The 142980-nt window shown below is 50.4% G+C and overlaps 5 protein-coding genes across 5 annotated transcripts; 4 read left to right on the top strand and 1 right to left on the bottom strand.

Moving 5' to 3' along the window:
- Positions 1-5737: 5737 nt before the first annotated feature.
- LOC133356578 (gem-associated protein 2-like) lies at positions 5738-30971 on the top strand. Its single transcript, XM_061574167.1, has 10 exons — positions 5738-6009; positions 9265-9352; positions 13039-13128; positions 14423-14482; positions 17774-17929; positions 23993-24037; positions 25735-25803; positions 27034-27144; positions 28090-28148; positions 30144-30971. The coding sequence occupies exons 1-10, from the start codon at positions 5882-5884 to the stop codon at positions 30175-30177; spliced, it is 840 nt and encodes a 279-aa protein (XP_061430151.1). The 5' UTR covers positions 5738-5881; the 3' UTR covers positions 30178-30971.
- A 4893-nt stretch (positions 30972-35864) lies between these two features.
- LOC133356570 (N-acetylglucosamine-6-sulfatase-like) lies at positions 35865-67355 on the top strand. The gene is made up of 14 exons (XM_061574156.1): positions 35865-36676; positions 41400-41459; positions 42163-42366; positions 44945-45010; positions 47643-47741; positions 48310-48483; positions 50541-50623; positions 52156-52274; positions 52799-52902; positions 55377-55478; positions 57561-57683; positions 60767-60877; positions 63208-63372; positions 63734-67355. The coding sequence occupies exons 1-14, from the start codon at positions 36509-36511 to the stop codon at positions 63737-63739; spliced, it is 1584 nt and encodes a 527-aa protein (XP_061430140.1). The 5' UTR covers positions 35865-36508; the 3' UTR covers positions 63740-67355.
- Positions 67356-69448: 2093 nt separating this feature from the next.
- Positions 69449-72818, top strand: LOC133356575 (uncharacterized protein SPEM3-like). Its single transcript, XM_061574163.1, has 2 exons — positions 69449-72207; positions 72246-72818. The coding sequence occupies exons 1-2, from the start codon at positions 71416-71418 to the stop codon at positions 72417-72419; spliced, it is 966 nt and encodes a 321-aa protein (XP_061430147.1). The 5' UTR covers positions 69449-71415; the 3' UTR covers positions 72420-72818.
- Positions 72819-79632: 6814 nt separating this feature from the next.
- LOC133356467 (WD repeat-containing protein 31-like) lies at positions 79633-102711 on the bottom strand. The gene is made up of 12 exons (XM_061573999.1): positions 102686-102711; positions 97706-97765; positions 91819-91931; positions 89090-89189; positions 87992-88118; positions 87567-87641; positions 87313-87460; positions 86968-87068; positions 85595-85662; positions 84799-84940; positions 83202-83349; positions 79633-82327 (listed from the first exon to the last, which is right to left on the bottom strand). Exons 1-12 carry the CDS (start codon positions 102709-102711, stop codon positions 82170-82172), a joined length of 1266 nt encoding a protein of 421 aa, XP_061429983.1. The 3' UTR covers positions 79633-82169.
- Positions 102712-104762: 2051 nt separating this feature from the next.
- Positions 104763-127649, top strand: LOC133356581 (transforming protein RhoA-like). The gene is made up of 5 exons (XM_061574171.1): positions 104763-104804; positions 111956-112113; positions 115457-115577; positions 118412-118542; positions 121172-127649. Exons 2-5 carry the CDS (start codon positions 111958-111960, stop codon positions 121343-121345), a joined length of 582 nt encoding a protein of 193 aa, XP_061430155.1. The 5' UTR covers positions 104763-104804; positions 111956-111957; the 3' UTR covers positions 121346-127649.
- The last annotated feature ends 15331 nt before the right edge of the window (positions 127650-142980 follow it).

The raw sequence follows: 142980 nt of genomic DNA on the forward strand, positions 1-142980 counted from the left end.
AAAACCGAATAGTCCACGGACACGGCCCCAGACAACACCACGACAGCCCTGCCGACCTCGACACGAAGGTCGCCAACTCACCGGAAATCTTCTTGATTCTTTCGGTAAAGTAACGTAGAAGGGAAATAATAAAATAATAAAAAATTAAACATTATAAAATTATTCTCACGACCGTTTCGGCCACAACGCAAGCAGCCGTCCTCAGGTGAAGAACAGGTCTGTCGTAAAGACAGCGTCTGAATGAACACCACCAGGCTTGGCAGTGTATATTAAGCTGGGTTGGAGGGGGGAAGGGGCGCCTTGACAAAGGAATTTGCATATCAAGAGGAATTTAGCACATTTATGGGAAATGCAGATATGGGATTAGTCACTACTTGTGGAATGCGTAAGAGGTGGGGGGGGTGTTCAAAGTCATATTATGCCCGTGCAGTATGCAGGATTAGCAGCATCAAAGGGGGGTAGTAGGGTTAGCAGTACCTGAGATCGCTGCCGGGTGGGTTCAGAGGTCAGAGCATGGAGCTGGCGTCGCCAGAGACGTCTGGGTTCGAATCTCGGGGTTGAAGCCAGCGGTGATTACGCTGAATTCACAGCAGAGGTCGCAACCGGGTACCCGATACCCGTACCCTACCCGATACCCGGCTACCCGTACCCAGCCGGGTACGGGTACGGGTAGCCGTTTGCGACCCTGGTGCGGCCGGGTACGGGTACGGGTAAGGAATCAAAACCCGTTTGCGACCTCTGGTTCACAGGCCTGGGGCTTTGATGGTCTCGACCCGCTCATCATTGACTCACGCAGAGACGTGTACTGTGTGCATGTGTGTGTGTTGAACTTCTTTCGCACCGTACGTAGCCAACCTTTCTAATCGGAGGTGCGGGGGAAAGACAACAAACTGAACACAAAAAATGAGTTCAAATAAATGAAGTGACGTACATAACCATGATAATACTAATTTAATTTTATGTCGCGTCATTCATGCTAATTACATCCCACTACGCTGTGCACTAATTATATAGCAGCAAGTTAAACCCCTCACGAAAAAAATAATAATCAATAGATCATTGGCAGGAAAAACAAACGGCACAAACACAAAAAAAACACAATTATCACAACCGTATGTTATTTCAGGATCCACAGCCTTACACAGAAACTCATTAATTCATATAGGGACCCACAGACTCCAAGACTGAGTTGTGAATCAACTGGGTTCTCAAGTGCAGTGAGATGATGGTTTCTGTCCAGTCATCATTGACTGATAAAAAAATACCGTCAGAGTCACATAAAGACCCATAGCCTCAGCCCGTTCACCAACGACTAACACACACAATAGACACCTTAAATATGGGTCTGCGCTTTGAGCTCTGAGAATTACAAGCTCATAGAATAATAAATATCGAATTGACTTTCATGGGAAGGACAGCGCTCTGCCCCCTACTCGTGTGGACTCAAAGGCAGTTCTGTGATGTTCACTTCCACGCGCAAGTGACTTTCATAGCGAGTTCACCTGTTTTGTGAAAGTCTATGTTTTTTATTTTACTATTTTTAATCTACCAGGTAAGGCCCGCTGCGCTATTTAGCTATTTTAAATCCTTTATATTAAGTTCGCCTGCTTGCTTGCGTGCTTGCTTGCTTACGACCGTGCAAATCTTTCGGTCGTTTTTAACCCACTTCCCGTGATCCGATCGAGCTGACATTTTGCAGACAGACTCGTTGTGCGAGACAATTGATGTTCGTGAAAATAAATTTCCAAAAATTTACACTGTTTAGGGAAAACATTAAATATTTAATTACCAATTGCTTAATACTGGCAGACAATCATCTGACCCATAGGTGGCAGCCATCTCAAGCCAGAGGACGAGAGGACTCTAGCCGCCACGCATATACATACCAGGCGAGGTAGTTGACATCTCATAGCCACCGTGGTGCCCAGTTTCATGACAAACCGCCGATAGCACAAACCGGATAAGACCGGGGCAAAATTATAAAGTCCCCAAATAAACACCACACACACCCTTCACTGACCACACGACACCTTCACTTTGGTGTCATTTTTAAAACAATTCTAACGCTCCACAACTTCGCCGGATCAACTCTACATCCTAGCGCGGTAGTTGAATGACCAATGGTACAAGTTGCTTAAATCACCCTCCTCCCCTCCCACTGCTTCTGCAGCGTCAATGTGTTCACCACAGGCAGGCAGTCGAGCGGAAAGTTCGTTTGTGGTGGGATAAAGTGTGTGCATTCTCACCTCTTTCGACACGTCTGGCCCAGAAAGGAAGAGTAGGCCAAATACACACTCTGAAGGTTCTCACCCGTGCAGCTCCATCTTAGCAGAGATGCCTTTCTACCAGAAGTGGTATAAGCAAGCAATTGCAGGGCTGCACCTTTAACCTGTATATATACAGAATACAGTTTTTTTTATTAAAAGGGTCCACATGCTGTGGTGATTAGGGGAAATAGAATATGGGCTGTAACCTAAAAAATACTTTTGGTGCCAATTTCAACATGGGCTGTTTGGCCCCTGTGATTCGGGATCCAGCCGTGGTTTCGCTTAACTGGCGTCTGACCCTTCCTTGACTTTGTTAAAATAATCCAGGGGAGTGGAGCTGATGCACACAGAGAGTTGTGACCCAGTGAATACAATCGTAATAATACCCGCTGCTGCTGCTGTTGTGTTTTGCTGGAGGGGGAAGGAAAGAGTGGATATATGTCTCCTCGGCTGCCTGCATACATCGAGATAGAAATGCCGAAATATTTCCTTCCGTTTGAACAAGAAAAACAATTTAGTGATTAATTCAATTCAACTTCACATTACTGTGTCTGTGTGTGTGTGTATGTAAGGGTGCTACCGCTGATGTGGTACAGGAGGATGTGGAGCTGAGTGGACTTGCCGATGACCGGTACCAGCGGTGTCAAGATCGGCGTCTGTGGAGGAGGCTCGTGAAGGACGCTACTGGGCAGTTGGAGGCAGTCGCACTCCAACAACAACGGAGGGCGGAGGAGCGACGCTCACAACAACGAGCGGAGCGCCGGGTGGATAAAGCACAGCAAGTTGGCAAAGTAGGGGGCACAGGTGGTGCAATCAGCCAGTCATCTCGGTCATCTCAGTCAGTCGTCCCGTGGCACCTGGGTCTGCCCCGTGACCTCCTGCCAGCGGGCGTTCGACATTTCACGTGGCCTCAAGGTGCACATGGCCTGGCACAAGCGTCGTGGTGACGTCACCGCCACTTAGTGGCGAATGGATGTTGTTGTTGCTGCTACCGCTGTGCAATGGTTGTCACTCTGGACCTGCAGAGCTCGTTGGTTCGACCTCCCGGCGCAGCAGTGAAAACAATGGCCAGGATTCTTCAACCCCTCCCCCAGAATCGTGTACAAATAAGTAACATTTTAAAATACTTTTTAAAAAACACGCTTTAATTAAATGTACCGTACGAGTAATGGCAGAACTCCACGACTCTAGGAAGTGGCCCCGAAGCTTGCCACAACATAAGAGACCGTGGTGATCTACAGCCAACGTGAGTTGAGCGTGGACAATTAGACCCAAGCCGAAACATAACATGTAAAAAATAATGTTTAAAAATACTTTTTTTTATATAAAATACAGTATTGGCATCAGTATGACATCAGTATACCAAGTTTGCAGTCGATGTCACATTGGGAAGTGGGTTAAAATTGAGTTACAAGATTTGAGGATACGACAACAACAACAGACAGAGTGAGTTAATAGCGTGTAAAAATGGCATCGTACTCATCAGCCTTTGTGGATGATTGAAAACAAAAATAACTCATCAACAGTTCCTAAAGAACCGCAGTTGTGTTCCTCTTGTCTTCGTAGGTTACCATCAAATAAATATGAGCGAACGTGACCGCTTCCACCCACCCAGCGGCATAAATGGATACACATCGGTGGGTCGCGCGTGGTGGTGGTGGTGATGGGGTAAAGTATGGGTACCTCTTTCAAAATAGTTTGACCAGCGTATAGATTTTTACGCTAAATACCCTACAGAGAGGATCTCTTACACCAGTGGTTATCAACCGGGGGCACGTAGGAATGTCCCAGGGGGTACGTGACGACAGGGGAGCCGTGGCGCAGGAGCTCAGAGTCATACTCATTGAGAGTGGAGGAATCCGATGCGCTATGAAGCTCTTTTAAACAGATGTGTGGGCGGCCACGTGTAGCGTCGGTGGCAGGCGATGTCTTGGCCGACCCCTGCCTCAACCCTTCTCCCCATTCCACTCACACCGACCAACGGGGTGAAGTATGGCCAAAATCCCCACGTGCTGAAAGTTACTTGGAGACATTTTTAATATATTTTATCGCGTGTGCTATCCCATGCGCGGAATACATTTAAACTACCATTTGCACAATATTTACGAGCAATAAAAATAAATAACCACATCTATGAACTATAGTTCATCTATGAATTATAGTTCATAGATGCACTTAGAAATATTTTAACTTGCTGCAGCATATCCAGGGTGTCTTCTCGATTTAAAAAAAAACATTCTAGGAGGCTGTTGGGCTGGCTTGGAGTATGGATTATCGGCGTAAGGCACTACCACTAGAGTGCGCTGTGATACATACTCCTATACAGTGGTTATTGTGTCCTATACTCCTATAAACGGGTTCAAGTCAGGTTAAAATAAGGCGAGATGGATGGATGTGGGGTGCCGGCATGATTCCCAGAATAGCAAACATGAAACACTGAGTCATCAATTAGCTGAATGATGGTGGCTACGCACATGGCCTAACACATTCCTGCGGAGGGAGCTGGTAGGAACGTTGGGTTGCTCGGTCAATGACCAGGGTCAACGGCGGCGTGGTGTATTCCGCAAATATGCTCGACTGTGAGGGCGGGCACAAGCCGGCGTGAGTAGGTTAAACGTTGAGTTTTATAAGGGCACCACGGGGTGACCAGCCCCTCCCCACCCAGCCCCACCCCTCCCACCCCCCACCCAGCCTCACCTTCCCCACCCAGCCCCTCCCCACCCTCCCCTCCCACCCAGCCCCACCCTCACCACCCAGCCCCTCCCCACCCCGCCCCACCCAGCCCCCACCCTCCCCACCCAGCCCCTCCCCACCCAGCCCCTCCCTCCCCACCCAGCCCCCCCCCCTGCACGACGGACACAATAATCCCCTGTGGGCTGGTGTAACCAGGAGGCTCCTACCAGTATAACACAGCGCTGTTGACGCCTCCAGGGTTGCTGGATCACGCACGTGTTGTCAAACTCCTTTCCCGTGGGCGTCCAGAAGGCTGTCATACCCTGGCTCGCCACGAGAAGGCGTTACAGCAAAAATGGGGGCTTCCATCTGTTCAGAATCAGAATCTTTATTGAAAAAAGTGGCGGTTTTTTCAAATGTTCTTGCTGTGGTTTTCACACCTGATGATGTATTGTTCTTATTTTTATTATTTCCCTTCCACGTGACTTTACCGAAAGAACCAAGAATATGCATCACCGCAGTCACGAAAGCTTTAAATCGAAATGTCACAGTTCACTCAACCCACGACAACACTGACGCACTCACCCAACCACGTGCTTACAATTCCCGGCCTCTCGCGCACGTGGCCATGCCCCAGCTGAACCCTCCAATCACAATCGCCGTTTCAAACCGACAGCGCGCCTCCCATTGGCTGATTCTCCCCGTGGTGGGCGTATATCTTGGGGTTGGTGGCCTATCGAGCATGCATCGTGGAAATGAAACGTGAATCGCCATAGAGTGAAGCGTACGTTGCGGTGCATTTCTGGATGGCTACGCACCAATTGGGCCTGCGCGTTTTATCCACATGTGGACGTGGTAGTAGTGGTTGTTACCCGTCTTCGTGTTTATTGCGTTAATGTTTATTGTTTTTAAAGGTGGAAGCTTGTTGAACACAGGGGGAGATGATGGAGGACGACTTTGTGTTAATGCCGCAGCTGTTGCCTGTGGAGGAGAGCGGAGGAGGGGAGGAGGAGGAGGCGGCGGCGAGCGGACCGCCAGTAACGCCGGCAGAGTATCTGAATCGGGTCCGGTAGGGACATCAACATCATCATCACCGTTCATATCAACATCATCAACATCATCATTCATATCAACATCATCACCATTATCATCATCACCATCAACATCATCATCAACATCATTATCATCAACATCATCACCATCATCACCATTAACATCATCACCGTCACCAACATCATCACCATTAACATCATCATAGACACCATAAACATCAAAAAAATTAACAACATCAGCATGAACATCAACATCCTCATTGACACAATCAACATGAACATCGTTTACATAACGTCTGGAACGCTCTTCCTTACAATACAGTATTAGGATGCCCCTGAAGCTATTTTACATCATCATCTAGACCAGGGTTCGGGAACCTTTTTGACTGGGAGAGCCATAAAAGCCAAATATTTCTAAATATCTTTCATTGAGAGCCATATAGTAATTTTAACGTATAATAAATTAAATATGTCTTACTTTTAATGCGATTTCTGGTCACGGGACCCGTGACCCGAGAAATTGTATCTTCAAAACTAATTTCTGTTTACTTTAAAATGGCACAGTATTATTAAGCAATATCACAAGTATTTTAAAATCAGTTCCAAACTGATTTTATTTTTTTCTTATTATTTTTTTCAACTCAAAATTGTCTGGGAGCCCATATGCCGTCACCGGAAGAGCCATATATGGCTCGCGAGCCATAGGTTCCCGACCGCTGAGCTAGATCGACAAACTCATTGCTTTAAAACTGATTTTTGTGTGTCATCTGTTGTCCTTCCCCCGCACCTCCGATTAACACTATTGGCTCCGTACGGTGCGAAAGAAGTTCAAATGCAGAAATGCATAGAAGGTGGTGGCGGTACTCAAAGATCCGCACAGATAGATTAAGGAATCAATCGCTGTAACTGCCATCTCCTGGTCACACGTCACAGCCCAAGCACTACAATCCCATGGTATTCCCAGGAAGTCTTCCATCCCAAACACTACAATCCCATGGTATTCCCAGAAAGTCTACCAACCCAAACACTACAATCCCATGGTATTCCCAGGAAGTATTCCATCCCAAGCACTACAATCCCATGGTATTCCCAGAAAGTCTACCAACCCAAACACTACAATCCCATGGTATTCCCAGGAAGTATTCCATCCCAAGCACTACAATCCCATGGTATTCCCAGAAAGTCTACCAACCCAAACACTACAATCCCATGGTATTCCCAGGAAGTATTCCATCCCAAACACTACAATCCCATGGTATTCGCAGGAATGCCTGCCATCCCAAACACTACAATCCCATGGTATTCCCAGGAAGTCTGCCATCCCAAACACTACAATCCCATGGTATTCGCAGGAAGTCTTCCATCCCAAACACTTCAATTCCATGGTATTCCCAGGAAGTCTACCATCCCAAGCACTACAATCCCATGGTATTCTCAGGAAGTCTACCATCCCAAACACTACAATCCCATGGTATTCCCAGGAAGTCTTCCATCCCAAACACTACAATCCCATGGTATTCCCAGGAAGTCTTCCATCCCAAACACTACAATCCCATGGTATTCCCAGGAAGTCTGCCATCCCAAACACTACAATCCCATGGTATTCTCAGGTAGTCTGCCATCCCAAACACTTCAATCCCATGGTATTCCCAGGAAGTCTTCCATCCCAAACACTACAATCCCATGGTATTCCCAGGATGTCTTCCATCCCAAACACTACAATCCCATGGTATTCCCAGGAAGTCTACCATCCCAAACACTACAATCCCATGGTAATCCCAGGAAGTCTTCCATCCCAAACACTACAATCCCATGGTATTCCCAGGAAGTCTGCCATCCCAAACACTACAGTCCCATGGTATTCCCAGGAAGTCTGCCATCCCAAGCACTACAATCCCATGGTATTCCCAGGAAGTCTACCATCCCAAACACTACAATCCCATGGTTTTCCCAGGAAGTATTCCATCCCAAACACTACAATCCCATGGTATTCCCAGGAAGTCTGCCATCCCAAGCACTACAATCCCATGGTATTCCCAGGAAGTCTGCCATCCCAAACACTACAATCCCATGGTATTCCCAGGAAGTCTGCCATCCCAAGCACTACAGTCCCATGGTATTCCCAGAAAGTCTGCCATCCCAAACACTACAATGCCATGGTATTCCCAGGAAGTATTCCATCCCAAACACTACAATCCCATGGTATTCCCAGGAAGTCTGCCATCCCAAACACTACAATGCCATGGTATTCCCAGGAAGTATTCCATCCCAAACACTACAATCCCATGGTATTTCCAGGAAGTCTTCCATCCCAAACACTACAATCCCATGGTATTCCCAGGAAGTATACCATCCCAAACACTACAATCCCATGGTATTCCCAGGAAGTATTCCATCCCAAACACTACAATCCCATGGTATTTCCAGGAAGTCTTCCATCCCAAACACTACAATCCCATGGTATTCCCAGGAAGTCTACCATCCCAAACACTACAACCACGCTCACCCTTGCTGTTAATTGCAAAGCAGCGTTAATACGCAGGTGTGTTTAAAAAAACTAAAACTAAACTATATTTATTTTTAAATCCTTTATATTAAGTTCACTTGCTTGCTTGCGCGCTTACGACCGTGCAAATCTTTCGGTCGTTTTTTAACCCACTTCCCGTGATCCAATCGAGCTGACATTTTGCACACAGACTCGTTGTGCGTGACAATTTATTTTCGTGAAAAAATTTCCAAAATTGTACACTTTTTAGGTAAAACATTTTTTATATTTAATTACCAATTGCTTAATGGTGGCAGGCAATTATCTGACCCATAGGTGGCAGCCATCTCAAGCCAGAGGACAAGAGGACTCTAGCTGCCACGCATATAAAGGATTTATAGTGAAAAACTTTGTTTTTATGGGTTAAATTTTACCAAGTAAGGCCCACTGAGTTTACGCTGCTCTTTTGCAGAAGCAACCTGGCCACAAATGATAGCTCAACGAAGTGGCTTATCGTGATGGAATTTACACCAGTCAAATTCTCTAAACGCGTGATGTTGATTCTAATGTGGAGGGGGGGAAACCGGAGGTCCCGGAGAGAAATTCACGCGACCACGGGTAAAGAGAGACACGCAAACTCCAAATACACAGCAGGCAATCAGGGTCGGGTTCGAACCCACGCCTTTCTGTATACCAGGCTAGGGAGTTAACATCTCTCCACCGCGGCATCCCTAGTCAGCCATCTCACCGTCACCGTTATTGCTTAATGTGCCTTGTTTCTGCTCAGGCTCGAAGCTGCCAGATGCCCCGAAGTTGCCGTGGCCAACATTGACCCAGAAAAACTCAAGCAGAAGCAACCGGTGAAAGTATCGAATGTGAGTCGTGCATTTATCTTTGTATCCATCCAGCAGAGGAACCACGCTGAGTTGTCAGCACCTCTTTTTACACGCTTTCATTTAACTCTGTTGTTGTTGTTGTATCCTCAAATCTTGTAACTCAATTTTAACCCACTTCCCAATGTGATATCGACTGCAAACTTGGTATACTTATGTCATACTGATGACAATACTATATTCTATGATAAAAAATAAAATATTTTTAAACAATCTTTTTTTATACGTTATGTTTCGGCTTGGGTCTAATTGTCCACACTCAACTGACGTTGGCTGTAATTGGCCACGGTCCCTTACGTTACAGCAAACTTCGGGGCCACTTCCTGGAGTCCTGGAGTTCTTCCATTATGAGTACATTTCATAAACGCGTGTTTTTTTAAAAAGTTTTTTTTAATATTACTTATTTCAAGGGGTCTTGTGTTTTTATTTTAAGAATTTTTTTTGGTAAAAATTATCTTGTACGTATCCAGTTTTTTTTAACCAGGCACTGTACCCATCATCATCAATATCAACAGCAGCCATGATCTATCCGCTGCTGGATTAAGGCCAAACGTGTGGAGCTCCTGCATGCGAGCTGGCCTCACCCAAGGGTGGCACGGTCGGGGTTTTAACAATCGGGTTTAATTGTCTTTTCATATTAAACCCGATCATCTGAGATTGGGAGAAATCCGGTTTAATTGGTTTTAATTGCAGAACCGCACTTCTCAACGATGGGCTTCATCCATTCCAAGCGAAGGAACTCACTGGCACCCACGATTGTGAAGCTCGTGTTATAAAAGTCAAAGTTTATCAAAGTTTATTTATTAGGTATAGCCCTGTGAGCCATTCGGCTCTTGAATCGGGTGCAACCGCAACAAACAAAAAAACTAAAACATGAACAAGAAAACATCTTATAGTGACTATGTGACTGAGTGCAAACAGAAAATCCAAGAAAAGACAGCAAAATATTGCATAAAAAATCACCGTACACCAACCCTGTGCAAATATCCCAGTGGGATGCAAGTCAAACAACAACAACCACAAGACAACTTAGATTAAGGCCATCAGCCTAACTCTGTACTACAACAAACAAACATGGCCAAACCAAAAAACGTGTTCATCACGACCAACCTGCCCGCCGCATTCTACGACTACCCCGTGCCCGACGCCCCCCCCCCCCCCCCCCCCGAGTACGATAGCAGCACCGACAAGGAAGCAGCCTAAGCCTTGGATCAGAATTTCGTATTCATTAAACCAGGTTTTAATTCCCCGAAATCGGGTTTAATTGTATTAAAGAAAAAACCCGATGCCTGCCGCTGGAAAAATCGGGTTTTTTCCACCCATGCTCTCACCGTCCGCGTGTTCCCTCTCTTCACCCTCACCCCATCGTTAGTCTTGACCCCTGGCTAGCAGCCCCTATTGTAGACGTGCCCCTCTGTGCAAGCCTCTCACTCACTTGGTACCAGCAGTCAATGTGTCGGCAATCAAATCGCGCACTTTCAGTTGGCGGTCGACGTCCAAAGTGGACTGCGACCCTCAAGGGAATGGCACCACCCTCCCCGTGGTCACCCCCCCGCTGCGATCCGTGGATCAAACAAAGTCACTCGAGACGCCGCTGTATGGCAGCGAGAGCAGTTTTAGCGAATGCTGTCGCAAGAGGTCCACACGTTTGGCGCAACAGTGACGAATGAATGATTGTGGGTTCTCTTAACCTGCATTTGTGAAACATTTCTTTTGAGCGGGCTATAAATGTGAACCGGTGTTCAAATTTCTGATCGTCAACAGCAGTGCAGCTGGCTAACTAAAAACCTGACGTTATTGGAGGGAGAAGTCCACAAACACCATGGGGGCCGCATTGAGCGGAGAGCAACGCGGCACTGCGTTCGATTGGCCACACTCTGCTGATGATATTCGTGCATTTAGATTTATTTTTGCTGCTGTACATTTTCAAATTATCAGCCACTTTGTTGAGCCATCGGTTGTGGCCAGGTCGCGTCTGACAAATACGTGAATAGCTCCGTGGACTTTACCTGGTAAGTTAAAAGATAATTTGGTTTTATTTGTATATTTTTTTGCGATTTTATTTTACCTTTTCTGTACTTTGCACTCCTCTTGTGTTTTTGTAGTGTTTGTTTTTGTGACCTTCTGACCCCATGCCCCTATAGGGCATCTGTGAAAAGAGCTTCATAGCTCATCGGATTCCTCCAGTATAAATAAATATTCTGATTCTGATTTATTCAGAAAATAAAAACCGGTTGAATAAATGGTCCTGGAAAACATTGGCGTTACGTTCGATCTCTTTTCCACTGCCACAACTGAGCCGTGCCAAGCCGGCCCGGCACGGCTCAAGATGTTCCGTGTTTTTCCACTGACATCACACGCACACGCGTTTCGAGACGAAACGCATTTGGGGAGCGGTAGTGCCGTGGTTAGCGCTGCGCTACGAACCTGGCAACCCGAGTTCAATTCCCGCTCACGGCCAACACCAGTGATGATTATCTGTACTGGTCCTGGGCCTCCCCTAGGTCGACTCAGCCTCAAATCAATACCTAGTGCGGTGTGTAAACATTGCCACTCGGCGGCCCGGCACGGTGTTGGCCACCCACCCCCTCGTGTGTCGTGTCGGCCTTCATAAGTGCTCTCTAAACAGCACTTGCCCCTACAGTCTGTTCAGGCTATACTGGAGGATCGTTGTTCTTGACGCGGTGTCCTCACCCCGTGTACCCACCGACGTGACACACAATGAATGTCTCGTCAGCCCCGCCCCTGGCCCTGCTTGGCTCCAGAGACAAATTCAGATGTGTTTTGCGGCCAGCGTATATAAGATCTTGTCTCTTGGATTTCTCTTCCCTTGATACAGTAAATTTGGCTGTGACGGTCCCACCTGAAGACGGAGACTTGTGTTGCCTCCAAAACGTCGTGATTTAATTTAGTTGTTTAATTTTATCCGCATTATTTATTTATTTCCCCTACATGGCTTTGCCGAAAAAACGTAAGAGTATAGCGTATAAACGCTTTTGTTCTGGCTCTGCTCGAAAAACAGCCAGTGGAATTCCATAATAACGGGTGTTTTTGGGTTGGATCCCGTAGTAAGGTTTGTCATGTGCCAATTAGCTACTACTTCAGCACACCGGTGTGTTGGCAGGTGAACCCAGAACATTTTCAATTCGAGTACTGTGACGTGTTGCTTGTGATGACAACAACAACAACCAGCTTCGTCAGGTGATAGCCAGAAGAGTGACGAAGTCGTCCTCCCGTTTCCGGTCTCAAATAGAGGAGTACAGGTGACCTCATCACTGTGAGCCTATCAGCTGCGAAGGCCAAAGGGAGGGTTAATGTAGTCCTATAAGTTACAATGGATCACGTTCACCTGAGAATATGCAGTAGCTGATTATTGGTTGGGTTATTCGCAGTTAACATACCTAACGTATGTACATGATGTCGATCTGAGAATATGCAGCCAATGGAAGAAAAAAAGCCGCCCAGACCGTGAGAGCCCTACGCTGGCTCGACTGTGCGGGTGGAAGAGGCCGGTATTGGTGAAGGTGGCATCGCGATGGTCGTGTCTGGTAGGATGGGGCTGGTTCAGTTTTTTTCGTATGTTTTTGATTGCTTTGTTTGCCTCTCCACTCTGAACGTGTTCTTACCCTCCAGTCTAAATCAATATTATTCTGATTCTGTCGTTCCAGCCGTGCGGTTGTCTGCCAGCTCCACGCGGCTTCGCCCCCAGCGTCGAGTGGCAGATGCAGCAGCAGGCTGCCTTCTCCGCCATGCGCCAGGTGAAACCGAGGGTCAGTCGGTGAAGCCAAGGGTCGATCTGTGAAGCCGAGGGTCTGTCGGTGAAACCGAGGGTCTGTCGGTGAAACCGAGGGTCTGTCGGTGAAACCGAGGGTCTGTCGGTGAAACCAAGGGTCTGTCGGTGAAACCAAGGGTCTGTCGGTGAAACCGAGGGTCTGTCGGTGAAGCCGAGGGTCGGCCGGTAAAGCCGAGGGTCGATCCGGCGCGGTTCGCGAACTGGGTTAGCGTCAAGGGCTAACTGGGCCGACACCGGCACCAAAGCAATCTTGGTTGCCGATAAGCCTGACGGCGAAGAGATGTTGACCACCTCGCCTGGTATGTAGGAGGTCATGGGTTCGATCCCGACACCTGTGTATATGGAGTTTGCATGTATCTCTCCCCATGGTTGCGTGGAACTTTCTCCACGCGATAAATCACTTTGTTGAGCTATCATTTGTGGCCACGCCACTTCTGAATAAGAGCTATACAGCCAAAATAGGCTTTACCTGGCAAATAAATAAATAAATAAACGTACAAAAAATGTTAAGCCGGGCAGTGGTGACTCCGCTGCATGCGGCCTGTGGTCCGGCACCGTGGAAGCAGCAAGGTTTGGTGGATCGCACGAGCATCGTAAAATTCCCCGCGGGCGTCGAAGAGGTGCCGTACCCTGATAATAGTTAAATGGGCTCAAGAGTGATCTCCTGTTCGAATGAGCACCAATGCTTCAATGCTCGTCTCCTCATCTCCTACAGTTGCAAGAGCCAGTGGAGGGGGGAGGGGGGAGGGAGGGATATTTGGCTGAGTCAACCATCAACCGGGATTTAAACTCCACGGCCTTCCGACTGTGAGCCGCTCGCTCCGCAGCTGAGCAGCCCTATCGGCGGCATCAATGAGCTTCCGGTGAAACGTGCAACGTTGGCCCCAACGTGAGCTCAACGTTGGCCCCAACGTGAGCTCAACGTTCGCCCCAACGTGAGCTCAACGTTCGCCCCAACGTGAGCTCAACGTTCGCCCCAACGTGAGCTCAACGTTCGCCCCAACGTGAGCTCAACGTTCGCCCCAACGTGAGCTCAACGTTGGCCCAACGTGGGCTCAACGTTCTCCCAACGTGAGCTCAACGTTCGCCCCAACGTGAGCTCAACGTTCGCCCCAACGTGAGCTCAACGTTGGCCACAACGTGAGCTCAACGTTGGCCCCAACGTGAGCTCAACGTTCGCCCAACGTGAGCTCAACGTTCGTCCAACGTTCCCTATTCACCGGACTACTGCATATAATACCCCGTGTTTTACGTTTCAGAAAATATCAAGAAACAAAGCAAGACGGACATTCCTGAAGTTGCACAGCGACATAAAGATGGTACGCCCACTGCTCCCGTGGGATGGAGCACACGCGCACCGTTGAAATGTTTAAAAGTTATTATTTTTAAAATGCTTTGTTTAAACTCCCCCGACAGTGGGAGACCGTCCGGGTGAGGTCGTCCAGGCGAGGGAGTTAACATCTCGCCACCATGGAGCGTTAGAATTGTTTTTAAAATGACACCAAAGTGAATATGTCACGTGGTCAGTGAAGGGTGTGTGCGGTGTTTCTTGGGGGCTTTGTAATTTTGCCCCGGTCTTATCCGGATTGTGTGAGACTGGGCACCACGGTGGCTAGGAGATGTTAACTACCTCGCTTGGTATGCAGGAGGTCGTGGGCTCAATCCCGACCCTGACGCCTGCTGCTGTATATTTGTAGTTTGCGTGTCTCTCTCTCTCATCATCGTCATCATGGTGGCTAGGAGATGTTAGCTACCTCGCCTGGTATGCAGGAGGTCGTGGGCTCAATCCCGACCCTGACGCCTGCTGCTGTATACTTGGAGTTTGCGTGTCTCTCTCTCTCATCATCGTCATCACGGTGGCTAGGAGATCTTAACTACCTCGCCTGGTATTCAGGAGGTCGTGGGCTCGATCCTGACCCTGACGTCTGCTGCTTTATACTTGGAGTTTGCGTGTCTCTCTCTCTCTCATCATCGTCATCACGGTGGCTAGGAGATGTTAACTACCTCGCCTGGTATGCAGGAGGTCATGGGTTCGATCCCGACCCTGACGCCTGCTGCTGTATATTTGGAATATGTGTGTCTCTCTCATTATCATCACGGTGGCGAGGAGATGTTAACTACCTCGCCTGGTATGCAGGAGGTCGTGGACTTGATCCCGACCCTGACGCCTGCTGCTGTATATTTGGAGTTTGCGTGTCTCTCTCTCTCATCATCATCATCACGGTGGCTAGGAGATGTTAACTACCTCGCCTGGTATGCAGGAGGTCGTGGGCTCGATCCTGACCCTGACGCCTGCTGCTGTATATTTGGAGTCTGCGTGTCTCTCTCTCATCATCATTGTCATCACGGTGGCTAGGAGATGTTAACTACCTCGCCTGGTATGCAGTAGGTCAGGAGTTTGATGCCGACCCTGACGCCTGCTGCTGTATATTTGCCGTTTGCGTGTCTTTCTCTCTCATCATCACGGTGGCGAGGAGATGTTAACTACCTCGCCTGGTATACAGGAGGTTGTGGTTTAGATCCCGACCCTGCCGCCTGCTGTATATTTGGAGTTTGCGTGTCTCTCTCTCTCATCATCACGGTGGCGAGGAGATGTTAACTACCTCGCCTAGTATGCAGGAGGTCGTGGGCTCAATCCCGACCATGACGCCTGCTGCTGTATATTTGGAATATGTGTGTCTCTCTCATCATCATCACGGTGGCGAGGAGATGTTAACTACCTCGCCTGGTATACAGGAGGTCGTGGGTTCAATCCCGACCCTGACGCCTGCTGCTGTATATTTGGAATATGTGTGTCTCTCTCATCATCATCACGGTGGCGAGGAGATGTTAACTACCTCACCTGGTATACAGGAGGTCGTGGGCTCAATCCCGACCCTGACGCCTGCTGCTGTATATTTGGAATATGTGTGTCTCTCTCTCATCATCATCGTCATCACGGTGGCTAGGAGATGTTAACTACCTCGCCTGGTATGCACGAGGTCGTGGGTTCGATCCCGACCCTGACGCCTGCTGCTGTATATTTGGAATATGTGTGTCACTTATCATCATCACGGTGGCGAGGAGATGTTAACTACCTCGCCTGGTATGCAGGAGGTCGTGGGCTCAATCCCGACCCTGACGCCTGCTGCTGTATATTTGGAATATGTGTGTCTCTCTCATCATCATCACGGTGGCGAGGAGATGTTAACTACCTCGCCTGGTATACAGGAGATCGTGGGCTCAATCCCGACCCTGACGCCTGCTGCTGTATATTTGGAATATGTGTGTCTCTCTCATCATCATCACGGTGGCGAGGAGATGTTAACTACCTCGCCTGGTATACAGGAGGTCGTGGGCTCAATCCCGACCCTGACGCCTGCTGCTGTATATTTGGCGTTTGCGTGTCTCTCTCACCACCTGGTTGCGTGAAATTGGACCGGTTTCTACGCACTTGGCCCCCATCAGCAGTGTGTGGCCCATTCAGCACAGTAACATTGAACAGATCTAGTCTTGTCTACAGTCTCAACATAGGTGGTCTATAGTAGACACAATCCAAGTCATTATTTAGACTGTAGGAATCCGATGAACAACGAAGATATTTCTCTTCTTGGTTCTTTCGGTAAAGTCACGTAGAAGGGAAGTAATAAAATAATAAAAATGAAACATAATAAAATATTTCTCACGACGTTTCTGGTCTTCACCTGAGGACGGCTGCTTGCGTTGTGGCCGAAACGTCGTGAGAATTATTTTATCATGTTTTATTTGTATTATTTTATTACTTCCCTTCTACGTGACTTTACCGAAAGAACCAAGAAGATGAATCCCTGCAGTCACGAACGCTTTAAATCGAAACGAAGATATTTTTCACAGATGCCCACTAGGGGTCGGCTCGACACGCTACGGGCGAGCAAGTTTGTACTAACACGTTCCTTCGCAGTGGGCAGGTAGGAACTTGGTCGGACGGCGCATTCGTGCGATCCGTGTCACACGGCGCAAGCCACATGGGGTGGCGCGTCACGTGGTGCTAAGCCCGCCCGAAGCGCTCTATGGAATACAACTCGAGGGCGTGGCTATGCACGACAGACAGACAAATAATCCCTGGTGGGCAGTGTGGAACTGTTGTTCCTACCTGTATTACACTGGTTAAGAACAACAACAACAATTCTGGCCTGGACTTTTGCAGCTGTTTTAGACTAATTTCAGGGTGCTGACTCCAAATCTTATCTCAGATTTGCTCTATCACATTTAATTTTTATGCTATCGGCATACCGCATTTTTATTGATTTTACCCGAAATTAACTATGTCACTTATGATTGCAAGTTGTTGCGAGTCAGTGACTGCTTTAGTGTTAAAATATGGTGCTGTATTTTTAGGATAGTGTGCTTATAATATCATTTTATGTAGATATCCACATTTATTTAATATTTTTCTTCAGCAGTTTTTATTGAAAATGCAATATTTGATATCTCAAAAACCTGATGTGATAGACAAAAACTGATGCCAGATGTGGAATCGTTGGAATACCTGATGCCAGAGAAAGTGTGTTGGCCAGTGTTATAGGACTTCCTGCAGCACCGATACTTGAGCGCGAGTCTCTTGCGCGCGTCCCTGCGATGTAACGACGCAGCCAGAAGTGGAGGATGAGGAGGGGTGGAAGCGCTTCTGCTTGGGGGAACGGCGGTACGGCAGCAGAGCGCAATCCGAACCCCCCCCTGCTGCCACCGCTGCCGGCGTCGACGGCGACCCCGCAGACAGCGAGGAGCTGGACCTCGACTTCTTGAAGGTGAGCGTCGCGCTGGCGGCGAGGTGTTACCTCCCTCGCCTGGTGCGCAGGAGGTCGTGGGATCGATCCCTGACCCTGACGACGCCTGTTGTGTATTTGGAGTCCGCGTGTTCTCGCTCTCTCCCCCGTGCTGGTCACCTGGATGGTTCGGCGGGTTCCCCCGGTTTTGCTCTCCACCGCATTTAGAATCGACGCGCGTTTAGATTATTTGGCTGCTGAAAAAGAGCTAATAGCTCATTTGGTTTTAGATGGCTAAAAAAAGCTTTAGCTTAGAGCTGTTGTACGCTCCATTTCCCCATATTTTGATGCTTTACCGCGACTCTGGTTTAAAGCGTTGACAACACTTTAGCTTCTTGGTTCTTTCGGTAAAGTCACGTAGAATGGAAATAATAAAATAATAAAAATAAAACATAATAAAACAGGTCTGTCGAGAAGACTCTGTCTTCAGACCTGTTCTTCACCTGAGGACGGCTGCTTGCGTTGTGGCCAAAACGTCGTGAGAATTATTTTATTATGTTTTATTATTTTATTATTTCCATTCTACGTGACTTTACCGAAAGAACCAAGAAGATTAATCCCTGCAATCACGAAAGCTTTAAATCGAAATTTAACACTTTAGTTGTGTCTGTCTGTCTGTAACCGGGGCAGGAGCGGAGGTGGGTGGGGGTCACAGTAACACTCGGAACGACCATCCCAATATCAACTAAACTTAGTAGGACGTGAGGTTGCTATTAATCCCCTTTCCCACGTCATTCGTTTTTCTTCCAATTCTGTTCCGATGACATGTGAACCGAACTACTAAAACACGTTCCTTCGGAGTGGGCAGGTAGGAACTTGGTTGGACAGCGCATTCGTGGCACGACAGAAAGCTCGCGGTCACGTGACGCACTTCAACCAATCCGGGAGCGTACTACATGTTTGGGAGGCGCTATGCACGACAGACAAATAATCCCTGGTGGGCAGTGTGGAACTGTTGCTCCTACCTGTATAAAATAGCTTTATCGGTACCGAGGCTCCCACAAGGCCATGCGGGAGGGCGTGTGGCACAGATTTGCGCCAGCTATCGTAGAGTGCGGTCGAGCCAGTAGGGTTTTCCACGTTGAGTAAAATGTCTTTATGAACAGCGGCGCTGCGTCTCTCTCTAAATAAAATGAACGGTGAACCGCTCGCGCGTTCCGAGATTCGTCGCTGAACGGGGATACCCACACTCTGCAACTTGCAAACGTCTCGGAACGGAAATAGGATTAAGGGACTCCTCGCCCGAGGGAAAACGAGCCGCATCGATCGAAGGGTCGTTGCCCAAAACTTGGTGACGCAAAACAGTGCTCAAAAGTATCCACCGTGTCGGGCAAGGCGATGCCGTCGCGTGCCAGGCACCCTGCTTGCCCTGCCGACGACGCCGTTGCGTGCGACGTCGCCTCGTTAGGTTTCGATCGCACGCTGGGAAGGCTGTTGCGGGATCACCGCGCAAGCGTTGATTTTCGTCCCCGTTGCGTCTCTGTTGAACGCACCGTTCACGACGGCATGCCGCATCGCGTGGACCCAGCGGTGGCGTATCCCGAGTCGCATGCGGCTCTTTCAGGGCGTCGCGGTCGCTAGGAGATGTTAACTACCTCGCCTGGTCTACAGGGGGTCGTGGGTTCGATCCTTGACCGTGACGCCTGCTGCTGTATATTTGGAGTTTGCGTGTCTCTCTCTCTCTCCCCGTGGTCGTGCGGATTTTTCTCCGGGTCCTCCGGTTTTTCACTCCACATTTAGAATCAACGTCATGCGTTTAGAGTATTTGGCTGCTATAAATTTCCACGTGATAAGCCACTTCTTTGACCTGCGATTTGTGGCCAGCTCGCTTCTGAAACAGAGCTACGTAGCTCAGTGGGCCTTACCTGGAAAAATAAAAAACAGTAATGGTTTAAATTTTGAATTAAAGCTTATTTTTTTTATTCTTTTTTTTATTTCCCTTCTCCGTGACTTTACCGAAAGAACCAAGAATATAATAGTAATGGTTTAGTTTAATCCATAACATGCGGCTCTATCGAAGGTGCATAACTTAGAGTGTACTATCCTGGTAGCAAAGAATAATGAATGTCTCCCGTGCTGTGCTGGAAACTGCCTCTATATATATACTTATGTATATACTTGACTCTGTGAAGAACTCACGGTGGACTTTTTGGCTCTCAGTCTGCTACAGGTTGGCCAGCCCTGCAGAGCAGAGGTCACAAACGGGTTTTGATTCCTTACCCGTACCCGTACCCGGCCGTACCAGAGTCGCAAACGGGTACCCGTACCCGGCCGGGTACGGGTACGGGTAGCCGTTCCCTACCCGTACCCGTACCCTACCCGAAATGAGTGACAAACGGCTACTCACCAGTAACTCACGGCCTACCCGTACCCGGCCGTACCAGAGTCGCAAACGGGTACCCGTACCCGGCCGGGTACGGGTAGCCGTTCCCTACCCGTACCCGTACCCTACCCGAAATGAGTGACAAACGGCTACTCACCAGTAACTCACGGCCTACCCGTACCCGGCCGTACCAGAGTCGCAAACGGGTACCCGTACCCGTACCCGGCTGGATACGGGTAGCCGGGTATCGGGTAGGGTACGGGTATCGGGTACCCGATTGCGACCTCTGCCCTGCAGTGGCCGTTGCGGCCTCCTCTTGCCGCCATGGACAGACGTTAATAACGTCCCACAGTGCGACCGCGACCACCGGTCCCAAAGGGCGGAGCGCTGAGTACCGCCATCGCCCGCTCCGAGCATTCGCCAGGCAGCGGTTGAGATATTGACCAAGTGGCTGCTCCTCAGAAGCCATCCACGTGCTCGCTCGCCAGCCTCCACACGAGCACCTAGACCAGAGCTGCTCACTCACCAGCCTCCACACGAGCACCTAGACCAGAGCTACTCACTCACCAGCCTCCACACGAGCGTCTAGACCAGAGCTACTCACTCACCAGCCTCCACACGAGCACCTAGACCAGAGCTGCTCACTCACCAGCCTCCACACGAGCACCTAGACCAGAGCTACTCACTCACCAGCCTCCACACGAGCACCTAGACCAGAGCTACTCACTCACCAGCCTCCACACGAGCACCTAGACCAGAGCTACTCACTCACCAGCCTCCACACGAGCACCTAGACCAGAGCTACTCACTCACCAGCCTCCACACGAGCACCTAGACCAGAGCTACTCACTCACCAGCCTCCACACGAGCTCCTAGACCAGAGCTACTCACTCACCAGCCTCCACACGAGCACCTAGACCAGAGCTGCTCACTCACCAGCCTCCACACGAGCTCCTAGACCAGAGCTACTCACTCACCAGCCTCCACACGAGCACCTAGACCAGAGCTACTCACTCACCAGCCTCCACACGAGCTCCTAGACCAGAGCTGCTCACTCACCAGCCTCCACACGAGCGCCTAGACCAGAGCTGCTCACTCACCAGCCTCCACACGAGCACCTAGACCAGAGCTACTCACTCACCAGCCTCCACACGAGCACCTAGACCAGAGCTACTCACTCACCAGCCTCCACACGAGCGTCTAGACCAGAGCTACTCACTCACCAGCCTTCACGCGAGCACCTAGACCAGAGCTACTCACTCACCAGCCTCCACACGAGCACCTAGACCAGAGCTGCTCACTCACCAGCCTCCACACGAGCGCCTAGACCAGCGCTACTCACTCACCAGCCTCCACACGAGCACCTAGACCAGAGCTGCTCACTCACCAGCCTCCACACGAGCACCTAGACCAGAGCTGCTCACTCACCAGCCTCCACACGAGCGCCTAGACCAGAGCTGCTCACTCACCAGCCTCCACACGAGCACCTAGACCAGAGCTACTCACTCGCCAGCCTCCACACGAGCACCTAGACCAGAGCTACTCACTCGCCAGGCTCCACACGAGCACCTAGACCAGAGCTACTCACTCGCCAGCCTCCACACGAGCACCTAGACCAGAGCTACTCACTCACCAGCCTCCACACGAGCACCTAGACCAGAGCTTCTCACTCACCAGCCTCCACACGAGCACCTAGACCAGAGCTGCTCACTCACCAGCCTCCACACGAGCACCTAGACCAGAGCTACTCACTCGCCAGCCTCCACACGAGCACCTAGACCAGAGCTTCTCACTCACCAGCCTCCACACGAGCACCTAGACCAGAGCTGCTCACTCACCAGCCTCCACACGAGCACCTAGACCAGAGCTGCTCACTCACCAGCCTCCACACGAGCACCTAGACCAGAGCTACTCACTCACCAGCCTCCACACGAGCGCCTAGACCAGAGCTGCTCACTCACCAGCCTCCACACGAGCACCTAGACCAGAGCTACTCACTCACCAGCCTCCACACGAGCACCTAGACCAGAGCTGCTCACTCACCAGCCTCCACACGAGCACCTAGACCAGAGCTACTCACTCACCAGCCTCCACACGAACACCTAGACCAGAGCTACTCACTCACCAGCCTCCACACGAGCTCCTAGACCAGAGCTACTCACTCACCAGCCTTCACGCGAGCACCTAGGCCAGAGCTGTTCACTCACCAGCCTCCACACGAGCGCCTAGACCAGCGCTACTCACTCACCAGCCTCTACACGAGCACCTAGACCAGAGCTGCTCACTCACCAGCCTCCACACGAGCACCTAGACCAGAGCTACTCACTCACCAGCCTCCACACGAGCACCTAGACCAGAGCTGCTCACTCACCAGCCTCCACACGAGCACCTAGACCAGAGCTACTCACTCACCAGCCTCCACACGAGCGTCTAGACCAGAGCTGCTCACTCGCCAGCCTCCACACGAGCACCTAGACCAGAGATACTCACTCGCCAGCCTCCACACGAGCACCTGAAGCAGAGCTGAGCTGCTCTACGATTACTTGGGTAGCAATCTGTGACTTGGGTAGAAATCTGTGACTTGGGTATTAATCGTTTACTTTGGTAGCAATCCATTCCTTGGTTGGTAATCGGTCACTTTGGTAATCAATTACTCTCCTGATTACTGATTAGAAAATTCGAGTTGTCGACTTTACCGAAAGAACCAAAGAGTACAACTCTAACATAGTTGGGGGAAAAAAGTTTGACCTCTGTTCTCACGTGTGCCGCTGGACGCGCGGTAACGGGTCAGGCTCGGTGATGTCATCCAAAATCCTCCTCCGCCGCCGTCACGCCGGGCGGCTCTTGTCGGGGGTTTCCTGCCTTCGGTAGGCAGGATGGTGGTGGGGGGGGGGGCTCCTAATTGTAAAGGGGGGCCCAAGTAATCGAGCAGAAGCCGATTTACAGTTTTAGGTTGAATAACCCAACTGAACCATACTCTGTTTAACACGTAGCAGGCTTTCGCGACCAATATTATTCATAATCAACGTTTTTGGGTTTAGATCGCGTTATTTATAAATGTGTCGTAACCCTCCACCACCCGACACGGCCAATCAGTAAAAAAAGTGTCACGTTGACAAAAGACAAATAGTTCACTGCTTTAGCCCACCGGTGTCTTGAAGCGTGAAACCACAACATTTACAATTTGAGTACGACGTTTCGCTGGTAATTGCATCCAGCATCATCGGGCAATTCGCTGTTGTGGTTTCACGCGTCAACATACCGGTGGGCTAAAGCAGTGAACTATTTGTCTTTTGTCAACGTGACACTTTTTTACTGATTGGCCGTGTCGGGTGGTGGAGGGTTACGACACATTTATAAATAACGTTATCTAAACCCAAAAACGTTGATTATGAATTAACCATACTCTTTGGTTCTTTCGGTAAAGTCACGTAGATATAAAACAAAATAAATTAAATCACGACGTTTCGGGCGCAACACAAGCGTCCGTCATCAGGTGGGACAACCACAGCACGAAACAAATTGCTGAACCAAAGAGTATGGATCCCTGCAGTCACGGAAACTTCTAATCTAGATCCAACTTCACTAATCGATCCCGGCTCTGATGGAGACGTCGGCGGTGAACATCCCGCCGTGCAAGAGAGCTGCTGCGTAACGTGATACCGCGATGATAACCCGTTGCCCTCCCTGTCTCTCTCCTCTCTCGTTGATGTTCTGAACAGATCGGCACCCCTCCGCTGCTCAGCGTGGTTGGCAACTTGGGTCAAGTAAGTCTTCGTGACACCACCCCGACGTTTTTTTTTTGTTGTCGGAGGCTTAAGAAGAACTATTTTCCGTAATACAGATTTTTTTTTTTTTGGGGGGTTAGATCGCGTAAATATAAACGTGTCGTTAAACCCGCCGCCACCACCCGACACAGCCAATTAGTAAGGTTTGTCACGTTAACAGAAGGTGCCAGTGTGTTGGAGAGAAATCCACAACATTTACGATCTGAGTACGACGTTTCGCCAGTAATTAGAACCGGCATCATCAGGCGGTGATCGCGAAAGCCCACGTGTTAAAAATAACTACTTTCTTTCCGTCTTGATAAAGTGCGCAGAAGAACGCAAAACTATTTGTTTTCTGCATCTTTTATTATCATCATCGTCATCATTGTCATCAGCAGCCATGATCTACCCACTGCTGGATGGAGGCCCTCCCCTGTGTCGTCGCCATCTCTCGCGGCCTTTCTGATCTCATCGCTCCGCTGTGGACGCGTTTGCTCCTTTGGCCACCGTTCCATCGTTAGTCTCAACCACAGGCCGTCACGACCTCCATGCACGCGTCCCACCAAAGCCCCCTTTAAACACATTCCTGCGGAGGGAGCTGGTAGGAACGTTGGATTGCTCGGTCAATGGCCAGGGTCAACGGCGGCGTGGTGTATTCCGCAAATATGCCCGACTGTGAGGGCGGGCACAAGCCGGCGTGAGTAGGTTAAACGTTGAGTTTTATAAGGGCACCATGGGGTGACCAGCCCCTCCCCACCCAGCCCCACCCCTCCCACCCCCCACCCTCCCCACCCAGCCCCTCCCCACCCTCCCCACCCAGCCCCTCCCCACTCTCCCCTCCCCACCCAGCCCCTCCCCACCCAGCCCCTCCCTGCACGACGGACGGACGGACACAATAATCCCCTGTGGGCTGGTGGAACCAGTGGGTTCCTACCAGTAATATAACCCGTGTGTTGATATATTTCACATTATTAATGTGCATCAGTTATGCACTAGAGATGAGTTTCAGATTTAAATGTTTGGCATTTTTATTTTGAAGGTCACTTTCTCGTCGTTTTTCGAATAATTTTTGTCACATCATAATTGAAGTTGCCCTCTTGCCGAGAGTAGTAACATCGCCCTCCCCGTACCATGTGACACCACAGTCGTCACGTCACAGGAAGCGCATTTTAAAATGTGCCCATTACAGGAAGCGGCATTACTTCCTGCGGCGTCATATTTTTTCTGATCAATATAAAACGCACGCAAAGATCGTATCGTCTTAAATGGCCCAAATTTCAAATTTTTATTTGGGATCAATCGGCAAAATAAGGAACACATTCCCAATACATATGTGTGTGCGTGCGTGTGTATGGTAACGTATGGGGAGCGGTAGTGCAGCGGTTAGCGCGCAGTGCTACGAACCCGGCGACTCAAATTCGATTCCCGCTCACGGTCAACACCAGTGACCATTATCTGAAACACGACCCCTGGTTCTCCCCTAGGTCGACTCGGCCTCAAATGAGCACTTGGTGCAGTGCGTAGTAAACATCGCCACTCGGGAGACAAAGGCGGCCGGATGTGCGTGGTGCCGTGCCGTCGTTCATAGGTGCAACTCGCTAACGGCACTTGCCCCGAAAGTCTGTCGAGGCTATACAGGCGGTGGGGGGGATCTTTGTCTTTGTGGCGTTTGTGTTTCTGCGGCGTGTGTGCGGCAGGCGACCCTCATCGTGGTGCTGGAGTACCTGACCGTGTGGTTCGAGGAGAGAGGCTTCTCCGAGGAGTTGGTGAGCTCCTCCCCCGATTTGCAAAGTGAACGACGAATAAGAACACTGAAAAAAAACTCGATTATTTTTTGTTTCTTCTCTTTCGAAATTTTATTTTCAAATCGGGGATGTACGTATGTACGTGCATATGTCCCTCGGGGCTTTCCTGGAGTGCGACAAGATAACAACAACAATAATATTTGCGGAATACACTCTCTCAAATTTAGCGTTCTCAGGAAGAACGTAATCAACCAGGTAGGGTGTTGACTGTTATGTTATCCGACTCTCTGTTGTATTACATTACATTTCTAAGTATACTAGATTTGTGATCCTATTTTATTTATACCTGATGATGATTGCTTGTGTTGCAATCGAAACGTCGTATGCTAGTATTTAATTTATTATTTTATCTTTATACATGACTTTACCGAAAGAACCAAAGAATAATTCCTGCAGTCACGAAAGCTCCAAATTAAGTTTGAACAATAATAATGTTCGTAGGTTGTATCTGTTGTGTACGTTGAACTTCTTTCACACTGTACGTAGCCAGCCGTGCTAATCGGAGGTGCGGGGGGAAGGACAACAAACTAAACTCAAAAATCAGTTCTCAAGAAATTAGTTTTCAATCTGCATTTAAAAGTGGGTCACGCCAATGGTTTCCTAATATCGTGACCTGCAGTGTGGTGAGTGAGTTGGTGAGTGACTAATTTTGTGACCTACAGTGTGGTGAGCGAGTTGGTGAGTGACTAATGTTGTGACCTGCAGTGTGGTGAGCGAGTTGGTGAGTGTCTAATGTTGTAACCTGCAGTGTGGTGAGTAAGTGGGCGAGTAAGTGAGTTGTTGAGCGTGTTTTAATTTGTAGTGTGGTGAGTGAACACACAAAATGTATAAGTAACTGGGTGATAGATAGTGATTGGGTGGGTGGATAGGTGGATGAGTGTGCGGGTAAGTGCCTGGGTGAGTGGGTTAGTAAATGAGTGGGTGGGTGGATAGGTGGATGAGTGAGTGGGTGGGTAAGTGTGTGAGTGAGCGACTTGGTGAGTGAGTTTGTTGTAACCTGCCTCGCAAAACAGTCAGTCTGGTAGATCAGTGCTAACCGACATTTGATTTTAACCTCATTGCCGGATGCGAATCTTCATTGGCCACTGACTTGCTGCTGCATCAGAGTGATTTGCTGCTGCGTCAGAGTGACTTGCTGCTGCGTCAGAGTGATTTGCAGTGGCGGCGGCGGCGCCGCGGTGTTCCTTGCAGGGACGCTGGATCTACGCGCTGCTTGCCTGCATCGAGAAGCCGCTGCTGCCAGAGGCACACTCCCTGCTGCGACAGATAGCCCGCAACTGTGCCAGCCTCCGGGCCAGTCTGGTAAGTGAGAAGCCTTCTACCGCGCCCCGGGGTAGGCGCGATGTCCGTCGCGTGACGGTCAAACCGATGTGTTTAGTACTCACGAGCCGGACCCATGAGCCAAGTTAAATGCAGAACCAAATACTGGTAGGAAACTCTTGGTTACACCAGCCCACAGGGGATTATTGTGTCCGTCCGTCGTGCAGGGAGGGGCTGGGTGGGGAGGGGCTGGGTGGGGAGGGTGGGGCTGGGTGGGGAGGGGAGGGTGGGGAGGGGCTGGGTGGGGAGGGTGGGGAGGGGCTGGTCACCTCTTGGTGCCCTTATAAAACTCAACGAGGCTCAAAAGAAAGCCGTCTCTGGTGTGGACCAATCAGTTTCAAGGACAAGCAAATATCAGTGTTTTTTGTTTGCATTCTGACCACAAGTATTGTGGTTAATGCAGACATGAATCCTCGTAAAAATGTTTCAGTTTTGTTGCCAGAAAAAAGGGGAAAAACCTTATATTTTGGTACTGGCAAAGGAGGTCTCATGATATATTCTTTGAAAACTCATTTTATTTTTAACTGCTTTTTGTGTAAATCTTGACTTAAATCTTTCGTGACTGCAGGAATTCATATTCTTTGGGTCTTTTGGTAAAGTCACGTCAATAGGTTCAAAGAAAATAACAAAAAACTACGACGATTCGATCGCAACACAGGCAGTTGTCATCCTCGTCATCAGACGACCGCTTGTGTTGCGATCGAAACGTCGTAGCTTTTTGTTATTTTCTTTGAACCTATCTACGTGACGTTCCCGAAAGACCCAAATAATTTGCTTTTTGTGTGTTCAGTTTGTCGTTTTTCCCCCGCACCTTCGATTCACACGGTTGACTACATACGGTGCAAAATAAGCTGAACATACATAATAGATGCAACTTACAAACATTGTCGTTGTTGTTGTTGTTATTGTTGTCTTGTCGCCCTCCAGGAGAGCCCCGAGGACAGCAGGCTGTCTGCGCTCAACCTGCTCATCTGCCTCGTGGCGAGGTGAGTGCACGCTGTGCGGGCGTCTCGCCTTGGTGGCGCGCGGAAACGTGTACGGGAGGTGACGCTGATGACGACGACGATGATGACGACGATGATGATGACGATGATGATGACGACGATGACGACGGTGATGACGATGACGACGATGACGACGACGACGATGACGACGACGACGATGACGACGATGACGACGACGATGAAGACGATGGTGACGATGACGACGATGGTGACGATGATGATAATGACGATGAATGATGATGAGGACGGTGGTGGTGGAGCAATAGTGTAGCGGTTAGCACGCTGAGCTATGAACCTGGCGACCCGAGTTCGATTCCAGCTCATGGCCAACACCAAAGACGATTATCTCAATCGGTCCTGGGCCTCCCCTAGGTCGACTCCGCCTTAAATGAGTACCTGGTGCGGTGTGTAAACGTTGCCACTGGGGAGACAAAGACGGCCGAGCGTGGTGCTGGCCGTGCCGGCCTTCATGGATACGACTTGATAACGCCACTTGCCCCAACAGTCTGTTAAGGCCACACGGGGGATGTTTCTGCTGTTGGTGGTGTCGGTGGCAACGCGTGCCGTGACGGGCGCTCGCTGCTCATCCACGCAGCGTCAGCCTGTGAACACACGACCCTTAACGCGCCCAGCGTCGCCGGATCTACGGAGGCTAAGCACGGGTGGTAGAATCTAGATGATGAGAATTAACGATGATCGTAATACTCTTTGGGCCTTTCGGTAAAGTCGCGTAGAAAGACATTAAATAATAATAGAATACGACGTTTCGATTGCAACACAAGCAACCATCATCAGGTACAAATAAATGAGAAAACAAACATAGTAAACTTGGAAATATAATAATGCATTACAACACAGAGAGTCGTCCAACAAAACCGTCAACACCCTACCTGGTTGATTACGTTCTTCCAAAGATTGCCAAATCGTCATAATTTCAACTTGTAGCGCGCAAACGCACCGCATTCGTTCGCTCTCGCAGAGAGCCCGGCACGGTGGCGCCAGGGGGGGGCGGGGACCACGCAGTGAAGAGCCGGCGCCGACAATTTTCCCAAGCTCTGTGGTCCTCTGTATATCGAGGTGTTATTGGAAATCGATGAGTTGTTTACACGTGGGAGGAAACCCGGGGGGCGGTGGAGAAGGGGGTAGCGGGGTAATAATTCACAAACAAGCAAGGCAAGCGTTTATTAAATGGAAAACACTCCTTGCAGACCGCAACTTGAGTACATCACTGAAACTGCGCACACTGAAATGCTACATCTGGTCAATTTTGCCGTACGGAGTAGAGACGTGGACACTGACAACAACAGCAACAAAAAGGCTCGAAGCTTTCGAGATGTGGCTGTATCGAAGAATGCTGAAAATCCCATGGACAGCCAAAACCACCAACACACAAGTTGTGCAAGATATGGGCACTGACAGGCAACTGCTGAAGACCATCATTAGCAGGAAGTGTTACTACCTAGGCCACATTGCCCGAAACGACCACAAATACCAGCTATTAAAGCAAATCCTGCAAGGAAAAATCGAAGGGAAAAAACGACCAGGACGGCCAAAAACGACATGGCTCAGTAACATCAAAACATGGCTACAATTAACAACAGCACAAACTCTACACGCCGTGCTAGACCGGGACCAATATCATCGTGAAGTCGCACACGCCGTTAGGCAGCACTAAAGAACAAGATGTAGGCCTCGGCAAGGTAAGGTAATTTACCCTTTTTACCGGGTAAAAGGGTAAAGGTAAAGGTGTCGACATGCCAAGGGGTAAGGGTAAAGGGTAGGGTAAAGGTAGGCTCGTTGTTTTTACACTTTTACCTTACCTGCTAAAGGATAAAAGGTAGAGTAGAGTGATTGTATCGTGGTAAGGTAAAAGGTAGGGTAAAAGTAGGCTCGTTGTTTTTACACTTTTACCTTACCTTGCCGATGCCTACACCTAGGCCTGCATTGACCGTGCCCTCCGCATTTCTCTCCCAACAGATACTTTGAGCAGAAGGACCTCGCGGACAACTGACGGTGGTGGACCGAGCCGTCGGTCCGCAACGCTCACCTTCACAACAAAGATTCAATCTGCCAAACTCTGCCCCCCGCCCACCATTTTATTATAATAAAACATCTTCATCATAACCACGATTTACAGTCTGTGAACAAAGACAAAGATCCCCCGTGTAGTCTTAACAGACTGTTGAGGGGAGCGGGCGGCCAGCACCTCACGATTTCGATTTAAAGCTTTCATGACTGCAGGGATTCATCTTCTTGGTTCTTTCGGTAAAGTCACGTAGAAGGGAAATAATAAAAATCTCACGACGTTTCGGCCACAACGGCTGGCTTGCGTTGTGGCCGAAACGTGATAATTATTTTATTATGTTTTATTTTTATTATTTCCCCTCTACGTGACTTGACCGAAAGAACCAAGAAGAAGCACCTCGCGATGTTTACGCACCGCACCAGGTACTCGTTTGAGGCCGAGTCGACCTAGCGGAGGCCCAGGAATCCGTGAACACACACGCGCACACGCACAAGCGTGGGACAGGGCAAGCACGGGGAGCAGTTCAGAGCATGGTGTTGTTCGTCACACCGCGTCGGCAGGAACAGTCGAGTCGGCTCGCGATTTTGCCCGCGACCTGAAACCGCGATCGCTGTGCAGATTTTTTTTGTTTTATATTCAGAATAAAACTTGCCGCGGCGATAGAGATACTGGAGCGGAACTAAGCGAATGTGTGTATAAATAAACGGCGTGGTGTTTTTTTTGACGCTACCCATTTTTACCGGAGGCCGTTCGTTTTCGTTTCTCAAGGCGAGCGCTGTTTTTGCGATTTCATCATCTTGGCGTTGAGATCTTGTCGCGCGTGGTTTTGTACGCCACCGCAAAGGCCCCACTGTGGTGCACCGAGATGGATGCAGACTCGTGGCTGCCCGTACTGCGTTGTTCGGAAGCGCCTCGCGCTCTCACACTCTGGGTGAAAGCGCTAATCCAGAGATTATCGCGGCCCCCCGGCTTGTCACTTCGTCTGTCTGGTGGCCGGTTAGAAATGGCACGGCACAATAGGCACAGTACAAACAAACACGACCTCTCGCCGACGCGATGATCCCATGGGAACTCGTCGCTCTGGAGCATCAGCAGCAGCAGCGACTCTCAGAGTGTGGGACCCCGGGACTACCGGTGGTGGGCCGAGAGGCTCCCCCAGGTGGGCCATGAAGCTCCCCCAGGTGACCGAGAGGCTCCCCCAGGTGGAATGAGAGGCTCCCCCAGGTGGTCGTGAGGCCCCCCCCCAGGTGGGCCATGACGCCCCCCCCCCCAGGTGGAATGAGAGGCTCCCCCCCCCCCCCCCCCCCAGGTGTTCTGCGGTGGCTGTGATACAAATAGAGCTTGATCCGGACATTAATGACGTTTATAATGCCACGTAGGTAAAAAACTAAAATTAATAACCGTACTGTGATGGTTCCACCTGAAGACGGAAGCTTGTGTTGCCTCCGAAACGTCGTGAATTTTATTTTACTTTTATTTAAAAATTTTACCTACGTGACTTTACCGAAAAAACCTAAGAATATGAATCCTTGCAGTCACGAAAGCTTCAAATCTAGAAGTTTATAATGCCTTTTGTTGCAGACATTTGTCTCATTTTACTTCCGATAGTTAATTTAAAAGTTAAGTTGGGTAAACTACCACGATTAAACTACCCTAACATCTAAATGTGCCCCCCCCCCCCAAGAAAACACATAGCTACGAGTTAATACATATTGCTATGCTCCAGTAATATGAATCATTTCGTATTGCTGTTAATTAAGAGAGAAGCGAATGCGTTTGGTCAGAATCTGAATATTGAGACTGCAGCAGGAGGAATCCGATGATCTATGAAGCTCTTTTGTCACAGATAATAATAGTACAATTTGTAACGCGCGCAAATTTGCAGACGTAGTGCCCGCAACTCAGAGGCGCGGAGCCAAGCTCAGAGTCGCTCAAAAGCACGTGATTGTAGAGGTGAGTTTTTAAATCTCTCTTGAAGGAGGCGATTGAGGTGATGCTGCGAATGTGCAGAGGGATATCGTTCCAGACTGTTGGGGCTGCCACCGAGAAGCGGCGCATAGACACGATGACCATCCTGGATCTTGGTATCGAGATGTCCAGCATGGTCGGGTCACCACGTGGTGGTGGTGGGGAGGCAGCTAGAGAAGCGCCGCACGAGCGCGTCACGTGTCGCTGCTGCCTGTTGGGACTCGCCGGACAGACGAGACGGGCCCCGCGCCCATTAAGTGGTGGACCCGCAACCCCCATCCAGAGCCACGTGATCTCAACGTGGCCGTGCCACGGCGCGCGGCGCGCGATTTGCTCGTGAATGATTCCAGACTTGGGCGCTTTTCCGCCTTGTGGGAAAGATAACAACAACGCCGCCCGGTTCGTCATAATGTCGCCCTCGATCAAGGGGTGGGAAACGTCCGGCCCGCGGGCCGTATGAGGCCCACGAAATCATTTGGTCTCTGGCCCTGCCAAGGCAACCGCAAGCGGGACTCGGAATTCAACAAATCTAGGAGCAAACCTGGAAAAGCAGTTGCGAGTAGCAACATCGTCAATACCAGCTAACATCACACGCCTCGCCAAAGAGAAGCAGTTCCAGCCCATCGCATTAGGGGGGGGGGAGTTAATTAAATGTTTGACTAAATATAACGAGCTAATTTTTTAATTGATCATTTTGTATGGCCCGCGAATGGTGCTATAGATATCCAAATGGCCCTTGGCAGATAAAAGTTGTCCAACCCCTGCCCTAGACCGTCACGGAATAAGAAAGGTCATGTGCTCGTCGGCAAACGGGAATGTACAGCGTGGTCCAGATGTCTTGTGACCCAAATTTCATTCTCTATAAACGTAATTTTTCTCAAAAGTAAGGTGTATTTAAAACGGCAATGAATATGCAAAGGAACACACAAGACATCTGGACTACCGCCTTGCTTAGAAGGGGGGCATTGCGGAAGGGATCTGTCAGATGCGGTTGTTCCAGCTACGGATATATCTTGTGGGTTACTGAACCCGGTCAGATGGTTCTAGATTTGAAGCTTTCGTGACTGCAGGGATTCATACTCTTAGTTTTATCGGTAAAGTCACGTAGGTAAAAAATGAAATTAAAATTAATGAAAATAAAATACTAAAAATCAATTACTCAGCTGAGTAATTAACCTCGGTGATTTTTATTATTTAATTTTCATTAATTTTAATGTCAGCTGAGTAATTGACCTCGGTGATTTTTATTGTTTTATTTTCATTAATTTTAATGTCATGTTTTACCTACGTGACTTTACCGAAAAAAACTTAAGAGTACCGGCCAAATGTGGCTGAAGTTAAACCCTGGTCATCAATGCAGTGGTGGGCTTAACGATAAACCCACCCCACCCCCAACCCCTGTTTAAGAATGTGGAATTTCCTCCCGTGCAATCACACGGGCCATAGTCGCCAGCTCAGACACGGGCCGGTTCGAGCCGTCCCTCTGTGAAAAACAAAGCAACGATTAAACTCGACTGCCAATTTCATGCCCTTGCATTCTCTGCCACGTGACCTCTCCCTGAAGAAGAGTTCAGGTTAATGAGACACCGGAGGTGGTGAATTGTGTTAGGCAACAGCCAAAGGCCGCGTTGTTGCCCCTCTATCCAGTGGCAGATTATCGTAGTAGCACAAGTAGCTACATATGTGTAGTAGCTACTACTACACATGTGTAGCTACTACACATGTGTAGTAGCTACAACACGTTTAGCAACTACTACACGTGTAGCAACTACTACAAGTGTAACAGCTACTACACGTGTAACAGCTACACATGAAGCAGCTACACATGTAGCTGCTCCACATGTAGTAGCTACTACATGTGGAATAGCTACACATCTCGTAGCTACACGTGATATGTAGCTACTACACATGTAGCTACGAGATATGTAGTTATTACATGTCCAGTAGTAACACGTGTAGTAGCTACTACTATTGTCACACGTATAGTAGCTACTATTGACATTGTAGTGCGTATTTAATGTGGCTCTGCACTCTTGATATTGTAGGAGTGTTGTTATAAACAATTAGTGTTGTTCTAACAATTCCACATTTATTAAAAGTTGCGCATTTCGATGTGACGTCACATTTCTCAAACACCCCCCCACCACCCCCCACACATCGTCACAAATGTCTGACCCCCTAGGTGCGTGACGTCATTTATGGACGGCCCCTTTGTGCGCGTGCGACTCCGTGCGAGGCCGCGCGCGTTCCCTGAACGGTCGGCAGAGGGCACGTGGAGCCTGGCAGGAGAGAGGGAGGGAGCCCACGTGTGTTGGGATCATATGATCGCAGCATCATCATCATCGTCAGCTTCACCCAACTCACGACAACTTCCTTGTTGTTAACCAGCGACGGCCAAACCCCACCCCACCCGCTCTCCTCTCGCCATACAATCAGCAGCAGCATCAGCTGTGCTGGCGTGAGTGCTGTCAAGTACTGCTGCTGGCATCTGTAGTACATTCAGCAAGGCAGCGGGTCTTGGTGGCTGTGTTGGTTACACAAGCAGCAGTAGCAGCAGGTAGTGCTGGCGTGAGTGCTGTCAAGTACTGCTGCTGGCATCTGTAGTACATTCAGCAAGGCAGCTGGTCTTGGTGGCTGTGTTGGTTACACAAGCAGCAGTAGCAGCAGGTAGTGCTGGTGTGAGTGCTGTCAAGTACTGCTGCTGGGATCTGTAGTACATTCAGCAAGGCAGCTGGTCTTGGTGGCTGTGTTGGTTACACAAGCAGCAGTAGCAGCAGGTAGTGCTGGCGTGAGTGCTGTCAAGTACTGCTGCTGGCATCTGTAGTACATTCAGCAAGGCAGCGGGTCTTGGTGGCTGTGTTGGTTACACAAGCAGCAGTAGCAGCAGGTAGTGCTGGCGTGAGTGCTGTCAAGTACTGCTGCTGGCATCTGTAGTACATTCAGCAAGGCAGCGAGGTCTTGGTGGCTGTGTTGGTTACACAAGCAGTAGCAGCAGTCGAGTTGAGCGGTTTCGTAATCGGCAGCAGCAGCGCAAAGTGGATTAGCAACAGAAGCAACAGTCTCGAAGGGGGCAGCAGGGGCTGTGAGTCCCAGCAAGATACACACGCAGCTGGTGACTTCATTAGCAGCAGCAGTAGTTGTTGTTGACCGTAGTAGTTGTTGTTGACTGCAGCAGTAGTAGCAGCAGTAGTAGTAGCAGTAGTTGTTGTTGACTGCAGCAGTAGCAGCAGCAGCAGTAGTAGCAGTAGTTGTTGTTGACTGCAGCAGTAGTAGCAGCAGTAGTAGTAGCAGTAGTTGTTGTTGACTGCAGCAGTAGTAGCAGCAACAGTAGTAGCAGTAGTTGTTGTTGACTGCAGCAGTAGTAGCAGCAGTAGTAGTAGCAGTAGTTGTTGTTGACTGCAGCAGTAGCAGCAGCAGCAGTAGTAGCAGTAGTTGTTGTTGACTGCAGCAGCAGTAGCAGCAGTAGTAGTAGCAGTAGTTGTTGTTGACTGCAGCAGTAGCAGCAGCAGCAGTAGTAGCAGTAGTTGTTGTTGACTGCAGCAGCAGTAGCAGCAGTAGTAGTAGCAGTAGTTGTTGTTGACTGCAGCAGTAGCAGCAGCAGCAGTAGTAGCAGTAGTTGTAGCTGCAGCAGTAGTTGCAGCAGTAGTTGTAGCAGTAGTTGTAGCTGCAGCAGTAGTAGTAGCAGTAGTAGTAGCAGTAGTTGTTGACTGCAGCAGTAGCAGCAGTAGTTGTTGACTGCAGCAGTAGTAGCAGCAGCAGTAGTTGTTGTTGACTGCAGCAGTAGCAGCAGTAGTTGTTGTTGACTGCAGCAGTAGTAGCAGCAGTAGTAGTAGCAGTAGTTGTTGACTGCAGCAGTAGTAGCAGCAGTAGTAGTAGCAGTAGTTGTTGACTGCAGCAGTAGCAGCAGTAGTTGTTGACTGCAGCAGTAGTAGCAGCAGCAGTAGTTGTTGTTGACTGCAGCAGTAGCAGCAGTAGTTGTTGTTGACTGCAGCAGCAGCAGTAGTTGTTGACTGCAGCAGTAGTTGTTGTTGACTGCAGCAGTAGCAGCAGTAGTTGTTGTTGACTCCAGCAGCAGTAGTTGTTGTTGACTGCAGCAGTAGTAGTTGTTGACTGCAGCAGTAGCAGCAGTAGTTGTTGTTGACTGCAGCAGTAGTAGTTGTTGACTGCAGCAGTAGCAGCAGTAGTTGTTGACTGCAGCAGTAGCAGCAGCAGTAGTTGTTGTTAACTCCAGTAGCAGCAGTAGCAGCAGTAGCTGTGTTGACTAGAATAGCAGCAGCCGTAGTGGTGAAATAAGTTCCACATTCGCACGAGAACGGCAGCAGCAGCTGCTGCAGCTGCAGCAGGGACCATGAAGACCTCGCGGCTGCTCCTGCTGCTGCTACTCGGCTCCTGCTGCTTCTTCTCCTGCTGCAGCTGCAGCAGCGCAGCGCGGAGTGTGGAGGGGGGTCCAAGCCAGGGGGGGCCCAACGTGGTGTTCGTGCTCACTGACGACCAGGACGTGGTCCTGGGGGGCATGGTAAGCGGGGCGGGGTGGGGGGGGGTCTGTGTGTGTGTCTTGATGTGTGTCTGTGTGTGTGTCTGTGTGTCTGTCTGTCTTGATGTGTGTCTTGATGTGTGTGTGTGTCTGTCTTGATGTGTATCTGTGTGTGTGTCTTGATGTGTGTCTGTGTGTGTGTCTATCTTGACGTGTCTCTTGATGTGTGTGTGTGTGTCTGTCTTGATGTGTATCTGTGTGTGTGTCTTGATGTGTGTCTGTGTGTGTGTCTGTGTGTGTGTGTCTTGATGTGTGTGTGTGTCTGTGTGTGTGTCTTGATGTGTGTGTGTGTCTGTCTTGATGTGTGTGTGTCTGTGTGTGTGTGTGTCTGTGTGTGTGTCTGTGTGTCTTGATGTGTGTCTGTGTGTGTGTCTTGATGTGTGTGTGTGTCTTGATGTGTGTGTGTCTATCTTGATGTGTGTGTGTGTCTGTGTGTGTGTCTGTCTTGATGTGTGTGTCTCTGTGTGTGTGTCTATCTTGATGTATGTGTGTCTGTCTTGATGTGTGTGTGTGTCTATCTTGATGTGTGTCTGTGTGTGTGTCTGTCTTGATGTGTGTCTATCTGTGTGTGTCTTTGGGGAGCGGTGGTGTGTCGGTTAACGCGCTGCCCTGTGATCCCGGCGACCCGGGTTCGATTCCCGCTCACGGCCAACACCAGTGACAATTATCTGAACCGGTCCTGGGCCCCCCCCTAGGTCGACTCAGCCTCAAATGAGTACCTGGTGCGGTGTGTAGTAAACATTGCCGTTGGGGAGACACATTTGTTGATAACAACATACATGCCAGATCATTGTCTCGTGTTTGAATTCCTCTCGTTGTCTCTCTCTCTCTGCCTGTCCATCCGTAATGTCCGCCTGAATCACTGTCTGTCAACTTGTCTCATTGGTGGCATCACCAGCACGTGTCTCTGCCCACCTGTTTGATCGCCCGCCTGTCTCTCCAGCACATCATCTGTCTAACTGCGAGTGTCTCCCTGCCCGCTGTCCCATTCCCCGATTACATGCAAGTCCTAAGCGCCTGGCATTTGTGTTGTCTCGTTAAACACGTGGCCGTGCCCTGTCGACATTCACAATGTTTGTAGTAGTGATTATAACAATAGTGATTATAACAATAGTGATTTATAACAATAGTGATTATAACAATAGTGATTATAACAATAGTGATTATAACAATAGTGATTTATAACAATAGTGATTATAACAATAGTGATTTATAACAATAGTGATTATAACAATAGTGATTATAACAATAGTGATGTATAACAATAGTGATTATAACAATAGTGATGTATAACAATAGTGATTATAACAATAGTGATGTATAACAATAGTGATGTATAACAATAGTGAGTATAACAATAGTGATTATAACAATAGTGATTTATAACAATAGTGATTATAACAATAGTGATTTTTAACAATAGTGATTATAACAATAGTGATTATAACAATAGTGATTATAACAATAGTGAAGACTTCCCGGCTCTGGGGGCCACGTGTGGCTCACTCAAGGGGCCGTCCATAAATGACGTCACGCACCTGGGGGGGGGGGGGGTTGAGAAATGTGACGTCACATCAAAAAGCGCGACTTTAAATAAACGTAGACAACACGTTCTACTTAATTAAATCAACTTGTGTGACTTTACCGAAAGAACGAAAGAGAATACTTTATTATCCTTTTGAGACTCTAGTGGTAGTGCCTTACGCCGGCAATGCATACTCCAAGGCAGCCTATTTTAGTAACGTGATTGATTCAGCTCACGGCTAATACCAGTAACGAGTATCTGAACCAGTCCAGCCTGAGCCTGGTACGATGTGTAAACATCGCCTCTAGGGAGACAAAGGCGGCCGGGCGTGGTGGTGACCACCCTACCACCCCATCTTGTGCCGTTCCAGCCTTCATGAGGCGCTAACAAACCCTTGCCTCTATTCGGGGTGGGGGGGGGGTCTTTTTTATATAAATGTATCAGTAAACGTTACGTAATGTGTCCTGAATGAATTGCTGTGACGTGCGTTGACTAATGCTCAACTCGTTTGACGCAATAACGCAGTGGAGTGTGAATACAGAACGCACTGCGTGGCGATGTTTCCACAGTCACGCGCCTGCGTTGACTCATAAAAGCGCAGGAGCTCAGCACGTGATGTCTCAACATTCCCTGAGCACCCTCCACCCAGAGGTCGCAACCGGGTACCCGATACCCGTACCCTACCCGATACCCGGCTACCCGTACCCGGCCGGGTACGGGTACCCGTTTGCGACCCTGGTGCGGCCGGGTACGGGTACGGGTAGACCGTGAGTCCACTGGTGAGTCACCGTTTGTCACTCATTTCCCAACGTCTTGTCTCTTCTCACAATTCAAGTTCCTAGAATCAACCCACCCGCGCCTGCAACATGGCTTCATCCCAGAGGTCGCAATCAGGTACCCGATACCCGTACCCTACCCGTACCCAGCCGGGTACGGGTAGGGTACGGGTACAGCCGGATACAGGTACGGGTACCCGTTTGTGACCCTGGTGCGGCCGGGTATGGGTACGAGTAAGGAATCAAAACCCGTTTGCGACCTCTGCCTCCACCCCACCCCTCTAGGTCGACTCAGCCCTAAATGAGTACCTGGCCTTGTCGCCAGGTGTGCAAGAGATCGGCAGTGGGGATACAAAGGCGACCGTGTGTGAATGCTCGCTGCCCCAGTGCATGTTAGTGGCGTAACGCTGCAGGTCTTCTTCATGAATCGGCGATGGGTAACGACACGATATGCTCCCTACGCGTCTCTTAAAGATAACCGCACGTGCGTCTTGCCGGCTACAGACGGTAACCGCTCGGCGTCGACAATGATAACCTGGGGCACGTTACCACACGTGTTGCCACAGTCAGTCGCACGGATCCATTTAGTGCAGCAGCAGCATCGTGATCCATGGGCAGATAGCCCTCAGTCGGTGTCCACTGCACGTTTTCGTCATTCCTTTCCACTTTCCTCTCTGCCTTGTGCCGGTCTTCTCCAGGAGTGGCCAAATCTTCCTGGCGGCAATCTCCTCTTGTGTCGTCGTCATCGTCAAGACGTTCTCTGTGCGGTCTCCCTCTCTTTCCCGGTTACTTCCATTTTACCCAACAGCAACACACTTGAAATCTTCCTGTTGCTGTCCATGCTACGCGTGGGTTGTCCAAATAGTTTCAGTCCTCTTCTCATCACTGCCTGCATCATCAACATTCTTCTCACTTCTACGCCGGTCACTCTTTGTGTCCAGCAAAGATCCAGCAGTATCCCTCCGTAGCAATGCGTTTCTAATGCCAAAATCTGATCTCTGTCGGTCTTGTATTAAGTCTCGCAGGGCTGAATGCAGCATAGGGATGTAGGGGATCTGCGAGCCACCCTCACGCACCACGCAAACACGACGTCACCCGGGCCAAGGCGTGCCAGACGGGAATGTGTATTGGAGATGGGTTAAAGGGCGCTGTGGGATGTGTGTTCGAGGTTGGTTGTGGAACGAGTGTTGCTGTGCATTGGTGAATTGCACTGGTCAACCAAAACAAAATTTCTGGCCTGGAATTTTGCAGCTGTTTTAGACTTATTTGCTCTATCACATCTCTTTTTTATGCTATCGGCATACCCCATTTTCATTGATTTTACCCGAAATTAACTCTGTCACTTATGATTGCAAGTTGTTGCCAGTCAGTGACTGCTTTAGTGTTAAAATATGGTGCTGTATTTTTAGGATAGTGTGTTTATAATATAATTTTATGTAGATATCCACATTTATTTAATATTTTTCTTCTGCAGTTTTTATTGAAAATGCAATATTCGATATCTCAAAAACCTGATGTGATAGACAAAAACTGATGCCAGATTTGGAATCAGCACCCCGTTGGAATAGCTTATACCAGAAAAAGTGTGTTGACCAGTGTTAAATAAGTGCTTCAAAACATTCTCGACTCGTCTTCACGGAAACAAAAACAGCGATTCTTAAGCCCAGCATAGAAGGTAAAGGTGCAGCCGTGCAGTTGCTCGCTCTCGTCACTGCTGCTGGAAGGGCTTCCGCTAGGATGCAGCCCCCTCGACATTTGTTGTTGCCTCCTCTTCCACGCTGGCCGAAACATTTTGGAAGAGTTTGGAGTACCCACACTTAGAATGATGGCTTTAATCTAAGTTGTCTTGTGATGGTTGTTGTTGTTGTTTGACTTGCATCCCACTGGGATTTTTGCACACAGTGTTGGTGTACGGCGCTTTTTTCCGGAAGTCTTTGCAGTTTTTTCCTGGATTTTTCTGTTTGCGCATAGTCACTTTAAGACGTTTTCTTGTTCATGTTTTTGTTTGTTGCGGTTGCACACGATTCAAGAGCCGAATGGCTCACAGGGCTACACCAAATAAATGAAACTGAAAACTGAAACACACTTCACCCCCACCACGTGCGATCCGCCGATCCCACTAACCGCGGTGTAACCCACAAGGTACTGCTTGGTGGGCAGAGGGTTTAAGCAACTTTTTTTTATTTTCACCCTTTGACAATCTTCAAACAACCACCTTTATTTGCGAACGTATTCCACCGATGACACGTGCGCGTTGGGAGTAACGTTTGGTTGTGAATCGCGCGCGGACCTGCACGCGCGCGCGTCGTGAGCTCAGGAGTGGCTGCGTCGTGTAAACTCAACAGCTGTGGACGCTGTTGCCGGGTCCAACTGACCGTAGCTTCGTCTTTCTCCCCGCCTCTAGACCCCGCTCAAGAAAACCATCGCCCTCATCGGAGACAAAGGGGCGACCTTCACCAACGCGGTGAGCGCACGGACCGTCGAGTGACCGGCGACTCTCTCACCGATCGCCGCTCCGATTAAGTGACAAATCGATCGGACCGCACCAGGGGATCGGCAGCCAAAGTTCTAGATTTGAAGCTTTCGTGACTGCAAGGATTCATACTCTTAGGTCTTTTCAGTAAAGTCACGTAGGTAAAAAATAATAATTAATAAAATAATAATGAATGAAAATAAATCAATTAAATCACGACGTTTCGGAGGCAACACAAGTCTCCGTCTTCAGGTGGGACCGTCACAGCAAAATTGACTGTATCAAGTGAAGTTCCGTGCCCGGGGAATGGAGCTAGCGCTGTGAACGGGATAGAAAACACAATCGAGGTTTTTTTTGGGTTGGATCGCGTAAATATAAACGCGTCGTTAAGCCCGCCACCACCCGACACGGCCGCTTAGTAAGGTTTGTCACGTAAACAGAACGTGCCAATTCTAGCACAGCACTAACCGGTTGTGTGTTGGAGAGCAAATCCACAACATTTACAACCCGAGTACGACGTTTCGACACATTTATATTTACGCGATCTAACGCAAAAAACCTCTTCTGTCATATTAGTCGCGAAAGCCTCCGTGGGATAGAAAACAGCAAACGCGTTCAAAGCCCCGCACCCCCCCGCCCCGCCACCGGCACCCTCTGACCCCTCGTCTACAACCGCCGCTCCTCCCTCTCCCAGTTCGTCGCCAGCCCGCTCTGCTGCCCCAGCCGCAGCAGCATCCTGACGGGCAAGTACCCGCACAACCACGGCGTGGTCAACAACTCGCTCTCGGGCAACTGCAGCAGCGCCGCGTGGCAGAAGCTGCAGGAGGCGGACGCCTTCCCCGTGCACCTCCGCCGCGCTGGCTACCACACGTTCTTCGCCGGGAAGTACCTCAACCAGGTGCGTGTGTGCGTGCGTGCGTCCGTGTGTGCGTGTGTGCGAGCGTGCTTGCATGCATGCGTCCGTGCGAGCGTCCGTGCGTGCGTGTGTGTGTGCGAGTGTGCGTGCGAGCGAGTGTGCGTGCGAGTGTGCGAGTGTGCATGCGTGCATGCGAGTGTGCGTGCATGTGAGCGTCCGTGTGTGCGTGTGTGTGTGCGAGTGTGCGTGCGAGCGAGTGTGCGTGCGAGTGTGCGAGTGTGCATGCGAGTGTGCGTGCATGCGAGCGTCCGTGCGTGCGTGTGTGTGTGCGAGTGTGCGTGCGAGTGTGCGTGCGAGCGAGTGTGCGTGTGTGTGTGCGAGTGTGCGTGCATGCGAGCGTCCGTGCGTGTGTGTGTGAGTGTGCGAGTGTGCGTGTGTGTGTGCGAGTGTGCGTGCATGCGAGTGTGCGTGCATGCGTGCGTCCGTGTGTGCGTGTGTGTGTGCGAGTGTGCGTGCATGCGAGCGTGCGTGCGAGTGTGCGAGTGTGCGTGCGAGTGTGTGTGCGTGCGAGTGTGTGTGTGTGCGAGTGTGTGTGTGCGAGCGTGCGTGCGAGTGTGCGAGTGTGCGTGCGAGTGTGTGTGTGTGCGAGTGTGCGTGCGTGCATGCGAGTGTGCGTGTGCGAGCGTGCGTGCGAGTGTGCGAGTGTGCGTGCGAGTGTGTGTGCGAGTGTGCGTGCGTGCGTGCGAGTGTGCGAGTGTGCGTGCGTGCGTGCGAGTGTGCGTGCGAGTGTGCGTGTGTGCGTGTGTGTGTGTGTGTGTGTGCGAGTGTGCGTGCATGCGAGCGTGCGTGCGAGTGTGCGAGTGTGCGTGCGAGTGTGCGTGCATGCGAGTGTGCGTGCGAGCGTGCATGCGAGCGTGCGTGCGAGTGTGCGAGTGTGCGTGCGAGTGTGTGTGCGTGCGAGTGTGCGTGCGTGCGTGCGAGTGTGCGTGTGTGCGTGCGTGCATGCGAGTGTGTGTGCGTGCGAGTGTGCGTGCGTGCATGCGAGTGTGCGTGCGTGCGTTGAACTTCTTTTGCGCCCTACCGTAGCCGCCAACCGCGCCCATCGGAGGCTGCGGGGGAAGGACAACAAACTGAAAGACGGAAAGCGTAAAGAAATTAGTTCGTCAATCTAGATGATGATTTAAAAGTGCATAGCTCCAGTGGCTTCCTAATATATCGAAAGGAAGAACGTTCCAGACGGCCGCAGAAGCGCATCTGATGGTTAGCCAAAAGCTGCGGCTGCGAGGATGAGCGGAGTTCGCGTGACGGTTTATGCTTCTTGACGAGATCAGCGAGGTACTGTGGTTCATTTGTGGCAAGCGCTTTGTGTGTAATGAGTGCGACCTCATCATGTATTCGTTTGGCACCCGGCAGCCAACGCATGCAGCTTGGTAATGTTTTTGCCAGACGTCCCGTAGAGTAGTGAGTTGCAAGAAACAGTCTGTTGAAGGCTGCATGGAGGAAATAAAACTCAACTATTTTTAATAATTTGTTTTTTACCCTTTTATCTGGCAACAAAACTGACACCTTTTTTTACAAGGAGTCATGTTTGCATAGACCACAATACCTGCAGTCATAATGCAAACAAAAAACATAACTCTGATAATGTATGCACTGTCCTTGAAGTTGATTGGTCCGGGGTGTCAGTTTTGTTGCCAGATAAAAGGGTAAAAAACAATTATCATATGTCTTTTTGGTTCTTTCGGTAAAGTCACGTAGAAGGGAAGTAATAAAATAATAAAAAATAAAACATAATAAAATTATTCTCACGACGTTTCGGCCACAACGCAAGCAGCCGTCCTCAGGTGAAAACCAGGTCCGTCGAGGCGACAGACTCTGAATGAAACAGCACACGAGCTTGGAGCATATATATATGCTCCAAGCTCGTGTGCTGCATATATATATGCTCCAAGCTCGTGTGCTGTTTCATTCAGACTCTGTCGCCTCGACGGACCTGGTTTTCACCTGAGGACGGCTGCTTGCGTTGTGGCCGAAACGTCGTGAGAATAATTTTATTATGTTTTATTTTCATTATTTTATTACTTCCCTTCTACGTGACTTTACCGAAAGAACCAAGAAGATGAATCCCTGCAGTCACGAAAGCTTTAAATCAAAATTATCATATGTTTTACTGGCAAATGAGATTCCAATGGTATCAACTATTTTTGTTTTACTAGGTAAGGCCCACTGAACTATGTAGCTCTTTTTCAGAGGCGACGTGGCCACAAACGATAGCCCAACGAAGTGGCTCATCACGTGCAAATGTACAGCAGCCAAATCTCTAAACGCACTCGTTCATTCTAAAAGTGGAGGGAAAAACCGGAGGACCCGGAGAAAAATCCACGCGACCGCAGGGAGAGAGAAAGAGAGACAAACACAGAATCCAAATATACAGCAGCAGGCGTCAGGGTCGGGATCGAACCAACGACATCCTGCATACCGGCCGAGGTAGTTAACATCTCGGTAATTGCATCAGCGCAGCATGTGTGAGACACTGCTTGTCTCCTCCTCGTCACAATCCCTTCGTTCCCTGTTGCAACCCCTGTCCCCCCCATCCTCTCTCTCCCCCCCCTCCCCCCAGTATGGTGACAAGTCTGTTGGAGGAGTGGCGCATGTGCCTCCAGGGTGGGACGTGTGGAATGGCCTGGTGAGTGTCGGCACGTTAACAAACACGTTAACACACGTGTTACCACACGTGTTACTACCCACGTGCATTCCTTAATGGTCTCTGCCTCGCCCACCATCCTACGGCAGTTTGCGCGGCTTAACGCCGTAGCAAAGAAAGGTGAAGGTCCCCCGCGTAGCGTCAGCAGAGACTCGGGGCAAGTGCTGAAGGCCGGCACGGCACACGAGGGGAGGGTGGGTGGGTCAAGAATGACGTCCAGCAGCTTTTGTCTCCCCAGCGGCGATGTTTACACTGTACCCATTTGACGTTGAGTCGACCTAGGGGGAGGCCCAGGACTGGTTCAGATAATCGTCACCGATGTTGATCGGAAGCGGGAATTGAACTCAGGTCGCCGGGTTCACAGCGCGGCGCACGAACCTGCATGCCACGCGAGGTAGTGGACATCGCCTAGTCACCGTGGCGTGTAGTTGTCTCACTCGGTTCACGCTCTGGACGCAATCTTCTCCGCCGCTGTCACCGACGGACAGACGGAGCTTGCCGTGTCTCTACACGCCTCTCTGTTAACCTGTTCAACCAGACATGGTCACACTTTGGGCAACTGATAGGCACGACAGTCGGAGAATTTTTTTTTCGTAACCCAAACGGCGCATGCTCTCGTTCGCACAGTTGGCTACGTACGGTACGAAGCAAGTGCAACAACAACATACAACTATGAGACATCTCCTTTACCAGTGGCAAAATATAGTAATAGGTTTTTACCCTTTCAGCTGGTACAAAAACTGACACCTTTATACAAGGCATCATGTTTGCAATAACCACAACACAAGCAGTCAAAATGCAAACAAAAAGAAACAACTCTGATAATGATGATATGCACTGTCCTTGAAGTTGATTGGTCCACACCCGAGACAGCTTTTCATAGAGCCTAGTCTCCATTGGTGTTGGACCAGATGACGCCAAAAGGCGTACAACTCAAAAACAGCGCACTATCAGTGTATTGAGAGCTCGGGGTAAGCATTTACACTATGAGACCTCCTTTACCAGTGGCAAAATATAGTAATAGGTTTTTACCCTTTCAACTGGTACAACAACTGATACCTTTATACAAGGGATCATGTTTCCAATAACCACAACACAAGCAGTCAAAATGCAAACAAAAAGAAACAACTCTGATGATGATAATGATATGCACTGTCCTTGAAGTTGATTGGTCCACACCCGAGACAGCTTTTCTTAGAGCCTAGTCTCCATTGGTGTTGGACCAGATGACGCCAAAAGGCGTACAACTCTAAAACAGTGCACTATCAGTGCATACAAACGTACATGCTGCGACATCCCGTGGGGGAGCAGCCTCGCGGCTTTGTGTTTCCACGCCGCATCTCCGTAATCTCGTTGATTCTGGCGCGAACTAAGGAGCCAACTCATGAACGAACGAGTTGGCAAACGAAGTAACGAACTAACGCACTAACCAGCGAGCGAGCAAACTCACCGCCAGCCACGAGTTTGCTGGAGCCCAGGGCAGCGTTGTGTGGCTCCAGCTCGCACAAGAGGACGTGGGGCCCAGGGCATCGTGGCGGGTCTCTCTCTGCTGCTCTTACTTCGCTCTGTCCCCAATGGTCTCGTTTTGGGGTGGGTGGAGGGGTAGTGTCCAGGGCCACATCCTGGGATTAACACAGTTACCGTGTTCCCTTCGTTACGCACAAACTTGCTCTGTCCGCGATTTTGGCTATCCGCGAATCGCGTCTGGAACTCTACACGACTACTGCATCGAGAGAGAAATAAAGTGAGGAGATGAAGTGATGAGATGAAGTGAAGAGATAAAGAGTTGCGTTGTACAATATTTGTAGATCCAACAATACCGTTACCCACAAAATGTAGCTACACACGAGCATCTCCGGAACGTAATCTCCTCGTCGCGAATATCGAGGAAACGCCCATGACGCCCGTAACCCCGTGACGTTGTGACCCCGTGACCCCGTGACCCCGTGACGCCATGACACCCATGACCCCGTGACCCCCGTGACACCGTGACCCCCGTGACACCGTGAACCCGTGACCCCGTGACGCCCGTGACCCCGTGACGCCGTGATGCCGTGACGTCATGACGCCCGTGACCCCGTGACGTCGTGACGTCGTGACCCCGTGACGCCCGTGACGCCCGTGACCCCGTGACCCCGTGACGCCGTGACGCCCGTGACGCCGTGACCCCGTGACCCCGTGACGCCGTGACCCCGTGACGGCGTGACGCCCGTGACTCCGTGACTCCGTGACGCCGTGATGCCCGTGACTCCGTGACCCCGTCACCCCGTGACCCCGTGACGCCGTGACGCCCGTGACTCCGTGACCGGTGACGCCGTGACCCCGTGACCCCGTGACGCCGTGACACCGTGACCCCGTGACCCCGTGACCCCGTGACGCCGTGACGCCGTGACACCCATGACGCCGTGACCCCCGTGACGCCCATGATGTCGTGACCCCGTGACGCCGTGACGCCTGTGACCCCGTGACTTCGTGACCCCGTGACACCGTGACGCCTGTGACCCCATGACGCCGTTATCCCGTGACCCCGTGATCCCGTGACCCCGTGACGCCGTGACACCGATCTTATTTCCTTGCCGGCGCCTGTCCCTTGCGCGCGATCTCTCGTCCGCAGGTGCAAAACTCCAAGTACTACAACTACTCGCTGTCTGTCGACGGCAAGCTGGAGGAGCACGGAGCGGACTACGGCAAGGACTACCTGACGGACCTCATCGTAAGACTCGGCGCCGCCCAGCGGTCGCGGGCGGCGATGGCGTCCGCTACGAGCGCGGTGGTTTTGTGACTGGGCACGCACGGGAGCCGTTGTGGATGTGAATTGGGGATCTATAAACGCGATCGATCAATCGGAACGCGTAATTGTTTCCAAGGCGCCTTTCTGAAACCGCGGGCCCTCTATGTGGACGATCGTTCTCCCGTGAAAACATCCGAGCCATGAAATGTAAATTTGTTGACGCATTGAAGTTGTTCCTGTTGTTGTTGATGATGGTGTGGGCTCAATCCAGACCCTGACGCCTGCTGTATATTTGTAGTTTGCTCTTTCTCTCTCTTTCCTTCCCCGTGGTCGCGTAGATTTTTCTCTGGGTCCTCCAGTTTTTCTCTCCACATTTAGAATCAACGTGCGTTTCGAGTATTTGGCTGCTATAAATGTACACGTGATAAGCCACTTCGTTGAGCTATCACTTGTGATGGCCAGCTCGCTTCTGAAAAATAGCTACATAGCTCAGTGGGGCCTTACCTGGAAAAAGTAACAAAACAAACAAACGAATTCCGTTGCTCGGCAGGCGAACCGCTCCCTGCACTTCCTGGATGGCTGGAGCCGCCGCCTCGCGACGCCGTTCTTCATGATGCTGTCGACGTCGGCCCCCCACTCTCCCTGGGACGCGGCCCCCCAGTTCCAAAACAGCTTCGTCGGAACCAAGGCCCCCCGCGACGGCAGCTTCAACGTGCACGGCAAGGTGCGGGGGGGGGGGCGATGGCGAGGGGGGAGCGAATCCATGCATCTGGCCGCCGGGGATGAGGCCGACATCTGTCAATTGCGGCAGGCAGATTGGTCTCGGCCGGCCCACCGTGGACTGCCGTGGCCCTCCGTGGCCCACCGTGGACCGCCGTGGCCCTCCGTGGCCCTCTGTGGCCCACAGTGGCCCTCCGTGGCCCTCCGTGGCCCACCGTGGCCCACAGTGGCCCGCCGTGGCCCTCCGTGGCCCTCGGTGGCCCTCCGTGGCCCTCTGTGGCCCACAGTGGCCCACCGTGGCCCTCCGTGGCCCTCGGTGGCCCTCGGTGGCCCACAGTGGCCCACAGTGGCCCACAGTGGCCCTCCGTGGACCGCCGTGGACCGGCGTTTTGACGTCGGTCGTCGTCGCCGCCGGTCCGTTGCGACGTCAGAGCGCGAGAGGGTTTATCGTCGAGCCGTAGCGCCCGCGTGGAGCTCAGGCAGTGCTTGTCGGGACCTCGCTTCTCAGGCTTGTTTACACACGTGACGTTATTTCACTTGCAGCGAATTCGGTGAATTTGATCATTTCGCGGTGGTTTGTATTGTGCTGCCGTGTCCTCGTGTTGAGTTTAATGACTCGTCGTCATGCCGAGGGTCTGCTGCTGTACCCCGCAGCTTTATAATTAGAATTTTGATGATTGTTATTGTACGTATGATAAACTTCTTTCGTGCCATACTTTGCCAACCGTGCTCATCGGAGATGCAGGGGAAGGACAGCGAACTGTTTACCCTGGCAGGCACGCCGCAGCTTCCATACCGCGAGCTAAAAACCTCCGCAGACAAACGCAGACAAACGCAGGCTAACGCACGCTCGGAGCTTTCGGTGGCCCTGGCAAATCCCAGTGCAACAGAAACGTGTTTTGTACCCACGCCGCACAGTGTTCAAGCTTTGCTAAAAACTCTCCAAGCCCCTCTGGCAAAGTGTTAGACATAGCGCGTGTGTGTGGGTGTGGGTGTGTGTGTGTGTGAGAGTGTGTGTGTGGGTGTGCGTGGGTGTGTGTGGGTGTGTGTGGGTGTGTGTGGGTGGGTGTGTGGGTGTGTGTGGGTGTGTGTGGGTGGGTGTGTGGGTGTGTGTGGGTGTGTGTGGGTGTGTGGGTGTGGGTGTGTGAGAGTGTGTGTGTGGGTGTGTGTGTGTGAGTGTGTCTGGGTGTGTGTGGGTGGGTGTGTCGGTGTGTGTGGGTGGGTGTGTGGGTGTGTGAGAGTGTGTGTGTGTGTGGGCGTGTGTGGGTGTGTGTGTGAGAGTGTGTGTGTGGGTGTGTGTGAGTGTGTGTGAGTGTGTGTGGGCGTGTGTGTGTGTGTGGGTGTGTGAGAGTGTGTGGGCGTGTGGGTGTGTGTGTGTGTGAGAGTGTGAGAATGTGTGTGTGGGTGTGTGTGTGTGGGTGTGTGTGGGTGTGTGTGGATGTGTGGGTGTGTGTGGGCGTGTGTGTGTGGGTGTGTGTGTGAGTGTGGGTTTGTGGGTGTGGTGTGTGTGTGTGTGTGAGAGTGTGTGTGTGGGTGTGTGTGTGTGGGTAAACATCGCCACTGGGGAGAGAAGGGGCGTGGTGCTGGCCACCCACCCCCGAGTGTGCCGTGCCGGTCTTCATAGGTGCTATTGTCTAACGCAGGGGTGGGGAACCTTTTATCTGCCAAGGGCCATTTGGATATCTATAACATCATTAGCGGGCCATACAAAATTATCAACTTAAAAATTAGCCCGTTATATTTGGTCAAATATTTAATTAACTCACCCCTAATGCGATGGCTGGAACTGCTTCTCTTTGGCGAGGCGTGTGATGTTAGTTGGTGTGATGATGTTGCTACTCGCAACTGCTTTTCCAGGTTTGCTCCGAGACTTATTGAATTTCGAGTCCCGCCTGCGCTTGCCTTGGCAGGGCCACACCAAATGATTTCGCGGGCCTGATACGGCCCGCGGGCCGGACGTTCCTCACCCCTGTTCTAACAGGACTTGTCCCAACAGCCTGTTAAGGCTACATGGGGGATCTTTGTCTTTGCATGACTTTTTACAAACTCGTCTTATTCCAGGACAAGCACTGGCTGATCCAGCAGGCCAAAACGCCGATGTCCAATGACTCCATCAACTTCCTGGACAACGCCTTCAGGAAGAGGTGGGTGGTGGCGTTTCGCGTTCCTCCTCTGCCTGGGCAAGTGCTCTAACGTCTGTTCTGGTCTGAGAATGGATGATGCCTGAGACCCTGGGGGGCAGAGATTGAAATGGGCTCCTTTGGACCGTGGGCCCAAGTGTGGTGGTGAGATGTTAACTACCTCGCCTGGTGTGCAGGAGGTCGTGGGTTCGATCCCGACCCTGACGCCTGCTGCTGTATACTTGGAGTCTGCGTGTCTCTCTCTCTCATCATCATCACGGTGGCTAGGAAATGTTGACTACCTCGCCTGGTGTGCAGGAGGTCGTGGGTTCGATCCCGACCCTGATGCCTTCTGCTGTATACTTGGAGTTTGCGTGTCTCTCTCTCCCCCCGTGGTCGCGTGGATTTTTCTCCGGGTCCTCCGGTTTTTCCCCTCCACGTTTAGAATTGAACAACGTGCTTTTAGAGTATTTGGCTGCTATAAATTTCCACGTGATGATGATGATGATAAGCCATTTCGTTGAACTGTCATTAGTGATTGCCAGGTCGCTTCTAGATTAGAGATACACAGCTCAGTAGGCCTTACCTGGTAAAATAAAAAAATAGTTTAGTTTTAGTATTTTGTGTTTTTATGAGATAATAGTGTTAAAATGTATTTATTATTTGACTATGCATAATGATCATGTGTATAAACGTTGCTGACGCTGCTCTTGACCTCTGGCCGAGTCACCACTGTCCTGTGGTCAGACCCGAGGGCAGAAGGTTCCGGTTCAAATCACGCTTGGGGGAGAGTGGGGAGCAGGCAGGTCATCGCAAATCACAATCCCCTTCGAGGGGCGGGGGGGGTCAAGAAAACGAGTCCCAAACTCTTTGGTTCTTTCGGCAAAGTCACGTGGGTACAAAATAAAATTCTCAAGACGTTTCGATCGCAACACAAGCAATCATCATCAGGTGAAAAACCACTGCAAGAAAACATTTTTGCTCAAATTTTTTTTTCTTGCTGTGGTTTCCCACCTGATGATGATTGCTTGTGTTGCGATCGAAACGTCGTGATTTATTTGATTTCTCTACCCACGTGACTTTACCGAAAGAACCAAAGAGTATGTATCCCTGCAGTCACGAAAGCTTCAAATCGAGATTAAACGAGTCACACTTTGTCCGCGAAGTCGCCAGCGGTCGTCGAGGTGAAGAGAGTCCGGTCCCCTACCAGAGGAACCTCGAATTACCAGGGCCGCTCTCGGACAAAACTGTCAGCCACAAGCAGGGGACGCACGGCCCAGAGGACGCGCACCGTAGAGATGGAGCGACGGAGGTTTTCGCCTGGACGAGTAAAAATAAATGAGAGCCGTCGCAAGGCGGCGTTGGCCTTCATCCCGCGGTGGATTGAGAGCAAGATGTCACAGCGGCGATCGTTTTTCGTCGCGAGCGAAGCTCTCAGCGCGGGGTGGGTGGGCGGTCCGGCCGAGACCAATCGATCCCGGACACCCGGGTTGGAACCCAGCCTCTGTGACCTCCCCCCTAATCTCGTCGTGCCGCCGCCGCCGCCGCGACCGCAGGTGGCAGACCCTGCTGTCCGTCGATGAGCTCGTGGAGCGGCTCGTGAAGAAGCTGTCGTCGCTCAACCTCCTCAACTCCACCTACATCTTCTTCTCCTCTGACAACGGCTACCACTCAGGTGGGGGGGGGTCACTCACGTGGGGAGGGGGTCACTCAGGTGGGGGAGGGGGGTCACTCAGGTGGGGGGGAGGGGTCACTCAGGTGGGCGGGGGCGGTCACTCACGTGCGGAGGGAGGGGGGGTCACTAAGGTGGGGGAGGGGGTCACGCAGGTGGGGGGGGGGGTCACTCACGAGAGCCCTCCCTCCCCCCCTCGCTTGTCTCCGACAAATGCAATGCGCCGGTTCCTACCAGTATAAATGTGTGACATCATATCGTACGTGAGAGTCGTTGGTGAACAAGCACGTGTAAAATGTAAATCCATCCGGTGGCCTCCAACGATATGAGAGACCTTTCTAAAGTCACCGGTCGTTCACAATGCGGTCTCCGAGGGTAACCAGCGAGCGCGAACGAATGACGTCACGCGTGCGGAGCGTCCGCTGAATTCGTTTTTGTTTCGCTTGCAGTTACTTAGCGAGTTTGCCGGAGTGGCACCCACGCCACTGTGATAGACTAACCACCCCCCCCCCCACCCCCCCCCCCAGGGCAATTCTCGCTGCCCAACGACAAGCGGCAGCTGTACGAGTTCGACATCCGCGTGCCCATGCTTGTGCGCGGGCCGGGAATCAAGGCCAAGCAGATCCTGCGGGTGAGCGACGCTCGGGGTCAAAAGGTCGGGGGGTGGGGGGGGCGGGGGGTTCAGTGTGCTCATTCCTGCGTCCTCTTTACAGCGCCGAGCCGCTGGCGGATATTCCACATTCTTGTGGCAGGGGTGAGCGAGACAAAACTCGACGTAAACTATTTTGATTTAAAGCTTTCGTGACTGCAGGGATTCATATTCTCGGTTCTTTCGGGAAAGTCACGTACAAGGGAAATAATAAAATGATATAAATATTAAATATAAAAATGCTCACGACGTTTCGACTGCAACACGAGCAATCATCATCAGGTGTGAAATCCACAGCAAGAACATTTAAAATTGTCTATGGATTTCACACCTGATGATGATTGCTTGTGTTGCAGTCGAAACATCGTGATTTTTATTGTTTTATATTTATTTTATTTTATTATTTCCCTTCTACGTGACTTTACCGAAAGAACCAAGAATATGTAAACAATATTTTTTATTTTATTTACAAACGACCTGCTCACAAATGATAGCTCAACGAGAAGTGGCTCGTCACGTGGAAATGTCTAGCAGCCAAATACTCAAAAACGCGTGACGTTGATTCTAAATGTGGAGGGAACAACCGGAAGACCCGGAGAGAAATCCACGCGACCGCGGGGAGAGAGGGACACGCAGACTCCAAATATACAGCAGCAGGCGTCAGGGTCTGGATCGAACCCACGACCTCCTGTACACCAGGCGAGGTAGTTAACATCTCCTAGCCACCGTGATGATGATGATGAGTGAGAGAGACACGCAAACTCCAAATATACAGTAGCAGGCGTCAGGGTCTGGATCGAACCCACGACCTCCTGTATACCAGGCGAGGTAGTTAACATCTCTTAGCCACTGTGATGATGATGATGAGTGAGAGAGACACGCAAACTCCATATATACAGCAGCAGGCGTCAGGGTCTGGATCGAACCCACGACCTCCTGTATACCAGGCGAGGTAGTTAACATCTCCTAGCCACCATGATGATGATGATGAGTGAGAGAGACACGCAAACTCCAAATATACAGCAGCAGGCGTCAGGGTCGGGATCGAACCCACGACCTCCTGTATACTAGGCGAGGTAGTTAACATCTCCTAGCCACCGTGATGATGATGATGAGTGAGAGAGACACGCAAACTCCAAATATACAGCAGCAGGCGTCAGGGTCTGGATCGAACCCACGACCTCCTGTATACCAGGCGAGGTAGTTAACATCTCTTAGCCACTGTGATGATGATGATGAGTGAGAGAGACACGCAAACTCCATATATACAGCAGCAGGCGTCAGGGTCTGGATCGAACCCACGACCTCCTGTATACCAGGCGAGGTAGTTAACATCTCCTAGCCACCGTGATGATGATGATGATGAGTGAGAGAGACACGCAAACTCCAAATATACAGCAGCAGGCGTCAGGGTCGGGATCGAACCCACGCGCTCCTACATAGCAGGCGAGGTAGTTGACATCTCACCACCCTGACACCTCCACAGGAGAAGCCACTCTTGGCTTTCCCCACAAGATGGTGCTTATTCTAACCGACCCCCTGGAGGGATGATGGTGATGATGATAAGCATGATGGTGAGCTATGGCAGGGGCGAGAGTGTATTTACGTGCGTACGTTAAGCTTCTTTCTCACCATACGTAACCAACCGTGCTAATTGGAGGCGCGGGGGAAAGGACAACAAAGTAAACACAAATAAGTAAAATTTAAAACACGCTTTAATGAAATTTACCGTACTCGTAATGGCAACACTCCACGACTCCATTAAGTGGCCCCGAAGCTTGCCGTAACGTCAGGGACCGTGGTGATTTACAGCCAACGTAAGTTGAGCGTGGACAATTAGACCCAAGCCGAAACATAACATATGAAAAAGAATGTTTACAAATATTTGTTTTATTTTTTATGATAGAATATAGTATTGTCATCAGTGTGACATAAGTATACCAAGTTTGCAGTCGATACCACATTGGGAAGTGGGTTAAAATTGAGTTACAAGATTTGAGTGTAAAAACAGAAAATGGTCCTCATTTTACCGACACTGCGGAGGGCTGATGGGCTGAGTCAACGGCCAACCAGGATTTAGACCTCGCAGCCCCCCCTCCGATTGCGAGCCGCTACTGGCCAATTATTACCACGCAAGTAGCCCCCTACAAAGTAGTCCCTACGTGAGTAGTCCCTACGTGAGTAGTCCCTACGCAAGTAGTCCTGACTCAAGTAGTCCCCTTACATACATACAAAAACCTGAGCGGTGGCGCAGCGGTGAGCGAACTGCGCTTTGAACCCGGCAACGCGAGTTCGCGGCGGCGAATATTCGAACCGGTCCTGGGCCTCCCCGAGGCTGTCCCGGCGTTAAATAAGCGCCTCGGAGTGCCTTGCGTGGTGGACATGTTAAAAATAAATACTTCCGTGTTCATAGTTTTAGTTGAAACCTGACCTGACTCTGGGTTGCACCTCCGCAGGCTCCCGTCATGAACATCGATCTGGGGCCCACCTTCCTGGAGCTGGCCGGAGTGAACGTCTCCCAGACGCGGATGGACGGCATGTCCATGGTGCCGCTACTGGTGAGTGATGGCGTGCGGACGCGGACGAGATGTTAACTACCTCGCCTGGTCTACAGGAGGTCGTGGGTTCGATCCCGACCCTGACGCCTGCCTGTATATTTGGAGTCTGCGTGTCTCATCATCATCACGGTGGCCAGGAGATGTTAACTACCTCGCCTGGTATACAGGAGGTCGTGGGTTCGATCCCGACCCTGATGCCTGCTGCTGTATATTTGGAGTCTGCGTGTGTCTCTCATCATCATCACGGTGGCCAGGAGATGTTAACTACCTCGCCTGGTACACAGGAGGTCGTGGGTTCGATCCCGACCCTGACGCCTGCTGCTGTATATTTGGAGTCTGCGTGTCTCATCATCATCACGGTGGCCAGGAGATGTTAACTACCTCGCCTGGTACACAGGAGGTCGTGGGTTCGATCCCGACCCTGATGCCTGCTGTATATTTGGAGTTTGCATGTCTCTCTCTCTCATCATCATCACGGTGGCTAGATGTTAACTACCTCGCCTGGTACACAGGAGGTCGTGGGTTCGATCCTGACCCTGACGCCTGCTGCTGTATATTTGGAGTCTGCGTGTGTCTCTCATCATCATCACGGTGGCTAGGAGATTCTAGATTTGAAGCTTTCGTGACTGCAAGGATTCATATTCTTAGGTTTTTTCGGTAAAGTCACGTAGGTAAAACATTAAAATTAATGAAAGTAAAATAAAATAAAAATCACGACGTTTCGGAGGCAACACAAGTCTCCGTCATCAGGTGGGACCGTCACAGCCAGATTTGCTGCATCAAGTGAGGCAATGATTCAAGATGTAATCCCTTAAAAGCAAGTTGAGGGGGGAGGAGAGGGGGGGAGCTCATCACAATGTGGTAGCCAATGAATGGAACGTATCGGGAGGGAGGGGGGCGGGGCCAAAAGAATGCACGACGTGGTACACGAGAGTCGGCGGCGTGGACGTGGTTGTGCGCAAGCAACTACTGCTGCACACGCCAACGCATTGGACAGAGAGGGGGAGGGGAGGCCAAAAGAGAGTGTGGGGTGCAAGTGTACGTGGACATGTGTGTGTACAAGCACCTGTTGATACACATGATAGAAAAGAACGAAAATGCCCATGTTTATACCAGTGCTGGCTGAACAATGAAGAGAGTGCTGTTAAACACTGGGGATGTTAACACTCGGTAAAGTAAAGTAAGATAGTGCCTGTCAGATAAGATGGTCCAAAAAAGTGTAATTAAGTCTTTTTTGCGTGGTTGATAACATCTTTCCAATGATTACTAAGTTTGTACCCATCATCACGGTTCAAATTATGTCTGTGTTTGTATATTTGTATGGCTTCGTGTACAAACCTTTGATGGTAGCCAGGAGGTTTGCAGAGAACCTTGGTCTCGGAAAAGACAATCTCATGAGAGCCCACCGAGTTGTAGCAATGATCGGCAACGGCCGAAGAATCAGTTCTGCCGTGTTTCAGATCTGACTTGTGCTCGCGGACACGATCAGAAACATGACGTTTCGTTTCTCCAATGTAGCAGTCACCACAAATGCAACTCAATTTGTAGACTCCAGGATACTGTAAGTCAGGAACGACATCCTTCACAGATGGAATCAGATCACGGATTTTATGCACTGTACTGAATCGGACTTGGATCTTATGTTTGTTTAGAATTTTGGAGATCTTTTTGGTCACGCCTGCTATGTATGGCAACGTGATAGTTTTGGTCGGAGTTTCATGTGGCTGTTTCTGTGTGGTGGGAGAAACAGCATGGCGGATAGTGCGGTCAGAGTATCCGTTCATCCTGAGGGCCCGATGTACATGTCTTAATTCACCAGTCAGGTGGTGTTGGTCAGAAATGCCATGGGCTCTGTGGTATAGCGTTTTGATGAGAGAATTCTTTTGAGATGGGTGGTGGTGGGAATCCGGTTTCAAGTAGGAATCTGTGTGGGTGGCTTTCCTGTAGACAGAATGTCCCAAGGATCCGTCAGGCCTCCTCTCAAACAGAATATCCAAGAATGGTAGTTTACCGTCTTTCTCCACTTCCATGGTGAATCTGATGGATGGGTGTCTAGAATTGATGTGGTCTCTCTCTGTGCAGCACCCTGTGGACAAGCCGGCGGCGGCGGCGGCGCCAGCTTGGCGCTCGGACTTCCTGGTGGAGTACCAGGGGGAGGGACACGACGCCGACCCGGCCTGCCCCAAGCTGGGCCCAGGAGTCGCGGTAAACACCGCCCCCCCCCCCCCCACGCCCCCCCACACCCTACCGCACCCCCCCCCCCCATTCCGCTACCGTGGGTGACGCGCCGCGGAGGGGTGAGCGTCAACATCGCCTCTCGGGCGGCCGGGCGGCCGGGCGTGGTGCCGGCCACCCAGCTCCTCGTGCGTCGTGGGCGGCCTTCGGAGGTGCTGCTCGCTAACGGCGCTTGCCCCAAAAGTCTGTTGAGGATACACGGGGGGGGGAGGTCTTTGTGGCACCACGGTGGCTAGGAGATGTTAGCTACCTCGCCTGGTGCACAGGAGGTCGTGGGTTCGATCCCGACCCTGAAGATGCCTGCTGTGTATTGAGTCTGCGTCTGTCTCATCATCATCACGGTGGCTGGGAGATGTTAACTACCTCGCCTGGTGTACAAGAGGTCGTGGGTTCGATCCCGACCCTGAAGATGCCTGCTGTGTATTGAGTCTGCGTCTGTCTCATCATCATCACGGTGGCTAGGAGATGTTAACTACCTCGCCTGGTGTACAGGAGGTCGTGGGTTCGATCCCGACCCTGAAGATGCCTGCTGTGTATTGAGTCTGCGTCTGTCTCATCATCATCACGGTGGCTAGGAGATGTTAACTACCTCGCCTGGTGTACAGGAGGTCGTGGGTTCGATCCCGACCCTGAAGATGCCTGCTGTGTATTGAGTCTGCGTCTGTCTCATCATCATCACGGTGGCTAGGAGATGTTAACTACCTCGCCTGGTGTACAGGAGGTCGTGGGTTCGATCCCGACCCTGAAGATGCCTGCTGTGTATTGAGTCTGCGTCTGTCTCATCATCATCACGGTGGCTAGGAGATGTTAGCTACCTCGCCTGGTGCACAGGAGGTCGTGGGTTCGATCCCGACCCTGAAGATGCCTGCTGTGAATTGAGTCTGCGTCTGTCTCATCATCATCACGGTGGCTGGGAGATGTTAACTACCTCGCCTGGTGCACAGGAGGTCGTGGGTTCGATCCCGACCCTGAAGATGCCTGCTGTGTATTGAGTCTGCGTCTGTCTCATCATCATCACGGTGGCTGGGAGATGTTAACTACCTCGCCTGGTGTACAGGAGGTCGTGGGTTCGATCCCGACCCTGAAGATGCCTGCTGTGTATTGAGTCTGCGTCTGTCTCATCATCATCACGGTGGCTGGGAGATGTTAACTACCTCGCCTGGTGCACAGGAGGTCGTGGGTTCGATCCCGACCCTGAAGATGCCTGCTGTGTATTGAGTCTGCGTCTGTCTCATCATCATCACGGTGGCTAGGAGATGTTAACTACCTCGCCTGGTGTACAGGAGGTCGTGGGTTCGATCCCGACCCTGAAGATGCCTGCTGTGTATTGAGTCTGCGTCTCTCTCATCATCATCACGGTGGCTAGGAGATGTTAACTACCTCGCCTGGTGTACAGGAGGTCGTGGGTTCGATCCCGACCCTGAAGATGCCTTCTGTGTATTGAGTCTGCGTCTGTCTCATCATCATCACGGTGGCTAGGAGATGTTAACTACCTCGCCTGGTGCACAGGAGGTCGTGGGTTCGATCCCGACCCTGAAGATGCCTGCTGTGAATTGAGTCTGCGTCTGTCTCATCATCATCACGGTGGCTGGGAGATGTTAACTACCTCGCCTGGTGTACAGGAGGTCGTGGGTTCGATCCCGACCCTGAAGATGCCTGCTGTGTATTGAGTCTGCGTCTGTCTCATCATCATCACGGTGGCTAGGAGATGTTAACTACCTCGCCTGGTGTACAGGAGGTCGTGGGTTCGATCCCGACCCTGAAGATGCCTTCTGTGTATTGAGTCTGCGTCTGTCTCATCATCATCACGGTGGCTGGGAGATGTTAACTACCTCGCCTGGTGTACAGGAGGTCGTGGGTTCGATCCCGACCCTGAAGATGCCTGCTGTGTATTGAGTCTGCGTCTCTCTCATCATCATCACGGTGGCTGGGAGATGTTAACTACCTCGCCTGGTGTACAGGAGGTCGTGGGTTCGATCCCGACCCTGAAGATGCCTGCTGTGTATTGAGTCTGCGTCTGTCTCATCATCATCACGATGGCTGGGAGATGTTAACTACCTCGCCTGGTGTACAGGAGGTCGTGGGTTCGATCCTGACCCTGAAGATGCCTGCTGTGAATTGAGTCTGCGTCTGTCTCATCATCATCACGGTGGCTAGGAGATGTTAGCTACCTCGCCTGGTGTACAGGAGGTCGTGGGTTCGATCCCGACCCTGAAGATGCCTGCTGTGAATTGAGTCTGCGTCTGTCTCATCATCATCACGGTGGCTGGGAGATGTTAACTACCTCGCCTGGTGCACAGGAGGTCGTGGGTTCGATCCCGACCCTGAAGATGCCTGCTGTGTATTGAGTCTGCGTCTCTCTCATCATCATCACGGTGGCTGGGAGATGTTAACTACCTCGCCTGGTATACAGGAGGTTGTGGGTTCCATCCCGACGCTGATGCCTGCTGCTGTGTATTTGTATTTTGCATGTCTCTCTCTCCCCGTGGTCGCTTGGATTTTTCTCCGGCTCCTCTGGTTTTCCCCTCCACATTTAGAATCAACATCACGCGTTTAAAGTATTTGGCTGCTAAACATTTCCACGTGCAAGGCCGCTTCGTTGAGCTGTCATTTGTGACCCAGTCGCTTCTGAAAAAGAGCTACATAGCTCAGTGGGCCTTACCTGGTAAAACAAATCTAGTTGAGTTTACTCCTTGGTTCTTTCAGTAAAGAGAAAATAATTTAAATTTTAGAATACGACGTTTCGATTGCAACACAAGCAATCATCATCAGGTACAAAACAAACCTAGTAAACTTAGAAATACAATGCAATACAACACAGAGAGTCGGCTAACACAACAGTCAACACTCTACGTGACTTTACCGATAGAAGCAAAGAGTAATTCCTGCAGTCACGAAAGCTTCAAATCGAGTTGAGTTTAGCTTCATTCCCTCCGTGTAGCCTTTAACGGACTGTTTATTGCGACTCGCTACTCTACGAGACGTCTGGCAAAACACATTACCGAGCCAAAATAAAAACGGCGTGTTTGCACGCGGTGCCGCCCTGTGTGCAGGAGTGCTTCCCCGACTGCGTGTGCGAAGATGCGTTCAACAACACGTACGCATGCGTCCGCACGCTCTCCGGCACCGTCGACCTTCAGTACTGCGAGTTTGCCGACGCCCAGGTGTGTGTGTGTGGAGGGGGGGGGGGGAAGGGTTTGGGTTTTTTTATTTTCCAAACAGGGCGGTGACGCGGCACGGGAGCAGCGGTGGCCAAGCGGCGTCTCTTGAGCTGCACGCGGATCTTTCATCCGCCCACGCGCCGCTCTGTCGAGGGGGCCTAACGTAGGACGTGTCATCGCGGTGGCAAAGAAGAATGAACGTCTTCTTGGTTCTAGATTTGAAGCTTTCGTGACTGCAAGGATTCATATTCTTAGGTTTTTTTCGGTAAAGTCACGTAGGTAATAACATTAAAATTAATAAAAGTAAAATAAAATAAAAATCACGACGTTTCGGAGGCAACACAAGCTTCCGTCTTCAGGTGGAACCGTCACAGCACGATTGCTGTTTACAGGTGAAACCGTCACAGCACGATAGCTGAATACAGCTAAGAATATGTCTTCTTGGTTCTTTCGGTAAAGTCACGTAGAATGGAAATAATAAAATAATACAAATAAAACATAATAAAATAATTCTCACGACGTTTCGGCCACAACGCAAGTAGCCGTCCTCAGGTGAAGAACAGGTCTGTCGATAAGACAGAGTCTGAATGACTCTATATTCGTTGAGCTACAGGTCTGTCGATAAGACAGAGTCTGAATGACTCTGTATTCAGACTCTGTCTTATCGACAGACCTGTTCTTTACCTGAGGACGGCGGCTGCTTGCGTTGTGGCCGAAACGTCGTGAGAATTATATTATTGTTTTATTTTTATTATTTATTATTTCCATTCTACGTGACTTTACCGAAAGAACCAAGAAGATGAATCCCTGCAGTCACGAAAGCTTTAAATCGAAATTTAAGAATGAACGTGTCCTGTCCTGTGCCGAAAACTTTTACTATATATTAACACACACATATATTTATACACTTGGCTACTTGCAGAATCCACGGGTACTTGTCGGCTCCCGGTCTGTTACAGGTTGGCCACCGCTCCTTGCTTACTGCCCGCTTGTTCACGGTTCAAGTCGGGCAGCGAGATGTTAACTACCTCGCTTGGTATACAGAAGGTCGTGGGTTCGATCCCGACCCTGACGCCTGTTGTATATTTGGATTAACTACGTCACCTGGTATACAGGAGGTCGTGGGTTCGATCCCGACCCTGACGCCTGTTGTATATTTGGAGTTTGCTGTCTCTCTCATCATCATCATCACGGTGGCTATGAGATGTTACCTACTTGACCTGGTATACAGGAGGTCGTGGGTTCGATCCCGACCCTGACGCCTGCTGCTGTATTTGGAGTTTGCGTGTCTCTCTCCCCGTGGTCGCGTGGATTTTTCTCCGGGTCTTCCGGTTTTTCCCCTCCACATTTAGAATCAAGGTCACGCGTTTAGAGAATTATTTGACTGCTATAAATGTCCACATGAGGATAAGCCACTTCGTTGAGCTACAATTTGTGGCCAGGTTGCTTCTGAATAAGAGCTACATAGCTCAGTGGGCCTTACCCGGTTAAATAAAAAAAATAGTTTAGTTTCTACCGCCGGTGTGGGTTACCGTAATGAGAAAACCAGAGTCTGAGAAAACTCTTAAGCGGGTGGCAAATTGAGCCACACCGTGGCTAATTTGAGGAATTGGATGCAGCCGGGAGGAGTGATCTGATGAGAGAGCTGTTGAGTGATATCGTGGACAAAGCTACGTTGAAGGAAGCCGAAGATCATTGACGTCTTTGAGCAATGAGCGGGAGAGTTTTATGAGCGTGGTCATCCCACTACGTGCCGTCCGCTTCACTCACAGCAGACGTGGAAACATCCCCTGACGTAAATTCGCAAGGGCGGACCGTCGTCCGCTTGCGTCGGTCGGAGCTCAACTTTGCCAAATTTAGAAAAAATGACCCCTCCCTTGCGGCGGTATGGCGGTTAGCGCGCCGTGCCGTACTCTGAGGCCGATTCCCGCTCTCGGCCAACACCAGCGACGATTGTCCGAACCGGTCCTGGGCCCCCACTAGGTCAGCTCAGCCTCGAACGAGTACCCGGTGCGGTGTGCAAACAAAACCACTCGGCAGACAAAGGCGGCCGGGCCTGGCGGCAGACGTCGCAAACGGGTTTTGATTCCTTACCCGTACCCGGCCGCACCAGGGTCGCAATCGGGTACCCGTACCCGGCCGTACCCGTACCCTACCCGATACCCGGCTACCCGTACCCGGCCGGGTATCGGGTAGGGTACGGGTATCGGGTACCCGGTTGCGACCTCTGCCTGGCATTGCCGGCCACCCACCCACCCCCGTCGTGTGCCGTGGCGCTCGCCCCCGAAGTCTGCCGAGACTCTACGGCGTGGCGGGGCTCTCTGTCTCTGCAGGCCACGGTGGAGCTGTACAACGTGACCGCCGACGCGCACCAGCTGACCAACATCGTGAAGGCCGTGGACCCCAACCTGCTGGTCTCCATGAACCAGCGCCTCATGGCGCTGCAGTCGTGCGTCGGCGCGGCGTGCCGCAAGCCGGCGAGCGAGGCCCTCGGCCCGGTGAGGGGGACGCTACATCACCATTTATTTGTTTTCATCGTTATTGTAGTTTTTGTTTTTTATAGGAGCCCGATACAGAGCACGAACCGCGACGTAGGGGGGGAAGGGGGGGTTATGGGAACTCCGCGGACCCTTCCCCCGCCGTCCATGCTGTCGGCTCCCTGCTCCCGTTAAACTCCAGGCAGCCTCAATGCCTCTGCCGCTGTCTTTAAAAAGCAAGATTCAATATTGACCGCTGCTGCTGCTGTTGCTTGCACAGCATCACGAGATGCGATCGCATTTGAGACGCTGTATGGATCTCCGTCGTAACTGTGCTGTAACGTATGTGTGTTTACTGTGCGTGTGTGTGTGTTGGCGACAGCTCTAAACACCGAAGTCACCGCAGCGTGGACGGACGGGAGGAGACGATCTACGTTTCTTAAACACCTTCGACTAAAGGCGACGGGGGAGACGACGTGTGAACGGACGCGGCTCTCGGCACGCCACGGTGGCTATGAGATGTTAACTACCTCGCCTGGTCTACAGGAGGTCGTGGGTTCAATCCCGAGCCTGACGCCTGCTGTACATTTGGAGTTTGCGTGTCTCTCTCCCCGTAGTTGCGTGGATTTTTCTCCAGGACCTCCGGTATTTTCCCTCCACAATTAGAATCAACATCAGACGGTTCAGATTATTCGGCTGGCTATAAATTTCCACGTGATGATGACGATGATGATGAGCCACTCCGTTGAGATATCATTTGTGATTGCCACGTGGGCTCTGAAGAAGAGCTACGCAGCTCAGCGTGGCCTTAGCCGGTAATTGAACATGTTTAGTTTAACACGTAGGCTTTCGCGACCAATATTATTCGCGCTTCAACACACCGGTGGGCTAAAGCAGTGAACTAATTTGTCTTTTGTCAACGTGACACTTTTTTACTGATTGGCCGTGTCGGGTGGTGGAGGGTTACGACACATTTATAAATAACGCAATCTAAACCTAAAAACGTTGATTATATGAACATGTTTAGTTTAGTTTAGCAAAGAGGACCGATTACCGCCCGCGCCGTCCGCAACCCGCGAAGGTCGTCACGCGGGCAGCAGGGATTTTCTCGCACTTTCGTCCAAACCAAGGTCGCTACCGTCGTCACGCGCGTCCGTGACGATCCGCAAAAGGGAATGTGTCCCGTCTCCACGCGCGCGAGGCTTCGTGCGCGTGGCGACAACGTGCGGTGCTCGCAGAGGCTCGTACCGCACGTTGGGGAACGGCAATTAGACATTTTACGTAACGTTCTGGGGTGTTGGCGGGGCAGGGGAAACATCTGGTACCCATAACGTAGATTCCTGCCACGGCGCCATGAGGCTCCCATTGAAGCAACGCGGTGGTTTCAAATCCGCACGCCCCTTTTTTTAACGAGCACATCTCATTCCAGGGGCACTGTGGTGGCCAGGAGATGTTAACTCCCTCACCTGGTGTACAGGAGGTCCGTGGGTTTGATCCCGACCCTGAAGATGCCTGCTGTGTATTGAGTCTGCGTCTGTCTCATCATCACCACGGTGGCTAGGATATGTTAGCTACCTCACCTGGTGTACAGGAGGTCCGTGAGTTCGATCCCAACCCTGAAGATGCCTGCTGTGTATTGAGTCTGCGTCTGTCTCATCATCATTACGGTGGCTAGGAGATGTTAACTCCCTCGCATGGTGTACAGAAGGTCCGTGGGTTTTATCGCAACTCTGATGCCTGCTGTATATTTGGAGTCTGCGTGTCTCTCTCATCATCATCATCATCACGGTGGCTAGGAGATGTTAACTACCTCGCCTGGTATACAGGAGGTCCGTGGGTTTTATCCCAAACCTGATGCCTGCTGTATATTTGGAGTCTGCGTGTCTCTCTCTCCCCGTGGTTCGTGTGGATTTTTCTCCGGGTCCTCCGGTTTTCCCCCCCTCCACATTTAGAATCGACGTCACGCGTTCAGAGTGTTTGGCTGCTGTACATTTCTACGTGACGGTCAGCCCACACTCCGTTGAGCTATCATTTGTGAAACAATTAGCTACATTGCAACTCAGTGGGCCTCGCCTGGTAAGAGAAAGCCATCCCCCGCTCGGCCGACACTGGGCTAGTTTGTGGGCTGCCTTGGCAGTTTCTACCTTTACTCATCCAGTGTCGCCTAACCCTCAGCATCCGCCAAGCCCTCAGGTTCATTCCACTCGCCGTACGGCTGACGCAGATGTGCAGAGCAGCAACTGCAGTGTCACATTCAGGTGCGTCAAGCCAGGCAACCGCGCTAAGAGCGACGGAGTGGACCATCGTCTAGATTTGAAACTTTCGTGAATGCAAGGATTCATATTCTTAGGTTTTTTCCGTAAAGTCACGTAGGTAAAAATTTTAAATAAATATTTTATTTTACTTTTATTAATTAAATTTTTTTACCTACGTGACTTTACCGAAAAAACCTAAGAATATGGACCATCGTCGCCGCCGAGATGTCCGCTTCCTCTGTGCGGATCGGGCATTGCGTCGTTGTACGTTGCGCGGGGTCTGTGAACCCTGTTGATAATTGAAAGAATGTGGGATTGTTTACCTCCGGGAGTGTGGCGCACGGCATGGGAGCGAGTTCACAGAGCTCACGTGGCTCTTGAAGATTCGTTGCGAGAAACGAGCCACGTCCTTGAAGGGGCCAGCGCTGGAAACGCAGCGTCACCGACCGTCGCGCTCGCACGGACAATCGGGAACAACCCCCACCCGGAGCTCCTCGTGGTCTCGTTTAATGAGCGTGCGGCGACGCTGAAAGGACCGCGGTCATCGGCCGGACCCTGCAGGGTGACGGTGATGGACCTCGGTCTCGTGGTTTATTGTTTTCAGCCATGGGCACGAAAAAAAAGGATTATCGGTACCCATCATATGTGGCGAATGCTCTCCGTGATTTTCTTGATGCTTTGTATCCCTGAATTAGAAATGTGTACGATGGCGAGACCAGCGCGGTCGCTTTGTACGAGATGAATGCCGTTTAAAGAGTTGCCGTGGTACGTTTGACGGAGAATATAGCATCGTTTTGGCAGAATAAGGAAGAAAATGAGACGGTACATCTGCGAAGCTTTCTGCACGTGGTGGAAGCTCACGGCGTTTGCCACCTCGCGCTGAGTTGGTACCGACCACCGAGACTCCCGTGGCTCACGGGGCCCAAAAAATAAAAAATCTGCCCGTTGGCGGACGTTGCGCAACGTCGAGACTTCGACTCTCGCCAGCCCCAACTGCTCGTCATCATCATCGCCGTCGCTGTCGTCATCATCGTCATTGTCGCTGTCGTCATCGTCGCTGTCGTCATCATCGTAGTCATTGTCGCGGTCGTCGTCATCGTCACTGTCGTCGTCATCATCGGCGTCATCGACGCTGTCGTCATTATCGTCGTCGTCGTCATCATCGTCGTCATCGTCACTGTCGTCATCATCATCGTCACTATCGCCGTCATCACCGTCATCGTCATCATCATCGTCGTCATCATCGTCGCCGTCGTCACGCGTCCAGTTGTGTGCAGCGCGTTCGACCGGCTCGAGTTGTTGTGTTTACTCGCGTGGAGGTTTGCGTTTGATGGTTTTTGCGGGGGGGGGGGGGGGCGGGTTGTGGGGCGAGGTGCGTTTCCGCAGATTTTTCCGATGGCAAAATGTGAATGTTCGTCTGTGACGCTGTGGTGCCTTACCTTGGGGGGGAGCGCGAAACGTCAGGGACGACGCCCTTGAGGGGGTTTTTTTTTGGGCGTCGATGGCACGCGCGCGTCGTTTTTCGCGGAGATTGACCTCCGCCAATCGGCCAATCGGCTCTCCGACGGGCAAATAATAGCGACGGAATCGCCGCCTCCTTCCTCTCACGCTCGGCGTGGGACGCTCCACCGGCGTTTCCTCTCGAGGGTTGGCGATGACTTTGTTGGGCCCTGGGTTCTTTTTGTCTCTCTCTCTCTTCTGCCGACGCGATTCATCTCGGCGGATCGATGTGAACGCGCGTGTCGGGCTGGGTGGTGGGTGGGGGGCTGGATGGGTGGGGGGCTGGGTGGGTCGGTGGGGGGCTGGGTGGCTGGGGGGCTGGGTGGGTGGGTGGGGGGCTGGCTGGGTGGTCCACATGCCGCTAGCCCAGCGGTGGGCAACCTGCGGGTCCGGAGCCGCGTCTCGGCTTTTCGAGGGCTGCTTGGCGGCGTGATTTAATGAGGAACCACCCAGTCACGAAATCTTTTAAGTCACGATGTAACCACCCACCGCCTCCTCGTATTCGCCGCACAGTGCGTTGTTGTGGCCCTTGGAATATTGAGGGGTTTTTTTTACACGGAATTTTTTTTTAAATGCCTCCTTCTGCTTCTTGGTTCTTTCGGTAAAGTCACGTAGAATGGAAATAATAAAATAATACAAATAAAACATAATATAATAATTCTCACGCCGTTTCGGCCAAAACGCAAGCAGCCGTCCTATAGGTGGAGAACAGGTCTGCTTGCGTTGTGGCCGAAACGTCGTGAGAATTATTTTATGTTTTATTTTTATTATTTCATTATTTCCATTCTACGTGACTTTACCGAAAGAACCAAGAAGATGAATCCCTGAGTCACGAAAGAAGCTTTAAATCGAAAAATGCCGCCTCCTTGTTACTTCGTTTGCGCGACCACCGTCTGCGCCAAACCCAATGAAGACGCTGACCCCCCCTGCCAAGGCTAACGCAAAGGGACACTCCACCCAGCGCGACGCCGCTGCCCTGCTCGTGTTGACGGTGACCGCACCGGGTTCACCAATCGCGATCTCCTGGCGCGGCAGTACAAACAAATGGGCATTGAGACCACGCGACCCAGCGTCTGTCCCCCGGTTTAAATGTGGTACGGCACGCTCAGCCCTGTCGGCAGGACGCGCGTGGTGCGGTGAAGTGTGGGTACGGCCACCTCTTCCGCTGGTGTCTGACCAGCGTGGAAGAGTAGGCCAAAGGATATATAATGGAGGGAATTTCGAGCTCCCTCGAGTGGAGGCAATCATCCGGCAGCGGTGGTGTCCGCGAGCAATTGCAGGGCTGCACATTTAAGTTTTTTTCGGAATCGGAATGTCTTTACTCTTTGGTTCTTTCGGTAAAGTCACGTGGGTATAAAATAAAATAGATCACGACGTTTCGGGCGCAACACAAGCATCCGTCATCAGGTGTGTTGCGCCCGAAACGTCGTGATTTATTTTATTTTCTACCCACGTGACTTTACCGAAAGAACCAAAGAGTTTGGATTCCTGCAGTCACGAAAGCTTCGAATCAAGACAGAATGTCTTTATAGTGGAGGAATCTGATGAGCTCTAAAGGTCTTTTTTCCTCCACGCATGTCCGTAGGTGGTTTATATGAGGCATTCATTCTAGATTTGAAGCTTTCGTGACTGCAAGGATTCATACTCTTTGTTTTTTTCGGTAAAGTCACGTAGGTAAAAATTTTAATGAAATATATGAAAACAACTAAATTAAATGCGCCCGAAACGTCGTGATTTAATTTAGTTGTTTTCATCTATTTTATTTAACTTTTTACCTACGTGACTTTACCGGAAAAAAACAAAGAGTATTTATATCATAATTGGTTCTTTACCCTTCTATCTGGCAACAAAACTGACACCTTTTTTCCAAGGAGTCATGTTTGCATAGACCACAATACCTGCAGTCATAATGCAAACAAAAAACATAACTCTGAAAATGTGCACTGTCCTTGAAGTTAATTGGTCCACACCTTCAAGGACAGTGCACACATTTTCAGAGTTATGTTTTTTGTTTGCATTATGACTGCAGGTATTGTGGTCTATGCAAACATGACTCCTTGTAACAAGTATAACCCGTAAAAACAAAGTTTTTCACTATAAATCCTTTATATGCGTGGCGGCTGGAGTCCTCTCGTCCTCTGGCTTGAGATGGCTGCCACCTATGGGTCAGATGATTGCATTGCACCATTAAGCAATTGGTAATTAAATATAATATTTTTGTCCTAAAAAGTGTAAAATTTTGGAAATCTTTTTTTCACGAACATTAATTGTCACGCACAACGAGTCTGTGTGAAAAATGTCAGCTCAATTGGGTCACGGGAAGTGGGTTAAAAACGACCGAAAGGTTTGCACGGTCGTAAGCAAGCAAGCACGCAAGCAAGCAAGCGAACTTAATATAAAGGATTTAGATATATTCGCCTGTGGAGGACGCGGGGATCGATCCCGCGACCTTTGGCATGGGAAGCGAGGGCGCTACCAACTGTGCTACTCCACCACGGCCTGTGGAGGGGTTACGCTCTGGGCTCTTACACTCTGACGTTCAGCCAAAGCCATAAATGCGTTCTATTTGAATATATGTAAAATACATTTTTTTTGCCTAAAAAGTGTAAAATTTTGGGAATTTGTTTTCACGAACAATAATTGTCTGGCACAACGAGTCTGTGTGGAAAATGTCAGCTCTATTGGATCACGGGAAGTGGGTTAAAAAACGACCGAAAAATTTGCACGGTCCTAAGCAAGCAAGCAAGCACGCGAACTTAATATAAAGGATTTAAAAAGGTGTCAGTTTTGTTGCCAGATAGAAGGGTAAAGAACCAATTATCATATTTTTTACTGGCAAACGAGGTTCCAATGGTGAGTATTTATATCAGGCAGTCGTGTTGGGCGGTTGGAAGATGATGGCACAGAGCAATAATCTCGCGACTTGACGATCCTCGGGCGAACGAAGCCGCATTTATTTATCGCAGTGCGCACACTGGCGACGAGACCTCTGCCAGCTCTGCTTGTTTGAAAGACAAAACAAAAACTGCTGCTCGAAACTCGGCCGTGTTCGCGCGCTGCTCGACCTCCTCGCGTGGAAGTTGTCACGTTTCGATTGCGCTGAACGTAGCGCCGAGTGGGTGGCCGCAACGGGAAGACGCGTCCCGAAGGACGACGTGTAAATAACTCCTCGAGCTGTCGATTACTCGGCTGCAATAATCGCCCCCCGGCAGGCAGACTCCTGTGGCAGCGTGGAGGCCAGACGCTAAGCAGAGGTCGCAACCCGATACCCGATATCCGTACCCTACCCGATACCCGGCTACCCGTACCCGGCCGGGTACGGGTACCCGGCCGGGTACCCGTTTGCGACCCTGGTGCGGCCGGGTACGGGTAGGCCGTGAGTCACTGGTGAGTCACCGTTTGTCACTCATTTCCCAACGTCTTGTCTCTTCTCACAATTCAAGTTCCTAGAATCAACCCACCCGCGCCTGCAACATGGCTTCATCCCAGAAGTCGCAATCGGGTACCCGATACCCGTAGGGTATGGGTACGGCCGGGTACGGGTACGGCCGGGTACGGGTACCCGTTTGCGACCCTGGTGCGGCCGGGTACGGGTAAGGAATCAAAACCCGTTTGCGACCTCTGACGCTGAGTCACCTCGTGCAGCAACAGGAGACGGCTGCCCAACTGGGGGGGGGGGGGGTGGTGCTCCCTTTCAAATGTGTTGAGGTGGCGAGACACGAGATTTAAGGCGCCCCCGATATGCAGATCAAAACGAATTGACCCTCGCACGCACGATGCAGATATGCGTACCCTGCACGTAAGAAAGGATCATCGACGCTTTGTTAGAGTTGAGCTTGTGTGGTGGGTTGGCACCACTCGTGTCACCTTGACGAATCTAACCTCGAGAGGGTAGAAAAAGCACTCGGCAGAAATTGTGTCGGCGTGCCCATAAGAGACGCCACCCAAAACCATCGCGCGCTGTCGGGATGCGCTTCTGTGGCCGTCTGGAACGCTCTTCCGATATTCGGAAGCCGCCACTGGAGCTATTGTGTACTTTCACGTCATCTCGATTTAAACTGATTTCTTCAGCACCCTGCTTTTTGTGTTTCGTTTGTCGCGGTTGGCCACGTACGGTACGAAATAAGTTCAGATTGAACTCAACTAATCGTTTAAAATCGATCCCTCTGCTCACGGGGTACAGGCGTCGAATTAATTATTGGCGATTTGTGAACACGCGCAAAAAGAAGACGCGCGCTCATGGAGCGAGCGAACAAAGGAGACGCGGCACGGGAGGGGTGGTCATCAACACGGGCGATCCGCGAGACAAATGAGACCAACCCGATTGTCGAATAGAATCGTGATCCGGAATCGCAAACAATGCGCGTTGAATCACCCGCAGAGACACGGAGACACACAGAGGCACGCACGGACAGACACAGACACGGAGACATACAGAGGCACACAGAAGCACAGACAGACAGACACAGGCACACACAGACACGGAGACACACAGAGGCACGCACAAACAGACACGGGCACACACAGACAGACACAGGCACACACAGACACGGAAACACACAAAGGCACGCACAGGCATACACAGACACGGAGACACACAGAGGCACAGACAGACACAGGCACACACAGACACGGAGACACACAGAGGCACAGACAGACACAGGCACACACAGACACGGAGACACACAGAGGCACACACGGGCACACGGAGACACAGAGGCACACAGAGGCACAGACAGACACAAGCACACACAGACACGTAGACACACAGAGGCACGCACACAAAGACACAGAGGCACACACACAAAGACACAGGCACACACAGACACGGAGTCACACAGAGGCACACACAGACACGGAGACACACAGAGGCACACACAGACACGGAGACACACAGAGGCACACACGGGCACACACGGAGACACAGAGGCACACACGGGCACACACGGAGACACAGAGGCACACAGAGGCACAGACAGACATAGGCACACACAGACACGAAGTCACACAGAGGCACACACAGACACGGAGACACACAGAGGCACGCACACAAAGACACAGGCACACACACAAGGACACAGGCACACACGCAAAGACAGAGGCACACACAGACACGGAGTCACACAGAGGCACACAGAGGCACACACAGACACGGAGTCGCACAGAGGCACACACAGACACGGAGACACACGAATGCTTTTCCATCATCGTACAGGTGTTATATTCTGCGTTATATCGGGGGGGGGGTTGCTGTATTGGCAGGACATAACTTCGTGCTACGTCAGGGATGGTGAAAGATGTCTACAACTGTGACGATTCGTTGCACGTGGCGATTGTAAGTGCGTGCGACGCTTCCTTGCGTGATGCGTGATGAGCGTTGCGTAGACGAATGCGGTCGAGTGTGACGATTACTCCAACCCCTCTTAGCAATTGTCGGGAGTTACAATTTGATTTTTTTTAAACTTCGAAATTTTTTGTCTACATTGTCCGCAGGGATCATTTTAAACCCCCATTTAGGACAACACATAAATAACAACATTAGTCGATTCGCTCACGTGCATCTATGCATTGTCGCACACCCTACTGTTGTGGATTTTTTGTACGTTTCAACGTAAAGAAAAAAGTGGTTTTAATTGTCCTGTTAAGGTCCTCGGATTGTTTACCTTTTTAATGTACGGGCCTCACATTTGTATTAAAGCGAAAGTGTCTTGAGATGTGAGTCGCGTTTGTCCGATGCTCACTGCAACGCTTGGTGACGTACAACCCAATCGGTGGTTGGTTTGTCAACCTTTTCGGTTTGTACGTCCGGATGCACGTTGGACTTCTTTCGCACCGTACGTAGCCCACCGAGCTTATCGGAGGAGCAGGAGAAGGACACCAAACGGAACACACAAAGCGGTTCTACAGAAATGAGTTTTAAAATCTACTCTATGAGATCTCTTTTACCAGTGGCAAAATATAGTAGTAGGTTTTTACCCTTTTAAACTGGTACAAAACTGACACCTTTATTCAAGGCATCATGTTTGCAATAACCACAACACAAGTAGTCAAAAAAGCAAACAAAAAGAAGCAACTCTGATAATGATAGTGCATATTATTATCAGAAGCAGCACATGATGATGGCGGTGACCGCTGTCTCTGCGGTTTGTGAGCGAGACCAATCGTCTGGTGACTCCGAGAGAGACTGGGAGTGTGTCCCGTGGGTTCTACAGCTCGGCCAAAGCTACCAAGTCAAATTTCGATTTAAAGCTTCTTTCGTGACTGCAGGGATTCATCTTCTTGGTTCTTTCGGTAAAGTCACGTAGAAGGGAAGTAACAAGATAATAAAAGTAAAACATAATAAAATAATTTCGATTTAAAGCTTTCGTGACTGCAGGGATTCATCTTCTTGGTTCTTTCGGTAAAGTCACGTAGAAGGGAAGTAACAAAATAATAAAACATAATAAAATAATTCTCACGACGTTTCGGCCACAACGCAAGCAGCCATCCTCAGGTGACATTCTTCACCGGCTGCTTGCGTTGTGGCCGAAACGTCGTGAGAATGTCACCTGAGGATGGCTGCTTGCGTTGTGGCCGAAACGTCGTGAGAATTATTTTATTATGTTTTATTTTTATTATTTTATTGCTACCAAGTCACTTCAACCCTGGTCCTATTGACCTGAGCGCCGTCAGTAAGCGACGATCTAGCCCCTTCCTGATGGTAATTATTGCATTCTAATTTTTTTTCTTCCCCTCCCCCCCCCGATGAACATTTTTAAATGGGCACCTGAGTAAGTTGCCTAAGAGCGAACTGGAGCGTGATAATTGTTTTTTACCCTTCTATCTGGCAACAAAAGGTGTCAGTTTTGTTGCCAGATCGAAGGGTAAAAAAACAATTATCATATTTTGCTACTGGCAAATGAGGTTCCAATGGTGTAAATGCTTACCCCGAGCTCTCAAACTCTGATGGTGCATTGTCTTTGAGTTGTGCGCCTTTTGGCGTCATCTGGTCCAACCCATGTGAGTCTAGGCTCTAAGAAAAGCTGTCTCGAGTGTGGACCAATCAACTTCAAGGACAGTGCATACATTATCAGAGTTATGTTTTTGGTTTGCATTATGACTGCAGGTATTGTGGTCTATGCAAACATGACTCCTTGTAAAAAAAAAAGGTGTCAGTTTTGTTGCCAGATAGAAGGGTAAAAAAACAATTATCATATTTTTTTACCGGAAAATGAGGTTCCAATGGTGAACTGGGGTGTGTTGAGTTTTTGTTGTGTGGTGTATCGGGTTGTTGTCGATACGACCGCGATTGTCACCGTGATAGCAGCGAGTCGGACTTCCAGCTCGCCGGATTGGTGATCAGTACCCCTATTAGTCCAGCCAGCTGAGATTGTACTCGTCATAATAATAATAATAATGATGTTTTTTGTATAGCGTCATTCATGCAAATTGCATTCCATAAAGCCGTACATTAAATATACATGAAGGTAAAAGCCTACATACGTACGTATGCACTGTATGTTGAACTTCTTTCGCACCGTACGTAGCCCCAACCGTGCCAATCGGAGGTGCAAATTAAACCGGTCCGAGAGAATAAAAAATTAACCCGTAAAAACAAAGTTTTTCACTCTAAATCCTTTATATGCGTGGCGGCGAGAGTCCTCTCGTCCTCTGGCTTGAGATGGCTGCCACCTATGGGTCAGATGATTGTCTGCCAGAATTAAACAATTGGTAATTCAATATTTTTTTTAAATTCCCTAAACAGTGTAAAATTTTGGAGCAAAAATTTTCACGAAAATTAATTGTCACGCACAACGAGTCTGTGTGGAAAATGTCAGCTCGATTGGATCACGGGAAGTGGGTTAAAAAACGACCGAAAGATTTGCACGGTCGTAAGCAAGCAAGCACGCAAGCAAGTGAACTTAATATAAAGGATTTAAAACTCGATAGAGAATTGTCACCAAGGCTAAAGGCACAAACAACAACAACGACAACAGAAGTGATCACAACGGAAACACGAGTCCATGAAGTCACGTCCCAGACATGATCCGTGCTTGCTGCCAGAGGTCAGAGGTCTTCGTCGCAAGGTCACGCGAGCCGCTCGCGACCCCTGGCGGCCTTTTGTGTGACCCCCCCCCCCCAGACAATGCACACAGAGTGACGACAGCCCCCATCATCATCGTCATCGTGCTGCTGTCAGACGCCCAATGGTTTCAAACGTGTGGTGGGACCTTTCGATTTGAAGCTTCTTTCGTGACTGCAGGGATTCATCTTCTTGGTTCTTTCGGTAAAGTCACGTAGAAGGGAAATAATAAAATAAGCTTGGTGGTGGTGCTCATTCAGACGCTGTCTTTCCGACAGACCTGTTCTTCACCCTGATGACGGCTGCTTGCGTTGTGGCCGAAACGTCGTGAGAATTGTATTTTATTATGTTTTATTTTTTATTATTTTATTAATTCCCTTCTACGTGACTTTACCAAAAGAACCAAGAATAATTTCGATGTAAAGCTTTCGTGACTGCAGGGATTCATCTTCTTGGTTCTTTCGGTAAAGTCACGTAGAAGGGAAATAATAAAATAATAAAAATACAACATAATTAAATACAATTCTCACGACGTTTCGGCCACAACGCAAGCAGCCGTCCTCAGGGTGAAGAACAGGTCTGTCTTTCCGACAGTCTTTCCGACAGACCTGTTCTTCACCTGAGGACGGCTGCTTGCGTTGTGGCCGAAACGTCGTGAGAATTGTATTTTATATTTTATTTTTATTATTTTATTATTTCCCTTCTACGTGACTTTACCGAAAGAACCAAGAAGAAGGTGTGGTGGACCCTCACACTGATGATGTCTCATCAGCGAAAGTGTCCCACCCCCCCCCCCCCTCCTCTGCAAATGAGTGAAGGACGCTGCCAAAGGCGACACACTGCAGTCTGGCCGCTCCTTCAACAGAGGAGGAGGAGGAACAGCGACACGGACATGAACTCTCTCTCTGTGTCTCTCTCTGCTGAAGCCCTCTCGTCGTGACCACCAGCAGCAGCAGCAGCAGCTGACATCGGCACCGAGCTCTTGAAGCGTCTCGGACAAACGCAGCGGCCAGTGCGACGCTGCCGTGTCTGCTCGTGCGTTTGCGTGACGTCGAACTTCGCTCGGAGCGCCCACACTCACGAGACAAAAGATGAAACCAAACGAAATTTATTCTAAGACAAAGTTGATTGCTTCAGAGATTAGACATTTGCAAAACAGCACACAGCACATTACGAAGCATACTCTCTCTCTCTGTGAAATGTTTTAAATAATTTTGGTTAAAACAGTGATTTTGATATTAAAATGACCAGTGATAAGGTCCAGGTGTAAACAATCACTTACATACCCGTCAATTTCACGAGTCTATATTTATTTCTAACGTCCGGTGTTTGGCACTATTTCAAAAAAATGCAGGTTGCGATTGTTTTGTGTGTGGCCATCAGGATATTACTGGTCTGTGTCTCTCGACAATGGACTGACAAACCTATCTCTTTTTACGATCAGAGGAAACAAGAAGATGCTCGGTGTAGTCGGCACTTTGCTTCGTTCATTTCGGGTTCTTTTTTAAAACTTTGCTTTATGTAACCCCCCCCCCTTTTTTAAATGAAATATTTCACGCTCTGCTCTCCTTACCCCTCTCTCTACCCCCCCTCTCTCTCTACCCCCCCCCTCTCTCTACCCCCCCCCCCCCCTCTCTCTCTACCCCCCCCCTCTCTCTATCCCCTCTCTCCCTACTCCATGTCCCCGCTATGTTTTCCATGTAATATTTGTAAAAAAAAAATTATTTAATACTTTTTTACGACAAGTGCTGCATCTGCACCCAGCCATGCTCGCAGTCCTACGGCCTCCGACGGGTAGCTCATATCCAGAGCACTCCGTCTTGTGCCACCGAGCACACGGCCTCCTCCAGTGCCCACCGCTCCTTGAAGGCCGCTCTCTGATACGATCTCGATTCAAGAGAGCGACAGAGCGATCTTTGATGAGGTCTCTATTCAAGCGAGCAATCTCTGATGGAGTCCTCCATTCAGTCGACTGACTGAGCGGGTCTCCAGGCAATGCACCAATCCTTGTTTAGAGACAACTCGTGACCCTGTGTGTGTGTGTGTGTGCATTAGACGTGCAGAATGGTGATGTGCCATGCGAGGCATCATGGAAGGACCGATCCTTTGGTTACAATCGAACCTGCTGTTGTTGTTTACTCATCTTGCGTGCCTATTGTTAGTCTTATTTGTTTTGCAGCCTGCACACACAGTCTGATGAGTTTATCATCATTTACGGAAAGACAATTGATTTACCAACATTCCTACCTAGACACCGACGTACTGAGCACAGCATACACACCTGATCAAATTTCAACATGAACAGTTGATAACATGCCCAGCGGGCTGTGATTTTCGTGCAATAACTCACAACAAGGAACAACGCGTATCGTTCGAGGACAGCTGGAGGATGCGCTTCCCAATGGGGCACCGTGACAAGATTTTACTGGACATGAAAACCTGGCCGAACACGTGTTCTAACTAACGCGTGTTCCAACTATCGTGCGTTCTATCTAACGCGTGTTCTAACGCGTGTTCTATCTAACGCGTGTTATATCGTGCTTTCTATCTAACGCGTGTTCTAATGCGTGTTCTATCTAACGTGTGTTCTATCGTGCATTCTATCTATCGTGCGTTATATCTATCGTGCGTTCTATCTATTGTGTTCTATCTAAGCCATGTTCTATCTAACGCGTGTTCTATCTAACACGTGTTCTATCTAAGCCATGTTCTATCTAACGCGTGTTCTAACTATCGTGCGTTCTATCTAACCCATGTTCTATCTAACGCGTGTTCTATTGTGTGTTCTATCTAAGCCGTGTTCTATCTATCGCGCGTTTTATCGCGTTATATCTAACGCGTGTTTCGGCTCTACACCGTTTACTTGACGAGGTATGTTTTCCGGAACGCGTGCCGAATGTTCCAGCTGTACGCCGTTTAAAGCTGCTAGGATTTTGCTCAGGTAGCTGTTCGCCAGGCTTGCGAGAGGCGGGAGTTGCTGCTTACATTGGAAGGTAGTTCGGTGTGAATGGATCGACCGTGAGAACGATTTAGTACCGTGTACTGTGTTTTTGCGTGATATGTAACATCCTCAACAGGCACAATGCAAATGTTCACACACGGTCATTGAAATGCTGAGACACAGTTAAACGCAGTGGACAGTTTTGTCCCGGATATTTGTTTGCAAACTACACGCTTAATTCGTAAATAGATAGCTAACTAAATAGACCATTCAGAATCTTGCATCATAAAACGCAATCTAGAGTGCAACAAGGGGAACGCGCGTGACGTCACAGGTGCCGGTCAATGCCCGTTGCAGTGACGGCATTCGCATCTTAGACGTGTTCACGTGCAAGCACTTTCATGGAGGCTGTGAATAGAAATGTGCTGTTGCACATTTAACTGCATCTTCGGGTTATGCTACGTTCCAAGTGCATTTCCACGTAATCTGAACCGCAACAATCTCCAAAATACATCTCCTTGTACACTGCACACACACGCAATCGTCTGCGCACTCCACACGTTTCTCTAAGATGCATGTCGAGTGTAGGTCTTCTTCTTGGTTCTTTCGGTAAAGTCACGTAGAAGGAAAATAATAAAATAATAATAAAACATGATAAAATAATTCTCACGACGTTTCGGCCACAACGCAAGCAGCCGTCTTCAGGTGGAGAACAGGTCTGTCGAGAAGGCTGCTTGCGTTGTGGCCGAAACGTCGTTATGTTTTATTTTTATTATTTTATTCTTTTCCTCCTACGTGACTTTACCGAAAGAACCAAGAAGATGAATCCCCGCAGTCACGAAAGCTTTTAATCTAAAGAGTGTAGGTCTGTTCCCGCACGACGTAATTCTGTGTTCACACGAGGGAGTCGCGCTAAACGATCGGGGTACGTAAAAGATGACACGTCCCTGTGTCCAAATCTCTCGAAACGTGGCCAATCTCATTAATATCTCGAAAGCTAAGCAGGTCTAAGCCTGGACAGTGCTTGGATGGGTGCACGCCACGATGCGTCAACCAGGTTGTCATAAGGCAGCGGAATCTACTCTTCTACAGTACCTCTAAGCTCCCGGCAACCTTCACCATTTATTTACCATGTAGATATTAGCACGGTTGGCTAAAAGAAGTTTTAACGTACGTACGCACGTACGCAAACACGCAGCGTGGTGAGGTGTGGTCAATAACCCTCCTTGACCTGATGATATCGTACTCTTAGGTTTTTTCGGTAAAGTCACGTAGGTAAAAAATAAAATTAAAAGTTAATAAAAGTAATAATGGAAATAAAATAAAATAAATCACGACGTTTCGGATGCAACACAAGTCTCCGTCATCAGGTGTATCAATACATTTAACTGTAACAGTCCCACCTGATGACGGAGACTTGTGTTGCCTCCGAAACGTCGTGATTTATTATTTTATTTTATTTCCATTATTACTATTATTAACTTTTAATTGTATTTTTTACCTCCGTGACTTTACCGAAAGAACCTAAGAGTATGAATCCTTGCAGTCACGAAAGCTTCAAATCTAGAACTGATTATATCGGCCGTTGTCCCGGGTGAATCGGCCATTTCGTCTCAGGTCGACTTCGATGCCATGCGCAGAGAACATTGTTGACGGCGTGATTTGTGAGCCCCAAGCGGAGCCAGCGGAAGGCCCTGCTGGCTGGCTCGTGTGTTGTGAAGGTGCACCACGTGCTGCACCCTCCTCCTCCACTGCAGGAGAAGATGAGCGCTCGGTGTCTTATTGCTGGCGTCTTGCATAGCGGACCTGTACCAACAGGGCTTAGAGAATGCATTGAGAGGTAGTTTAAAGTGTGCACGTTGTGGCTGATGCTTAGTTTTAAGATATGATTTCATGGGGAACAGAGGCGGAGCCCAGGACCTGTTCAGATATCATTCACCGCTGTTGTTAGCAGTGGTAGAGAAAATAATAATAATAATGAGAACAGCCTGTCAATTACGAGGTGATCAATACATGTGGAGTGTATTGATCATTTAATGGGTGACCGGACGATGGATTGTCTGGGAACTCTTGTAAAGGGGGCAGCTTTTGCATGGATTGGCAGGCTTTGCCCTGGATTGAAAACTTCAGGGAGGGCATTTGACTAGGCTCAGATATGTCTTCCGCGACCACTGCTTGCAGTGGTTACCAATAACGTTACAAACATTATAATCAGTGGTTACCAATAACGTTACACACATTGTAATCAGTGGTTACCAATAACGTTACAAACATTATAATCAGTGGTTACCAATAACGTTACCAACATTATAATCAGTGCCTTTTCAGTCGGCAGAGCTGCAGGGCTTCCCATCCAGTGCTTTGCAGGTGAATATTTGCTCGGGATAGAAAGCTCCAGGCAGCTTTAGTCGCATCCTTCAGAACGCAACAACGGTCACTTCAAGTTTCATGCAATAGGTAAAAAATCTATGAAATTATTAGAGACTCGGAGTTTGCGTCTTTAAAAAACCTGAAATGTTACTGCGGACCTGAGTTTCCATCTCGTTCGTTAAAGGTGACGCTTAAATATTTAAGTGAGCGCGGCAACCACGAAGGTGTGCAGAGTGTGGCGGGGCTGGGGACGCGTCCACACGACTCGTGGTCACGGGGCTCCACTCAAAGGAGAGCTGAACATCTCCGAGTCACTGTGGGGGCGCCACAGCGGCTAGGAGATGTTAACTACCTCGCCTGGTGCACAGGAGGTCGTGGGTTCGATCCCGACCCTGACGCCTGCTGCTGTACATTTGGAGTCTGCGTGTCTCTCTCTCCGTGGTCGCGTGGATTTTTATCCGGGTACTCCGGTCTTTGCCTCCACGTTTAGAAGCACGCGTTTAAGAGTATTTGACTGCTGTACATTTCCACGTGATAAGCCACTTCGTTGAGCTATCATTTGTGGCCAGGTCGCTTCTGAAAAAGAGCTACATCGCTCAGAGGGCCTGACCTGGTAAAATACAAAATAGTTTAGTTATAGAACCCAAAACCAGACCCTCTCCTGCGCCTGCAACTAGACTCCATCCTGGTTCTAAAAACCACTCTGTCCTGGGTTTAATCATCAATCCTTCCCCAGGGTGTAAAAATAAATCTTTGATGTGATCCAAAGACCGTGTTGGTCTGAAATAAATAGTACAAATTTACAAATATCTTCAGACCTTAGACATTACTGCCATTTTAACCCTGCACGTTGACTATTATTAGGGGAATGGGGGATAAATGCTTTTAGAGCTCATGTTAAACAAAAATAGGTTACAAAAATAACTGCATTGTTGAACCCTACAGACAATTGGTGGAGACCCAGCCTCCATTCTTCTGAGATGATGTATACATTCAGATATCTCTCAGTGCAGTGCAATCCGACATCTGAGACCACTTCACAGACCTTTCGTCAACACAATAAGGAGTATCGCTTTCTCGCCTATTCTGCCTCTGCCCGTAATGTTCATCACACGACAATCAACCTATATCGTTCATTCTCTTTGTTTTTTTTCGGTAAAGTCACGGAGGTAAAAGATAAAATAAAGCAAAATCAATGAAAACAACTCAATTAAATCACGACGTTTCGGATGCAACACAAACATCCGTCATCAGGTATGACCGCCTCAGCAAAACCGCTGCAGCGTGATTTAATTTAGTTGTTTTCATTCATTTTGTCTTATTTAATCTTTTACCTACGTGACTTTACCGAAAAAAATCTAAGAGTATGAATCCTTGCAGTCATGAAAGCTTCAAATCGAGAATATCGCTAATTCCCACAGCTGGAAATTAACCAAATTAAGTTTCAGAATCAAATTTCGCGCGATGTTTTTTTGCGTGTGAAACCATTGCTGTTCGGGCAGAGACCATCGGCTCTCGCTACATTTTGCGAACTCAGTTTCATGGCGGGCGACCGTCTGTATTCAAACCCAGGGTCTCGCCAGTGCCAGTTAAGTCCTCTGACCTCTGACACTAGAAACACTCGCTGAATGTGTGTGACCTGATAAGTCTGCAACGGCACGAACGCTGTGCGGCAGGGCAGGTTGCTCTTTCAGAAGCGCGCCAGCGTGCGCAGGGCAGTGGGGCCGTGACTGCTGATGAGCTCCAAGACGTGCACGCCCGAGTGGAATCCGCCACAGAGGATGCGCCCATCGCCACCCGAGCACATCGCTGTGAGTGGGCCACCCAGGATCGCTACGCACACACACTCTGCACACAGACACACAGCGTCGTCACGCACACACCCTGCACACAGACACGGCGTCACGCGCCCTGCACACAGACACGGCGTCACACACACACCCTACACACAGACACAGCGTCACGACACACATTCTCCACACAGACACAGCATCACTACACCCTGCACACACACACAGCGTCACACACACACCCTGCACACAGACACAGCGTCACACACAGACCCTGCACACAGACACAGCGTCACACACACACCCTGCACACAGACACAGCGTCACGACACAGCATCGCTACATACAGTGTGCACAAATCCCGACAGCATGAAATTACACTTCAATGCTACGCACACAGTCTGTACAACACATCAGCAGGAAAGCCACACACGCCGTATGCAACACGGACATGCCCATGTGTACATTGTCGTGCGCCTGCATGTACGTGCTCGTGTGCACGTGCTCATGTGCACGTGCTCATGTGCACGTGCTCATGTGCACGTGCTCGTGTGCACGTGCTCCTGCATGTACGTGCTCGTGTGCACGTGAGCACGTGCTCGTGTGCACGTGCTCCTGCATGTACGTGCTCGTGTGCACGTGAGCACGTGCTCGTGTGCACGTGCTCCTGCATGTAAGTGCTCGTGTGCACGTGAGCACGTGCTCGTGTGCACGTGCTCCTGCATGTACGTGCTCGTGTGCACGTGAGCACGTGCTCGTGTGCACGTGCTCCTGCATGTACGTGCTCGTGTGCACGTGAGCACGTGCACGTGCTCGCGTGCACGTGAGCACGTGCTCGTGTGCACGTGCGCCTGCATGTACGTGCTCGTGTGCACGTGCTCGCGTGCACGTGCTCGCGTGCACGTGCTCGTGTGCACGTGGGCTCGTCGTGCCTGTGGCGTGCAGCTCCCAGACGCGCGCGGTGCCGTCGTGCGAGGCCGTTCCCAAAAGGCCCCCGGGCAGGAAGCAGCAGCTGCTGCTGCTCTGGCTGTGTCCGTGGAACTCCCGCACAGCACCGCACGGTTGCCGCCCGTCCCATAGCTGCTGGCGCAGGCCACACGGCCACAGGGCCGGGCAGTACGTGACAGGGCATGGCAAGGCATTTCATCACCATTGGTACCTCATTTGCCAGTAAAAAATATGATAATTGGATTTTTACCCTTTTATCTGGCAACAAAATTGACACCTCTTTAACGAGGAGTCATGTTTGCATAGACCACAATACCTGCAGTCATAATGCAAACAAAAAACATAACTCTGACAGTGCATACATTATCAGAGTTGTGTTTTTTGTTTGCATTATGACTGCAGGTATTGTGGTCTATGCAAACATGACTCCTCGTAAAAAAGGTGTCAGTTTTGTTGCCGGGTAAAAGGGTAAAAAACCAATTATCAAGGCATTTCATATTTACGATATAGTTTTTTTTGCATCTGAAGTTTGCGATCTGAATTCCTGACCGCAGGTAACAACAACGACGGGTTGCCTGTCCTGAACCATCTCCCCCTTTACCAACCCGCACCGGCCAGCAGAATCAAGACCCCCACCAACACCAACAGGCAGTGGGGAGGCTTTCGTCTAGCCCTGGATTGTCAAACGGCTGTATCGATACTGCTGATGACTCTTCTTGGTTCTTTCGGTAAAGTCACATCGAAGGAAAATAATAAAATAATAATAATAAAACATAATAAAATAATTCTCACGACGTTTCGGTCACAACGCAAGCAGCCGTCCTCAGGTGAAGAACAGGTCTGTCGGAAAGACAGTGTCTGAATGACAGACCTGTTCTTCACCTGAGGACGGCTGCTTGCGTTGTGACCGAAACGTCGTGAAAATTATTTTATTATGTTTTATTTTTATTATTTTATTATTTCCCTTCTACGTGACTTTACCGAAAGAACCAAGAAGATGAATCCCTGCAGTCACGAAAGCTTTAAATCGAAATTTACTGCTGATGACGTTTTCAGCAAAGATGTTGGTGGTGATAAATGGTAATAATGGGTGGTGGTGATGTTGGGTAGTGCGGAGTTGTGCAAGTAGCGGTGTGTGGTGTAGGCTTGTGGATGTGGTGGCAGTGGGGAATGATGGTGGGGTTGTGGTAGCTGTTGTGGTCGTGGGTGGTTGTTGATTTTTGCAGTGGTAGTGTGTTATAGTCGGGAGTTACAGTAGTGGATGTGGGTGGTTATGGTGGTGGTAGTGCGGGCTTATGGTGGTTGCAGCGGTGGTCGTGAGTGGTAGGAAGAGATTATAGTGGCGATGGTGGGTTGTCACAATTGTAATTATTCGCGATGGTTCTACACTGAATCGTAGGGTCACCACCTCTCTGGGTTTGACGAAGACACTCCGGGAATTAGCGTCTGTGTTCGGATGGCAGGAACTAATTTGTACCGAGACCTGTTGGCACCGAGTCGACGTTAATTGCAGTATGCTGCACAGTGCTGAAACTCCGAGGTGGATTGGAATAGGGGCTCTAGGTGGCAACCCCACCGTACCGTGGCCTCGCAGCCCTCTGCGTTGACCCCGGCGCTGGTGCTGAGGAGGTGGGTGGCGCTGGGGGACACCGCACAGCTCGTCTGGATGTGGCACTTGGGGGGAAACAGCACCGACACCTGCGCCGTGCGGCTGTCCCACAGCCTATGGCAGCACCGCACAGCACCAACGCCGCAATGAAACGCCTCACCACAACACGACACTACAACATGACCGCCGTACAGCACCACAGACACAATGCACAACAACACCGTAACATTACAACACAACACCACAACACGACACTACAACATGACCGCCGTACAGCACCACATACACAATGCACAACAACACCGTAACATTACAACACAACACCACAAGGTGACACAACACCACAACACGACACTACAACATGACCGCCGTACAGCACCACAGACACAATGAAACACAATGCACAAAAACACCGTAACATTACAACACCACAAGGTGACACAACACCGCAACACGACAATGTAGTATTGTTGTGAGTGATTTGGTAGTTTGTTTGATGTGGTGGGGGGCGACTGTTGTGTTTTTTGGTGCGTGGTGGTATGACTAATATCGTATTAGTGCAATTGATGTGACAGCGGTGTGAGTGATGTAGTGTTGGTGTGGTTATTGTGGTGTTGTTTGACACGGTGGTGGTATGATTGCTGTATTATTGATATGGTTGATGTAGTCGTGTTGTATGTTACGTGATGACGGTGTGATTGATGTGGCAGTGGCGTGGTGAAAGTGGTAGTGTTGGTGGTGTGGTCGTGGTCGTGGTGCTCCTCTGACCGCACAGTTTTATCCTCGGATGCCTGGGCCACCAGAGCGCTGCCAGGCACCCAGCACAAGTCCGTCACCTGCGCAATCACCACAAGCAACCGCATCACCCAGAGTCACAGAGCGGAGGGCCAGCGACTCAGGGGGCCTGCGTCCATCCTTGCACTGAGCCACCGCCATCCCCGAGAACTTAGGCTTCGAATCCAGGCAGCCACACACGGTTAGTGGCGTGAGATGATGGTCTCGGTCCGGTCACGAATGAACACCTCGGCTAAGCTTGTTCACTCAGGGCACCCTCACTGAGTCTCAACTCTCTTTTTCAGGAGGGTCCTGCCAAGTTTTCGCAGTAAGGGGGGCGATGTTGCTGCTGTGTTTGTAATCCCAACTGAGAAATTTCCAGGTACATTTTCCAGCATTGGGATAGTTGGCCATTGCCGGTTATGCTGTATTTATTTTAGCTATGGGAGGAAATGGGAGAATCTTGAGGAGACCCATTGCATAACAGGGGTAGAACTCCAAACTCCAAACTCCAAACTCCAAACAGAAAAGTGCTCAAGTCGGGAATCGAACCCAGGCTCTTCTTATTGCGAGGTAGGAGTGTTACGACTGTGCCACCCTGCCGCCCAACCTCACTGTTCCCAGGCTCCTCTCGCACGCCCTGTATCTGTGGCCTAAGTCTGGCCACAGTCGCATGCTGTGCACGAGGTGGACGATCACTCTCTCAGCAGACTGGATGCAGAAGTGAGAGCACTGGACACTGCAGACGATGACGCTGCCGCCCGGCTCAGCCGACGTGTGGTTTAAGAAGAATAGGGCAAAGTCACGTAGGTGTAAAAAATAAAATAAATTAAAAATGAAAACAACTAAAAGACACACTTAAGCGGTTGTGCTTCCGCTGCGTTGTCCCCCGCTGAAGACGGACGCTTGTGTTGCGCCCGAAAACGTCGCGATTTAATTGAGTTGTTTTCATTTTTTATTCATTTTATTTTTTACCTACGTGACTTTACCGAAAAAACCAAAGAGTATGATCCTTAAATTTCGATTTAAAGCTTTCGTGACTGCAGGGATTAATTTTCTTGGTTCTTTCAGTAAAGTCACGTAGAAGGGAAATAGTAAAATAATAAAAATAAAACATAATAAGATTATTTTCAGTATGATCCTTGCAGTCACGAAAACTTCAAATCTAGAAAGAATAGGGCAGTGCTGCCCCCTCCGGCGTATGTCTCACACTAGCCCTGGAGTGACGCGGGGGGATTGAGAGAGGCGCGTGTGTGTGCGTGTGTGTGCGTGCAGGAGTTGAGAGATGGTGAGGCGCGTGTGTGTGCGTGTGTGTGCGTGTGGAAGTGGAGCGTGTGTAAGTGGAGTGGGCGGCTGGGAGGACTCACCAGGTTCCGAGGCAGGGACGCTCGCCGCACGCAGACGCCCGTGTCCACGTCCCAGAAGCAGAGCGCGTTGTCACGGGAACCCGTGCACAGGACACTGCCGTCTGCACTCGCAATGATGCAACATGTCTCAGGGTACACGCTCTGCAGGCCACTGTCTAAACAATAATGGGCCACGTGCCGTATGCCTGGTCTCCCCGTTTCACGTCCTCCTGTGCCCACGTGCTGTTTCTCCGTTTTCCATGTCTACACGTGCCGTGTTTCGATGTCTGTGTGTCTCCCTGTCTGTGTGTATCACTCTTATCCCCGCCCACCCACCCCACCGTGCGCTGCATGTCTCTGTGTCACCGTGGTTGAGGGAGAGTCCCGTGAGCACGAGCTCGTGGCCGGAGAAGGTGGCGACGGGGCCGTCGGCGGGGTGTGCACGGTGCCACATGCACGCGGTGCGGTCGCGCGACGCGCTGAACACGTGAGTGCCGCCCGGCACACACGCCACCTACACCACGTAACAGCGCAGAGGACACGACCGGACGCTGGTACAGGTCGGTGTAGGTGTCAGACCCAGCAGGTGGGCAGCAATGTGGGGTCACGTGTTCTCTCACCTTGGTGACATCACGGGCGTGGCCGAGCAGTCGTGCGGACAGCTCCCCCCTCTCCCAATCAAAGAGCACCACCGTCTACAGCACAACAACAACAACAATCATACAGCACCACGGTCTACAGCACAACAACAACAACAACAATCACATTGTGAGAGTGGTGGGACAGCGGTTAGCGTGCTGCGCTGAGAACCTGACGACCCGAGTTCGATTCCCACACACAGTGAACACCAGTGACACATGTCTGAACCCGTCCTGGGCTTCCCCTAGGTCGACTCAGCCTCAAATGTGCAGTGTGTAAACATCGGCACTGGGGAGACAAAGGCGCTCATGTGCCGTGCCGGCATTCATACGTGCTCGCTAACAGCACTTGCCCCAACAGTCTGTTAAGGCTACACGGGGGATCTTTGTCTTTGTGAGTGGCGTACGCAGTCCTTGCTGCCCGAGAGGCTGAGTCCAGGGCCGAGCAGCGCGAGAGAGGCGACGGCGTCGCGGTGAACGCGGGGAAAGTGCCGCACCGACGCTTCGCCCAGCACACATGCCGGAGACTCGACCCTGCACACACACACACACGGCACGGTGACAACCGCACACGCACGCACACACCGCTACGGCCACGGTGACCCTTCCCGTGAACTTCACTCATTGATTCCACCTACCATGTTGAGGACTCGATCTATCCAGAGCGTTTCGTCTCAGCCACCCTGTGCTCCGTCACCACACTGCAGGTCACGACGCTTCTCAGCGGCCAGTTTCCCAGGCGCTGAGCAGAGTTCGCAAACGGGTACCCGATACCCGTACCCTACCCGATACACGGCTACCCGTACCCGGCCGGGTACAGGTACGGGTACCCGTTAACGACCCTAGTGCGGCCGGGTACGGGTAGGCCATGAGTCACTGGTGAGTAACCGTCTGTCACTCATTTCCCAACGTCTTGTCTCTTCTCACAATTCAAGTTCCTAGAATAAACCCACCCGCGCCTGCAACATGGCTTCATCCCAGAGGTCACAATCGGGTACCCGTACCCGTACCCTACCCGATACCTGGCCGGGTATGGGTAGCCGGCAGAGGTCGAAAACGGGTTTTAATTCCTTACCCGTACCCGGCCGCACCAGGGTCGCAAACGGGTACCCGTACCCGTACCCGGCCGTACCCGTACCCGGCCGGGTAGGGGTAGGGTACGGGTATCGGGTACCTGATTGCGACCTCTGGGATGAAGCCATGTTGCAGGCGCGGGTGGGTTGATTCTAGGAACTTGAATTGTGAGAAGAGACAAGACGTTGGGAAATAAGTGACAAACGGTTACTCACCAGTGACTCACGGCCTACCCGTACCCGGCCGCACCAGGGTCGCAAACGGGTACAAGGAAGCCGGGTATCGGGTAGGGTACGGGTATCGGGTACCCGGTTGCGACCTCTGGTAGCCAGGTATCGGGTAGGGTACGGGTACCTATTTGCGACCCTGGTGCGGCCGGGTACGGGTAAGGAATCAAAACCCGTTTGCGACCTCTGGCGCTGAGCGCTCACCTGTACTTGTGCGGGGGGCGGACGCTGGGCTTGCTCTGCAGCTTCCCCATCGACACCTGTGGGGCACTCAGCCTCGGCAGGCGACGGGCGCCATTGAAACCTGCGGAGTGAATGGAGGCCTTGGGCTTAGGGCAGGGGTGGGGAACCTTGTTTCTGCCAAGGGACATTTGGATATTTATAACATCATTCGCGGGCCATACAAAATGATCAACTTCAAAATTAGCCTGTTATATTTGGTCAAAGGTTTAATAAACTCACACCCCTAATGTGATGGCTGGAACTGCTTCTCTTTGGCGAGGCGTGCGATGTTAGCTGGTATTGATGATGTTGCTACTCGTAACTGCTTTTCCAGGTTTGCTCCTAGATTTATTGAATTTCGAGTCCCGTCTGCGGTTGCCTTGGCAGGGCCAGCCTAAATTATTTTGTGGGCCTTATACGGCCCGCGGGCCGGACGTTCCCCACCCCTGGCTTAGAGCGTCGCACACAGCGCTCCAGAGACGCTGCATGACTTCCAGATAACATTTAAACAGAGTGTGCAACACACGTAGAAATGTCACCGCACAGCTTGAGTCCACACTTATACACGCACTCTACTGTCAGATTGATCAATGACATTCAAATTGCAGATGCTTTTAATTCTCAGAGCTGGAATTTTGCCAATTTCAAAAAAACTAATTGAATGTGATGGTGTATTTTTTTGTTCAGTAATTGGCTGAGACCAGGTCACCTCGATTCAAATTCTCATGATTAGGGTAACATTGTGTGTATGTGTGTGGGCAAAAATTAAATGTGATTCATATACTGTATGTTGTTTGTAATTAAAGGTTCTACAGCTACCACAATGGTAAAGTACGAGAAGAAGAATTGTGAGCGAGGATCATGTCAAGCCACTGAGGTGGTGCTCACCTCTCGTTTACAGCCCTGGAAATTCCACATTCCGATGGCGTGAGTTTATCCACCAATGTTGCCTTCCCACAGAAAAATGGTCCTAATTGTATCAGTCCCCGTGGGATAATCGACCTTCTCATTGCGAGCCGCTCGCTTGACCACTGAGCTGCCACCTGGCCGGATCACGGCGGCGAATTATATTGAACCGCGGTGAGTGAGAATCGTGGCAGCCATGGTGATGAAGATTCACATTACAGCACACAGCTGCAGTTTGTTTCACTGCGGAATTAACTCAACTATACCACGGGCGGTTTACGCGGGTTTCATATTCACCGTGCTCATTCGCACCTTTTACGGGCACACTGGTTATACGATCAGCTTCTCACTCTTCGAAGCCCAGTGACCAATTTAACATTGCATGTAACTTGGAACGCTAGAAACACATTCCTGCGGAGGGAGCTGGTAGGAACGTTGGGTTGCTCGGTCAATGGCCTGCAGGGTCAACGGCGGCGTGGTGTATTCTGCAAATATGGCCGACTGTGAGGGCGGGCACAAGCCGGCGTGAGTAGGTTAAACGTTGAGTTTTATAAGGGCACCACGGGGTGACCAGCCCCTCCCCACCCAGTCCCACCACCACCCAGCTCCACCCTCCCCACCCAGCCCCTCCCCACCCAGCCCCTCCCCACCCAGCCCCTCCCTCCCCACCCAGCCCCTCCCTGCACGACGGATGGACACAAGGACACAATAATCCCCTGTGGGCTGGTGGAACCAGTGGGTTCTTACCAGTATAAGAAAAGCAAGTATCCGAACAAACACTGTCACCTAGGCACCAGCATTCACAAGCTGAATATTGCCATCGTTTGATCAGGTGCCAGAAGTCGATGCACCCCTTTCTTGTCGCGTATGGACGGATGAAGAGCAACTTGCGTTTCCGTTTCTGTGTTTGGTCATTTATTATTACACGCTTTTATTTAACTCACTCCGTCTGTTGTTGGTGTTGTCGTATCCTCAAATCTTGTAACTCAATTTTAACCCACTTCCCAATGTGGTATCGACTGCAAACTTGGTATACTTATGTCATACTGATGACAATACTATATTCTATCATTAATAAAATCTAAAAAATGTTTAAACATTATTTTACACGCTTTTATATTTAACTCACTGTCTGTCGTTGTTGTATCTTCAAATCTTGTAACTCAATTTTAACCCACTTCCCAATGTGGTATCGACTGCAAACTTGGTATATTTATGCCTTATTGATGACAATACTATATTCTATCATAAAAATAAAATATTTTTAAACAATCTTTTTACACGCTTTCTATTAACTCACTATGTTGTTGTTGTTGTCGTATTCTCAAATCTTGTAACTCAATTTTAACCCACTTCCCAATGTGGTATCGACTGCAAACTTGGTATACTTATGTCATTCTGATGACAATACTATATTCTATCAAAAAAAAGTATTTTTAAACATTCATTTTCATATGTTATGTTTCGGCTTGGGTCTAATTGTCCACGCTCAACTAACGTTGGCTGTAAATCACAACGGTCCCTTACGTTATGGCAAGCTTTGGGGCCACTTAATGGAGTCGTGGAGTTCTGCCATTACGAGTACGGTACATTAAATTAAAGCGTGTTTTAAAAAAAGTTTTTTTTTAATATTACTTATCCAGGAAATAGCTTCAGTGAATATGCGGTAGATTGATTCTCCGCCTCCCCCTTAATTAAATGACACTGGAGTGGAGTTGGTGAACCACGCAGGAATACAAGTCCCAAACCATCAGTTCTATTAAAAGTCACGATGATGACGATGATGATGTATGCGAGACACCCACCTGATAGGTAACGAGGTGGTGCCTGTGGCAGCTGCACAACCAGCAGGTTTTTGACCAATCTGCCTGGAGTTTCAGCATCCTTCCCTTGTGTGCAGACGTTTACTCTGGGCACGCTAATTTTGACACAAACACAAACAAACAATAAACTTAACCTCTGAAGCAGGCCTTGATTATGAACACGTTTTATGGACTCAGTGAGCCATAAGAGTCTGCGTTTGGATTCAGTTAAAACCGCTTAAACTGGTTATGGTTCAATTGGCTCTGAATGGTTTTAGAAAGGTTAGGTTGATGATTAACTAATTGTTAGAAACTTGTTTGAACCAATTCTAATTTGCATATTTGTAAAAAAAAATCTAAATAAATATCTTCCACCTAAGATACATTGCAGGCGACAATTTAGGTTACAGAGGAGGTCTTGGTTTGAGAATTTTGCTACGTTTTAACTAATATGCAATAATCACTGTTTGAATTGGTTCAAACATTCTTAAATCTTGTTCCAGTTTTAGGTTTTGTTCGAATGTCCGGACTAAACACATTCCTCCTGCGGAGGGAGCTGGTAGGAACGTTGGGTTGCTCGGTCAATGGCCAGGGTCAACGGCGGCGTGGTGTATTCCACAAATATGCCCGACTGTGAGGGCGGGCACAAGCCGGCGTGAGTAGGTTAAACGTTGAGTTTTATAAGGGCACCACGGGGTGACCAGCCCCTCCCCACCCATCCTCACCCCTCCCACCCCCCACCCAGCCCCACCCTCCCCTCCCCATCCAGCCCCTTCCCACCCAGCCCCTCCCCACCCTCCCCTCTCCACCCAGCCCCACCCCTCCCATTTTTGATGCACGACGGACGGACACAATAATCCCCTGTGGGCTGGTGTAACCAGGAGGTTCCTACCAGTAACATGGGTACTACAGTGGATGGCTGTAGATACACTATTTGCAATTCTTAATACAAAACAGATCCGAAAAACCACCTTGTCACGAAAACCAACAATATCATCAAGACTTCAGTAAGTCGGCTTGGGCAGCACACATCACTAGAAGGAATCCTGGCAGATGGATGAAACTGGTGACCTCCGATTAGCGCGGTTGGCTACGTACGGTGCGAAAAAGAAGTTCAATATGCATACACACAGATTGGCAGCCAAAGGATAACAAAAAAACGTCCAAGAACATGACCACCATAGAGATGACATCAGCTCGTGAGATAACATCAACTGGTGCACAGGAGTGAGATGGACTGTGGCATCGCAATAATGACCATGAGGAATGGTGAGAGGGTTCGAGTGGGGAGGCCTTCTTCCAGCAGTGGAAAAACAATTGTGCTTTATGAGTCTCCTTTTCATCTTCTTGGTTATTTCGGTAAAGTCACGTAGAATGGAAATAATAAAGTAATAAAAATAAAACAATAAAATAATTCTCACGACGTTTCGACCACAACGCAAGCAGCCGTCCTCAGGTGGAAGAGAAGACAGACCTGTTCTCCACCTGAGGACGGCTGCTTGCATTGTGGCCGAAACGTCGTGAGAATTATTTTATTGTTTTATTTTTATTACTTTATTATTTCCATTCTACGTGACTTTACCGAAAGAACCAAGAAGATGAATCCCTGCAGTCACGAAAGCTTTAAATCGAAATTTGAGTCTCCTTTTGTTAAAAAATAAAAATGATCCGACTAAAATTTTAAATGTTGCCAATGTAAGTACAATTTAATCATCATCAATGATGAAACACAGTGGATGATGATTCTTCTTCATGGATGACGATTAAATTGTATTTTATTATGTTTTATTTTTATTATTTTATTACTTCCCTTCTACGTGACTTTACCGAAAGAACCAAGATGAATCCCTGCAGTCACGAAAGCTTTAAATCGAAATTTGAGTCTCCTTTTGTTAAAAAATAAAAATGTTCCGACTAAAATTAAAAATGTTGCCAATGTAAGTACAATTTAATCATCATCAATGATGAAACACAGTGGATGATGATTCTTCTTCATGGATGACGATTAAATTGTATTTTATTAAGTTTTATTTTTATTATTTTATTACTTCCCTTCTACGTGACTTTACCGAAAAAACCAAGAAGATTAAATTGTACTTACGTTGCCAATATTTGCAATTTCAGTCATAAAGAGAATTGCATTCAACACTGACGGACCGTGACTCACCTTTACCAATGATGGAGTCAGAGAATCGTTAACAGAAGAAGAAGACGCGCTTTGGTAAATCCCCACAGAAATTACCGAGTGGCTACAGTGGGGATGGAGTCTAGGGTTCCGTGCGAACCATCTCGGCAGAGAAAGTGCCGCCCGCAAGCCCCTCGTCTGTTCATCTGCCTACTGCTCTGCCTACTGCTCAAGCCGGATTGAGGTCAATCTTTCATTAGACCTCCCGGCAACGCTAAAATAGCATCGTGAATCCCCTGTGTGTCTATGCCCCAATAGACAACATATCTCACGGAGCCGATTCATATTTTCCATGACCAAACTCCCGAACCTGCTCTGTACATGTATTTGTGGAGATCTGTACGGTTTCCATTGAGCTGTAGTATATTATAACATTTAGATAATGGTGGCAATCCATTCTTGAGCCAGCAACAACTCACAGCCCTCTGTCAATCCACTGCTGGATGAATGCCTCCCTACGTCGTGTCCACCGTGGGGGTTGTTATATCAGACTTCACCACACTGGCCAATGCGCACTGGTCTATGCATACTGGTAAACAGAGTCCAGGATTGGCTCGTATATATCACTGCAATATTTTGCTGTCTTTTCTTGGATTTTCTGTTTGCACTCAGTCACATATTCACTTTAAGATGTTTTCTTGTTCATGTTTTTGTTTTTTGTTTGTTGCGGTTGCACCCGATTCAAGAGCCGAATGGCTCACAGGGCTATACCTAATACATGAACTTGAACGAGCCACTGATGTTAGCTGCGACCAGGCATTTAAATGGGCTCGCTGGCTCTGAGTCCAGTGCATTATCAACCACTTTGCCACCGCTCCACCGCCTGCAACAGTAGTAATATGTACAGCTTCATTTTTCGATTTAAAGCTTTCGTGACTGCAGGGATTCATCTTCTTGGTTCTTTCGGTAAAGTCACGTAGAAGAGAAATAATAAAATAATAAAAATAAGACATAATAAATAATTCTCACGATGTTTCGGCCACAACGCAAGCAGCCATCCTCAGGTGAAGACCAGGTCTGTCGGGGAGACAGCGTCTGAAACTCTTCACCTGAGGACGGCTGCTTGCGTTGTGGCCGAAACGTCGTGAGAATTATTTTATTATGTTTTATTATTATTTTATTATTTCTCTTCTACGTGACTTTACCGACAGAACCAAGAAGATACAGCTTCATTGTCAAGCCATTGCTGAATGAGGCCCTCCCCATATCGCACGCTAGTCAGTACAGGTTGGCAAAGTGGGGGTGGCTGGGGCTGGTTCAGACAGATAGCAATGACCAGCCACTTACATTGGTGGTGGGGGTCAATGAGCAGTGTGCTAACCACAGCGCCACCGCTCGTCGCAATTAAATGAGAATACAATACAGTATTCTGATTCTGTACATTGTTGACTGTAATTCACTGGTACATGCAACGACCTTTATTGCAGTTGCATTTGCAAGAGTCTCATGACCCGCTTTGCAAAAGTATTTTGGTTCCCATAGTCACACAGGGCCTTTATTACCTTATTGTATTGTCCACTTAACTGTGGCCACAAAGTGCTCTACGACCGCACTCGTTGCCAATCGTTATACCCTGGCGCAGGTTCAATTACTACGCTATATGGCGTCAATGAAGATGGCACTTTGTACGTGGTATTGAGTCGTATTCACCGCTTGACAATGGCATTGAGTCGTATTCACCGCTTGACGATGGTATTGAGTCGTATTCACTGCTTGACGATGGCAATGAGTCGTATTCACTGCTTGACGATGGTATTGAGTCGTATTCACTGCTTGACGATGGCAATGAGTCGTATTCACTGCTTGACGATGGCAATGAGTCGTATTCACCGCTTGACAATGGCATTGAGTCGTATTCACCGCTTGACGATGGTATTGAGTCGTATTCACTGCTTGACGATGGTATTGAGTCGTATTCACTGCTTGACGATGGTATTGAGTCGTATTCACTGCTTGACGATGGCAATGAGTCGTATTCACTGCTTGACGATGGCAATGAGTCGTATTCACCGCTTGACAATGGCATTGAGTCGTATTCACCGCTTGACGATGGTATTGAGTCGTATTCACTGCTTGACGATGGTATTGAGTCGTATTCACTGCTTGACGATGGTAATGAGTCGTATTCACTGCTTGACGATGGTATTGAGTCGTATTCACTGCTTGACGATGGCAATGAGTCGTATTCACTGCTTGACGATGGCCGATGGTCGAGCTGGTAGCCACAGGAGGAGGGAAGCATGCCGGAGAGGATGTCCACCCGAGCTGGAGAGGGAGCGATGTAGCAACCATCTCGTGTGCACGTGGGTTGTTGCTGTTGTTGTTGCATCGTTGGACTGAAACTTTCTATTCCTGCGTACGGTGGCGGCAATATGGTCACGAGCTAAATGCCGATGTGGAGAGGTCTGCCAAGGCAGGAGGGAGGGGGCTCCAGGGGGGGCTCCAGGGGGGGGGGCTCCAGGGAGGGAGGGGGCTCCAGGGAGGGGGGGGCTCCAGGGAGGGGGGGGGCTCCATCCAGGAGGTGGACATCAGGTCCGTGCGTGGTTGATCATGATGAAGCGGTTTAACACGTAGGCTTACACACCGGTTAGTGCTGTACAGGTGACGAATTGGCCACGTTCTGTTTACGTGACAACCCTTACTAGTTGGCTGTGTCGGGTGGTGGAGGGTTTTAACGACACATTTATATATTTACGCGATCTAACCCAAAAAAACTCTCTATTATCATGATGAAGCGGTGAGATGATCATCGTGTGGCGCAGTGTCTGTGAGTCCAACCCCAGACGTGACACCCAAACATCCAAAGTGACGTTTGTTGGTGATGCTGGATGAACTAAATACCAGATCAAAAAAAATTAACCCGTAAAAACAAAGTTTTTCACTATAAATCCTTTATATGCGTGGCGGCTAGAGTCCTCTCGTCCTCTGGCTTGAGATGGCTGCCACCTATGGGTGGGATGATTGCCTGCCACCATTAAGCAATTGGTAATTAAATATAAAAAAAATTCCTAAAAAGTGTAAAGTTATGGAAAAAAAATTTCACGAAAATAAATTGTCACGCACAACGAGTCTGTGTGCAAAATGTCAGCTCGATTGGATCACGGGAAGTGGGTTAAAAAACGATCAAAAGATTTGCACGGTCGTAAGCGTGCAAGCAAGCAAGCAAGTGAACTTAATATAAAGGATTTAAAAACAGCAGCTCCTATCTTTCGTCTACACACACGTAGGCTGTGTCCGATACGAGTTTGAAGCTCGTGTTAATATATTTGCCATGCTTTAATATCACGTTCAACCACATCATCTTATATATTCACAGAACTACTGTGGCAAGTATAAAACCCTGTGGCGTTACTACACGCAACCTCACACGGATATCGCGTTCGATTTAAATTTCATTTGACCGTAAAGGATGCGGCGATAATGCGTTGCCAGTGGTGCAACAAGAAAACAAACATCAACTCGACAAATTCACCACTCTCCATTACCGCCCTGCCATAAAGATGAACAGTATCGAGTGGGTGACGTTTCGGGCAAAGGCCCTTCTCTATGAAAAGAGTCTCAATTCCGTTCTGCTGAGGGCTATTGCCCGACACGTCGCCTATTATATATTCATCTTTACGGGCAGTGATATGAACGAACGTGTCGAGGTTTTGTTAATCTAACTTTAGTTGACTACGGACGCGACTAGAGGAGGGAGCAACTTGCCTGGGCTCCCGGGGGGGCTCCACGCACCAAGCCGGGCAGCGCGTCCAGACCAGCCCGAGGCTGCACGGGGAGGCCCTAGGCCGCGGTCGCCTTCATTCGAAACGAGGACGACGTCGGCCCGAAGCGGACGTCGAAGCAGAGGCGCGTGGTGCAGACGATGAAGAGGAGGGGTGTGAGAAGGAGGAGGAGTGTGAGGAGGCGGACGAGGAGGATGTGGGACGACGATGAGGGGAACGAAAAGCGGGGACCGCGATGGGAAGCGATGGGCGCTGCCGTTACCGTGGCAACCGTTAGCATGGCAACCGTTACCGTGGCAACGCCACGCGGCTTCAGCTGATGTGAGGCCGTGGGTTGTTTGCATACAAATCAAGTTCAAGTTTCATGTATTTGGCGTAGCCCTGTGAGCCATTCGGCTCTTGAATCGGGTACAACCGCAACAAACAAAAAACATGAACAAGACAACATCTTAAAGTGAATATGTGACTAAGTGCAGACAGAATATCCAAGAAAAGACAGCAAAATATTGCAGAAAAAAATCACCGTACACCAAGGCTGTGTGCAGAAATCCCAGTGGGGTGCAAGTCAAACAACAACAACCACAAGACAACTTAGATTAAGGCCATCAGTCTTACTCCGTACTACAACAAACAAACATGGCCAAACCATTCTAGATTTGAAGCTTTCGTGACTGCAAGGATTCATATTTTTAGGTTTTTTCGGTAAAGTCACGTAGGTAAAAAATTAAAAATTTAAAGAAATTTTTTACCTACCTGACTTTACCGAAAAAAAATTAAAAATTAAAATTAATTTTTTACCTACCTGACTTTACCGAAAAAAAAATTAAAAATTAGATTCCAAAGAACACAGGATGAGATGTTATTATCCTTTGTGCAAGCACTTCCAAGAGTTCATGAACAGTGAGCCTGGTGAAATTTGGGGAGCGCATCGTCAGTAGTGAACCTTTGGGTCCTAGGGTGTTTCGGCCTTTCATACTATACACCCTCCCCAAAGGCGGCCAGCGACAGGGTGATCAATCCTACGCTTGCGTCCCATTCCCAATTAGTCATAGGAGTTGCCTTGTTGTTGATAGCCAACATCCCATGGGACTATGCATGGCAGGGGCGTCCTCATCCCTGAGTCAAGCATTGTTGACTGCATACCTCCTGGCCCTCTCACTTTGGGGCCCAGCTGGGGTCTTTCCTCTTCATCCAGAGCCACTGACTGCTGCCTTCTGCCGCCTCCGATACAGCTCTGATTGCCGAACGCTGGCTCTGGCCCTTAATTCCCAGGTCTCTAAGCAGTCTGGTTGTAGATGTTGCCACAAAACCTCTGCAGCCCACCTCCACTGGTCGGACTTCTGTGTTCCAGCCATGATGCCGTGCTTCAGCAGCTAGATCGGCATAGCGCAGATGTTTTCGCTCATAAGCCTCATCTACTGAGGTTTTTTCGGTAAAGTCACGTAGGTAAAAAATTAAAAATTTAAAGAAATTTTTTACCTACCTGACTTTACCGAAAAAAAATTAAAAATTAAAATTAATTTTTTACCTACCTGACTTTACCGAAAAAAAAATTAAAAATTAAAATTAATTTTTTACCTACCTGACTTTACCGAAAAAAAATTAAAAATTAAAATTAATTTTTTACCTACCTGACTTTACCAGAAAAAAAAATTAAAAATTAAAATTAATTTTTTACCTACCTGACTTTACCGAAAAAAAATTAAAAATTAAAATTAATTTTTTACCTACCTGACTTTACCAGAAAAAAAAATTAAAAATTAAAATGTATTTTTTACCTACCTGACTTTACCGAAAAAACCTAAGAATATGGCCAAACCAATAAACTTTTCGAAATCACGACATCGACCTCGCTCGTTCGCTTGTAAACTTCCTGCAGCCGTGAAAGTTAAGAGGACAAAGCCATTCTTTTTTGTTTTTTTCGGTAAACTCACGTAGGTGAGATAATCAAATACAAATGTCACGACGTTTCGGAGGCAACACAAGTCATTTTTGGCTGTAACAGTTGTATCTGAAGGCAGAAGCTTGTGTGTTGCCTCCGAAACGTCGTGGTATTTTTATTTGTATTCTCACCTACGTGACTTTACCGAAAAAATCAAAGAGTATGGATCCTTGCAGTCACGAAAACTTCAAATCTCGAATTAGGACAAAGCCACTTCAAATCTAGAAGGAATAAATTACCTTTGCACGGTGTGTGAATGCGGCAAGGCCGTAGCCATTGAGTCAACATTGGGGGGGACCAAATCTTCCACGGGGTCTGGGGGGACCCCCCCCCAGACCCCGTGGAAGAATTTGTATTTTGTACGTATTCATCCTTAGCCATTGTCTATCTACTGCTGGATGAATGGGTGGTGGTGATGGTTTAGACTTTCAGGGGTGGGGAACCTTTTTATCTGCCAAGGGCCATTTGGATATTTATATAACATCATTCGCGGGCCATACAAAATGATCAACTTAAAAATTAGCCTGCTATATTTGGTCAAACATTTAATTAACTCACCCCTAATGCGATGGCTGGAACTGCTTCTCTTTGGCGAGGCGTGTGATGTTAGCTGGTGTTGATGATGTTGCTGCTACTCGCAACTGCTTTTCCAGGTTTGTTCCTAGATTTATTGAATTTCGAGTCCCGCCTGCGGGTGCCTTGGCAGGGCCAGAGACCAAATGATTTTGTGGGCCTCATACGGCCCGCGGGCCGGACGTTCCCCACCCCTGGTTTAGAGGCACAATATAATCACAAATTAAAACTTGTAACGCACACAGAGTGTCCGCTCACTCTCGTAGTGAGACATTGACTTGGAGGCGCAGGCGAGGAACTGCAGACAGCAGGAAGGCAGGCACGCGACAAACCGGCGCAAAATATTTCCCAAGTTCTGCGGTACTCTATGTATTAAGGCGTTATGGGTCAGTTAATAATTGTTTACGAGTGGGAGGAAACCGGAGCACCTGAACAAAAATAAGGCACGAAAGGGGTCAAGGGGCCGTCCATAAATGACGTCACGTGATTTTGGACGATTTTTTACCCCCCCCCCCTCGTCACACGGCGTCACAAAAAGTTAGACCACCCCCTTCAAATATGACATCACAAAGCTCTACCCTCCCCAAGAAATAAAACATGCTTCAAATCGCTTTAAACTATTGTCATTGTAGTGCGTATTTAATGTGCCGCTGCAGGAGAAAACATTTATTAAAAAGTCTATTTAATTAAGTAGAACGTGTTGTCTATATTTATTGAAAGTTGCGCATTTTTATGTGACGTCACATTTCTCAACCCCCCCCCCCCCCCCCCTATCACACATCGTCACAAATGTCTGACCCCCCCCCTCCTCCTAGGTCCGTGACGTAATTTATGGACGGCCTTCAAGGGACTCCACATCCCTTCGACGAGACAGACGGTAGAAGGCGGGTGTAGTCGACATTTGTGCTCTAGCGCCTCCTCCTGGCGAGCCAGGGAACAAAACCTCGGTGCCCACGTGGGAGGGAATTCTCGCAAAAGTTGCGCGGTGATCCACCAATCAATCCTCGCTGCCTCTGCAGTGCCGGATTACCGGCGTGCATAGCCCCCGGGTGAACGACACATTTGTCAATAATGCTGTGGCCTTAAAAGGAAAATAAATATGTTACAGGCAACGTTTCGGGACATTACCCTTCTTCATAGCACAACAAACATGACTCCTTGTAAAAAAGATGTCAGTTTTGTTGGCAGATAGAAGGGTAAAAAAACCCAATTATCTTGTTTTTTACTGGCAAATGAGGTTCCAATGGTGTAAATGCTTACCCCGAGCTCTTATACTCTGATGGTGCATTGTCTTTGAGTTGTGCGCCTTTTGGCGTCATCTGGTCCAACACCATGTGAGACTAGGCTCTAAGGAAAGCTGTCTCGGGTGTGGACCAATCAACTTCAAGGACAGTGCACATTATCAGAGTTGTGTTGTTTGTTTGCATTATAACCGCAGGTATTGTGGTCTCTGCAAACATGACTCCTTGTAAAACAGGTGTCAGTTTTGTTGTCAGATAATAGGGTAAAAAACCAAATATCATATTTTTTACTGGCAAATGAGGTTCCAATGGTGTAAATGCTTACCCCGAGCTCTCATACTCTGGTGGTGCATTGTCTTTGAGTTGTGCGCCTTTTGGCGTCATCTGGTCCAACACCATGTGAGACTAGGCTCTAAGGAAAGTTGTCTCGGGTGTGGACCAATCAACTTCAAGGACAGTGCATACATTATCAGAGTTGTGTTTTTGTTTGCATTATGACTGCAGGTATTGTGGTCTATGCAAACATGACTCCTTGTAAAAAAAAGGTGTCAGTTTTGTTGCCAGATAAAAGGGTAAAAAAACAAATTATTATAATTGTAAATGTTGACTTAAAACTTTCGTGACTGCAGGAATTCATATTCTATGGTTCTTTCGGTAACGTCAGGTTAAATAGATAAATAGAAAAAATAATAACACGTCTCCTGGTGACGATTGCTTGTGTTGCGATCGAAACGTCGTAATATTTGTACTATTTTTTCACCACTTCATTTTCATTTTTTTTATAGGACATGATTGTATTTCGATTTAAAGCTTTCGTGACTGCAGGGATTCATCTTCTTGGTTTTTTCGGTAAAGTCACGTAGAAGGGAAGTAATAAAATAATAAAAATAAAAATATTATGTTTTATTTTTATTATTTTATTGCTTCCCTTCTACGTATCTTTACCGAAAAAACCAAGAAGAGGACATGATTGTAATTAAAATAGTTAATAAAGGGAAGTTTGGCATCAATAGGACACACGTCATGACCAACGAATTGGCAGCCAAATAATGGAACGAGTTTAAGAGAGCGCCCACCAGAACCATCACCAACCAGCAGGATATGTATATGATGGCTTATGTGTGTACATATGTAGAACTTCTTTCGCACCGTACATGGCCAACAGGGTTATAATCGGAGGTCACCTGGCAACCTCGCAATGTCTCACAGTTCCCTCTGCAAGCAGTAAATCATTATGGGAACCTCATTTGCCAGTAAAAATATGATAATTGGTTTTTTACCCTTCTATCTGGCAACAAAACTGACACCTTTTTACAAGGAGTCATGTTTGCATAGACCGCAATACCTGCAGTCATAATACAAACAAAATACATAACTCTGATAATGCGCACTGTCCTTGAAGTTGATTGGTTCACACCCGAGACAATCAACTTCAAGGACAGTGCGCATTATCAGAGTTATGTATTTTGTTTGTATTATGACTGCAGGTATTGCGGTCTATGCAAACATGACTCCTTGTAAAAAGGTGTCAGTTTGGTTGCCAGATAGAAGGGTAAAAAACCAATTATAAAGCAGTAAATCATTAACACCCATCACGAGCAACCCTTCTATGGGCCATGTTAAGTTTCAGTTTTCAGTTTCATGTATTAGGTGTAGCCCTGTGAGCCATTCGGCTCTTGAATCGGGTGCAACTGCAACAAACAAAAAACAAAAACATGAACAAGAAAACATCTTAAAGTGACTATGCGCAAACAGAAAAATCCAGGAAAAAACTGCAAAGTCTTCCAAAAAAAGCACCGTACACCAACGCTGTGTGCAAGAATCCCAGTGGGATGCAAGTCAAACAACAACAACAACAACCACAAGACAACTTAGATTAAAGCCATTATTCTAACTCCGTACTGCAACAAACAAACATGGCCAAACCAAAAAAAACGTTTTCGAAATCACCAAAATAAAGCCATAAAAGCAATGTAACAGTGATCATAGGAACTGTGACCGAAATTTTACAATAAACAACATGTACCACCAAAACCCTGTAGCCATAGCTGGCTGCATGAGTCACTCCACAACAGCAGGAGCATCAGTAGGAGTATCAACATTTTTCAATGCTATGTTTATTGATACCTTTTGACTATATCAAGATGTCATCATATCCAAAGCTGCTGATGCAAGCAAACCTTGTCAATGAGGAGGGGCTTGTCAGCTTCTAACAGAGATGGGGCATAACCCGCCTACATCGTGACCTTGTTACAACAACGCTGTAATCGTGGCAGTCTACTGCAGTATATTTAAGGAGGATTTCACACTGGGATATTTGGTCAATCACTGATTGTTTTCCTCCAATCCTGGGGCAGCTTCCCCCAATTCCACAGCAGATGTAATCACCGTGTGCCACGACTCCATCACGTTCTGACTCTGCTTCTTTAGACATCGTATTGCAGAGTTCGTGGGGGGACGCGGTCAGAATTAAGGGAGGTCACGCAAAGATCAATGAGCAAATATTAGACACTTTCCCTGCACGGCATCCACGACGCAGCCTCTACCCACCCCCCTCTTACTTCCAGACCCCGCCCCTCACCCCCAGACCCCGCCCCTCACCCCCAGACCCCGCCCCTCACCCCCGGCCCCGCCCCTCACCCCCAGACCCCGCCCCTCACCCCCAGACCCCGCCCCTCACCCCCAGACCCCACCCCTCACCCCCAGACCCCACCCCTCACCCCCAGCCCCGCCCCTCACCCCCAGCCCCGCCCCTCACCCCATACCCCGCCCCTCACCCCCAGCCCCGCCCCTCACCCCCAGCCCCGCCCCTCACCCCATACCCCGCCCCTCACCCCCAGCCCCGCCCCTCACCCCCAGCCCCGCCCCTCACCCCATACCCCGCCCCTCACCCCCAGCCCCGCCCCTCACCCCAGACCCCGCCCCTCACCCCCAGACCCCGCCCCTCACCCCCAGACCCCACCCCTCACCCCAGACCCCGCCCTTTACCCCCGGCCCCGCCCCTCACCCCCGGCCCCGCCCCTCACCCCCAAACCCCGCCCCTCACCCCTAGACCCCGCCCCTCATCCCAGACCACGCCCCTCACCCCCGGCCCCGCCCCTCACCCCGGCCCCGCCCCTCACCCCCGGCCCCTCACCCCCAAACCCCGCCCCTCACCCCTAGACCCCGCCCCTCATCCCAGACCACGCCCCTCACCCCCGGCCCCGCCCCTCACCCCGGCCCCGCCCCTCACCCCCGGCCCCGCCCCTCACCCCCAGCCCCGCCCCTCACCCCGGCCCCGCCCTTTACCCCCAACCCCGCCCCTCAGTCGGAGTCTCCCCGCTCAGGTAGGAGGCGCGGCCCTGGTCGCTGTGGTGGCGGTTATTGTTGTTATTGTTGTTGAGGTTGTTGTTGTTGTAGGTTGTTGTGGTTGTGATGAGTGTCGCGCTGCGTGAGTCGCCGCCGCCTGAGCGAGTGGCGACGTCGCGGCTCGGGGAGCCGCTGCTGAAGCCTCCGCCGCTGGGCCCGGGCGCTAGGCCGAGGCTTCAAATTCCCCTCAAATTGAATAATAAACATTTAATACTTAACCAGCTAAACACACGCGGTGCGCACAAACCTCCACGCGTAGACGCACGCACTCAAGTTGTTGCGCGTTATTTAGTTTAGCAACTTAACAAAGGCGAGCTGCCATACGCTCAGGGGGGTGCGGTATAACGGGTTGGTTAAAAGTCGCGTTACCAAGGTTACCTTTAACAAGCTTAACCTTTAACAAGCGTTACCATGGTCTAAATAAAGCTCGCTCGTGTTACGGGGGGGGTGTTGACTTGGTGATGAAAGTAACGTAAACTTACTAATGGCGGGTTAACGTTAACTAGTGGCGTACCGGTAACCTGGTTATAGCATTAACTCGTGTTGCCATGGTAACGTTAAATAGTGTTCGGATGACTGGGTTAGTGGTGGCAGTGGTGACGTGCTGATGGAGGTAACGTGTCAATTTCTACGGCGGGAATGGAGGTTAACTTAACTCGTGTTAGCATGATAACCTGGTTAACCTTCACCGGTGTTAATGGTTAGAGGCGTTAACTGTGTTAGTGTTAGCTGGTAGTGACGGTGCTGATGGAGGTAACGACCACTGCTGATATTGCTGATGCGGGTAACAGGTGCTTCGCTGGTAACGAGGTTAAGGTTACTTTTGTAAACAGGGTAATGATCCATAATGCAGGTTTTTTTTGGGTAATGATAACGCGTGTTACCATTAGAATTGAGGCAACGTCAATTAGTGTTACTGTGATCAACGTTACTGGTGTTGATCTAAGTTAAGAACTGACGTTAGAATGGTAAGAGTGAATTATTTGTGTCATCGTAACTTCTAGAATGGTAACTCATGTTACTCGATTACTGTAGCAGTGGTGTTAACATAACGTTTTCGACTGTTATATACCATTAACTGTTAATGATAGCTAGTAATACTCATTATGTATTGACATTAATTCGCGCGGTTGTTACTATTCAAAGGTACAACAGAGAAGCAGCATGTGATCTCGTGTCGCAGTAGTCATTGTGTTAATGTTCATTCGTGTGGCGACAACTCCATTTCGAATGACACGAATGCACTTTTGCACTTTAAGTGTTAATGTCGTCTAACTTTGCAATAAGTAAAAAACCGCAGTAACTTTTTTTTTATTCCGATAACATCAACTGTTGATGTTAAATAGTGTTATCGTCGTAACTTAATATAACACGCCCTATCAATGCGATCATACGTGAATAGAGACGGGTCTGTCTTCCTACTTAACAATAAATCATGTTACTTTATCAGCCTTTGGGCCATATAGAGTGGCAGCCAAAAAAAGGGAACGCCCAATAGAACTTAGATTGTGGAGATGGAATCAAATAAATCCTCTTGTGGCAGAAACAATATGGATTCTTTTTTCTCCCGATGCGAGAGAAAAAGATGGTGAGAGGGTGGCCTTCATTCAGCAGTGGATTGATCGTGCCTGATGATGTGGACAAATGTTTTCCAGAAGAATCTCTCAGAATGAGGCCTCCTCTTTTTTTCTCAAATGTGTTCTCTCACGCCTCCGTAGCGTTGTAAGCGAAATGTGTGCGCGTTATGAATGTTATAATTGTTGAATGAAGGCGGTTAACTCTGGGCTGGTTTCCAGTCCCGTCAGCAGTGCAATAACCTTTTAAATGCTGCCGGGTGTCCCGATATTGACAGCTAATTTCTGTACATGTTTATAATTTTGCTTTGCTGTGCCATCGTGTCGAGGCCTCACTGTTGCTTGTGCTTCCACCACCCTGCAATATCTGGCAACGTGGCTGAATTTATTCTTAGGTTTTTTCGGTAAAGTCACGTAGGTATACCGAAAAAACCTAAGAATATGAATCCTTGCAGTCACGAAAGCTTCAAATCTAGAATTAGTGGCTGAATTTAGTTAACAGTATTAGTCTCGGGATGCATCGATTAAATATGCTGTAGATTCTGAGATGTTTGATACGTTCGATGTGGATCACTTTTAAGAACCATCAATTGTCACGTCGTATAGTAACCCAAGCAGCACCAACTGGACACTACATTCACCACAGTGTTAAACAAGACTCACGTTGTAAAATCGAATTTGAATTGTGTCAATTCATCGAATCGCCCCTAGTTAGCAGACTTGGCTGTTAAGATTCAGAAACATTTAAACCAGTCCAGTTTGCCTCCATGAAACAACTAAAAACATTGGTACAAAAGGCTCGTACACACTGGTAGACTTAAATACCAAATTATTTTGCCAAAAGGGTCCCACTTTGTGGCAAAACCGCTACTTTTCATTTGTCACATTGCCAACTATTCACCACCATGTTACTTAACATAACTTGATAGCTTATCCGTGTCTTCGTTACGTCACACGAGTTGGAGTTTCTCCTCCTCCTCGGTATCCGTATCTCCTGCTACACTTGACACGGTCTCGAACGAGACACACTCAACACCACATCGCTGTGGTCATCAAATCATTCACCGTTCGTAAAGACTCCGGTTCAGCGCTGGACTAACCTCTTATCTAAACAATCAAATACTCTACCGATTATTGGCTTCATGAATCCACTCAACACCAGAAGCGACTGTAGTTTTAGTAAAAGTAACTTCTATTCCCACATGTGCTGCTGGATGGGAGGTGATGGGCTGAGCTAGGTGACGTCACCTCGCGTCACTCTGGGCTTAGTTTTTGTGGAGCGTTTCCTGTCTCTGAGAGGGAGGATGTGGGGGTGGCCACCATTTCAGAAAGGGTCTGAGTGGTCACATAACAGAAAGTAGTTACTGTAATTATAAAATTTTGATCGACTGTTCGTCGCAACGTTCCTCTCCAGGTTTGGGTTGACTCCTGGACTCTGGCATGAAGCTGCCCAAAGAGTGTGTGAAGCATCTAATCTCGCCTCAAGCCTGAGCTCTCATTCCCAACCTCCCTCCACTTACACAACACCGCCACCCCCCCCCCCCCCACATCCGCCACTTCCTCATCCTCTCTGCAGCTGAGGCTCTTTCCTTGCCTTGTCACATCTCTGCTCGAGTACTGTCCTGACTATGGCTCCAAATTATGCAGAATGCAGCAGCCATATTCCTTACTTCCCATGTCGCTTTGTGCCCTTCTGATCCCTCCACTGACTCCAAATCGAGGCAGCGACTACAACATCGCCCTCACTGACTGGAGGACACTCCGTGGACTAGCCTCCTCCTGCATTTTTCTTTTACACAACTTTGCTCCTCCCAATGCCCTCCATTCCAGTATCCGAGGCTTTCCGAATGACACCGCCAGTTAAACTTAGCTCATTGGGAGGTTGCTTCTGTTTTCTTGCCCCTTCTGGATTTAATTTCGCCATATGTTCAAGGCAAAGCCAAGCCTCTGCTAAAATTATGAGAGGGTCTCATTCATCGCCGTTGACAACCCCTCGGTAGTGATGGAAATTCAACGTTTCCACGATCAGGACGGCATATGTTACAGTGTTCATGATCGTCAGCAATTGTCTACCCACTGCTGGATGCCTCTCCACGTCATCACCGTCCCTCATAATCCCGCGATGTCATTCCATCTAAACGCCTCCCATTCCTCTTCTTGGTTCTTTCGGTAAAGTCACGTGGAATGGAAATAATAAAATAATATAAATAAAACATAATTAAATTATTCTCACGACGTTTCGGCCACAACGCAAGCAGCCGTCCTCAGGTGTAGAGCAGGTCTGTCGAGTAGACAGTCTGAATGACACACTCCAGGCTTGGAGCGACAATAGTTTATTATGTTTTATTTTTATTATTTTATTATTTCCATTCTACGTGACTTTACCGAAAGAACCAAGAAGATGAATCCCTGCAGTCACGAAAGCTTTAAATCGAAAGCCTCCCATTCCATCGCCACACTCATCCCTTGGCCATCACCCATTCTTGCAATATGTCCTGCCCAAGTGCAATTTAAAAAAATTCAATCTGACGTTTATTCTCAGTGTTTGTTCCCTGATCCACGTGTTCCTCTCTCTGTCTCTCTGTATTTTCCAGCATGTACCTCTGCATACTCCTTGCCATGCGTTTCAGCTCTTGTTTAATTTTAGTTGTCAGTGTCAATGTTCTGATCCGTCTGTCATAGCTCGAAATGTACACTGATTATTTATTGTTAACATTGTTTATCTGTTTTTCATGTTTACATATTCTTCTTTGCGTCCAGTTCTGCCCAACAGTTTTTTATTTGCATATTTATTTATTTGCTTGCTAACTTGTGGCTTTTGTGAAGTTCCTCATTAATTTCCTGTAGATAATTTTTATATGGCTGTCCACAAATGTGAGATGGCTAGTTTTTTCCTCCTCTAAATGTTTATACGTTCCTATCTACATTTTGAAAGATATTTCAGTACCACATTTTCATGTTTATTTTTCTTAACCAGGAGAGACCTCATGAGACCAGGATGAGAGTCTCGTTTGTAGCAGTGACCCGTAGCTCACAGGGAGTTGCGACTTTGTGCCGAATATGTGGTGGCGCTTCATTCGCTCGTACTGAGATCATCGCGGGGTTTAGTGGCGGGTTGACCAGCCGGGTCCTAGCAACGTCTCGGTCCAGATGCCTTTGCCTGATACTTTTCTATCTTGCAAAGGCTGCCTTGATCTCGTCTGTTTAACCCGGGGCTCACAGAGAAAGTGACTCGGGGCATTTGGCCATCTCTTATGCCTCGCCTAAAGGTCTTCAAGATCTGCCGATGATGCCGTTTTACATATACCTCATTCTTGGTTGCAATTTTGGGGTCATCGGGCATTTTCTGTGGGGGCTGCCACGTTGTGGAACTCCAAACCGTTGGACATCTGGCTCTCGGACAGTGTTGATGTCTCTAAGTTCCGATATATATTTTTAAACCATTGCTTTGTTCCTATTTGCTTCTGATTTTGCCGCGCAGTTTCTACTGCATTATGTTTTTTGTGCACGGCGCCTTGAGACATTGTGAATGGTGCCCATAATAAGTGGAAATTATTATTATTGTCACTCGGCAGCGTTGTCTCTTCTCGCTACGTGGACATCTGTGAAAAAGAGCTTTATTGCTCATCGGATTCCTCCTGTATAAATAAATATGGGGACTTCTCTACTTGTGAACATTGGACTTGCTAACGTTCGACTTCAAAACTATCAGAGGTATAAACAAACCTGTCCGTATGTTCAGATGCCTGTTCCGATCGAGGGTTTGTAAGTTAAATCACCGCGCAATAGATGGCGGTGGTGGCATCTACATCTGCAGAACACGAAGAACCAGTGGCATCTACAGGAGATGATACAACTTTTTAAAGGCGTTCCCCGTGTTTAGTGAACACGCCGTACAACACCTTCTGGTCACGCTCGGGAACGCGTCTCATGGTGTGGATTTACAAACGTTACACATTTTTGAGACTGCTGGATATTACATTAATACCTTGGACCCTGGCAGGGAGACATTGTATTGTCACTACTGATTATGAACCATCCTCATCAGAGCAGATAACCTCTTCAAGGTGCAATCATCACCTTTACAATTTATTTCAGCATAATGAGTTATATCAGTCCATTCATTTTAGGGTTTAAAATAAATACATTCGAAATATTATCCCATGGTGGTTTGTGCGTTCAGGTGTATGCATCGGTCACAATTGCAAAGGCTGAACCAATGAGGCCATTGCCTCTGCTGAGGAAGTGCGTTTGCGTTGTATTTGGTTCTAAGCGCAACGAGCAGTGGCGTAGAAAGAGCCATCTACAACTCGAGGTGGAGCTCGGGGTCAGGCGCTGGTGAGGCATCTTCTAGATTTGAAGCTTTCGTGACTGCAAGGATTCATATTCTTAGGTTTTTTCGGTAAAGTCACGTAGGTAAAAAATGTAAATTAATAAAAGTAAAATAAAAATAAAATAAAAATCACGACGTTTCGGAGGCAACACAAGCTTCCGTCTTCAGGTGGAACCGTCACAGCACGATAGCTGTATCAAGTGAGAGAAATTCCAATAAAACAGTCCTTGTATATATACTGGTTGAGGGTGGGAGGAGCCAAGGTACCGCACCGAACCTCACAATAATAATATCCAGGGCCTACCTTGGCTCTTCCCACCCTCAACCAGTATATATACAAGGACTGTTTTCTTGGAATTTCTCTTACTTAATGCAGCAATCGTGCTGTGACGGTTCCACCTGAAGACGGAAGCTTGTGTTGCCTCCGAAACGTCGTGATTTTTATTTTATTTTTTATTCAACTTTTATTAATTTAAATTTTTTACCTACGTGACTTTACCGAAAAAACCTAAGAATAGGCATTTTGCTCCTGGAGAATCCAGCAGCATCACAACAACAATTCCATTTCTAACGGGTGAATTGCCACCGTTAGTGTGAGCGCAAGTGTGTGTGTGTGTGTGTGCGCACATGTACATGTGTTCGATTGCAAGCCTTAGTAAATGGCAAGTGGTATCTGAGGCTGTCTTGGCCCTCCTAGGTTGTCTCAGTCCCTCATGGGTACCCAGCGTAGTTTGTGAACAGCAGCATTTGGGAGGCAACGGCACCTCTGTATGGTGCACTACACCACAGCCTCGTCGTGTGCAGTGCTAACCTTAATAGGTGCACTATTAAGGTGAGCACGTTGGGCTACGTACGGTGCAAAAGAAGTTCTACGTACCTACACTCGTGTCACATGAAAAGTGATTTAGCTTTGTATGATGTCAGCCATGGCTAACATCATTGGGAAATATCTGATCTTGGTCTGGGCCTCCCCAAGAGTGACTCGGCCATAACTGAGTACCTGATGTGGTGTGTCATCAATACCAGCACTGGGGGGGGATACAAATTTGTATGGTTGAAGGCCACACCGCTGACGGCCGAACTTCCCCAAAGTGTGTTGTGCCGGCCTTAATGGGTGCTCGCTAACAGCACTCTTGCCCCGACAAGTCGGTGTGGGCTATTTGTGGAACTTTGTCTTTGTGTGCTTGTTTACACGGCGCGCGCTCACGGGTGTGTGCCACAGCAATGGCCGCAATCCGCAAGAAGCTGGTGATCGTGGGTGACGGCGCGTGCGGAAAGACGTGTCTGCTGATCGTGTTCAGCAAGGACCAGTTCCCCGAGGTGTACGTGCCCACCGTGTTCGAGAACTATGTCGCCGACATTGAGGTGGACGGCAAGCAGGTGAGACTGCCGTGCATTCATCCGTGTGCATCTGTGTGTGTGTGTGTCTCGCTGTGTCTATGCGTCCATGTGTGTGTCTGTGTCCCATTGGTGAGCTGCCTTGTCGAGGCCGCATTGGCTGAATCAAATAGCCCGCATTCCCAGCGATTACATGTCCAAGCAGCTTCTGTTTGGCCGGATAGAGGGGCTAAACGCGCACAGCATGGGTTGAAGAAGAGATTTGCTGACGCAGTACGGGAGGAGGATGTGGAGCTGAGTGCACTTGTCGGTGACGTACAAGCAGTGTCAAGATAGGCCTCGGTGAAAGACGCTGCTACTGGGCAGTTAGATGCAGTTGCCCTCCAGCAACAGCGGAGGGCAGAGGAGTGATGCTCTCAACAATAAGCGGAGTGCCGGGCGGCTCAAAGCACAATGTTGTCGCAGTAGGGATCGCGGGTGGTGCATTTGCCAATAATCTGTCAACTGAGTCTGTCCCGAGACCTCCTTTCAGCGAACCTTCGACACTTCACGTGGCCTATAAGTGCACCAAACCTGGCACAAGTGTCGTGGTGACATCACCGCCACTTAGAGGCAAATGGCGGTTGTCGGTGTTGACTCTGTGTGTGTGTGTATGTCGGGGAGTGGTAGTGTCGTGGTTCACGCACCAATTCCCGTGCAGGATCAATAACGAATATTTTAACTGGTCCTAGGCCTCCTCCCTTAGGTTGTCTTAGCCTTAAATGAGTACCTGGTGCAGTGTGTTAACATGACCATTGGGGGGCCAATGGTGACTCAGTGAGGTACTGGTCACACCACTTCCTCTTGGGCGTTGCCGGCCTTGGTAGGTGCTCGCTCGAACAGGACTTTCCCCAACAGTCTGTTAAGGCCGTAGGGGGATCTTTGTTTTGATCTCTGTATGTAGCTGCGTGCACATGCCCCTGTTTGGCGCTTGTGTGTGTGTGTGTGCTTGACAGAAGAGAGGTTAGATCCGCCATGTAGCATTTCCACAGACTGTCGGGTGCAAGTGCTGTTAGAGGCACAGCCCACTAGGGGGTGGAGTGGAGCAGTGGTCTTGTGGTTAGCGCACTGCGCTACTCGTAAAAAAATATGCCCATTAGCATGTTACATTATTTATTAGTAATAATAAATAATGTGACCTCATCAGCATCTCTGCCAATGGGATGAGGGCTGCCCAGTTTGGCTCCCACCACGGCTGGGCGTCCCGGCCAACGGTGTCACGAGGGCCGCAGTTGCACTGCATTGTGGGAAACCGCCAGCAGACCTCGGGTGTCCAGAGACTGCTGCACAGCAGCGCAATGTGTGTCGTGTGTCGTGAGCACTGGCGAGGTCTGGGGGCATCATCGGCATTGACCTTTGAATCTCATAGCAAGTAGTATAGGATTCGTGTCTGGCTGCCTGCATACAGCCCTTAGTGATCCATAATACAGGTTTTTTTGTGTTAGATCACGTAAATATATTAATGTGTCGTTAAACCCACCACCACCCAACACAGGTTGTAAATATATAAATGTGTCGTTAAATCCGTCACCACCCGACACAGCCTGTGTCATTCTTTGGTTTTTTCGGTAAAGTCACGTATAAAAATAAAATAATAAATTAAATAATAGCATACGACGTTTCGATTGCAACACAAGCAATCATCATCAGGTATAATGAAATAGCGACATAGAATATAACCAGAAAACTATAGACAGACATATAAGCAGACAGATATCACCAAGATACATAGAGAGAGCAACCCAGGTACAGAGAGAGGTGATCGTCTCTGTGGGGTGGCCTTAAATAGACAGAGGGGGGCGGAGGCAGAGAGAGGGAGGGGGTAGGGAAAACATTTACATGTCAATGAGTACGAAGGGAGGGGAGTAAGGTAAGCAGGCTTAGAGGGAGACAGAACACACTAAATTAAATAACCTAGCAAAGTATCGAAATGTTATGTAAAACGACACAGAGAGTCGGTCAACACACAATTAACGCATTGCCTGGTCGATTACGTATTTCAAAGATTGCTAAGTTAGAATTTAAGTGTGAAAATTCCAAAGAAAGACAAAACATAAAAAAGAGGAACGGAGACACACAGACAGAGCAGAACCTAAGAACGATACAAAACGAGTGTAGACAGAGAAAATTACACTAAATATACAGGCAGAGAGAGAGAACAAGAAACCCAGAGAGAGAGAAAAAGGTAAATTGTCGTTTTACATAACATTTCGATACTTTGTTAGGTTATTTAATTTAGTGTGTTCTGTCTCCCTCTAAGCCTGCTTACCTTACTCCCCTCCCTTCGTACTCATTGACATGTAAATGTTTTCCCTACCCCCTCCCTCTCTCTGCCTCCGCCCCCTCTGTCTATTTAAGGCCACCCCACCGAGACGATCACCTCACTCTGTAACCTGGGTTGCTCTCTATATGTATCTTGGTGATATCTGTCTGCTTATATGTCTGTCTATAGTTTTCTGGTTATATTCTATGTCGCTATTTCATTATACCTGATGATGATTGCTTGTGTTGCAATCGAAACGTCGTATGCTATTATTTAATTTATTATTTTATTTTTCTACGTGACTTTACCGAAAGAACCAAGAAGATGAATCCCTGCAGTCACAAAAGCTTTAAATCGAAATTTAAGACAGCCTGTGTCGTTCAACCAACGATCTAATCCTAAAAAAACCTGTATTATGGATGATATTGGTCTCGAAAGCTTACGTGTTAAAGTCCTCAGTGAGTCTCAAGGCTCTCTCACAGGAAGGTCCTGTTTGGGGAAACCAGAGTACCTGGAGAAACCCAACATGTATGACCAGAGAACACGAGCACAGCTAGTATAATACATGCGGGGTAACAAACTAATTCTTGTGCTGCTGGTCAATTCCACATCCTGTAGGTTGGTTGGTTCTTCCAAATTATCCTTGTGTGATCCACCCACCCATCTCCAAAGCTCTGCCTACAGGCGCGTAACACCTCAACCGCTATGTGGTACGGAATGGGTTAGTTTTAATGCCGCACGGTAAAGTGTGGTGCTGATAATGCTTCTGCTTTGATTTGAAGCTTTCGTGACGGCAGGAATCCATACTCTTTGGTTCTTTCGGTAAAGTTACGTAGGTAGAAATACAACAAAACAAATTACGACGTTTCGATCGCAACACAAGCAGGTGATGAAGATTGCTTGTGTTGCGATCGAAACGTCGTGATTTGTTTTATTTTGTTTCTACCTACGTGACTTTTACCGAAAGAACAAAAGAGTAATGCTTCTGCTGGTTATGATAGGAATAATGATGCTGCTGCTGGTGACGATGATGGTAATGATGATGATGCTGATTGTGATGTTGGCTCCTCCGTGGTGAACCAGGTGGAGCTGGCCCTGTGGGACACGGCTGGCCAGGAGGACTACGATCGCCTTCGACCCCTCTCTTATCCCGATACCGACGTCATCCTCATGTGCTTCTCCATAGACAGCCCGGACAGCCTCGGTTCGTACGCCCCTTCCCCTCAGCACTTCTCCTGCTCAGATTCTCACATGCGCGGCGACGTGGCCAAGCGGCAGAGGTCGCAAACGGGTTTTGGTTCTTTACCCGTACCCGTACCCGGCCGCACCAGGGTCGCAAACGGGTACCCGTACCCGATACCCGGCTACCCGTACCCAGCCGGGTATCGGGTAGGGTACGGGTATCAGGTACCTGATTGCAACCTCTGGGATGAAGCAATGTTGCAGGCGCGGGTGGGTTGATTCTAGGAACTTGAATTGTGAGAAGAGACAAGATGTTGGGAAATGAGTGACAAACGGTTACTCACCAGTGACTCATGGCCTACCCGTACCCGCCCGCACCAGGGTCGCAAACGGGTACCCGTACCTGTACCTGGCCGGGTAGCCGGGTATCAGGTAGGGTACGGGTATCGGGTACCCGATTGCGACCTCTGCCAAGCGGCGGCGCGTCCGCCGCTTGTTGCGTTGGTTCACGGTTTGAATCCAGCGGCCGCCCCGGTGATTATTTTCGGCTGTGTTAACCACAGAAGACTGCGCGCCGTTTGCTTCACGGCCGACGGTAAATATCCTGCGTCTGGTTCCCGGCGGGTTGCCCGTTGTGCGCTGGCGTTGTCGTCCAAATTTGCGAAATAAAAAAAAATCCCCCAAATTACTCGATTGGAATTACAACAGACTGAATGCCCCTTACAGCTCCTCCTCAGACTGCAAGAGACGGCCGCCACTCGTGGTGCCTTTTCAAAATGTTTTGAGATGACAAGCGCCCAGTCACAGCTTTCCTTTATTTTCCCTTTTGCTGCCCTCCGCTGGAACAAACTCCCACTGCACATGAAACCTTGACTCTCCCATTTCCCATCCTCCCTTAAACCCATCTCTTCTCTCCTAGGCCATCATCCTGCTACTGCAAGTCCCTGCCCCCCAGCTACAACCAGGCATACTCCAACCCCTATCACTACCTCTACGATCACTACCCCAACCCCCATCACTACCTCTACCATCACTACTCCGACCCCTATCACTACCTCTACCATCACTAGCCCAACACCTATCACTACCTCTACCATCACTACCCCAACCCCTATCACTACCTCTACCATCACTACCCCAACACCTATCACTACCTCTACCATCACTACCCCAACCCCTATCACTACCTCTACCATCACTACCCCAACACCTATCACTACCTCTACCATCACTACCCCAACCCCTATCACTACCTCTACCATCACTACCCCAACACCTATCACTACCTATACCATCACTACTCCAACCCCTATCACTACCTCTACCATCACTACCCCAACCCCCATCACTACCTCTACCATCACTACCCCAACACCTATCACTACCTCTACCATCACTACCCCAACCCCTATCACTACCTCTACCATCACTACCCCAACCCCCATCACTACCTCTACCATCACTACCCCAACCCCTATCACTACCTCTACCATCACTACTCCAACCCCTATCACTACCTCTACCATCACTACCCCAACCCCCATCACTACCTCTACCATCACTACCCCAACACCTATCACTACCTCTACCATCACTACCCCAACCCCCATCACTACCTCTACCATCACTACCCCAACCCCCATCAGTACCTCTACCATCACTACCCCAACACCTATCACTACCTCTACCATCACTACCCCAACCCCTATCACTACCTCTACCATCACTACCCCAACCCCCATCACTACCTCTACCATCACTACCCCAACACCTATCACTACCTCTACCATCACTACCCCAACCCCTATCACTACCTCTACCATCACTACCCCAACCCCCATCACTACCTCTACCATCACTACCCCAACCCCTATCACTACCTCTACCATCACTACTCCAACCCCTATCACTACCTCTACCATCACTACCCCAACCCCCATCACTACCTCTACCATCACTACCCCAACACCTATCACTACCTCTACCATCACTACCCCAACCCCCATCACTACCTCTACCATCACTACTTCAACCCCCATCACTACCTCTACCATCACTACCCCAACCCCTATCACTACCTCTACCATCACTACCCCAACCCCCATCACTACCTCTACCATCACTACCCCAACCCCTATCACTACCTCTACCATCACTACTCCAACCCCTATCACTACCTCTACCATCACTACCCCAACACCTATCACTACCTCTACCATCACTACCCCAACCCCCATCACTACCTCGACCATCACTACCCCAACACCTATCACTACCTCTACCATCACTACCCCAACACCTATCACTACTTCTACCATCACTAGCGCAACACCCATCACTACCTCTACCATCACTACCCCAACCCCCATCACTACCTCGACCATCACTACCCCAACACCTATCACTACCTCTACCATCACTACCCCAACACCTATCACTACTTCTACCATCACTAGCGCAACACCCATCACTACCTCTACCATCACTACCCCAACCCCCATCACTACCTCGACCATCACTACCCCAACACCTATCACTACCTCTACCATCACTACCCCAACACCTATCACTACCTCTACCATCACTAGCCCAACCCCTATCACTGCCCAAATCACTATCACTACCCGCACCCCTCCTTAATCACTCCCGCCTGTTCTCCTGTCACCATAACTACACCACCACGTTGAATAACCAACTCTTTATTTCAGCGACTTTAATCTTACGTACAATGTTATAATTGTTGTGAAGTTCATTGGAATAAGGCGCTATAAACATCCATGTAAGATAAGTGTGGGCCCCGCTCGGAGGCCGGCGTAGCTGCGCAGGCCTAACGTGGCCGTGCGTGCCGTCGTCCAGAGAACATCCCGGAGAAGTGGACGCCGGAGGTGAAGCACTTCTGCCCCAACGTCCCCATCATCCTCGTGGGGAACAAACGGGACCTGAGGCACGACGACGCCACGCGCCGCGAGCTCGCCAAGATGAAGCAGGTGAGGAAGGGGCGTCACCCACACGGCGCGTCACCCACACGGCGCGTCACTCGTGCGTGAGCCACACGGCGCGTCACCCACACGGCGCGTCACTCGTGCGTGAGCCACACGGCGCGTCACTCACACTGTGACCCACACTGCGCGTCACCCACACGGCGCGTCACTCACGCTGTGACCCACACGGCGCGTCACCCACACGGCGCATCACTCACGCTGTGACCCACACGGCGCGTCACCCACACGGCGCGTCACTCACGCTGTGACCCACACTGCGCGTCACCCACACGGCGCGTCACTCACGCTGTGACCCAAACGGCGCGTCACCCACACGGCGCATCACTCACGCTGTGACCCACACGGCGCGTCACCCACACGGCGCGTCACTCACGCTGTGACCCACACGGCGCGTCACCCACACGGCGCGTCACTCACGCTGTGACCCACACGGCGCGTCACCCACACGGCGCATCACTCACGCTGTGACCCACACGGCGCGTCACCCACACGGCGCGTCACTCACGCTGTGACCCACACGGCGCGTCACCCACACGGCGCGTCACTCACGCTGTGACCCACACGGCGCGTCACCCACACGGCGCGTCACTCACGCTGTGACCCACACGGCGCGTCACCCACACGGCGCATCACTCACGCTGTGACCCACACGGCGCGTCACCCACACGGCGCGTCACTCACGCTGTGACCCACACGGCGCGTCACCCACACGGCGCGTCACTCACGCTGTGACCCACACGGCGAGTGAGCCGCATGGCGGGTGACCTGCGCGGCGAGTCGTGACAGGCTGCCCTGGTTATTCCTGCGTGTGTGTATCCGTCGTACAGATGCGCGCCACTTGCATCACAGTGGACATCCAACAGACCCTTTATATTCTTTGGGTCTTTCGGTAAAGTCACGTAGATAGAAAAAATAATAACAATAAAATAATTAAAATTAAAATGCAGGGAATGAAAGAAATTAAACCCTTGATGTCATTCAAAACGAGTAGGCCATTGCGTGGCAAATTTGACAAATTACCTGCGAATTTCTCAATTGTGATTACACACAGCAACATCGCCTCCTACTGGCAGACCGTGTCTGTGCAACGTGGTGCCTTCGTGAATGGGATGAATACCAAATTACATAGCAAAGTGTTATTATTGCAGATTACACAACTTACAGAACCCATCTACCACGTGTATTCAGACCACATTTTTCTCATCATTGCTCTGCCGCAAACCACCATCACCACCACCACAAATGTTTCACCACCACCTTTATGAGCTACTGCTGCGTTGGCATTGGTGCACCAGCACAACTAAAGTATATCATCGGTGACGTTTCGGGCAATGGCCCTTCACGGCACATAGACCAGAGAGGACCCTTAGCTAACAACCGCATCGGTCTCCTCAACACCGCGTGTTCTCTATGGAGGTGCTGGACGTGGTGTAGATGATAGCGAAGTGTTCCAGTGAACATTTTGAGGGATTGATCTCATCTCGGTGTCATCGTGATGAGTTGACCACTGATGGGCACCCCTACAATGCCCTCCAGTTCGTGTCGCAAAGCTGCTGAGACACAGCCCAAAGTGGAGGTTGTCCCTTGAAATTTAAATCTCAATTTTCAGTGTCTCTCTGTTCAAATGAGTGTGAGGTGACCTGACAAGGCTGATGCGTTGAGTCGACTCGCATCAGAATTTGAGCTTGGCTGCCTCGTGATTGAGACGAATGACCACAGCAACATCTGCGCGTGGGCCACCCCATGTGATGTGTGCCACTACAGCGCCCTCTCGTGGCTCACGGCCACACTGGAATCCTTTCTCCCGTCATACGGCGGGGGCCATAGGGGCCGTCCATAAATGACGTCACGTGATTTTGGATGATTTTTGACCCCCCCCCCCCTCGTCACACGGCGTCACAAAAAGTTAGACCCCCCCCTCAAATATGACGTCACAAAGCTCTGCCCTCCCCAAGAAATAAAACATGCTTCAAATCGCTTTAAACTATTGTCATTGTAGTGCGTATTTAATGTACCGCTGCAGGAGAAAACATTTATTACAAAGTCTATTTAATTAAGTAGAACGTGTTGTCTATATTTATTTAAAGTTGCGCATTTTGATGTGACGTCACATTTCTCAAACCCCCCCCCCCCCCGTGCGTGACGTCATTTATGGACGGCCCCATAGCACCCCGGCTAATCGTAACAATCGTGTGTGTTTGGTATTGTGCCGCTCTTGTAGCACGAGGCTACAGCGCAGGAGGCACGATGTTTCACGAGTCTGCGGTGGTTTCACTCAGCAGGGGGCGATGTTGCCGAGTGTTTAATCCCAATTCGAGTCATTTGCGAGCAACATTTCGAATTTGCTCAATCTTGACCACGACGCCTGCTCGTCTTTCGAACGACGCCACCGTACCTTTACCCTCCGCCGTGAAAAGCGCGGCGCGGTGTGTTTCACAGTGAATCAGCCCGTGGTATTAATCCGGGCGGCCTGCCGGATTCGAACCTCGGGCGACGAACGTGCGAAAGCGTCACCGGGTCACGTCGCCACCCCGCGATGCATTGTGGGATCTGCTCCGGATCAGTGCGTGGAGGAATTTGAAACCCCCCTGACCCTCATCCCCCGCCCCCCCAGGAGCCCGTGAAGTCGGAGGAGGGGCGCGACATGGCCAACAAGATCGGCGCCTTCGGCTACATGGAGTGCTCGGCCAAGAACAAGGAGGGAGTGCGCGAGGTGTTCGAGCTGGCGACGCGCGCCGCCCTGCAGGTCCGCACGCGCAAGAAGAACGGATTCTGCCGCTTGCTGTAGCTCGCCGGCGCCTGCCACCGTAGCCCCGTGCCGTAGCCCCGTGCCGTAGCCCCGTGCCGTAGCCCCGCGTGTCCCCCCCCCACCCCCCCCCCGTACCCGACTAAGGTGCCTAACCGTGACGAGCCGCCCGTCAGTGCCTGCGTGTGGGCACTACTACCCCCGTAAGTTCCACGAGACGGCACCGTTGCCGCCGATAGAGATGAACGGTGGGTGGCGCACGAGCCTCTTGTGCATCGGCGTCGCCTTTCATCCCGGCAGGTTTAGCGACTTGTCGCGCTCGGAGCACGGTATCGCTCCGTCATTCGGTGACGTTCCGCGCGTCGCGGCGTGGAATCGATCAAAACGACGCTTCCCCTTGTGCCGCTAGGACCCAGGGTGCCTGCAGCATTCCCACGGAATAGCCGACCCTTGTACGCACGACGTCCGCGAGCTTGTGTCTTGAGCGTGAGAATGAATTTCAAGTGGTAAATCTCCGCATCGTTTATCGCTCGGTGTAATCGGCATCGAGCGTAGACGCTGTACGGAACTGGTCACGATTCATTGATTCGTACAGTGGAACGATTCCCCACGCTCGCGATACGTGCATCTTGGATCGTGCGTCTTCGAGTCGAGCATTTGTGTAAATTGTACCCTGGTGTACCTGAAGGGCCAATAGCACGAACGAGACGACATAATTTTAACACGGTGTAAATGAGACGAGGAAATTTGATTCTGAATTGATCACAACCCTGAGTCGTGGCAAATGGAGCAGGGAGTGGTCCGGGTTCGTGGGTCAATGTCCGTGCCTAACGGTGAACATCCGTCCCAAGCCCTCTGTTGCCGAACTAAAAAACTGTTAACCCCAAACACCACACGAGCTCAAAGTTAACCTTCACTTTGGCGACAGCATTGCATTCCGTTCAGCGACAGATTAAAATAAATATATTTTACCATTTTCCCAATTGAATTCATCTTGCGGCGATGGCTTCATGTCGTTGTCTCGAGGCGATTTTTGGTTTGAACTGTCAGGCCGCAGGGCACCGCTTGTCACGAAGAGGGCAGCCCGTGGATGGTGATGTCACCAAACTACTGAGATTCCTTCTCCTGTCTCTTTATCTGCACAACAACGGGTGCTGTCCTTTGCCACGTGCTTTGCTGGAACATGACACTGCAGTAAAACAACGTCATCGAAGCTAATTCAATATGGTTTGGCAACCGGGTACTGTGTCTCATTGGTTAGATTTGACAACACTGCAGCTTTGACGACACAAAAGTAAAATTTTACTTTAAGGGAAATATCTTTAGCAGAATTGATCACGACGCGCAAGATGCCGAACCCCGCTCAGCAGCTTAACGAATCTTGGTTTTGGGTCACGATACCAATGAAGGATCGATTAGCGTTTGTCTCATTTACACCGTCTCAATATTACTCGTTACGTTCCATTCCCCTTAAAATCACGTTTGCATAAAATTAGCATCAGTGTTAAGCAATCGATGGTCACGCGCACGCAAGGCTGCGGCTTGTGCCGTGAGCACGAGGGTCGTTGCGTGCGCCTCGAGGCCGCGCCGCCAGCGCATCTCGCTGGCGGTACGGGGGACGCCTCTCGGCGGGCTCCTGCCGCGTCGCCATCTTCACGCCGACATTCGGACTCGGTAACGGCACGCATCGCCCCTTTCTCGGCCTCGGCTTCGCTCGTGGTGCCGGACTGGTGGTTCAGCGTCGAAGCAACTTGCCATTTGTAAAACATTTTAGGTCCTCCTGCTTGGAGCTGCTCGCACCATCGCCGTGGTTACAGTCGGCTATCGCTATTGGTCCATCGCCAACGAGCCCACCCGCTCCTGTCGGTGTTACGCTGAACGATGGCTATTGCCGCACCCATCGTGCCTCCCCGAACCTCGGACTGCCAGCGCTTATGAGATTGAAGAAGTAGTAGCCGGTAGGATTCTCTTCATAAAGCAGCCTTAATGTAAAAAGGGGAAGCTCGTACGGTAAAGTGTGCCCGTTTCTCCAAACCACGACGCAATGGCCATTAATAACGGGGAAGGGATAATAAAAAATTGGCCGTGAATATCACGTGGTCTGACGCTGCACTCGCGTTCACCCAGAACTCGAGCTTGAGTTACGCGAGTAGCGCTGTTTAGTGAAGTGCCCTCAGCGTTGTGTGGTGGTGGTGAGTCCCTCGTGAGCTGCCCGACTCAACTCGTAAGCACGTTGAGCGTCTGTACGACTCGGCGCCATTCCCCGAGACTCGGAGCCAAACTAAAGCAACCCACCCAGACGTCTTCTTGGTTCTTTCGGTAAAGTCACGTAGAAGGGAAATAATAAAATAATACAAATAAAACATAATAAAATAATTCTCACGACGTTTCGGCCACAACGCAAGCAGCCGTCCTCAGGTGAAGAACAGGTCTGTCGGGGAGACAGCGTCTGAATCTATTCGGACTTTACCGAAAGAACCAAGAAGATGAATCCCTGCAGTCACGAAAGCTTTAAATCGAAAAATCCATCCAGACGTCTTAAGAGCAGCTGGAGGAAGGTCCCAAGGCAGCCTGAATGTCAGTCTTGTCATTTGATCTATCAACATGAACATCATTGTCCATGGCCTACCTACTGCTGGATGAGGGGCTCCCCTTGCCATCACCGTGCCTAACAGTATTGCAATTGAACAATCCGTCTCGTGCGCAAGAATTGTCGTTGTTCCATCTGCGCGGTTGTCATCCTCTCGGTCATCTGTTCTCTCGTTTGGCTGCCATTCCGTCAACAAGAGCTGTATTTGGGAAGATGAAAGTCGTGGCCTTAGTGCCAGAAACGTAGTTCTACTGTCAAGAAAACCTCAAAATCGCGTTGCACATTCTGCATCAGGCAGCCTAAGCGTGTGGACACGAGAGAGGAGAGTTGCGTTCCTTGTATTGCATTTTAGCTTTTAACCAAGCGAGAGAGACTCCTTTGCCTCCGGAATCCACCTCTTGACCTTCGCCTGGCCATAACCCAACCTTCTGGCATCCTGGCGAGAAGCACCATGGCCAGGAGTTGACCCACAACCCTCTAATTTTGCTGGCCTTTGTTAGGCCCAGCTGGAGATGATGGAGAGACTCCGTTATGTGTGTACACGTGGAAAGGCAGCGATTCTGAGTATCACATCTGCCCTGCCTATGGATGAGGATTCATTCTTGCTATTGGCCTTGATTTGAGAATTCATCACCCCCTTTGCTTAAGCTCACTCGTGGCAGCTGGGAATATGGATATCCTAAACAAGTCGGGGCCCGCCATTGTTTGATTCAACTAGCGAGATGTTTGCGCTACACGTGGGATATCCAGTTACTTAACTAATCGATTTCCCAAAAAATTACTGGTTCGTTTACTCGATGAACACAGATAATATCGAATTAGTCTGGGGGGTTGGGGGGGAAGCCTCACTTTTGTAGCCATGTGTGCTCACTGGACAGTGATGTCATCATCCACGTCACGTTGGGTGTGGCTCGTAGGGGGTTTCCTGCCTTCACGAGGGAGGATGTGGGGGTGGCCGCCATTCTTAAAGGTGCCTGAATAATCGACCACATACAGAGTTGTGAATTCAGATTTCCTTCTGCTTTATACTATAACAATGACCTCCATTTTACAAAGCACCTTTCAAATTGAAATATCTCAAATGCGCTGATTAATCATCGAATGCGACCACTCGCCCGAGCTCTAGTTTCCGATTTAGCAGGGAGAAGGTAGACCCCACAAAGGGGAGGGAGGGAGGGAGTGGCTGGAAGAGTTTTGCGTACAACAGTGGATCCCTCGGTCGGATTGGAAACTGAGCTGCCCACGTTGACATCAACCCTCTCCCCGAACCACGCCTGTCCCCACACGGTGGAGACATTTGAGAGGTGAGCCTGACTACGATCGCCTTGCTGGAGTCAAAAACGTCTCGCTTTCGGTGCCTGAACGTTCACCTGAACGTTGGCGGGAGTTTCCCTCCCGTGTTGGGCCCGGCTAGCGAGGATTTCCCGTAGTTGCGCATCAGCAGTGGCTTCTCAGCGCCTCGGGCAGAACAAATCCCTGCAGACGGCAATGGCACATTGCTGAGAAATACAATTCATCATCCGGCACGATTATTCCGTAGCCCAAGTAAACCTAAGTGTCCTTTGACTCCACACTGAAGGATTAAGTCTTCACAAGGGACCTCGGGCAAAGGGAGCCTGGTTCATCGCACGGTCCTCAAAATCAGGCAGTGCTCGTACAACTTTTCTAAAGCATGTTGGAGCATGTGCTTTATTTTATGATGGGGAAAGAGATATTGCTGCCAAAGTTGGTCTCTCGCGTGTTTGTATTTTTCTGGCACCGGTTAAAAATCGCTTAACAGTGCGATCGTTGCAATCACGTTCCGGCCACACTCCCCCGCCGTGCCACCGTCGCCCCGCGTTCGTGCCGTGTAGGAACCGCGACTTTCCCGCTCCGCAGTAGTAAACGCGGCGCCACGGCACGGACAGCTCGGCTCCCCACTCCGAGCACGGCAAGCCCCCGAGACTCGCTGAGCATTGTGGGATTCCCCGAAACAGCTGCGAGCGGTATCACCCACAGTGCCCTGCGCGTCGCGCTGTGACGCGTCGCTGCCCCGTGTGTTGGTGGCCTGCCTTTCACGTCGGCTTATCAATGAAGTTGTGACATTTTGATACGGAAGTTTGTTTTTCATGAAGGGTTTTTGTTTTGCATTCATGACTTATCTCGTCTCAAGCCCAGCGTGTATTTGTCCATGTATTTACAGGGTAATGGAGTAGAGGGTCATGTTGTTTTGATGCCTTTGTGCGAGGGACACCAGAAGATTGGTCTACCAGAGACAAGTCGCACTAGAGCCGTGATGCCTTCACAGCTTCTTCTTAATGTGACCTCTCGCCTCACCGACCCCCATCCGATTCTCTGACCCCTCTGTGCATTTCAGTGACTCTCCGTGGTACAAACCAGGAGTGACCGCTTCATATAAATCAAAAGGAAGTCTAAATTTCGATTTAAAGCTTTCGTGACTGCAGGGATTCATCTTCTTGGTTCTTTCGGTTAAGTCACGTAGAATGGAAATAATAAAATAATAAAAATAACACAATCAAATACAATTCTCACGACGTTTCGGCCACAACGCAAGCAGCCGTCCTCAGGTGAAGAACAGGTCTGTCGGAAAGACAGGAAGTCGCCACGACAGAATGGATGGGGTGTGAGCTCGGTCGTGGGTTCTGTGGAGTTGGTGTTGAGCTCTCGGCACGGGTGTTGATTTGTTGCCAAAGCCACGTGGCCTAGTCGTGGGGTGAGCCGTATTCCAAGCGTGGCATCGTGCGCCGCACAGAAGGCGTCACCTGGTCAAATTTGACCAATCGGTGACGTCCGTGACCATATCTAGCTCGATGCCCCCACCTCTGCCCGCTGCTTCTTGAGACTCACGATGACGTTTGACACGACGAGCCAAATGGATTTCTACACAAGGTTTTTCCGGTAAAGTCACGTAGGTAGAAAATAAAATTTAAAGTTAATAAAAGTAATAATGGAAATAGAATAAATCACGACGTTTCGGAGGCAACGCAAGTCTCCGTCATCAGGTGGGACCGTCACAGCTAAAATTACTGCATCAAGTGAGGAAAATTCCAAAGGACCAGCCCTTAAATACACGTTAAGGGGGCGGGGGGGGGGGCTGGTCTTTTGGAATTTTCCTCACTTGATGCAGTAATTTTAGCTGTGACGGTCCCACCTGATGACGGAGACTTGTGTTGCCTCCGAAACGTCGTGATTTATTATTTTATTTCCTTTATTACTTTTATTAACTTTCTATTTTTTACCTACGTGACTTTACCGAAAAAACCTAAGAGTATGAATCCTCGCAGTCACGAAAGCTTCAAATCTAGAATTTCTACACAAAGCGCTAGGCGAGTTCGTTCCCAGGCAGGTAGATGTATTTCCTCGTGTCCCTCGTAGGAGGCAGTTTGTATTCCGAGTAGTCAGTCTGGCCACGCCGTGCCCTTAGCCCCAGCCTCACTCCGCTTTGCCGAGACGTGACATTATCTTTAGAGTAATTAATGCTTCATGCGTTTGCCTGCCTATTTTTATTGTTTTTCTTGTTGTTATCGTTATTTGGTTGTAAAGTATGAAAAAAAAGCAAGCCTAGCTGACCGGCCAAAGGTGAACAGCATAGCCTTGTGCGAAGCGGCGAGGTTTTTTTTGCAGTAACATTGAGCGTGTGAAGGTGCCGGTTTACACCAAGCCTTAACGTCTCGGTCTGCCCACACGACACGACCGAGTTTGAAGTTCGTGATTTCAGTTTTTGTCACTGTGTAATAAAATGCACTGTTACCTGCATTGACGTGTGTCTATGTGTTTCTCAAAAGGGATCGGAGGTCACAGTCTGCTTGAGGGAAGGTCACGTCCCATCGGTTAATGTGCAGCATGAAATATTGTGGATCCATAACGCGTCACAATGCCACCGCATCTCGGAGAGACATACAGCGGCCCATGTTAGAGAAGAGCCCACAGAAGGGGATGTAATAGAACTACCTCTGAGACCCTTTCAGGGGACTTCTTATCTGCACTCTCCCACGCACTCTGCTATGCAAATGTACCAAATTCATTGTGACATTACACTGGTCAACAACAACAAAACATTTTTTCTGGCCTGGACTTTTGCAGCTGTTTTAGACTAATTTCAGGGTGCTGATTCTAAATCTGATTATCTCAGATTTGCTCTATCACATCTCATTTTTATGCTATCGGCATACCCCATTTTCATTGATTTTACCCGAAATTAACTCTGTCACTTATGATTGCAAGTTGTTGCGAGTCAGTGACTGTTTTAGTGTTAAAATATGGTGCTGTATTTTTAGGATAGTGTGTTTATAATATCATTTGATGTAGATATCCACATTTATTTAATATTTTTATTCTGCAGTTTTTATTGAAAATGCAATCTTTGATATCTCAAAAACCTGATGTGATAGACAAAAACTGATGCCAGATTTGTAATCGGCACCCCAAAATTACCTTAAAACCGTTGGAATACCTTATGCCAGAGAAAGTGTGTTGACCAGTGTTATTGGTGACTCGTCCGAGGCTAGCAACTGGCTTCACTTGAGAACTCAATCTTAGCACAGGTGGCTCGTACCTGGATTTGAACCGAGGTTCTCTTCAGTGACGGCTCAGGAATGTGATCGCCGAGTTTCCCGGCTGCCACCTGCACGTGGATTTGATGTGGGCCACCGATCAACATTCGGAGAGAGTGATTTGTCTATAAACATCCATGGGCATAATATGACTATGAAACCCCCCCCCCCACCCACCTCCTACGCATTTTCCATGAATATGCTAAATTCCTCTTCATATGCACATTCTTTTTGTTAAGGCGCTCTTCTTGCACCTCCAACCCAGCGTATATATAAGCTCCTAGCTTGGTAGTGTCTCATTCTTCACCTGAAGACGGCTGCTTGCGTTGTAGCCAACACGTCGTGAGAATTATTTTATTTTATTATGTTTTATTTTTATTATTTTATTACTTCCCTTCTACGTGACTTTACCGAAAGAACCAAGAAGAAACATCCAGCAGTTCAGCATTGAATTTAGATTTAAAGCTTTCGTGATTGCAGGGATTCATATTCTTGGTTCTTTCGGTAAAGTCACGTAGAAGGGAAATAATAAAGTAATATAAATATTTAATTATATTGTTCTATATTAATATATATTTGCGTTATTTTATTATTTCCCTTCTACGTGACTACCGAAAGAACCAAGAATATAGTTCAGCATTGGTTCAGGCAAACCAAATTTCGCTGATGAGATGCTGTCAAAACCGGGCCAGAGTTTGCTTGTTTTGATCCAATACTGCTGAAATACACTCGCAAAAGACCACGTGGCTGATACTACTTCGCAAGTGGTGAGACGTTTATGTAAATGTTTGTAAAGGGTTATTTACATTTGTAAAGTGGTTACGTTTGGATTTTCAACCCTTGTGCCCTCTTTCAGAATAATGTTTTCAATGTAACTCACGTCACATGTCTGTGATTTCGATTTAAAGCTTTCGTGACTGCAGGGATTCATATTCTTGGATCTTTCGGTAAAGTCTTGTATCTTTCGGGGGAAATAATAAAATAATAAAACAATACAATTCTCACGACGTTTCGGCCACAACACAAGCAGCCGTCCTCAGGTGAAGAACAGCTTTCCGACAGCTCTGTTCTTCACCTAAGGACGGCTGCTTGTGTTGTGGCCGAAACGTCGTGAGAATTTAATTGTTTTATTATTTTATTATTTCCCCCGAAAGATACAAGAACATGTCTGTGATTGTGCTCTTGTCTGTCGCCTGGGTCTGGCAGCATTGTCAGGGTCTCTACACGTGCGGTGTTTCACATGGAAAATGCAGCCAGGAGTCGCGAGCGTTTCACAGCTCTTTAAAAGTCATGAAAACTGCACGCTTGAGATTCGATCACGAAATGTCGTCCCAGTCGTGCTTCTGGAGAACCCAACGTGAGACGGGGACTCTTCTGTCCTGGAACCACTCCGCATCTCGAGTCTCACGAGGGAGCGACTTCAGATGGAATTCGATGCCACGGGGCTACTGCATCGTCAGGGGTCACTGACTTAACCCCAGTTTCACACTTGGGCTTTCGCGACCAATATCCATAACAAGTTGGCCGTCGCTGTCGTAATGTGTGAGCGATGTTGCAGTGTCCTGTGACCAATGCTGCCGGGTCTATGAACAATCGCAGCGTTTCCCGTCAGAACAGGGGAAATGACTCCACTTCCATGCTGTAAACATTCTTTTTCATATTGATATTTCGCGAGGTGGCCTGGGTGGATCGGAGGTCCAGACACTTGAGCTGGCACCCATGAGACTGAGTAAGATCCGCATGTCAGCCACTGCTTCTGATTAAGCTTGCTTCTTCAGTGTAGCGATGTGCTGGTCTCAGCCTTGTAACGTAATGACTGGAGGACATGGTACACTTCTTTGGTTCTTTCGGTAAAGTCACGTATAAAGATAAAATAATAAATTAAATAATAGCATACTACGACGTTTCGATTGCAACACAAGCAATCATCATCAGGTATGAAATAAATTGCATCAAAAATCTAACCAGAAAACTATAGACGGACATATAAGCAGACAGACATCATAAAGATACAGAGAGAGAACACAACGTGGTACGGTACGCAAGCTTGAAAATTAGGAGAAAGACACACTAAAATTAAATAACCTAGCAAAATATCGAAATGTAATGTAATGCAACACAGAGAGTCGGTCAACACACAATTAACGCATAGCCCGGTTGATTACATATTTCAAAGATTGCTAAGTTAGAATTTAAGTGTGAAAATTCCAAAGAGAGGACACAGGCAGAGAGAGAAAACAAAAAACCAGAGAGAGAAAAAAGATACGCTTAAATTAAGATTGACATGGTACACATTCAGCTTGGTTCCTCACTTAATATGGATAAAATCCAGCTCTCAGATTTAACAACATAATCATTGTGACTCATGCAACGAACATTCCAGGACTCTATTTTCTCATGTGGAAATGTAAATCAAATAAAACTAAACACATCCGACAATAACATTGGCCTTAAAAATATAATTGGGGACGTTTCGGCCAATGGCCCCTTCTTCACGACACAAATAGGGCAGAGTGTATAAGGGTTACGTTTAAAATGCTTCTTAATGAACAGTTTTCAAATGGCATGAATAGCTGTGCAAAAAAATCCGAGCGTGACGTCATTTCACAGGAACGCGCCCGTCGTGACGTCATTGTAGAGCGGGTTGTGACCGCGTGACGTCCCCGCGAGCGTCTTCGGCACGCGTCTTGTGACGTCATTACGTCGTGACGTCACCTAAGAAGGGGGGGGGGGGGAGTTGCGTCTCTGATTCCTGGACGAAACCAAAGAGACCGGCGGGTGGGGGGGGAATGATCGAGAACAATTTCTTGCAGAAGGAATCCGATGAACTGTAAAGCTCTTTTTAAATCCTTTATATTAAGTTCACTTGCTTGCTTGCTTACGACCGTGCAAATCTTTCGGTCGTTTTTTAACCCACTTCCCGTGATCCAATCGAGCTGACATTTTGCACACAGACTCGTTATGCGTGACAATTTATGTTCGTGAAAAAAATTTTCCTAAATTTTCCACTTTTTAGGAAAAAATGTTTTTCATATTTAATTTAAAATACCAATGTGATAAAAATGAAACTCTTACTCAAGAAAAACAGAAATGAATAATAAAATAAAACCGATGCCACGCATATAAAGGATTTATAGTGAAAAACTTTGTTTTTACGGGTTACTTTTTCACATGTCCAGTCGGGGCGGCTCGTAACGTTACAACAACAAACCATACAACAACACGATAGGAGCACTAAGCTCAGCAAATCACTCCCATGAATGCAAATAAACTACATTATTTTTACTCTTAGTTCTTTCGGTAAAGTCACGTAGGTAAAAAATTAATTTAAAAATAATAATTAATTTTAATTTCATTTTTTACCTACGTGACTTTTTTGTTCTTTCGGTAAAGTCACGTAGGTAAAAAATTAAATTAAAATTAATTCTTATTTTTAATTTCATTTTTTACCCACGTGACTGTACCGAAACAACTCAGAGTATGAATCCTTGCAGTCACGAAAGCTGCAAATCTAGAATTACATTATTTTTACTTTACCAGATAAAGCCCAATGACCTTTCAGATTATTTTTCAAAAGCGATCTGGCAATAAATGACAGTTCAAGAAAATAGCTCACCATGTGGAAAATGATCGCAGCCAAAATAATCTCATTGATCTGAACGCATGTTGATTATAAATGTGGAGGGAAACCCCGAGGACCTGGAGAAAAAAATCCATGCGGCCACGGGGAGAGAGACCTCAAACTCCAAATACACAGCAGCAGCAGGCATAGTCAGGGTCGGGATCTCAAAGGTAGTTCTATGAGGTACAAGTGAGAGTCGGGGAATTGTCTACTCCTTCTAGATTTGAAGCTTTCGTGACTGCAAGGATTCATACTCTTTGTTTTTTCGGTAAAGTCACGTAGGTAAAAATAAATGAAAACAACTAAATTAAATCACGACGTTTCGGAGTGAGAGAGGGAGGGGGGAGTGAGGGAGGGAGGGGGGAGAGGGAGGGGGGAGTGAGAGAGGGAGGGGGGAGTGAGAGAGGGAGGGGGGAGAGGGAGGGGGGGGTGAGGGAGGGGGGGGTGAGGGAGGGAGGGGGGGAGTGAGAGGGGGAGGGGGAGTGAGAGGGGGAGGGGGGAGTGAGAGAGGGAGGGGGGAGTGAGAGGGGCAGGGGGGAGTGAGAGGGGGAGGGGGGAGTGAGAGAGGGGAGGGGGGGAGTGAGGGAGGGGGGAGAGGGAGGGAGGGGGGGGAGAGGGAGGGGGGAGTGAGGGAGGGGGGAGAGGGAGGGAGGGGGGGAGAGGGAGGGGGGATGTGAGAGAGGGAGGGGGGAGTGAGGAGAGGGAGGGGGGGGAGTGAGGGAGGGAGGGGGGGGAGGGAGGGAGGGAGGAGAGGGAGGGAGGGGGGGAGGGGAGGGGAGGGGGGAGTGAGAGAGGAGGGGGGAGTGAGAGAGGGAAGGGGGAGAGTGAGGAGGGGGGGAGAGGGAGGGAGGGGGGAGAGGGAGGGGGGAGTGAGAGAGGGAGGGGGGAGTGAGGGAGGGGGGAGAGGGAGGGAGGGGGGAGAGAGGGAGGGGGGAGTGAGAGAGGGAGGGGGGAGTGAGAGAGGGAGGGGGACGTGAGGGAGGGAGGGGGGAGAGTGAGGGAGGGAGGAGAGGGAGGGAGGGGGAGAGGGAGGGGGGGGAGGGGGGGAGGAGTGAGAGAGGGAGGGGGGAGTGAGAGGGGGAGGGGGGAGTGAGAGAGGGAGGGGGGAGTGAGGGAGGGAGGGGGGAGAGGGAGGGAGGGGGAGAGGGAGGGGGAGGGGGGGAGTGAGAGGGGAGGGGGGAGTGAGAGGGGGAGGGGGGAGTGAGAGAGGGAGGGGGGAGTGAGGGAGGGAGGGGGGAGTGAGAGAGGGGGAGGGGGGAGTGAGAGGGGAGGGGGAGAGGGGGGGGAGAGGGAGGGGGGAGTGAGAGGAGGGAGGGGGGAGTGAGAGGGGGAGTGAGAGGGGGGAGTGAGAGGGGGGAGTGAGAGGGGAGGGGGGAGTGAGAGAGGGAGGGGGGAGTGAGAGAGGGGGAGTGAGAGGGGGGAGGAGTGAGAGAGAGGGAGGGGGGAGTGAGAGGGGGGAGTGAGAGAGGGAGGGGGGAGAGGGAGGGGGAGGGGGGGAGGGAGGGAGGAGAGGGAGGGAGGGGGGAGAGGGAGGGAGGGGGGAGAGGAGGGGGAGGGGGGGGTGAGAGAGGGAGGGGGGAGTGAGAGGAGGAGGGGGGAGTGAGAGAGGGAGGGGGGAGGGGAGGGAGGGAGGAGAGGGAGGGAGGGGGGGGAGGAGAGGGGGAGGGGGGAGTGAGAGGGGGAGGGGGGAGTGAGAGGGGGAGGGGGGAGTGAGAGAGGGAGGGGGAGTGAGAGGGGGAGGGGGAGTGAGGGGGGCGGGAGAGGGGGAGGGGGGAGTGAGAGGGGGAGGGGGTGGGAGTGAGGGAGGGAGGGGGGGGGAGGGAGTGAGAGGGGGGGGGAGTGAGAGGGGGAGGGGGGAGTGAGAGAGGGAGGGGGGAGAGGGAGGGGGAGGGGGGGGAGGGAGGGAGGAGAGGGAGGGAGGGGGGGAGGGAGGAGGGGGGGGAGAGGGAGGGGGAGGGGGGAGTAGGAGAGAGGGAGGGGGAGGAGAGAGGAGGGGGGGGGGGAGTGGGGGGGAGGGGGAGAGGGAGGGAGGGGAGGAGAGGGAGGGAGGGGGAGAGGGAGGGAGGGGGGAGTGAGAGAGGGAGGGGGGAGTGAGAGGGGGAGGGGGGAGGTGAGAGAGGGAGGGGGGAGTGAGGGAGGGAGGGGGGAGAGGGAGGGAGGGGGGAGTGAGAGGGGGAGGGGGGAGTGAGAGGGGGAGGGGGGAGTGAGAGGGGGAGGGGGGAGTGAGGGGGGAGGGGATGAGAGGAGGGGGGAGGGAGGAGTGAGAGGGGGAGGGGGGGAGTGAGAGAGGGAGGGGGGAGTGAGGGGGGGGGGGAGGAGTGAGAGGGGGAGGGGGGGAGTGAGAGGGGGAGGGGGGAGTGAGAGGGGGGAGGGGGGAGTGAGAGGGGGAGGGGGGAGTGAGAGAGGGAGGGGGGAGTGAGAGGGGGAGGGGGGAGTGAGAGGGGGAGGGGGGAGTGAGAGGGGGGAGGGGGGAGTGAGGGAGGGAGGGGGAGTGAGAGGGGGAGGGGGGGGAGTGAGAGGGGGGGGAGGGGGAGAGGGAGGGGGAGTGAGAGAGGGGAGGGGGAGTGAGAGGGGGAGTTGAGAGGGGGGAGTGAGAGGGGGGAGTGAGAGGGGAGGGGGGAGAGGAGGGGGGAGTGAGGGGAGGGGAGTGAGAGGGGGGAGTGAGGAGAGGGAGGGGGGAGTGAGAGGGGGGAGTGAGAGAGGGAGGGGGGAGAGGGAGGGGGAGGGGGGGAGGGAGGGGGGAGTGAGGGAGGGGGGAGAGGGAGGGGGGAGAGGGAGGGGGGAGTGAGGGAGGGGGGAGTGGAGGGGGGAGGGGGGGAGTGAGAGGGGGGAGGGGGGGACTAGTGAGAGAGGGAGGGGGGAGTGAGGGAGGGAGGGGGGAGTGAGAGGGGGAGGGGGGAGTGAGAGGGGAGGGGGGAGAGGGAGGGGGGAGTGAGAGAGGGAGGGGGGGAGAGGGAGGGGGAGGAGTGAGAGAGGGAGGGGGGAGAGGGAGGGGGAGGGGGGGAGGGAGGGGGGAGTGAGAGGGGGAGGGAGGGAGGGAGGGGGGAGTGAGGGAGGGGGGGGAGAGGGAGGGGGGAGTGGGAGGGGGGGAGTGAGAGAGGGAGGGGGGAGAGGGAGGGGGGGAGGGAGGGAGAGGAGGGGGGAGTGAGAGGGGAGGGGGAGTGAGGGAGGGAGAGGGAGTGAGAGAGAGGGGAGGGGGGAGTGAGGGAGGGAGGGGGGAGAGGGAGGGAGGGAGGGAGGGAGGGGGAGTGAGGGAGGGAGGGGGGTGAGCGGGGGGAGTGAGAGGGGGGAGGGGGGGGGGGGAGTGAGAGAGGGAGGGGGGAGAGGGAGGGAGGGGGAGAGGGGAGGGGGGAGTGAGAGAGGGAGGGGGGAGTGAGGGAGGGGAGGGGGGAGAGGGAGGGAGGGGGGAGTGAGAGAGGGGGGGGAGTGAGGAGGGAGGGGGGGGAGTGAGGGAGGGGGGAGTGAGGGAGGGAGGGGGGAGAGGGAGGGGGGGGGAGTGAGAGAGGGAGGGGGGAGTGAGAGAGGGAGGGGGGGAGGGGGGAGGGCAGGGGGGAGAGGGAGGGGAGGAGGAGAGGGAGGGAGGGGGGAGAGGGAGGGGGAGGGAGGGAGTGAGAGAGGGAGGGGGGAGTGAGAGGGGGAGGGGGGAGTGACGAGAGGGAGGGGGAGTGAGGGAGGGAGGGGGGAGAGGGAGGAGGGGGGAGAGGGAGGGGGAGGGGGGAGTGAGAGGGGGAGGGGGGAGTGAGAGGGGGAGGGGGGGGAGTGAGAGAGGGAGGGGGGAGTGAGGGAGGGAGGGGGGGAGTGGAGAGGGGGGAGGGGGGAGTGAGAGGGGAGGGGGGGAGAGGGAGGGGGGAGTGAGAGGGGGAGGGAGGGAGGGGGGAGTGGGAGGGGGGAGTGAGATAGGAGGGGGGAGGGAGGGAGGGAGGGGGGAGTGAGGGAGGGGGGGGTGATGGAGGGAGGGTGAGTGAGAGGGGAGAGGGGGGAGGGGGGGAGAGGGAGGGGGAGAGTGAGGAGGGGGAGGGGGGGGGGGGGGAGAGGAGGGGGGGGAGGGAGGGAGGGGGAGGGGAGGGGGAGGGAGGAGAGTGAGAGGGGGAGGGGGGAGAGGAGGGGGGGAGGGGGGGAGGGAGGGGGGAGGTGAGAGGGGGAGGGGGGAGTGAGAGGGAGGGGGGGGAGAGAGGGAGGGGGAGGAGAGGGGGAGGGGGGAGAGGGAGGGGGGAGGGGGGGAGGGAGGGGGGAGTGAGAGAGGGGGAGGGCGGGAGGGAGGGGGGATGAGGGAGGGAGGGGGAGTGAGAGAGGGAGGGGGGAGGGGAGGGGGGGAGAGGGGAGGGGGGAGTGAGAGAGGGAGGGGGGAGAGGGAGGAGGGGGGGGGAGAGGGAGGGGGGGGGAGTGAGAGGGGGAGGGGGGAAGTGAGAGGGGGGGAGTGAGAGGGGGGAGTGAGAGGGGGGAGTGAGAGGGGGGGAGTGAGGGAGGGGGAGGGGGGAGTGAGGGAGGGGAGGGGGAGTGAGAGGGGGGAGTGAGAGGGGGAGGGGGGAAGTGAGAGGGGGAGGGGGAGAGGGAGGGGGGAGTGAGAGGGGGAGGGGGGAAGTGAGAGGGGGAGGGGGAGGGGGAGAGGGAGGGGGGAGTGAGAGGGGGGGAGTGAGAGGGGGGGAGTGAGAGAGGGAGGGGGGAGAGAGGAGGGGGAGGGGGGGAGGGAGGGGGGAGTGAGAGGGGAGGGGGGAGTGAGAGAGAGGAGGGGGGAGTGAGAGAGGGAGGGGGGAGTGAGAGAGGGGAGGGGGGAGAGGGAGGGGGGAGGGGGGGAGGGAGGGGGGAGTGAGAGGGGGAGGGGGGAGTGAGAGAGGGAGGGGGAGTGAGAGAGGGAGGGGGGATGTGAGAGAGGGAGGGGGGGAGAGGGAGGGGGAGGGGGGGAGGGAGGGGGGGAGTGAGAGGGGGAGGGGGGGAGTGAGAGAGGGAGGGGGGAGTGAGAGAGGGAGGGGGGAGGAGGGAGGGAGGGGGGAGAGGGAGGGGGGAGTGGGAGGGGGGGAGTGAGAGAGGGAGGGGGGAGAGGGAGGGGGGAGGGAGGGAGGGGGGAGTGAGAGGGGGAGGGGGGAGTGAGGGAGGGAGGGGGAGTGAGGGAGGGAGGGGGGAGTGAGAGGGGGAAGGGGGAGAGGGAGGGGGGAGTGAGAGGGGGAGGGGGAGTGAGAGGGGGAGGGGGAGTGAGAGGGGGAGGGGGGAGAGGGAGGGGGGAGTGAGAGGGGGAGGGGGAGTGAGAGGGGGAGGGGGAGTGAGAGGGGGAGGGGGGAGAGGGAGGGGGAGGGGAGTGAGAGGGGGGAGTGAGAGGGGGAGGGGGGAGTGAGAGGGGGAGGGGGAGTGAGAGGGGGAGGGGGGGAGAGGGAGGGGGAGGGGAGTGAGAGGGGGGAGTGAGAGGGGGGAGTGAGAGGGGGAGGGGGAGTGAGAGGGGGGAGTGAGTGAGGGAGGGGGGAGTGAGGGAGGGAGGGGGAGGGAGGGTGAGGGAGGGAGGGGGGAGAGGGAGGGGGGAGGGGGGAGGGAGGGGGAGGTGAGAGGGGAGGGAGGGAGGGAGGGGGGATGAGGGAGGGAGGGGGAAGCTTCCGTCTTCAGGTGGAACGTACAATCAAAATCACTGTCGTAAGTGAAGAGAGTTCCTAGAGAAACGCGACTATATAGGGTAGAGGGGGGGGGGAGTGCCGTGTGGAGTGGGGGGGGGGGTGCTAAGCTGAGTTAAGCGATGATAACATCTATTCATTATGCAGGAGAGGGGTGAGTATTGGGGTACCGTGAACAAAGGGGCGGATGTTGGATTGATTAATAGGAACGGTAAGTGAAGCTGCCTCCTCCTTATTCATGGTTGATGGAGAGCCAGCAGCACTCGCCATGGCCAATGTGACCGACCGACAGTGACAGTCGTTTGTCAACAACTTTACTTTTTTTTATTTGTCTCGCATAGTGCTATATCTCGATTTAAAGCTTTCGTGACTGCAGGGATTCATCTTCTTGGTTCTTTCGGTAAAGTCACGTAGAAGGGAAGTAATAAAATAATAAAAATAAAACATAAAATCATTCTCATGACGTTTCGGCCACAACACAAGCAGCCGTCCTCAGGTGAAGAACAGACGCATGTCTTCCCGACAAACCTGGTCTCCACCTGAGGACGGCTGCTTGCGTTGTGGCCAAAACGTGGTGAGAATTATTTTGTGGTTTATTTTTATTATTTTATTATTTCCCTTCTACGTGACTTTACCGAAAGAACCAAGAAGAGTACTATATCTATTATGGGGTGGATGATTGTTTTTTTTCCATTGGCAGGGATTCGAGCCGTGACTGAGTCGGCTCTGACCTCTGGGCTGCCAATTCATGTCAATGAGAACCTGGGGCTCGGCTACAGCCGCTGACCCTGGCGTCATGGAAGGTGCCATTCAATGGATCACAACCAGTGCACGTGACAATTCAAGTTAACTTTAGGGGTAAATTTTGACTTAAAACTTTCGTGACTGCAGGAATTCATATTATTTGGTTATTTCGGTAAAGTCACGTAGATATAAAAAAATAATAATAAATGAAGTGAATAAATATGTTTTAATGTGGCTGGCTCACACGAAATAGATTTCTCTCAGACGCTGGTACTTTGCAAGCCTACTGGCTATCAACAAAGATTCGTTCATGAAGCCATCCATATCTACAGACACAATTTCAAGCGAGAGGATGGTTATAAACTCAGCAATCATTGGAAAGATGTCATCAACCACTTTGGGTCATGACTTGATTTGTGTTTTCTTATCAACCTCCACCGTCAGCAGTGTAGGTGTGTGTGGAGCGAGGTGCAATGATTGACTGGAGGCCCTTTTGGTGGAGACCCACTGCCGGACAACATTAACATCAGCTGCCCCACCCATGCTGCTGACACACGTGGTCTACATTAACATCAGCTGCCCTGCCCATGCTGCTGACACACGTGGTCTACATTAACATCAGCTGCCCTGCCCATGCTGCTGACACACTTGGTCTACATTAACATCAGCTGCCCCGCCCACGCTGCTGACACACGTGGTCTACATTAACATCAGCTGCCCTGCCCATGCAGCTGACACACGTGGTCTACATTAACATCAGCTGCCCTGCCCACACTGCTGACACACGTGGTCTACATTAACATCAGCTGCCCCGCCCATGCTGCTGACACACGTGATCTACATTAACATCAGCTGCCCCTCCCATGCTGCTGACACACGTGATCTACATTAACATCAGCTGCCCTGCCCATGCTGCTGACACACGTGGTCTACATTAACATCAGCTGCCCCTCCCATGCTGCTGACACACGTGGTCTACATTAACATCAGCTGCCCTGCCCATGCCGCTGACACACGTGGTCTACATTAACATCAGCTGCCCCGCCCATGCCGCTGACACACGTGATCTACATTAACATCAGCTGCCCCACCCACGCTGCTGACACACGTGATCTACATTAACATCAGCTGCCCTGCCCATGCTGCTGACACACGTGGTCTACATTAACATCAGCTGCCCCACCCACGCTGCTGACACACGTGGTCTACATTAACATCAGCTGCCCCGCCCACGCTGCTGACACACGTGGTCTACATTAACATCAGCTGCCCCGCCCATGCTGCCCCAGGGGGCAGCTTGGGGGTCACGTGGTTGGGGGCCCGGACCTTCTCGAAGGATCGAGAAGGGGGGTGTGGCCTGGGACGGAGCCACGGGAGTTTAAGCGGGGGGGGGGGTGAACAGGGAGCTGGGCTTTCGATGTAAGCTTTCGTGACTGCAGGGATTCATCTTCTTGGTTCTTTCGGTAAAGTCACGTAGAAGGGAAATAACAAAATAATAAAAATAAAACATAATAAAATCATTATCACGACGTTTCGGCCACAACGCAAGCAGCCGTCCTCAGGTGAAGAACAGGGCGTTCATTCAGACGCTGTCTTTCCGACAGACCTGTTCTTCACCTGAGGACGGCTGCTTGCGTTGTGGCCGAAACGTCGTGAGAATTGTATTTTATTATGTTTTATTTTTATTATTTTATTATTTCCCTTCTACGTGACGACTTTACCGAAAGAAGCAAGAAGAGGGAGCTGGGCTCTTCAACCCCGGGACCAGGCAGCCCGTCACGTGACCTGGTCACGCGGTGTAGTACTCCCCGAGTGTTCGTGAGGTTAGGAACGGTGGTCACCACCTTTGGGGCCGTCCATAAATGACGTCACGCACCTGGGGGAGGGGGGGGTCAGACATTGTGACGATGTGTGAGGAGTGGGAGGGGGGGTTTGAGAAATGTGACGTCACATCAAAATGCGCAACTTTCAATAAACATAGACAACACGTTCTACTTAATTAAATAGACTTTTTAATAAATGTTTTCTCCTACAACATCAGAGTGCAGCGCCACATTAAATACGCACTACAATGACAACAGTCTAAAGCGATTTGAAGCATTTATTTTTTTTTGGGGGGGGGGGGGGCAGAGCTTGTGACGTCATATTTTAGGGGCGGGGTCTGGCTTTGTGACGTCATGTGACTACAGGGGGGGTAAAAAAATCGTCCAAAATCGCGTGACGTCATTTATGGACGGCCCCTTGTGTACAGTGTTCACGTTGGTTGTTATGCGTTAATAAATAATGTTGTCTCCAAGTTGAGTGCGCGCATCGATTCAAACCCACAAACGTTGTAATAATATTCTTAGGTTTTTCGGTAAGTCACGTAGGGTAAAACAATCAAAATTAATAAAAAATAAATAAAGATCACGGACGTTTCGGCGGCAACACAAGTCTCCGAAACGTCGTGATCTTTATTTTAATTTTTATAATTTTGATGTTTTACCTAAGTGACGTACCGAAAAAACCTAAGAATATGAATCATTGCAGTCACGAAAGCTTCAATCTAGTTGTAATAATGCGACTTGAACCATTCCTTAACACGTATTCTTAGGTTTCACCTGAAGACGGAGGCTTGTGTTGCCTCCGAAACGTCGTGATTTTTATTTTATTTTTATTTTACTTTATAAATTTTTACCGAGAATTCCTTAACACGGCTTTGCGTGACTTGGACTATCCCAGGCACCGTCGACTCACCCCCCTCGAGTCTCACCACTTGGTTTCACCCGTCCTGGTCGCTGCAGGTTCACACGCATCACGTGGCGCGTTTTGCACCAATCACGACACCGCACAACAACTCTCGTGGTTATTTTTATATGTGGGGGGGGGGGGGGACTGATTGCGCATGCGCACACGGGAGGAGGCGGAGGGGGGGTTGCGGGGGAGGGGGCCTCTGTGAGGGGAGTCTCAGCGGGGAGGGGTGGTGGGGGAGAGCGGGGGAGTGAGAGAGGGGGGAGTGGGGGAGGGAGGAGAGAGGGAGGGGGGAGAGTGAGGGGGGGGGTGAGAGGGGCAGGGGGGAGAGGGAGGGGGGGAGTGAGGGAGGAGGGGGCAGGGGCAGTGAGGGAGGGATGGGGGAGGGAGGGGGGAGGGAGGGGGGGGAGTGGGGGAGGGAGGGGGAGGGAGGGGGGGGGTGGGGAGGGAGGGGAGAGTGAGGGGGGGAGTGGGAGAGCGGGGGAGAGTGAGGGAGGGAGGGGGGGAGTGAGGGAGGGAGGGGGGCAGTGAGGGAGGGAGGGAGGGGGGGGAGTGAGGGAGGGGGGGAGTGAGGGAGGGGGGAGTGAGGGAGGGGGGAGGGGGGAGTGAGGGGAGGGAGGGGGGAGGTGAGGGAGGGGGGAGTGAGGGAGGGAGGGAGGGGGGAGTGAGGGAGGGGGGCAGTGAGGGAGGGATGGGAGAGGGAGGGGGGAGGGAGGGGGGAGGGGGGGAGGGAGGGGGAGGGAGGGGGGAGTGGGGGAGGGAGGGGGGAGGGAGGGAGGGGGAGGGAGGGGGAGGGAGGGGGGAGGGAGGGGGGAGTGAGGGAGGGAGGGAGTGAGGGAGGGAGGGGGAGTGGGGAGCGTTGGGGGGCAGTGGGAGGGGGGAGTGAGGGAGTGAGGGAGGGAGGGAGGGGGGGTGAGAGGGGCAGGGGGGAGAGGGCGGGGGGAAGTGAGAGAGGGGGGGGAGGGGGGTGGGTGAGAGAGGGAGGGGGCAGTGAGGGAGGGATGGGGGACGGAGGGTAGGGAGGGGGAGGGAGGGGGAGGGAGGGGGAGTGAGGGAGTGGAGGGAGGGAGAGAGGCAGTGAGGGAGGGAGGGGGAGGTGAGGGGGAGGGGGGAGGGGGAGGGAGGGGGAGGGATGGGGGGAGTGAGAGAGGAGGGGGCAGTGGGGGAGGGAGGGGGGAGGGAGGGGGAGGGAGGGGGCAGTGGGGAGGGAGGGGGGAGGGAGGGGGCAGTGGGGGAGGGAGGGGGAGGGAGGGAGGGGCAGTGAGGGAGGGAGGGAGGGGGCAGTGGGGAGCGTTGGGGGGAGTGGGAGGAGGGAGGGGTGAGGATGGAGGGGCATGGGGCAGGGAGTCGTGAGGAGGCAGGTAAGGGAGTCAGTGAGGGTTGGGGGAGGTGAAGGGTGAATGGAGGATGGGCTACCCTTAAACAAACATCCGTCAAACACTGCCTGGGGGTGGTGGTGTGTGGGGTGGTGGGGTGGAGGTGGTGTGTGTGGGGTTGGTGTGTGGGGGATGGTGTGGTGGGGTGTGGGGTTGGGTGTGTGGTGGGGTGGGGATGGTGTGTGTGGTGTGTGTGGGGGTGGTGTGTGTGTGGTGGGTTGGTGTGTGGTATGTGTGGTGTGTGGGGTTGGTGTGTGTGGGGGTGTGTGTGGGGTTGGTGTGTGTGGGGGGTTGGTGTGTGGTATGTGTGGTGTGTGTGGGGTTGGTGTGTGTGGGGTGTGTGTGGGGTTGGTGTGTGTGGGGGTTGGTGTGTGGTGGTATGTGGGTGGTGTGGGGTTGGTGTGTGTGGGGTGTGTGTGGGTTGGTGTGTGTGGGGTTGGTGGTGTGTGGTGTGTGGGGTTGGGT

This window comes from Lethenteron reissneri, chromosome 54 (assembly GCF_015708825.2).
Source record: "Lethenteron reissneri isolate LAM-NWPU_2019-01 chromosome 54, ASM1570882v1, whole genome shotgun sequence".
Taxonomy (NCBI): Eukaryota; Metazoa; Chordata; class Hyperoartia; order Petromyzontiformes; family Petromyzontidae; genus Lethenteron; species Lethenteron reissneri.

Excerpts from the sequence above, each read along its gene's own strand:
- LOC133356467 (XM_061573999.1), bottom strand. The coding sequence starts at position 102,711 with ATGATTTACTGCTTGCAGAGGGAACT. Across the intron at positions 87,069-87,312 it reads GGGACTCTCCCTCAACCACG|ACGGCAGTGTCCTGTGCACG; the intron begins GTGACACAGAGA and ends TTGCGAGTGCAG. Across the intron at positions 84,941-85,594 it reads TCCGAGGATAAAACTGTGCG|GCTGTGGGACAGCCGCACGG; the intron begins GTCAGAGGAGCA and ends GTGCTGCCATAG.
- LOC133356570 (XM_061574156.1), top strand. The coding sequence starts at position 36,509 with ATGAAGACCTCGCGGCTGCTCCTGCTGCTGCTACTCGGCTCCTGCTGC. Across the intron at positions 42,367-44,944 it reads CCGGGAAGTACCTCAACCAG|TATGGTGACAAGTCTGTTGG; the intron begins GTGCGTGTGTGC and ends CCCTCCCCCCAG. Across the intron at positions 52,275-52,798 it reads TGACAACGGCTACCACTCAG|GGCAATTCTCGCTGCCCAAC; the intron begins GTGGGGGGGGGT and ends CCCCCCCCCCAG.
- LOC133356581 (XM_061574171.1), top strand. The coding sequence starts at position 111,958 with ATGGCCGCAATCCGCAAGAAGCTGGTGATCGTGGGTGACGGCGCGTGC. Across the intron at positions 112,114-115,456 it reads TTGAGGTGGACGGCAAGCAG|GTGGAGCTGGCCCTGTGGGA; the intron begins GTGAGACTGCCG and ends GTGGTGAACCAG. Across the intron at positions 115,578-118,411 it reads AGACAGCCCGGACAGCCTCG|AGAACATCCCGGAGAAGTGG; the intron begins GTTCGTACGCCC and ends GCCGTCGTCCAG.
- LOC133356578 (XM_061574167.1), top strand. The coding sequence starts at position 5,882 with ATGATGGAGGACGACTTTGTGTTAATGCCGCAGCTGTTGCCTGTGGAG. Across the intron at positions 24,038-25,734 it reads TGGTTGGCAACTTGGGTCAA|GCGACCCTCATCGTGGTGCT; the intron begins GTAAGTCTTCGT and ends TGTGTGCGGCAG. Across the intron at positions 25,804-27,033 it reads GAGGCTTCTCCGAGGAGTTG|GGACGCTGGATCTACGCGCT; the intron begins GTGAGCTCCTCC and ends TGTTCCTTGCAG.
- LOC133356575 (XM_061574163.1), top strand. The coding sequence starts at position 71,416 with ATGAGACCAACCCGATTGTCGAATAGAATCGTGATCCGGAATCGCAAA. Across the intron at positions 72,208-72,245 it reads GCACACACGCAAAGACAGAG|GCACACACAGACACGGAGTC; the intron begins GCACACACAGAC and ends AGGCACACAGAG.